General features: G+C 40.3%; 1 protein-coding gene and 2 long non-coding RNA genes across 4 annotated transcripts in view; 2 read left to right on the forward strand and 1 right to left on the reverse strand.

The window, feature by feature from the left end:
* Window positions 1-13,744: 13,744 nt before the first annotated feature.
* On the reverse strand, window positions 13,745-77,153 carry RYBP (RING1 and YY1 binding protein). Its single transcript, XM_026679071.2, has 5 exons — window positions 76,661-77,153; window positions 75,398-75,523; window positions 33,158-33,334; window positions 32,526-32,621; window positions 13,745-17,790 (listed from the first exon to the last, which is right to left on the reverse strand). The coding sequence occupies exons 1-5, from the start codon at window positions 76,690-76,692 to the stop codon at window positions 17,538-17,540; spliced, it is 684 nt and encodes a 227-aa protein (XP_026534856.1). The 5' UTR covers window positions 76,693-77,153; the 3' UTR covers window positions 13,745-17,537.
* Window positions 77,032-78,852, forward strand: LOC113419598 (uncharacterized). Of its 2 annotated transcripts, none has more exons than XR_015747479.1 (3): window positions 77,032-77,175; window positions 77,631-77,943; window positions 78,375-78,852. It is a non-coding gene; the product is annotated as an uncharacterized LOC113419598 (long non-coding RNA). The 2 variants fall into 2 exon arrangements; XR_015747481.1 differs by having other exon boundaries at window positions 77,631-77,727.
* Window positions 78,853-138,383: 59,531 nt separating this feature from the next.
* LOC148132000 (uncharacterized) overlaps window positions 138,384-144,179 on the forward strand; it is a 16,595-nt gene continuing 10,799 nt past the window's right edge. The window contains exon 1 of the long non-coding RNA XR_015747274.1: window positions 138,384-138,472. This is a non-coding gene — a long non-coding RNA (uncharacterized LOC148132000). The remainder of the gene's footprint in view (window positions 138,473-144,179) is intronic.

Consider the following 144,179-nt stretch of genomic DNA (forward strand, 5'->3'; position numbering starts at 1 on the left):
AAGAAGAATTTATTAGGAGCTTTTCAGAAAATCATTCATTTTGAATGGCAACCTAAGATGTTCCTGCAATCATAAATTGAGATCTTCTGTCAGGAACTCACCATCAAAGTCCTTATTTTGGAAGGGAGTTTTCCATAAAGATGACATAGCATACTTCCCCACTTTTCTTTTTGTATAAGTACTGTAAGTATATGCTACCTGGCTATTGGGTTATGCTTATATAGCATAATCCCCAAATGAACTAATTTTCTCATGTTCTACCTTGAATTTTCCATAGAAAATGTGAAGAAGGTAGGGAGGAAAGGAAGAAGATGTAAAGTTTTGATTGTTTGGTTTAAATTCCCAGAATTGTCGTACAAGAATTGCCAATGATCTTGGTGGCCAGGAATTCTGAGAGTTGCAGTTCTCACATATCTAGATGGCTCAAATTGTGAAAAATGCTCCATGCAGTGTAATTCTCTCTGTATAAGTATAATTAAGCAATCAATTCTGTTCAAAGTAAAATAAATACCAAAGTTATTGGCAACAAATATTATCTTCATAAAAGAATGTTTATGCATACCAGCCTTGAGATATATAATCATATTTTACACTTTACTTAAGACAGAAATAGCATTCTGCTTTGAAGCTATATTAAATGCAACTGTAGTAATATCAATTAAGAAAAAGAGGAAAAATGCAAATGAAAGAAATGAAAAAAGCCAAGAAATATAAAAGTGACTTCCCCTATCTTTCAGACAAGGGAAGCTTCAGTAACTTAACACCTTCTCTAATATTATAAGTAAAATCAATTCCCTTCCCATCTCATCTCTTTATCAATAACCATATTGTGACTTCCGGTTTGGGCTTCTTCGGCAACGGACCGAAATCTGTGATCATGCGCAGTTTCGATCTGTGCTTGCCGCTGGAGCGCCCCGAGCCGCTTGGATTTGGGTTGAAGCCACCCTGTAGAGGTGGTGAAGAAGGGGGAGACCGCCAGCAGGGTTGAGGAGAGCCGCATCTCTCCTCCTCAGCTGGCCATTACTCCCTTTTCCAAAGGCGGTTGCAGCGGTGGTCAGAAATGGCCACCTCAAAGAAGAACCCGACCGAACAAGATTGTGCAGGAGGAAGTTTAAAGGAAAAAGTTTGACTGACCGGGTTGAACGGAGAAAACATCTATTTAAGGTACCTGGAACTTGAATTACAAAGACTAATACTATTCCTAAAAAAGATTTTTAAAGCACCGAAAGAGAAAGGGAAAGGAAAAAGAATTGGGATTTTTTTTTTCTCTCACATTGACAGCTTTTATTGACTTTGAACGTTAAGAAGAGATCTAAACAAGAAATTGATATTAATCCACTTTGACATTAACAGGCTATTTTTAGCTGAAAATAAAGTGTCAAAGGGATAAAGACACTTGGATAATTTAAAAATTTCAAAAAAGAAAGAAAGCAGAGGGGGAAAAAAGGGTGGAATCTGGAAAAATGGAGGATACCACCTGGAAGTAAAAATAATTGATAGTGGAATTTTAACAATTTTAACTGTAAAGGACACATTGTAGCCAAAACTTTGTTACAAGATAACAAAGCCCCTGGAAAGAGAAAGTGAGAAAAGAAGCAAGAAACAGCTTTGGATCATTGGGTGATTCCTGGAATTGTGAATGGTGGATCCTAATGAAATGAAATAAAATCAATTGGGGGTTGTTTAAAAATCTTTAAAATGGCATCACTCCTTGAAGAGCTAAAAATGAGACTTAAAGAACAAAAAGAAGAAGCACAAGAGGGAAGAGGATCTTTTGGCTTCGTATTTCAATTTTTAGAAATGGAAATTTTCAACTATAAAAAAACAACAAGAAATGCTTGAAGAGCAAGAAGGGTGGGACAAAGAAGAAGCCATCTTCAATGACCAAACAATTTTAAGTGGGGTAAAAAAGGGAAAGGGAGGAAAGGGAGTTAAAAAATTAAGACTTGAAGCAACAACCCCCCCAAAAAAGAGTAATGTGAAAAGTAACTATAACATTAGGAAGAAGCAGAAGGGAGGATCACAGAAGGGAGAATCAGATAGAAAAGGGAACAAAAAGAAGAGGGGGAAGAAGAGGGGGAAGATGGAATGGAAAAAAAGTTATAAAGGACAGAAACAAGATATAGAGAAACAGGAAAAACATACAAGAATTAAAGGTATAAGCCTATTTAAAAGACACAGAGACAATGGTTAAAAACTTAAAGAGGATTCTGCAAGGGTACATGAGATAGCATTGTTATACTAGAAATAGAAAAGAGTTAGAAAATATGATAGATGATTAAAGTGACAGATAAAATTGGCATTGATATGTAATGGAATATTTGTTAGTAATTAAATGAAACAAAGAGGATGAGAGAATAAGGCTCTCAATGATTTAAAAATAAGTATATAATTGAAAAACATGAAAGTTTTTTAATGAAATTAATATCAGTTGATATTAGGATCAATAGGATGAATTTGAATAAGAATAATAATTTTATTGATCACTGTTAACTATTCTGTTTTTTGCTTAAAGACTAATGAGTAAAATATGAAATATAGGTGATTAAAGTGAATGATAACTGATATTATTAGGTAATGTTTGTTAAAAGATGGAAATATTTTAAATAGAAATGTAAAAGATTGCTATTAATATTAATGGCTGAGCTGAACTCGAATAATTATTTAATTTACTATTGTTATACATACATTATATATATATATATATATATATATATATATATATATATATATATATATATATATATATATATATATATATATATATGTTTTCTTAAGTTTTCGCGTGTACTTACATGTATGGTGTTCGGCTTGGTTCGGGTATTTTCCCACGTCATTGTAGTTCTTTTAAAGTTGTAGCAACGTTTCAGCAGAATCTCATCTGCCATCATCAGGCTTCTGTATTGTGTCCGTCTGTGGGTCAGACTTTTACAGTGGTTTCAGATTTAAATTTGGGGCAGCCTATTGCTGTGCCAGAATGGTTTTTCTTCATCCTGATTGGTTGGGAGTCTTGGTCTGTGTTTATTGGTCTCGGAGTTTGCTGTGTTCTGCTTGATGGGTGTTTCTGATATCTTCTGTCTGTTTTTGGCTCTTTTTGTATCTTGATTGGCTGGCAGCATTGTGTTACTTTAATGGAGGTCTTTAGTGCAGCTTGCTTCGGGTAAATGGACGGCTATCATTAGTTAGGAAGCTGGGTTTCATCTGGGTGCCTGGTTGGGGTGTGTTTGAGCTGGAGGTATCAGGGGATCTGTTTGTGCCCAGGTGTTTGCCTGGCTTGTGGTGTGGAGATTTTTTTTTTTTGTTTGTGAGTGCACTCACAAACAAAAAATCTCCACACCACAAGCCAGGCAAACACCTGGCACAAACAGATCCCCTGATACCTCCAGCTCAAACACACCCAACCAGGCACCCAGATGAAACCCAGCTTCCTAACTAATGATAGCCGTCCATTTACCAAGCCAAGCTGCACTAAAGACCTCCATTAAAGTAACACAATGCTGCCAGCCAATCAAGATACAAAAAGAGCCAAAAACAGACAGAAGATATCAGAAACACCCATCAAGCAGAACACAGCAAACTCCGAGACCAATAAACACAGACCAAGACTCCCAACCAATCAGGATGAAGAAAAACCATTCTGGCACAGCAATAGGCTGCCCCAAATTTAAATCTGAAACCACTGTAAAAGTCTGACCCACAGACGGACACAATACAGAAGCCTGATGATGGCAGATGAGATTCTGCTGAAACGTTGCTACAACTTTAAAAGAACTACAATGACGTGGAAAATACCCGAACTAAGCCAACATATATATATATATATATATATATATATATATATATATATATATATATATATATATATATATATATATATATATATATATATATATATACCGTGTTTCTCAAACAATACGGCCTCCACCAATAGGAAGCCCCAGCATGATTTATTGGCATAAAATCAAATTAAGCCCCTCCCCCCAAATTAAGCCCCATATTAAAAAATGTGAGATGGGGGGGAATGGCGGGGGGCATGGCGGGGGGGGGCTTGCCGTTAGGAAGTACTTTGTTGCATGCCCGGATATGGTGCTGCCTGCGTTGGTGGGGCACTTCACACCGTTGCTTTCCCTTTTCCCTTGCCACGGCATTAGAGGAACGCCGCGGCATTTGGCGCAGCCACGTGCGGCCAGTCAGGGCTCCTCCCTGCAACCGGAGCCCTGAGGAGACACTTGGCTTCAGGTGCTCCTGTCGCCGCCTTCCCTTTGCCTTTGAAGGTAAAGCGAATTATTTTAAAAACCTCCGCTCATCCCACCAGGGCCGCGCCGGAGCCGTGCGGGCTGGGCAGAGCCGGGAAAGCGAGCCGCGGGTGTTTCCTGGCTCTGCCCAGCCCGCACAGCTCCAGCGCGCCCTGGTGGGATGAGCGGAGGTTTTAAAATAATCGCTTACCTTCGAAGGCAAGGGAAGGCGGCACAGAGCGCCTGAAGCCAAGTATACCAACAACAAAAGGCAAATCCTCAAGGTGGGCTGGAGTGAGGTGGCTCGTGCCCCCGGGCTGCTTCAATGAAAGGTCCTGACCTTGCCCAATTGCAGCATCCTGCCGTTGCCGCCCGTCCTTTTCGCCACCGCCTCCCTCTCCGACTGCGAAACTCGCGTGCCATAACGCTCTCTCTCTCTCTCTCTCTCTCTCTCTCTCTCTATATATATATATATATATATATATATATATATATATATATATATATATATATAGAGAGAGAGAGAGAGAGAGAGAGAGAGAGAGAGAGAAACGCCGGCGTGCTCCGAGAGGCTGGCTCTTTTCTCTAGCCGAGGCTGATGTCTAACTGAATCTCTATCCCACTCCTTTATCCTCACGACGGGGTCGGCAGCGACGCTCTCTGGTGTGGCCACTTCATCTTGCCAGCCTTGCCCCGCTATGAGACGATACTGTGACAGCCGCCGCTGCCGCGCTCCCTTCTTTTTCTTCGCCTCTCCTCCCTTCGCCGGCAGGAGCGTGCGCGCCTGCTGCCACCACCGCTGCTCCTGAGGCCGGCTGGGGCGGGCAGGCGGGAAAGCAAGCAAGGAGGCTGCGCTGTCTTCTTTTTCCCTCAGCGAAGTGCTGCCGCTTGCCGCCACCTGCGATGGGCGAGGAGCAGGCAGCGGAGGCGCCTGAAATGTTTCAATTCGCTCATTCGAGCAAAGCACAAGCACTGAGTAAAGGGGTGAGAAAGAACCCCAGCAAGCCCTCAGCTTATACGATGTCTGGCGAGTGCTCTTTGAGTGGACCCGAAGCTTCTTCCTTTAAATCCTAAATTCAGACCAAATTCAGTCGTTGGGAGCCGTTTTCTTAATTCCGTAACCAAAAGGAGCCAATGGGCAAATCCCTGTTCGCGCTCCGCCTGGGGCGCCCAGCGCAGCTGACAGGCAGGCCCTCCTTCCTGGCGGCAGAGCTTTAACAAAGGCAGCGAGTGCCTCCCTGCCAGGCCCTCCGCTCATCACGCCAGGGCCGCGCCAGAGCAGTGCGGGCTGGGCAGAGCCAGGAAACACCCGCGGCTCACTTTCCTGGCTCTGCCCAGCCCGCACGGCTCCAGCGCGGCCCTGGTGGGATGAGTGAAGGTTTTTAGAATAATTCGCTTTACCTTCGAAGGCAAAGGGAAGGCGGCGACAGGAGTGCCTGAAGCCAAGTGTCTCCTCAGGGCCCCGGTTGCAGGGAGGAGCCCTGACTGGCCGCACGTGGCTGCGCCAAATGCCGCGGCATTCCTCTAACGCCACGGCAAGGGAGAAGGGAAAGCAATGGTCCCAAACATCCAAGCTGTCGCCGCCCGCTTGTTCGGGTATTTTCCCACGTCATTATAGTTGTGCTTTTAAAGTTGTAGCAACGTTTCGGCAGAATCTCATCTGCCATCATCAGGCTTCTGTATTGTGTCCGTCTGTGAGTCAGGCCCCCACAGTTGTTTCAGTTTTAAATTTGGGGCAGCCTATTGCTGTGCCAGAATGGTTTTTTCTTCATCCTGATTGGTTAGGAATCTTGGTCTGTGTTTATTGGTCTTGGAGTTTGCTGTGTTCTGCTTGATTGGTGTTTCTAATATCTTCTGTCTGTTTTGTGGCTCTTTTTGTGTCTTGATTGGCTGGCAACATTGTGTTCCTTTATTGGAGGCCTTTTGTGCAGCTTGGCTCCGGGTAAATGGACGGCTATCATTTGTTAGGAAGCTAGGTTTCATCTGGGTGCCTGGTTGGGGTGTGTTTGAGCTGGAGGTATCAGGGAGGATCTGTTTGTGTCCAGGTGTTTGCCTGGCTAGTGGTGTGGAGATTTTTTTGTTTGTGAGTGCAAGCTTCCAAATGATTGACAGTCTGGTGGAATCATCTCTTCTATTCATGCTTTCAGGTCTTTTTTAAATCTCTATGGCTTCTCTGATGATTCTGTGGCTGGGGTTTTCTATAGTGGCTAGGGTTTTGGTGCCATTGAAGTTGATGCTATGACCTGTGGCTTCCATGTGTTGGACTAGTAAGGAAGTGTTCCAGCTTTTTGACTGCATTTTTGTGTTCATCCAGGCGGGTACTTATTCTTCTATTGGTCTGTCCAATGTATGTGGCCGGGCATGATGCACAGGGGACTTCGTATATGCCTTGGTTTTCCAGGTCAATTTTATCTTTGGGGTTTCTAAGGATGGCTGCTATTTTTCTGTCTGTTTTGAAGGCAGTCTTGATGTGATGTCTGTGTAGTATCTTGTAGTATCTATGTAGTATTGTAAAAATTGTAAAAATTCATCATTCAGTTTTAATTAGCACAAATCCATTACTAAAAATAGTAACATATGTTGCAGGATCCAATCTGGGTCAGTCATTGACTGACCCAGACTGAATCCTGCAACGTTATCGTGGTACGTGTATGTTTGCCTTCATTTGTGAATATGTATTTTAATTTTAAATAATTTTGTATTCAGATTTACCACTTTCTTTGAAAAATAGAGCAAAAGAGATTTCCCCCCATTTATAAACAAATCTTCAAAACCTCATCATTCAGTACTGGTTTAAAAATAAAACCTATCAGAAACCACAACAATTGTATTTTAACCTTGGTTGAATAAATCGATTTTACATTCCTTCCATTTATTTTTACAAAGCTTAATCTTTAATCTAGTCAAAAAATGTCCCACAATCTGGTTTCTTAATATTTTCTCTTTGCTTCCTCTAAGGACAACTTCAGTTGTTAACACATCCCTTTTGTAAATCCAAGATAAGAAAACTTTCTAAGACACTCTTGTGATTTATTATTTGTATGTCCCCTTTAGTTATGAATGCATCAGCCTGTGTTAGCTGTAAATCCATTGTATCATCTTTTTCAATGTCACTTTGGTAGTCTAGCATTTTCAAATCAATTTTCAAATCCACGACACCTTTTTTCTTGTCACTCTTGTAGTCTGGCATTTTTTCAAAATCCATTTTCAAATCCACATGTGCTTCAATCTCTATTTTATCCAGTAAATCTGTTCCTCTCCTATAGTCTCTTTAAACACATTATGATTTCAGAGATTCTTGAAAATAATTTCTGAGTACATTGTTCCCAAACAGCCTTAATTTCCACTGTAGCCAAATAATATTGCCCCATTATGTTAACAGGTGTCTCCTCCTTTAATTGTAATCTTTTGTTGTCTTTGGTTCTCTCTAGTCAACCTTCAAAGTACCTTCTTATTCTGTTTATTTTTCAATCAATAAAACTTTTCCAAGGCAAAATTTCTTATAATTTCAAAATATTCATATATGCTTTTATAAAATTTTAAACCACCCAGAGAAATTATTCCTTCAATTTCACCTGACCTCTTAGCTTACCAAAATCTACGTTCTATTCTCCTTTTCTAATTTCCAAAGATAGAACTCTCTTTTTATCATTAAAGCTTACATGAAACTTCTTTCATCCAGGGTAGAATATCATCAAGACAGATGATATTTGCTTTTCAGGAGGTTCTCAACATCCAAAGAATCAATAACAAGCAATTCCTAAGTGAAGTGGGTGAACTGGTGTCCAAATAAAGGCCCTGAACTGCCAATTGGGATGAAATTCCTCAGGATCCCAAAGCTGTCAAACCAGTTGGAAGATTTATGATCTCTTCATGAGTAGCCTCTGTATTGAGCAAACCTGTGGGTAATCCTAGTTGTCTCTTTGATCTGGAGAGGAGTTCCAAAAGGTCCATCCATTCAATAGCTCTTGTTTCCACCACAGTCGTCAGCTCTGGGAAAGAGGCATCTTCAATTTGCCATTGCTTCTCCCGAAGACCCATTTCATATTTTTTTATGATCAGTATTATGAGTTTGCTGCTCTTTTTAACCAAAGATTCTCTTGTTGCCCCATAAGGAACCACCACATAGAAATAGCAAGTAGACTTATATACTGCTTCACAGTGTTTTACAGCTCTAAATGGATTCCAGAGTCAGCATATTGCCTCCAACAATCTGAGTCCTCATTTTACCAACCTCGGAAGGATGGAAGGCTGACTTAACCTTGAACCGGTGAGACTCAGACTGCCAGCAGTTCAGCAGTTTGAGTCTCACCCGTCAGCAAAATTAGCCTGTAATACTGCATTCTAACCACTGCACCACAAACGATTCATTCAGGATTAAAACTTATAACGTTCGTATGAATCTCATTCGTTTCTTTACCAGTGGTTGCTCAAGGGAAATTTATATTCAGTGGTCTCTGATAAAATATATTTTGTATCATTTATTAAATGGCACTTTAGATATACACAACTTGTTTTCCTCCCTCATGCTTATGCTTGTGTCACCTTGATTGTTTCATGCATACTTTTTCACACTATCCTTAGTGAATAACAAATATTTTAAAGTTTTTATGTTTACATTCCTGCTTTTTCATTCTTTTCAATTACACTTGAGTTACTTACATTTCAGCATCATCTTTTTTCCTACACTATTTAATTTCAAGTTAGCTTTGTTCACTAATTTATCTAAAAACATAGCTAGTCAATTTGACTTTGTCAGCTTTATTCATATTTTATCATTCATCTGCCAGACATCATTATAAACTTTTAAATTGGGCATTTATTTTTTTACTAGATTTGTGTGCTACCCATCTCATCTAAATTATTTGCAAGCTATAAAATTTATATCTGAGAAAACTAGCAATAGGGCTAAACAGCCTCCCATTATATCAAATTTCTAGGCATTAAAAAAGTATTCATCATATTTGAAGGTATTGAACTGTAAGCATCCCAAAAAGAAAAAAAATGCACAACTCTCCTTAATGCAAGCATTGAAAATCTGGTGGATTTTGCTTCAGCTCACACCATACACAAATTTCTTGCTTCATAAAATAATACCCATTTATAAATATAGTTGACACTAATTTTAATGTAAACTATGGGTTGTGAAAGAGCAATCAAGCATTGCATGGTGTAAAAATATTAATTTGGAAAATATTGTTCTTGGGAAGGGAAGGGAAGCTACATAGGAGAGAATATCTAACTCAGGTTAAATAGATTAACAGATAACAGATAATCAGAGTTGTAAGGTACCTTGTAGGTCATCTAGTCCAACCCCCTGCCCAAGCAGGAGACCCTAACCATTTCTAACAGATGGTAGTCCAATCTCTTCTTGAAAGGCTCAAGTGATGACGCTCCCACAACTTCCGAGAGCAAACTGTTCCATGGGTTGATTGTTCTCACTGTCAGAAAGTTTCTCAGTTTTAGGTTAAATCTCTCCTTGTTCAGTTTCCATCCATTATTCCTTGTCTGGTCTTCAGGTGCTTTAGAAAATAGCTTGACCGCTTCCTCTCTGTAGCAGTCCCTCAAATATTGGAAGACAGCTATAATGTCCCCCCTGGTCCTTTTCTTCACTAGACAGGCCCAGTTCCAGCAAACGTTCATGTTTTAGTCTCCAGTCCCCTAATCATCCTGGTTGCTCTTCTCTGCACTTTTTCTAGACTCTCAACATCTTTTTTATAGTGTGGTGACCAAAACTGGATGCAATACTCTTGGTGTGGTCTTACTAAGGCTTTATAGAGTGGTATTAGTACTTCCCTTGATCCCTCTATTAATGCAATTTAGGATTGCATTAGCTTTTTTGGCTGCTCTTGGAGCGTACTTATTTGCTGGCAGAATTGTGTTACATGACCAGATAACACTTTCAGTGCTATCGGTAGAAATGAATGGATTTGCTCGCAGTTTATATATTATGGTGGCTTGCCCTAGTCAGTGTAGGTTGCCAGTGTTGGTGGGGGTATTGTTTTTTCCTTGGTGGTTCCTTGATTAGGCTGATGTTTACTATTAGTCTGGTGTAAAATGTGGTGTTAAACTCTGCTTACCTGGATGTTGAATGCTTGCAAGTTTTTTTTTTTTAGTTTTTTTATTGTATCTTTTGAATCTATGTATCTCATGATGGTTGATATGCCTGAGTGCCAAGCTTCCAGGAATTTCCTAGCATTTTTGGATTTAGCTTGCTCACACTTTCTCAGTTAAAACTATGATTAAACCTATTCATCTTATGAAGGTGCACTGTGGTAACCCAAGAAACAAACCGCCTATACAATGTCAACAAAACGAATACTCACACAACTTTATATATAAAGAAGCCTGACCAGTCAACACAGTCAATGTAAGTTATAAAAAACAACATTAGGAGCCTTGAGGATGGTGCTCACCGTTGGAAGTGGCTGACTGGCTAAGAGGATCTCATCCCCATACTGTCCATTTCTAGTTTTTATATAGCTTTTAAAATTTTAATTGGTTTTATGTTTTATTCTTTTTAGCCACCCAGTCACCTTATCAAAGAGATGAATGGCATTATCAATTTGATAAATAAACAGTTCCATCTATCAAAATATTTCAGAAACAACCAATAGATAATTATAACCACATAGCATCATGGTAGTGCATAAACCATATATAGCATTACCTCAATAGATACACCAGCTGAAAACCTCTAGAACAGGGGTCCCCAACCACCGGGCCGTGGACCGGTACCGGTCCGTGGAACATTTCCTACCGGGCCGCCGGTTTGCTGGGCGCCGCCATCTTGTTTGATGAGAAAGTGCTTCCGGGTGAGCTTTTCCGGTTGGAAAGCAGCGTTTGGGTCCTGAAGGAATCCTCGCGCCTTAGTTTCATCGAAGGAGGGGGGGCTTCAAACGAAACTAAGGTGCGAGGATTCTTTCAGCACCCAAGGCAAGGCGAGCCGAGCGACCGTCCCAAAGCCGTCCCGAAGCGAAGCCCATCGACAAAGGTACAAAGGAGGAGTTGAAGGTGGCGGGGAGAAGTGGGGACGGCTGGCTGGCCGGTCGCTCGGCTCGCCTTGCCTTGTCATGCGTGCTGATGCCGGTGCCGGGCTGCGGATCATTTTGTGATGCCGGTACCGGGCCGTGGCACAAAAAAGGTTGGGGGCCACTGCTCTAGAACATCTTAAGTAAATCAAAAGACCAAGAAGAAAAAAAACAGGAGTCATCTACAATAGGGGACGCCAACCTTTTAGACTTCAGGGACCACCAAACTCATAATTTTAAATCCCGGGGACCACTAATATCAATTTTGACTGACTGTGGCTTGCTGACGATGATGGGAGAGAGAAGATTGGTCTGATCTAAACCCCCACCCCCCTCTCTCTCACACACACACAGAGGCAGAGGTGGGATTCAAATTTCTTAACAACTGGTTCTGTGACTGGCTGGGCATGGCTTGTATGTAAATATTATAAATATTTATATAAATATTGATTATTTTTTTATAAAAAAGAGCAACTTTTACTCCAAATCAGGCAAAGCAGGCAGGCAGATTGAGTTGCTCACAGAATCAAGATTCATTCAGATCTGCCATCGGCTAGTTGAGTCTGCACTGCTTCAGTCCTAAGGAAGGTTTGGCTCTGCTTAAAACCAGAGCCAAAGATCTAAAGATTAGCTAGAAAGCAAGAAATCCAATCATTTCCAGCTTTCTAGTTAATCTAAATCTCCTGGCACAGCTGAACAGCTGATGGTCGGAAAAAGGAAAAATAGCAACTTGGCAGGAAAGTTTGCCAGGTAAGGAGTGGACTGGGAGGGCGGGCCATGTGGGCCGCACAACCTTGTGTTCCTGCGCAGCCTGGATTAATTGCTTTGGGGGGTGCTCTGGGGAATAACATTTCTCTATGGACCATCAAAGTTTTCTTGCGGATCACCAGTAGGGCCGCAGCCCACTGGTTGGCGACCGTTGATCTACAACATAGTATAAGAGGCTGTTACAGCCACTATAAAGGACAGACAGACTGTATCCAGGAACACCAACTAGCAGTGAGAAAACTCAATGGAAACACCTTAATTTTGCAACACATGAACAGACTTAACCATAATTTCAACTAGGAAACCATAAGCATCCTATACTAAGCGAAATAAAAAAAACAACCTAGGGAATTCCTGAAAGTTTGGAACTGAAACAAATCAGCCATCAAATAGGCAAATAGGGATAAACCACCTTTACCCATCATTCAAGAGTCACACACACGCACAAGAGAAACTAAAAAAAACCTCCAAAACACCAGATTGCTGCCTCTACAGTCATCAACACCACAATAAACAGGGATTAACACTAGATAAGCAGTAAACAATGTTCTCATCGAGGAAAACCAACTCAACCAAGCAGTAAACAATAACCTAATCAAGGAACCAATATAACCAATATCTTGAAGCAACATCCCCACCAACAATGTCAGGGCAAGGTACTATATATAAACAGAAACAAATCCCACTCTTTTTTGATACTCAATATGTCAGGTAACAAAATTTCTGCAAGCAAACAACCAAGCTCAGGATTACATAAATTTCCACAAATTACTTTAATAGCTGAAAACCATCACGCACATTGGAACAGTTCAACAAAAAACCAACCTTAGATCCCCAATGATGCTTCTACATGATAAACTTATTGTGTTTAATGATGTATACTTTATACAATTCGGCCCCTGTAAAAAGAGTAATTCCCTGAGAGTTGAAAGTCTGAATTGGCATCTTTGACAGGATATATGATAGAAACAGTGGTCAAATCAATCTAGACCACAGGCGTCAAACTTGCAGTATCACATTGCCATCATGTGACATATCATGACATTTTTCCCCTTCACAGAGCTGGCAGGGGCATGGCCTGTACGTGAGGCATCTGGTCCGTGGGCCGCCAGTTTGACATCCCTGATCTAGACTGTCTATAGCTTTGTTCTTATAGTCTCTATGCTATTTGAATTAACTAGATACAACATAGCCAAAAAAGCAGTGTTTCAGAGAACAAATATTTACACTTATCAGTGTTCCTCAAATATATTTGAACATATAAGTGCCTCATGACCTTTTCATTCTAGGTACAGAGTTTCACAAATCTTTTATACAGTAATGATTTTTTTTATACAACTTGAGAAGGATATCCACTTCAATAGAAACTTATGGCTATTAATAATCTGGTAAAACATAAGATCCAACAACAAACATGTTCTGTTAATATATATTCCCAATATATTAATATTAGCAAAGGATATTCTTTTGCTGGAAAGAATGAAAAGGTACACATTTCCAAGCTTGGCACATCATGGATATGATCAAGTGCAAGAAACAAAAGTGTTAATATAAATGGCTTATCTGGATCATCAGTAACCTAAAACATGCATGTTCATATATAAATGTCATGTTAAACATGTAAAATAAAATCAAAAGTTAACCTAGAAAGATACTAGCATAGCAAACTGATTTGGTCCTTCCCTCAACACCAAAGAATAGAAAATCAGATTTAATTAAATGTTACTATTTTATTTGTGAAAAAAACTACAAGCAGAATTCATAAATAGACATTTCTATTTAAAGCAAGAAAATGATAAAGTGGCTTCTAATAACAGTCGTGCACATGCCGGTAACAGGAATATATTAACATCTTTTATTTGCTAGACAAAGAGCAGTGTCCAATATAAATTTCCCGAAAACATTTAAGACCTGTGAATTTTTCTGACCAGTTCACAAAATCACCATTGACACTTTTAGCATGAAGATTAAAAACAAACCTAACAGGACTGTCAGCTCTAAAGACTTTACAGAGCAGAAAACTTCCAAAGCGTTATACAAGCTGTCTTTCTGGGCAAATGAAAAATATAGCTCGTATAATACATTAACATAAAAATTCACAAGATAAAATTATGTTTTGACATACTTAAACAAGCATTCTCTATTTGTCTCCAAACAAACAAAGCTAAAGAAATAATGTAACCATCTTTACACAGTAAATTAAGGTTACAAGTCATACACAAGAACAGAACTGCTTGCGCATTAAAAACTGTTCAGCTCCATTGTCGTATTGTAAATGTTGGCTCTCAAATCATTTTTTTCAGTTACATACAAGCAAAGGTTATATAGTCAGCAAGTAATAACTTCAATAATTTATGGTAACAGTTTTTAAAAAGTAGACTGGAAATGGTACTGGTCAGGCAGATGTATTTCTATGAATATAGCCACTGTCCAGCTTTAAAATAGAAACTGATTTTGAATAAGCAAAATGCTTTCAATTAAAACTGCCCATCTTAAACATTTTTGCTTTTAATTGTTCTTTTTGCATGACATATTTAAAATATTCAAACAGAGGAAGTCAAGCAACCTGTTGTGTGTATGGGTGTGCATGTGTGTGTATAAGTGTAAAAATTTTGAAAATGTAACACTGTGCTTTTTCCTTACCTGCTTTCTGTGCCACTGGCTACTAAGCGTTTGTGGCCCTTTTTATACACTAATATTTTAAAGCATGCTCTCCAACTACTGAATAGTTAAATGAAATGCAGGAAGTTAAGCTAATCCAATTTTTAAATCTCATGCTTTTTTTAAAAAAGGGTGTTTGCTTGGTTACAACACAACGGTAAAAAATGCGGCCCAAGAAAGTTTGAATGCTTAGCTGACAATTTCAGCCAAATGCAGTTTCAATCACTCCACTTGTGCCGAAGATAGATTTGCATACTTTATTTTAACAAGATAATATAGCACAGAGGCACACATAGGGGAAAAAAAGGAAAAGAAAACCCAAAGAGGATTTACTGAATTGGTAAGCCAATGAGCAGCTCATTACGGTTAAAGCTTTTATTCCCTAACCTAAGGGACAGGTTTCATAAGGAAGAACTCATCAAGCCCTGCTGCTTACCCATTGGAATGACAGCCCACAAGAAGCCACCTTAGAAATGAATGGAGCAGCAATGATTGGAGGGTGATATCTGCTGTAACTGGTTTTCTTAACACGCACAATGCTCCCACCCTCCAACCAAGGCCGTATTCTAGCAAGTCACAGAAGGAAACACACCATTTGTATATACTGGTGAACTTCCAGCAGACTTGTTCAGAGATTGGGTCTTTGCTGGGAAGGAACTAAATGCATACAGGCCTAATTCATTTAGATGTAATTTTCTTTTTAAAAAATCTGTGCAAATCATACACATCTGGGACTCAGTTGAAAACTTCTCTAAAAATTATTTTTTTCTCCAAAAATAAATTATGGCTGACCAATTTACCCTCCCTGAGATCCTTTAAAGGAATAGTCGAACTTGTAAAAGGAATGTTTACCAATGTTAAAATGTGGATTGATGTGGACTATTAAAAACTACGATAATATTGAATTATCAGAGCTTAAGAAACATCTGTTTTTCCTTTGGTTTTTTTATTTTTTTCAATAAATACTTTAAAAATAAGTTTTAAAAAAAAGAATAGATATAAGAACAACTGAATGAGAAACCCATCAAAATGGATGCAGCTGCAAAGGCACTGCTCTGCTACTCTATCTCTTTGAGCAGAATTACTTTATTCAGTTAAGCACAGGTTTAATATTTTCAGACTGATATAAAGAAGTTTGTGTTTGTGGATTTAAACTGATAAAACACAACCATTACATGCCTCTCTAGAACAGAAATAATTTATATTATTCAAACAAGAAATGAGTATGGTAATTGTCTAGCACCAAGTTTTGCTGAGTGGCCCTTTGAGAATACCTACATGTAAAACATTCTGGTAAAAACTTTAAAATGGCTACTGAAATTACAGCAAAGCACTCTGGGTCGCCTAAAAAGCACACAATAAGAGTTTGAAGATTTTTGTAAAGTGTTCCATCTTCCTTCTAGTGTTTTAAGCAGAAAAACATACCACTAGATAAAACTGCAATAGAGTTTGGATCTGTAAGTAAACATTCTCAGAATAGCTTTCGAAGCAAGAATTGAAGTTATTTGCCATTCTGGTGCTCCCTTATTAGTATAAAATGTCTTCACAACTTTTGCTCTCATACCCAAGTTATGGTAGAGAGATATGTCTAAGTACTGATAATCCTAAGGAAATGGAATTAAATGAATTAAATTACTAACAAAAAAGCAGAGTCGTATATAGAAGATTTGCACTGAAAACAAGTCATGTGACAATAGATCTTGGTTCATGTTATTATTAGGGGAGCACTTATTATTAAGGCTTTGGACTGCCTTCTATTAGAAAAGCTGTCTGACATTTCCCCACTGATATTGAACTTTTTTTTTCCCCATCACCAATATAAATCTGGACAACAAGAGAATGAGATTTGTTATTCAAAATAGGCAGTGTTAATGTGCAGCCATCAGGTACATTAATACTAAGCATTTTGAAATTGGTGTTGTTCATTGTTTTTAAAAATTGTACACTGTGGTAGGAAAGGGCTAGAAATTTATTGTTTTCTGATACTCTAACTGGAAATGCAATGACTTGGAGCACCTTTTGGATTTCAAAAAGAACAGAAAATAAGAAAATAGATATCTATTTTTGTCCAGTACTCTTCAGCCAAAGCACAAGAGAAAAACCAGGTCCTGTTTCTGTTAGAACCTCTGGGAACACTTTGTTGCTCTGGTTCCGGTTGGGTTTCAGCACTTGCCAAAAGGCACTCACTGTCCCAGATCTTAAATTGCTTAGCTTCACAGTGTTTCAAGCACCAGCGTTTCCATGTATTGGTTTCAAATAACCCTATATATACTTTATTTATATATATATTTATATATTTATATATATATATAATTTATATCAAAACTGATAGTACACAGTATAACTGGAAGAGGGAGATTTGAACTCAAAAAAATATGCTGAAAAAACAAGAGAATGAAGTCTGTGAATACAATAAATAAAAAACCCTCCTATAAGCCTGCCCTTCCCCTTACATCACATTCCCTCACCCAAAACAAAAATAAAATTGGTGGTAAGATTCATGGAAAAACTGTGCACAGCAGATTTATAAAAAAGTAGAGTCAGGAGCACATCCAATTATAAATGATTGTTAGGAAAATCATATAAAACAATGGAATACATAAACATCAGAAAGTAATTTTCAGGGTGCGAAATTCCTTGGTAGCCAGATGCCCACAGTCAGACCAAAGCGTCCAGGTGTCATCAATTAAGGGAAGGATATCCAAAAAGCATGTTGAAGCACAAGGAGAAAAGGAAGAAAAAGTGGCACTGGCAGCTTTCTTAGGTTGTCCTGGTGGACAGGTGGAATATTTGAATTTCATACCCTGATTTCGTAAGTTTCCCACAATTCCATGTGCAATTCTTAGAAAGATTCATCGTTGACTGCTGACATGTCGCCCTTTGGCGTAGAAGAGCGGGATGAGCCCTTGTCTGTGCTCTCGGAGCCCGAGCTACTCTGATTTTGCTGTTCAGATCCAGCACTGGAGGTCACTGTGGATGAAGATGTGGAGGAAGAGCGAGTCTTTTCTTTAAAGTCTGTGATAATTACTGTGACATTCCCTACTGTGACTGCCAGCTGCTGAGCGGTACTTCTGTCCACATTTTTCAGTCTGGGTCTACAACAACAACAGTAAAAGAGCAGTAATAGCAGCACTAACAATGATAACAACAGCAATAACACAGAATATAAATAATAGATGAGCCTTCTGCTAAGACACTTTTATTCAGCTTATACATAAGAATTCTAAAAACTGCAAATGTTCTATATTAAAAAAAGAAAAGAAAGAAGCACTGTTTACCCCTCCCAATCCCTGAAGCATCTGATGTTTTGCTGTCTTTAAATGCTTAGCCTAAAAAATCTGTAGTAGCAGCATTTTCATTTCCCAGTGAGTAAATGTAGTATGGGAATCAATTTTTGAGCTCTGGAGTCCTAGGAAATTATTCTCTGTTGCATTCAGCCAGAAGTATAGTAATATGCTAAAGATACAAAGGTATCAAGAAAGCTTTTGAGAGTCCCTTTTGGAATACAAAAAATCTGCGCTTGGAATCTTTCATCCTCTTACATTCCTGAAAGCTGCAATTTTGTAGGACAAAAAAAGCATCTGCACGTTACACTGTAAAGGGTCAGGATCTAAACTCTTGTGAATGTATGAATGCCAGTAAAATTTGGCGTCTTTCCCAACTGCTGGAATGAATAGGAGAAAACCCCCACATAATCTTATAAAAATGGGTTATAAAGTCTTTTCAGAATCCACTGCTGAACACAACTACGGAATATAAATATTGCCCAACAGAACTGCACAATTTTAAAAAAGGGCCTTAGAATTGAGTAAGTCTTACTATAATCTTAGATTTGTGCCATGATGTTAAGTAATTAAACCAATTAATAAAGCATTGGCTAGCATTCACATATGGTAAAATGTTCAGTTCACAACTTTAATAGAAATATTGTTCATTATTTGAGAAACTAAACAAAATCTCCATTATCATGTCAGAAAGGAGAAAAAAAACCAAGGAAGGTTTTGAGCAAACATGAATGGCTCCTTTTAACCGCCAAAATAAGAGACAGTAAAGGCTTATTTCAGAAACAAAGCTTTAAAAATTAAAATGCTCAAAGTAACTATTATTTATTCAGATAGTTGCAAAAGTATTTTTACAGCATTGCCAGAATGAGATACAACTCATTGTCCACTTGAGCTAGCACAGGGCCAAGCTCAATATTTCTTTTGCCAGAAAGCAAGGAATGTGGACATTACTTCTCATTATTCACATTAATGAAGTAACATGTCAACTCATAAAACATTTTGTATACACATTTTATAGTTGTCAACAGAAAGAAGGGGGAGGGGAGTTTCAAAGAGTGTGGGGAATCGAAAGTATGTTTCATTCATATTTTCCTCAGAGACGGATTAGACGACTGAAGCTTCTGCTGTGCAAAAATCTAATTGGAGAGCATGACTGATGACTCTTGGCTATGGACGTGTTTCATTGGATGATACACCTAGAGGGGTTGGGGGAAAATCAGGATCAAGGGTGACAGTGAATTATATATCTCAGAATTGGCTACACCCAGGCTAATGCCGGAATGTTAACTTCTAATAAATCCTTTTTAGTTTTGGTAGTGTGGCTCGAGGCTCATGATTTAATTGGAGTAACTGCCGGAATCCTGACAGATAGCCAACTCTCATAATTAATCACCGGGGTGCCTGTGTCTGGCCTCTTCCATTGCTCCATGACATCTGGGGTACATGGAGAGAAACTCAGGTAGCCATGGCAGAGGCTATCAGGAGAAAACTTGGCTTCCAGCCAGAAGCAAACAGCAACTGATAATTACAGAAGGAGGACAGCTCCTCAAACCTGCTCCTTTGGAAGGGAGAAAACCAGGTAAGTACCTGATGAAATCCCTGGGGAGATCCATAGAGCAGCTGAGGGAGGGATCTGAACAGGCCACCATTCGAGATGATGGCCTGTCCTGCCACCCAAAACAGAGGGGAATTTTTACAGGGCCTTTTGAAGTGGGGAGAAGCAGGCAAGACCACAGCCCTCCCTCTCCACATATCAGAAGAAAAAAGAGCCCAGCGGAAGCCAGTGCCTCCCCCACGCAGCAGGCAGTCCCTTCCTCCTGTGTGAACTAGAGCTGGGAAGGAAGGTCAGCCACCTCAAGTGCAGGCTTACAGAGGGTGACAGGGAGAGGAAGGAGCAGAGCCTAATGGAACTGCCCCAGTTCAGGGGAAATTTGATGGAAACCCAGACCAGCTAGCTTTATTTCTTGACTCAGCTGAGATTGACCTGGAATGCTATGGACACCTCTACCCCTCCTTAGAGCCATGGTGAATGCCATTTCTGAGGGGCTAGAGGGAGAAGCAAGAGGATGGCTAGCAACCCTCCACAAGAGAAAGGCCTCCCCAACTACATGACATAGATGACTTCCTACAACTGCTAGAGGTCAGATTTGAGGAGGCAGAGGAGGACCCATACATGGAAGATGAGCTCATCAACCTAAAGCAGGGAGAGCGGCCCATCAAGGAACACATATGTGAATTCAGGAGAATCAGTGGGAAGATACCCCTTTTGCCTGAGTGGATCCTGGTTCATTTTTTAAAAATCAGCCTGGACAAGCAAATTAGCAAAGTAGCTGCCTATCGGAACATCCCGAACCGACTCTCTGAGTGGTTCCGAATGGCCATAAAAGTTGATGGGGCATTATGTGCTAACGATACGAGAAAGCCATTGGGAGCCAAAGAGAGAGGGCGGCCAGATCAGAGACCACCCAGCCGACGGGACACGGCAGCAGCGTGACCAGCCCCCAAACCAGCCCTCTCGCAAAGTCCATTTAAATGTTACCGATTTGGGGGAGTAGGGCATATGACAAGGACGTGCACAACCCCAGACCTGAAACCAAGTCTTGAATCAACCCTCAGAGCACGACCAGAACAAGGCCCCAGACATGCTACCAAGGCATCCCAGATGGCCCTTCAGGTGGCAGAGGTCCCTCCCCACTCAGCTGAAGGGGGGGCAACCCCAGGCAACAGTGATCAATTGCCGGATTCTTATGACAGCGACGATGAGGGCAAAAATAACATGATAGTGAGTGGACCGATTCCCCCTTTCATCTTCCCAATACAGCTCACAGCCCCAAAAACAGGAATTCAGGGGATTTTCCAAACCCTAATAGATTCAGGCTGCACTAGGTGCCTGATCAACCTAACTATGGTCCTGAAACTGGGGATCGGAGTGAAAAAGCTGACCCACCCAATCCAGTTCAAACAAGTAGATGGCTCCCTATTGGGGGGAACCTATGCCACTCACTTAACCAAACCAATGAGACTAGAGCTAGCAGATCACTGGGAAACCATTCGATTCGTAGTGGCTCCCAAAATGACAGATGCAGTCGTACTCGGGCTTTCCTGGCTAGACAAGTAGGGCCCGACCAACTGGTGGCAAGGGGGTAGCCGCAGACTGAAGATAGCGAAGGGACCCCAACCCCTTCCTCACCCTCAAATAGAAGCACTACCCACACAGAAAACCCTTCCAGAGGGTTCACCAGAACAAACATCAGAACCCCAGAGGTCAGACAGATCCCAAGAGAATATCAAGACCTCTCTGAAGTATTCAGCAAATTAATTTATATAATAAATTGTCAAGTGTATTTTGATATACACTTTATATGCTGCTGTCATCAAATATGCATGGTAACATTTAAAATTGTGATTCAAAAAAATTTCTGCAGGTCTATTGACTATTAGACCAATACAGCCAAAATGAAAGAACCAACAAAGGTAAATCTAGGGAGTACACAGAACCATGAGGCATTTATTTCATGGAAAACTTAACCCAACCCATAGCAAAACATTCACCAATGAAATCTGAGAATTATCTATGTAGCTGAAAGAGCAAAGATAATCAAAGAAATCAAAATCCTACAGTGCCTCTCGACAGTAAGCAAGTTGTTTCATTGTTAAAAATCAGCCTTCAATCTAGATTGAAAGTGGTTTATATTCCACCAATCAATCTGTCATATAACCCGGATCTCACCAGAAAGAAAAGTGCTTGAAAACAAAGTGAGATTCAAAGACCACTGTGAATTAATGCAGTTCCATCCTTATAGCCAAAGCAGAGACCCAAACACAAATTCATAATAGTCAACTGCAATATTAATGCATAAGGGGATATTATAATTTAGAAATGTTTTTATATAAGGCATAGACAGTATAGAAAGGGCTCCCTGTAAGGGAGGCATTCACCACTTAAGCAGAGGCTTATTAATATATTTAATGATTCTACAACTTTCTGGACCCACTTAATAAATCCCCTTTCATTAAGTGTCTATTCCATACTAAAAAACATCAAGAGCACCTCCAAGGCACTATGATAAACTGTCCAGGAGGATGAAGCAATAACCTAGTAGCATACTTGAGGGGGAAAAAGATAATTCTGAACTGGGAAAATACTCATAAGTAGAAATAAAACTTACTCAACAGGAATGGGACAAACAAAAGAAGAGTAGGAGTGACATTACGTATGAAAGAAACACACACATGTACTGAGAGCCAGGAATTGGAGATAAGGTTCCTGCCAAAAGCATTTGGGTAAGAACTGAAGGAAGGGGAAACAAAAAGTATTACTGTGATGGTGTCCTACAGACTATCAAGGAAGAACATCAGGTTTATGCAAACCTGGGCAGGTTACAGAATCTCAAAAGGAGACACACAATAATAATGGGAAATTTCAACTATCCAACAATCTGTTAGAAAAACAGCTATGACGAGAAGAGGAAGACCTTGAAATTACTCTGTACAGTGCTGTTTCATGTTCCAGAAAACTAGAGACAAGATTTTTCTAGTCTGTTTGTAATCAATAGGGAAGAGCTGGTTGAAGAGATAAAAGCAGTTTGAGAAGAAGTCCCTTTGAGAAGAAGTCATGGCAACATCTTAAGGTTTAAGATACTATAGAAAGAGAAATTAAATTGGAAGAGAACTCTTGTGCACCGTAAATTTCAGACAAGCTAATTTCAGCAAGTTAGAGAAATATGATTTTTCAGGGAATACATGGACAGTGAAAAGGAAATTAAATGTCTAGACAAGATTAATTACATCTGAGAGTCATCTCAGAACCCTCTTTTGTGATTTTTGAATAATCGTGGAGATCAGGCTAAGCATCAGAGAACTGGAGAAGGGCAGATATTGTTACTATCTACACAAAAGGAAAAAATAAGAATTAGATTATTCAATGACAGTGATATTGGACAGTATATATAACATTCAGCTAGAACTGTTCATTTAACAATAATTTGAATGTATGACCATCTTGAAATAACTGCTTACAAACTTTACTTGCATCATCTCCATGGTCATGTGATTACAATCCAGGGTCCTGGCAGTCAGCTTTTATTTAACTATGGTTGCAGTGCTCATGTGATTGCTATTTGTGATTTGGGGGGGAAAATTGGGGAAATTGGATATGCTTAACGATCACGTGCTTTGCTTAATGGTCATCATAAAAATGGTCATAAAATCAGATTTAACCATGTAGTGATTCAACTTATGACTGAACTGATTTGCAACTGCAATTCCGGTTCGAATACATAATACTCTTTCCTCCTATTCATCTCACAACAACAATCCAGTGTGGTAAGTTAAGTTGAGAGGAAGTGACTGGTTCAAAGTCATCCAGTTGGCTTTCATACATAAGACAGGGCTCCTGCTTTCTAGGCCAGGACCTTAACCAATGCACTGAACTAGTTTTGGTTGGGTTGATCAAATTAATTTAAATTAAAGTAAATCAAATTATTAAATTATGTGCAAAAAGTCACAGAATCAATGCATGAAGAATCATGGTGGCATAGTGGTTAGAATGCAGTATTGCAAGCTAATTCTGCCAGAGGTGGTATTCAGCAGGTTCTGATCAGTTCTGGAGAACCGGTAGTAGAAATTTTGAATTTGGTGAACCAGCAAATGCCATCTCTGACTGGAGATTTTATAGCATCCTTCCCCCACCACGCCCACAGAATTAGGAGTAAAAATTTTTGAATCCCACCACTGAATTCTGCCAATTGTCAGCAGTTTGATTCTGACTGGCTCAAGGTTGAGTCAGCTTTCCATCTTTGAGGTCAGTAAAATGAGGACCCAGATTGTTGGGGGGCATATGCTTACTCTGTAAACCACTTAGAGAGGACTCTAAAGCACTGTGAAGAGGTATATAAATCTAAGTTTTATAAAGTGTTATTAATTGGAGACAACTAATGATTTGATTCAAAGGGTTAATCTGCCAAATCCCATCTTGCTCTACTGAACAATAATATCTAAGTGAATATTATTAGATGGTTCCTCCCAAATTATTCACTCAAACAAAACATTTCAAATTAACCAACCCCTTCGTATATAAACTGTGAATGAACAACATTTCATTTTAAATCATTCTAGCAGTAACACTAGAGCAGACTACAAGTTGACAGGGCAATCTAAAACTATCCCCAGCCTATCTATATATTTGTGTTGTCATGATCTTTAACTGGGCAAAATGGTACATCATAAGGCAACCATTTTTGAACCAAAGCAGTTAAAATGGGCTAACTTATAAAATGCGGCCAAAACATGGGACCAATGACTACTGAAGAAATTAAATTTGGAAAAGTTATGGCTGCTTTCAATGCTACCGGCTGATACTACATCTGTACTACACAGAGCTTCATTTTCAACATTCTGTGACAATTTCCCAGCTACTCTTGCACTCTCTCATTCCCTTTCTTATACAGCAGTAGCCATTTACCTGCCCTGCTGGAATGGAATGGAATGGAATGGAATGGAGGGTCAGATTCCCACAAGGAAATACAAAGGGAAACCTGGAATGAAGTCAGAGATCTTTCCTGCTTCCACTACATTTTTGCCTGCCTGTGGTCATTCTGTTTCTCTGTTTAGGTAAGGAAGTATCTCTGAAAGAATTACCCAACAAGGCCCGGGTTGTCTAGTAGCTTTTAACCAATTCTGCTTTTATTGTTCTAAACCTTGCTTGCCCTATATCTCTTATTTCAACTATGTCAGCATTCAAAGCAACAACCTCCAGGAAAAAAAAGAACTCCGAGAATATCATCTTCTCAAAGATCCATTTTATTAGAGACGTCATATTGGCACATCTGGGGAAAACCCGAGTCTGAGCGTTCTTGGTTTTCCCTCGCCCCGCAAAAAAATCCAAAATCCAACCCCGACACTCAATAGTCCATCACATGGTCCAATCATTACTTCGTTCCAACTGGAGACTATCCCCAGTCATCCCCCTCCATGTGCAGAGTGACATGTCCTTGACTTTCTGAGAAAGGAATGTTGTTGTGGCTAATCTTCCACCGCTCCTTCAAATACCCCTCCCAAATTTCCAGGCACTGAATGTAGTAGCCCAGAAGCATAAAAAAAGGGGGGCTTCCAAGCTGACATACAATATCTTGCCAAAACATTTATGGCTTTTGTATTCTCAAATCTTCTATTATCCATCTTTGTTTTCAAAGTCATTACAACAGATAGTTTCAATCTAGTTGTAATGCTTCAGAAAAGCCAAATTGCTGTATCTTATTTGTTCTGATTTTGAGAAATTTAGACCTGATGGAAATGCAGGCTGAAGAAAGTTGGCTTTCATTTTATGGGTGAGATAGAATTTCAAGCCATGGCTTGAATAGCTCAGTATCAACCTCTCAACTGTCTAGGTAGTTTAGCAGCAGTCCTTAGCCCACAGGGAGAGCTAGAGGAGGGGTGCATTTACTGCAGGCTTGTTATAATAGCTTAAGTAGGTAGAATATTTAAAATTATGTCACAAAGGCAGAAAAATGACAGAGAAAGAATGCAAAGACAGACCATTCAACTGCTTTAAACTGAATAAAGCTTTGCATACTTGATGAGTTGCAGAAATGAATTAAACGATTATAAACAAAAGGAACATCCAGTGCTGTATAATGCTAAAATATTTTTATTCTGTGACTGTACAATTGCCAGCACAGGGGTTTCCCATGAAAGGCAAATTGTTCCTCCTGAAGAAATTAGCTACTGGAAATTTTAGTTCAACTGAAAGAAGCCTTTAAATTAAGTTAGATGTTACCATTTTTGGTGGGTGTACTATATACTTGTTTCATAATGTATATAGTATTTAAATGACATTAATAGTTATTTCATATATAATTTTTGTAACATGTAGTTTATCGCTTATCTTCCAAATTAAATTATGATGCAATTGCCTTTATTTTCTTTGTCTATTTCCCATATAAGAATAAGAAAATGATTGCACTGTTCTTTTTGTAGTAAGCAAAAGTACTGAGCCCAAAATTTCTATTGTTAAGTGAGACATTTGTTAAGTGAGTTTTGCTCCACTTTTCTTGCCACAGTTGTTAAAGTGAATATTGCAATTGTTAAGTTAGTAACATGGTTGTTCAGTGAATCTGGCTTCCCCATTGACTTTGCTTGTCAGAAATTCACAAAAGGTGACCACATGACCCGGGACACTGCAACCATCAAAAATATGGGTCAGTTGCCAAGTATCTGAATTTTGATCATGTGGCCATGGGGATGCTGCAATGGTCATAAGTGTGAAAAACAACTGCAAGTCACTTTTTTCCAGTGTTGTTGTAACTTTGAATGGTCACTAAGTGAACCGTTGTAAGTTGAGGACTACCTGTGAATGGATGCTGGTATAATTACCTGAGAATGCCCTATCTACGCTGCAAGAGAGTCCAGGATGGGTATGACTCCTCCCTGTGATGTCATCAAGCTGAGTCTGCCATTATATAAAAAGCCAACCCTAGCTGGCTCCCCAGCTTTTAGGCAAAGATTGCGTGAAAGACATAATGTACATCTGGAAGAAAAAAATGAAATCACTGTTTCTCCCCCACCCCCCGGGACCAGACGCCAAAGCGTGGGACTGGGCTCTCTTGCAGCGTAGATAGAAAGGGCGTTCTCAGGTAATTATACCAATGCCCATTCTTGCCACGCTGTGACAAGAGTCCAGGATGGGACATACCAAAGCCTGCATGTCCACGGGAGGAAGGAGGTCTGTAGTAAGGAGCGGGATTCTGACCTCTTCCCCACCGAAGAGAGAACCTTTCTCTTGTCTCTGGTTTCAACCAAGTATGGTTCCAGGGCATCGCCAAACAGCTTGTCACTGGTGCATGAAGTGGATGCCAGCTTCCACTTTCGGTGGGAATCAGATTGCCAATTACACAGCCAAAGGAGTGTCCTAGCTGCCATCGATGAGGTCATAGCCCTCGATGCAAATTTGGCCGAATTCAGCGTGGCGTTAGCCATGAATTCTGCTGCCGCAATGATTTTACTGAGGTTCTGATTTGACCTGGTGGTGGTAGGAAGCTGGTCTTGCAGTTGGCGCAGCCCTCACAGAGATGCCTTCATGAAAAAGGAGGCCGCTGTGGAAGCCCGGACCGCCCAAGCAGCCGACTGGTGGGTAAGCTTGAGCGTTTGCTCTGACCTTTTGTCCTCAGCCTTGAGGACATCCTCTGGCTCAGTGGGGGTGCCCGATGTTGAGAACGAGGTGACCACTGGGGCATCCACAGCTGGAACCAGGAGAGCATTGGCCAAGGAAGGGTCCACGTTGTAAAAACGCCTGTTGTGTGAGGAAGGCTGAGGCCCTGCCCCTGGAGAGGCACACTGCTCCTTGATCAAATCCAGAAAAACAGAGGGGATGGGAGGACCTCTGTGTGGACCATTGGCTTTGAGAAAAGTGAATCCCCGTGGCTGGAAGAAGCCACCTCCTCAGGACTTAATTGGGCCGTGACTAGGGCCTTTTGCCGAAACGGTTTGAATAGAGCAGATTTAAAAAACGCAGCTGATGGGTTTGGATCAGATCTAATCCTCTCATCAGATAAGTTGGGTTCCCTGATCTCCCCTCCTCCTCCTCTGACATGGAGGAACGACTGTGTTCAGAGGGTTAGTTTAATCCCTTTCCTCATACTCACCCCAATTTGATTGAGAAGATGGGTAAATGTACTGGTGCCGCCTGGGAAATCCCCTCTGAGCTGGGGGAACCCCTTGGGAGAAGCCAGGGGCCAGATATTGACCGCCCCCTAAAGGACGGAGGAAATGCTGAAACCCCTCAGCTAGGCCCTGCCAGATGGCTACCAAGACCATGTCTCTGATATCCCCAGGTCTGCCCTTGTGGGGGTGTAAGAAACCTCAGGCCTAGGCCCAGGGCCCCCTAGAGCAACCTGACTTGATGGGTAAGAGGGACCTGGGCCCCGGGAAGCCTGTCTGTGGATCAGACCTGCTTAAATCTTAAATCTTGGAGTAAAACAACTCTTCCGGTTTGGGCTTTTTCAGCGACAGACCAAAATTGCGATCGTCCGCGGTTTTGATCCGTGCTCACCGTTGGAGCGCCCCGAGCCGCCTGGATTCGGGGCTGAAGCCACCCCGTAGAGGTAGTGAAGAAGGGGGAGCTGTCAGTGGGGTTGAGGAGAGCCGCATCTGTCCTCCTCGGCTGGCCATTTCTCCCTTTCCCAAAGGCGGTTGCAGCAGTGGTCAGAAATGGCCACCTCAAAGAAGAACCTGACCGGACAAGATTGTACAGGAGGAAGTTTAAAGGAGAAAGTTTGACTGACTGGGTTGAATGGAAAACATCTATTTAAGGTACCTGGAACCTGGATTTTAAAGACTAATACTATTCCTAAAAAAGATTTTAAGCTGCGAAAGAGAAAGGAAACGGAATTGGCTTTTTATCCTCTAACATTGACAGTTTTAACTGACTTGGAACATTAAGAAGAAGAGATTCGAATAAGAAATTGATATTAATCCACTTTGACATAAATAGGCTATTTCTAGCTGAAAATAAAGTGTCAAAGGGATAAAGATTCTTGGATAATTTAAAATTTTTCTTTTAAAAAAAGAAAGAAAGCAGCGGAGGGAAAAAGGAAAAAAAAGGGTGGAATCTGGAAAATGGAGACCACCTGGAACTTTAAAAAAAAAATTGATAGTGGAATTTTAACAAGGCTTGCAAAAGATACAATTGTATCTGAAATTGTAGCTGAAACTTTGTTATAACAAAGCCCCTGGAAAGAGAAAGTGAGAAAAGAAGCAAGAAACAGTTTTGGATTATTGGATGATTCCTGGAACTTTGGATGGAGGATCCTAATGAAATAAAATAGAATCAATTGGGGTTTTTTAAAAATGGCATCACTCCTTGAAGAGTTAAAAATGAGACTTAAAGAACAAAAAGAAGAAGCACAAGATGGAAGAGGATCTTTTGGCTTCGTATTTCAATTTTTAGAAATGGAGATCTTGAACTATGAAAAACAAGAAACGCTGGCAGAACAAAAAGGGTGGGACAACGAAGAAGCCATCTTTAATGACTAAGCAATTTTAAGTGGGGTAAAAAGGGAAAGGGGGGAAGGGAGTTAAAAACTTAAGCACTGAAGCAACAACAACAACAACAAAATAGCAATTTGAAAAGCAATCATAATATCAGGAAGAAGCAGAAGGGAGGATCACAGAAGGGAGAATCAGATAGAAAAGGGAATTAAAAGGGGAAGGAGAAAAAGAGAGGGAAAAGAAGCTATAAAAGACAGAAACAAGATATAGAGGTACAGGAAAAAGCGTACAAGAATTAAAGATATAAACCTATTTAAAAGACACAGAGACAATGGTTAAAATTTAACTTGAGAGGATTCTGCAAAGGTGCATGGGATAGCATTGTTATATTAGAAGTAGAAAAGGGTTAGAAAATATGTTAGATGATTAAAGTGATAGAAAAATTTCTATTGATATGTAGTGGAATATTTGTTTGTAAAGAGAATAAGGCTCTCAAAGATTTAAAAAGAACATTTAAAAAAAACTGAAAAGAAACATGGAAGATTTTTTATCAGTTGACAAGATGAACTTGAATAATAATAATTTATTGACTACTGTTAATAACTATTGTTTGTTTTTTTATTTAAAGACAGTAATAAGTAAAATATGAAATATAGATGATTAAAGTGAAAGACAACTGATATTACTAGGTAATGTTTGTTAGAAATAGAAATGTAAAAGATTGTTATTAATATTAATGGTAGAGCTGTACTTGAATAATTATTCCATTTACTATTGTTATACATATATACACAGATATATATACATATATACTTGTTTCTTTTAAGAATTTAGTGTGTATTTTAAGGGAAGGTACCAAGCAGAATTCGATTGAAAATAGGTATGTGTTATAAAATAGAGGTTAGAAAATAAATGTTATAACTGTAAAGATATAACTTGAATTTTTAAATAAGATTTGAAAAAAAGATACAAAGGTGTTACACTCCAGTCTAGTAATTACAGGGGAAAATTTGTTTTATGAGAAAAGATAATATGAAATTGTAAACAGGACAGACGAAAGTATAAAAACATTGATTAGAAAGATTTTATAATTAGAAAAAGATATGTAATTGAATTAAGAAAGGAATGAGATAATTTAAAATAAGGCTATAGGAAGTAAAGAAAGGGAAAAGCTATTGAAAAAATTGCGAAAATAGTTATAAGATATGGATTAGAATGTGTAAGATAAATATGTATTGAGTTTGTCTGTATGGAGAAGTGATAACCTGGGGCCATGCTGTTCTCAAAAAAAGATATTTTATTTGTATTTGTATGTTTTGTAAAAACTTAAATAAAACTTCTTTTTTAAAAAAAACCTTGGAGTAAAACTTCCTCCTCCCCCCTCTCTGGGAACCAAGTTAACGGATGGGTAGCTGATCTTAATTCAGTCTCCCCCGCCCTGATTGAAACCTCTGGACAAACCTGCACTTCCCCTGCCTGCGAAGCCTGTTGGATCTGGTTTCTCATCTGCTCCAGTGTTTTTGCAAACTGCTTTTCCAAAGCAGCATGCCTTCTCTTCTTAGCCCTGAGCTCAGATTTGGAAGTCTTTTTAGGAGCCAGGGCCTTGACCTTGATCTTTGCAGCAGCTTCTTTTGAGCTGAATGGCCTCTCTGTCTTCTTCTTTTTCTCCCTGGGGCTTGAGGGCCTTGGGCTTCTTTCAGACCAGAGAGGCCTTTTATCCTTGAAACAGACAGACACAAGGGGTGCTGCAGGGGTGGGATTCTACCAGTTCGCACCTATTTGCTAGAACCGGTTGTTAACACTCTAAGCAGTTTGGAGAACTGGTTGTTAGAAGAAATTACTGCCCTAATCCTGTAAGGAAGGCAGGAAGGAAACATTCTGGTGTTGCTTACAGAAACTGCCTCTCCGTTAACCCTTATTTTACATTCTTGGCAGGACTAGACTTCCTGTCTCAGGAACTTCTCTGGAGTTTTTTTTCCCCCTCCTTTGCTGGTACTTTGCTTGTGTGGAGTGACCATTCAAAGTTACAATGGAACTGAAAAAAGTGACATGACCATTTTTCACACTTACCACTGTTGCAGCATCCCCACAGTCATGAGAGGCCAGGCAAGGAGATGTGTGCCTCGATGTGAATGATATTGAGTTGGCCATGCCCAACCAATAACATGACTACCAAGCCATGTCCACCAGTCACATGACCACCAAGCCATGCCCACCAACTAAGCCACACCCACAGAACCGGTTGTTAAAAAATTTAAATCCCACCCCTGGGGTGCTGGAAGCTTCCCCTGAAAGGGTGCTGCCTGTTGCATGGGCCATGTGAGCTGTGATAGCTGTGAGGGTCGAAAATGGCTGGTCGTCCAATTCCAATTGTTTCCCAAAATGGCCACCTGCCACGTGCACTGGCCTTGGGTCAGCCTGGTCTACTCACTCACTCCTTAGGCTCTGAAAAGCTCTGAGCAAACAGCAATCAAGTGGAAACAGTTGTGAAGTGGCACACAGAACTCCAGATACTGCCTGGGAGACTCAGCAGAACTCTCCCTGCAATTGCAGTTTCTTAAAGGGGCAGCGCTGCAAGAGAGTGGATCCCTGCTCTCCTCGAAGCACAGTTCCACCGGATCCCCGGGAGTTGTGCAGAAGTCTTCTTGCTTGTTTCTAGGCTTTTTAGAATAAATTGCTTTCTCACTAGCTTTTAACTCTTACAGTGCTTCCAGATGTAACTAGCTGTTAGACACCAAAGCTGAGTCAAAAAGCTGGGGAGCCAGCTAGGTTAGCTTTTTATATAGTGGCAGACTCAGCTTGATGATATCACAGGGAGGAATCATACCCATCCTAGACTCTTGTCACTGCGTGGATGAGAATAATGGATTTTGTTTCCTTATCAAAGATGTAATACTAGAATAAGAATCTTTAGCCACTTCAGCCTACAGTGAAGTAGCTCCTGCTCTAAGTTACTAAAGAATAGAATTAAACAAATAAATGAACTTTATTTGCATACCTTGTTTATATAAAGGCATTCAATCCAATTTAAAATATAGGGATTACCCTTTCACATTATGCTAAGAAACCAATAATACCCAATAGGATATGTATCAAAGAACTCATCAACATCTATAGGGTGGCTTTTGTAATAAAAGCAAAGTCATTAATCTGGCTAGCAATCTCTAAATCCCAGGAAATGCAAATTAGGTATTAACTTAGACTTTGATGTGGATCAACAATCTAGACTTGGACAAGTCATCCAATTAATGCTCTAAAAGGTAATCTGGTATATTGCAACTGAAAGTTCAGGTCATCCCTTATGCAATAGCTACAAAATGTTCACTTACGATTTAGCACAAATTAATATTTCACATTTTAATTTATTACATATTCTAAGTGTGAATGAATGAAGCAGAATGAAACAGAAACATTGATAAGGTCTGAAGTATTATCACAAATATTATCACAAGCCTCAAAGTGGTAAATTAAATGATGGGCTATAAGGAAAAAATACTAAAGAAAAGTTCCTGTACTTCCATAACCTTATAATTAGACAATTCTTTATATTAAAAAGTTACCTTGAGATGTGATTTGAGTCACTGGTCTTTGTTATATTTCCAGATTGTATACTGTTTGCTTCACTAGGAGGATCTTTCACAATATCTGACTTTGGCCTGAAAAAAGGAATTCCAGAAGAAAAGTTAACAACGCATTATAAATATAATGGTATTCTGGAAATATTCCTGAATCTGGGATAATTAGTAACCTAAAGGTAAACTTTCATATAAATATATATACAGATATATCATTATATAATGAATGCAGGTTTTATGCATTATTTATCTAGGAAATCAATGAGAATTGCTCAATAAAGTCATATGGAGAAGAAAATATAATAAATTCATGCTAATATTTTTAACAAGAATTATATTTCTTCCTACTGTAGGAAAATTTAAAATGGCATATAACTATAAAATGAGGGCAGCATCCAGGAAAAAAGTAACTTGAATTAAGTGGTAGAGATGACATAGGGAATGAGAGAATGACTATAGGATCACAATTTAGAAACCATTGCAAATTAGGATTAAGAATTCTTCAAAAAATATCAGGCTGGAATTTCAAAGTGGGAAAATGGGTATGCATATATATAAAAGTTACAGATACAAATTAATTTGTCTGCATAATTTTAATGGATGATCCAGAAACATACTTAGTCTTCTTGTTGGTATTCTTCTTTATAACACTTTGACTAACTTCTTTTTCTTTGTCTGTTTTTTTCTCTTCTTGCTTTTCCACCTTTTCTTTCTTCTCCTTTTTAGGAGGTGGTGGGGTAGCATATTGCTGAGCAACTTGTTGTGCTACAAGCTGAGAATTTATCCTAGGTTTCCTATAAGATGGGAGGAAATAGAAAAGGAATACTCATTGTCAGTGACTTTATTAAAACAAATGGGCAACTGGTGAAAAAGTATCAATAAAAATGTTTTATTAAAGTAAATAATGCTTAATCTTAATTAGCAAAAGTTTAATGTCTAAAAATTTAAACATTACATTCACCAAAATATTGAACATCCCTTATATTAAAATAGAATTCTAGCCCATGCTTGTTTTGAAGAACACTCATACATTTCTCAAAAATATATGAATGTAATAATTTCATTTAAAATATGCAGATATGAAGATGTACTCTGTGGGCCACTGAAAGTCAAGATTCATACTCTGTACATCATGAAATTTTCAAAGCTATTTTATTATTTCATTACATGGACATTGCTGTTTTGTTGAACAACTAAGAATAGAATTAATAATGTCTCATTTAACTACAAATCAGAATAAATCCTTCTTCCTTAAATTTAAAAGCTGAGAGTCTGCCAATCAGAGCAAAGTTAAAAACAAACAATACATTCAGAGTGTCATAATTAGAAGTCATGCCTCTACCAGCCACCAACTGGTACTGATTCTGAACACTACTTTCTGTAATTTTTTATAATTATTATAACATACTGACACCTAAAGCTGAGAGCAACTAGAAAACTACAATTTGGAAAGGCTTCTCAGAAAGGCGTAACATTGGCCAGTCATCATCACTAAGAAGTAACTGCTATGTGGCAGCTAGTAACCTATAATCCAAGAGCAGGAAAACAAGGTTCATAAAGTCTGATTCAGGTCATGGTTTCTTTCTTAGCTACATTCTGGTCACCAGATTTTTAAGGATATAACAGAATTGGAAAAGTGCAGAAATGTTCTATTAAAAGCCCTGAAGACTCAAAAATCTTCCTTTCAGGAAAATACTGTTTAGAACTTTTTTGTTTGGAAAAAAGATTTGACAGCAGATATTATTGAAGTGTATACAATCATACATGACTTCTGGAAGACTTGTAGAGAACTTGCCAACTCATGTAACAGCTTGTTCTCCTGGTAGGCAGTTTGTACAGACAGGAGACTCTTCCTGATATCAAACCCAGAAGTTCCTTCCTTTAGTTTTAACCCAATCTATTGCTCTCTGGAGCAATAGGGAATAAGTTAATTTCCTCTCCTATGTGATAGCTCTTTGGGTATTTTAAGATTACTATTGTATCAACTTTCTCTTCTGTGGGCTAAAAATACCTAGATCTTTTAATCATTCCTCACAGGGCTAGGTTTCAAACCTTCCACTATCTTATTAGTTTTCAGCTCCACTAGATATACCAGGCCATGAAATCAACCCCACAGGATGTCTACAGGAACTTTTATTTGAGATTGGCTATAACAGAGTCTTGTAAGTTTAATTTTGCTATACCTTCTGTGTCTTCATTTTATAGTTCAGTGCATTAGAGAAATATCTGTCTGAGCTGCTTCCAAACATTATCTGGAAATTCTGGACTAAAAAAATATATTGTAGCCCCATTGCTTTACCAACTATCAGCTTATCTCTGCAATGTCATCCTTCTTAATGCCTACATTAGTACTGCTCTGAATTTGCTGTTATTGTCCTTTTTGAATGTGGTGACCAGAACTGAGCACGGTACTTCAAACAGAATCTAACCAGGACAGGGTAGAATGGAACAATTACTTTCTGTGATCTGGACCGTATGCTCCTGTTGCTATTATCTTGTTGCATCCCAAGGTATTTGCCCTTTAACAACTGTGTTAGACTACTGACTTGTTTAATTTGTGGTCTACAAGGGCACCCATGTACTTTCATAAAGGCTAAGGTTCCCCTGTCCAGTTATGCCTGACTCAAGGGGGCAGTACTAGTCTCTTGTTTCTTAGCCAGGGGAAACAGCATTGTCCGAAGACATTTCTGTGGTCACATGGCCAGAATGACTATATACCGAGGCGCATAGAACTCATATTTACTGTCAAACTAGAATACATCTGGTAGATCACATTGCTAACAGAAATCCCAATTCCTATTCAAAACAATTCCTTACACAGACAGGTTTTTAATAAAATGAAGCAAAGATTTGTTAATCAACAATAGGTACTCTTCGACTTACGACCAGTCACTTAGTGACTGTTTAAAGTTCTGACAGAGCTACATAGGGGAGTATTTACAACCTAGATTCAAAAGTCCAATGATCGTTGCTCATGACATGATCACACTTTGAGCACTCAGCAACCGAGCCACCATTTATGGCCATTTGTAGCACCCCACAGCCATGTGATCATGTTTTATGGTGGTTTTCCTGAAAATTTGCATTTACTTTCAATTTTCAACAAAACTACATCCATAGGAAACCATTGGTTCACTTAATGACTGCCACAAAAAGTCATAAAACTGGGTTAGTTATATGACCAATTCACTTTATGATCATGATGGAGAGACTCCATTACAGTGGGAACTCAAAGGCTACTTGTAACTGTACTGACAGATGGGCAATAGAGGTATTTGCAGTTATTAATTGGGGGATAAAAAAAATCACTATCCAAAAAAGCTTATTTTCTTCACAAACTAGATGAATATATGCCTCTTCACTTTTTACTTGTTATATAAACTGTACTGCCAACAGTCCTTCCAAGGATAAGTTAAAAGTTTTAGGAGTAAAAAGTTTGAAATAGCATAATTGATACAGATTTTAAAATAAAAATAAGCTAAATGGAGGAGATTCTTTCAAGCGAAAGTACTGTTCCTAAGGGATTGAAACCAATGTGGGGGACAGATACAATCTACTTCACAAGCCTGATATAAATCACTGTAATATAATCTTTGCTTTTACTTTCAAACGACTTCACATTGATGGCAAGTGTCCACAGCAACCTCATTGTTGTCAGGTTAACTGCAACAAATAAGTAATTATAATAAAGGACTGTGTATGTGAGAGCAGCAATTCAAAAACTCAGGATTAATTGATGGGTTATCCATTAATTTCCCATGTACAGTCCACCTGATTAAAAATAAATTTAAATGAATATAGTTATTGCTTTAAATTGAATTTTATTTCGTAGGACGAAATGGCACTTTTCACTGTTTAAGATTCTTACTTTTTAAAATCCTTACTTTGCCTTAAATTGATAAGAGTATTGTTGAGAAAACACCTAACACTTGTTCTCTTCTCCTGATTCTTCATCCTCCAAATACTTTCTTCAATCTATTGCCTATTCCACATGTTTCATTTAATTTCCTTCAATTAAATGGGCTCTCTATCCCACTACTTTAGAACAATCAGGATCTTTGTCTTGATTTAAATCACTTTAGTAGGACAAAGTCAGAACTTTGTTTTCCTTCACAAAAGCTGAACTGCAAAGTGTTTCACATGCTGAGCAAGTAAACATTTTGTGCTTTTATACTACTCATCAATCATTACCAAAGACTTCATACTTTCAAGTAAATAAAATATAGAAGTCTTCAACAGAGCTTCACAATTTGTGCAATTATAGACTAAGAATTAGATATATAACATTTTGCAGTATTATTGTATTTATATCCAAAATATCAGTCACAATTTTAACTGAACAAATACAATTAAGAATGCTATCTGAATTAAAAGAAAGAAAATGTACATGGCACAATATCATTAAGCATGAGAGTACAAGAATTTTTAAAACACTTACTGCTTCAATATACAAAAGAAAAAGTAAAAGAAATTTTGAAACAGAAAAAGAAAATGTCTTTATATTTCTGTGTTTTTAAAAATATAGAACACTTTTTAAATATGTAATTAAACTGTGGGAACCTTAGTTGTTTCAGAATTTCATTGCCCAACTAGGTAACATCATCAGTGCTAGAAGGAAGTGTGGTTTGCTCAGACAAACAATCAAAGAAGCAAACAACCTAATCAAAGAACTCCCAAGAACACTCCGAACAACAGCGACAGGGAAGACACTTATATATAAACAAACAACAAATTTCACTCTCTTCTAATGTTACCTAATGTCTTGCAGCAAATAACCAAGCTCAGAGAACTTCCAACTCTGATGTTCTATCTTCTATTGATACACCATTAAACCTTCATTGGTTTAATACTGATCAGTGTTTCCATTAATTAATATAGATGGGATACAAAGTTAATACCAACCATTAGAACAATTTGAACACATTTTGACAATCCATGTGCACTTGTCTTTCCAACAGTTAAAAGAAACAGTGCTGTCCCTCATCTAAAGTCATTGGCACCAAACTGGATCGTGCAATTAAGCAATAAGCCCATCCCTTTTAACATGTCACAAACACTGCACACATATGAAACGGGTGGTTTGCTTGGTCATGCATGTGGACCATGCATGCACTAAAGCTTGTGATTTTCACTGTAGGTACTCTCATACAGTGACAAGTGTGTGAGATGGTATTTAGAACTCTATATCTTACCCATTTTAAATTTCCAAACAAAGCAAAACTGGCTACAAACTCTTTTTAAATACTCCCTTGCATGCCCAATAAATGTGAGGAAAAAAACTTCAGTTGAGTAAGTTTCATCTTCATAAAAACCATACAATGCAGGCATCTGTAGAACGTTATATGAATACCTAGAGGAATATGCATGCATGTCATACATAAAGGGGATGGGGACTTGTATCATGATACTGCTGTTGTTACTTAATTTGGGATATTGTAATTCTTTAATTCAGGGGTTTTGCAAATAACTAATATCCATCTTAACAAATATAAGCTACTTAAGAGTAAAATCACCTGTAGGTGCCATGGGCAGCTTGTAAGTTTAGTAAATAAATAATATTCTTTGCTTTATTAAAATTACACTATAGTTGGAATAATCCAAATCTCATTTTAGAACTAAAATAATTTAGAAGTTTGGGACCTGGGCCAAACTGTAAAACCGAGGTATATTTAAATGAATACACTGCCATGTTGCAATTATAGACCATCCAAATTCCTCTGGTAATAACTAAATTCTTGGCAATTAGACTGATCTAAATACGCTAATCTGCCTTTGATTCAATCAATCAAAAAGTTTTACTGCAATTTTCAAATATGAATTATCCCAAGGTGTACTCATATGAATAATGACTGAAATTATACTTTCATCCTAATAGCTCTAAATATCACGTGCAGCCTTTCATGAAGTAAATTCAAGAGAACTACTAGTAAAAATGAAACCAAGTCCCTGTCATTAACTCTTAAGTAGTAATTCTGCTCCTACTGATTTATGACTTGGTTTCTTGTGTCCCATAGAGAAACTGAAGTCAAAATACATGTTAGTGATAAAACTGAAAGTTAGAAAATTACCAACCCCACCCCATCATAAACACAATTTGGAAGAAAGAAGAAAACTTAAGAGTGTTGTTTTTCACATTTAAAAAAAATAGCAATTTGTTAAAAAATAACTTACAGGTATTAGTATATGAATCCTTTTAAGTCAATACATCAATCTGAAAATGATAGTCATTTTAATATTTACTTGTCCCAATAAACCTGATAGGATTTTTAAATATCAATTTATGTTAATTTTTATCTGATATATTTCCACCCCAAAATAAAGAAAGTTTCCTTGGTGTCATTTTCCCAACTTATTTAAACTTTTACTAATACAGTTGTGTCGGGAGCATCTAAGTGCTTCCGGGTTGAAAAGACTGAACGATGACATCACCACTATCCAGAGGTTCGCTCCTTTCATGTCACCATTAAGTTGCCTATTTAAGTAGTACCCATTTATCTATTCGTGGTTGCCCACTTTCAAACTGTTGGGTCGGCAGGAACTGGAGTGTGTGATGGGAGTTCACCCCATCCTGATGCAGCAACCAGGTCTCAAACGTGAGCCACTGCAGTATCCTAAACTCATAAGCCACCACACTCCTTTTATTTGAAACTATACCCCATTTTATAGTTATAAGTAGCATATGATGCTTACTCTAACTGAATAACATTATAAATTAATAAATTGTTGTACAATATCATTAATTTTGTATGAAATATATATTATGCATAGCTATATTCATATTTAGACAAAACTTGTTTCAAAAATGACTACTGTACCATATCAAATGCTTTTTTCATATCTGAAATCACTAATACAGGTCTTAATTTTTCTGAATGTACATCCAAAATATCAATTGGTACACTAACATCAGACACCAAGCAATCCATTATATTGTGCAGGATAAATAATCAAAACTAACATTCTCTATTATCTACATACAAGAGTTACTGTTAGTATTTCTACCTCAACATTTTATCAAGAAAATCAGATGATAGATATCTATGGAGATTCTCAGTCATCTGGATCATGGTTGCCCCAAAGATGCTTTTTTCAAGAGGCAACTAGACTTTCTGATTTTTCGTTCAAGACATTTTGATTCTCATTCTTCTTCAGCTGAAGAACCTTCTTGGATGAGAAAGAGTGTTGCCTTACCTGAACGCTTCTTCTCAGAACAGCGATGGAGAACCCACACATGGGTTGACACATGCCTTTCTGCCCAGAGACTGAGTCCTTAATCTTTTACCACGCCCCTCTGTCAACTGTCACTTTCCCAGTTCAGGACGAAGGCACAGTCATCTGAAGGTCTCTTTGGTGGCATTGGCTCTTCCTGCTCTTCCTGTGCTGGACGAGGGACCTGACAGTCTCCGGGGCGGGGGGAGTGGATTCTCCATCGTCGTGCTGAGAAGCAGCGTTCAGGTAAGACAACGCTCTTTCCCCAGCACTTCGACTGGAGAATCCAGAGGTTTGGTATGGGACATACCAAAGCCTGGCTGTCCCTATGGGTGGGAATAGTTGTGGTCATGAGTCCCCCTAACTACATGCACTCACTGAAGCACCTTCCTGCTAAAGGCAGCCTTAGCCGAGACAAAAGTGTCCAACTTATAGTGGTGCACAAAGGGAGATGTTGAGGACCATGTTGCCGCCCTGCAGATCTCTTCAATCGAAGCATGCGTCACCCAAGCGGCTGTAGTTGCAGTGCTTCAAGTAGAATAGGCAGTTAAACATCTGGGGACTGGAACAGACTGTGTCTCGTAGGCCTTTGCTATACATGCTCTTATCCAATGGCCTATGGTCGATGAAGTGACTTTTAATCCTAGAGAAGACGGTTGGAACAAGACAGACAGTGATTCGGATCTACGGTGAGGCAAAGTCTGTTTGATATATTTATGTAGTACCCTCCTTGTGTCCAGAGTGTGCCATTTCTGTTCCAGCGGGTGAGGAGGTCCTGGACAGAAGTTTGGCAGCACTATATCCTGGCCCCAGTGAAACCAGGAGTTGATCTTGGGGACGAAGGAGGGATCTAGACATAGAATCACCCTGTCTGCGTGGAAGGTGCAAAGTTCCTCTCTGATAAAGAGAGCAGCCAGTTCTGAAATTTGCCTGGCCAAGGTGATGGCCACTAAAAAGGCGACATTGAATGACAGATATCTCAGACCTGAGAGGTTCAAAAGGTGGTAAGTTAAGGACGTATAAAACTTTATACAAGTCCCAAGTTGGATACCTGTGTACAACAGGTGGTTTTAAGTTAACCGCCCCCCTTAGAAAGGAGCACACTACTGAATGGTCCACTATGGATTCCAGGTCCCCATAAGTAAGCACTGAAGGCAAGGCAGCCACCTGTCTCCAGTGTTTGAGTCTAACCCCTTGTCTAGACCTTCTTGCAAAAAGTCCAGGATTTGAGGGATGGAGACAGACTTAGGGTCCAGACCCAACCTAGAACACCAACTGCAGAATGCCTTCCAAATAGTTATAAATTCTGTTGGTGGAAGGTCTCCTGGAAGCCTGTATCGTTTGTATCACCTTGCTTGAAAAGTTGCCCCTTGTTAGGATCCACCTCTCAAGTGCCAGGCGGTCAGTTGGAGCCACTGAGGCTCTGGGTAGACCAAGACCCCCTGGCTGAGAGAGACCCTGTCCCGAGGGATTCTCCAAGGCCGGGACACAGAGAGGCTGATGAGGTCTGCATACCATGGCCATCTGGGTCAATGCGGAGCGATGAGTAATATCTCTGCCTGTTTCACTAGAAGTTTCCTGATCACTCCCGCTATGATGGGAAGAGGAGGTAATGTATATAATAGGCCCTTGGGCCATGGGCAGTGGAGGGCATTGACTCCCTCTGCTCCTGGTGTCGGAAACCTCATGAGGTATTTGGGCAGTTGCAAGTTCATCGGGGTGGCGAATAAGTTCAGAGCCGGGTGGCCGAACCTCTTGCACATTTTCTGGAAGATGTCTGGGTGCAACTGCCACTCGGAGTGCTCCACCGTGGTCCAGCTGAGAAAGTCTGCCTCAGCGTTTGTCACCCCCGAGATGTGTTCTGTCTTGATGGAACTCAGGTGAGCCTCTGCCCAGATAAATAGTTGGTCCGCCTCACATATGAGAGACCTTGAATGGATGCCTCCTTGGTGGTTGATGTGCACTTTTGCGGCCACGTTGTCTGTCAAGATCAGTACGTGTTGTCCCTCTACAGTGGTCTGGAAGTGTCGGAGGGCGAGGTGGATCGCTCGGAGCTCCAGCCAGTTTATGTTGTTCTTGAGACCACTGTCCTTGAGCCAGCTGTTGCTGGAGATGGGCGCCCCATCCGAACAGGCTAGCATCTGAAGTTAAGGTCAGGTGGCTGGGCTCCTTGAACCAGTGTTCCCTTGGCTATTTCTGGAGACACCCATCACCTGAGCGACCTGAGTGTCTCTAATGGTACCCTGACCTTGCAGGTGGAATTGCTGCCCCCTACTCTCTGGAATGGTAGCAGAAACCATTGCAGAGTTCTTAAGTGCGATCGGGCCCAAGGTACTATGGCTATGCAAGAGACCATCTTTCCCAGGAGCTGAGAGAGTATGGCCAATGGAACGATATGTTCTGTCCTGATTTGGGCGACTAGGGACTTGATGCTGTCCTGTCGCTCCTGGGAAAGATAGACCTTGCACAGCCTGGTGTCTATCACTTCTCCTAGATGGAACAGCCGAGTAGTTGGTACAAGATGACTTTTCTGAAAACTGATGGAAAATCAGTGTTCCTGAAGAACACAGATTGTCATTTCCAGATCCTTCTGAGCTAAACAGGACGAGGAAGATTGGATAAGGATGTCATCCAGGTAGCACTGGAAGCGCACTGGGATTGTCCTTAGGTGCGCAGCCAGTGCTGCTAGGACCTTTGTGAAGGACCTGGGGGCAGAGGCTAGGCTGAGAATTCTGTACTGGAAATGATGGCCCGAGTAACAGAACCTGAGATACCATCGGTGCTGGGGGAGGATGGAGATGTGATGGAGATATGCCTCCATCAAGTCGATGGAAGTCAGGAGGTTGCCCATCCTGATGCCATCCAAGATTGACTGCAGAGAATTCATTCTGAACCTCTTGTACGTCAAATGGACGTTCAATCTTTTGAAATCCAGAATTGCTCTCCACCCCACCCCACTGAGGACTTCAGAACTAGGAATATGATCAAGTAGAATCTGTGCCCCCGTTGTTCTTCTGGAACTGGCTTGATGGCCTGGATGTCCAGGTGTTGAATTGCCATGTCCATGAGATCCCTCTTGGTGGAGTTCTTGGAGGTGGGCAATGGATGAAGTGCCTCGGAGGAATGGAGAGAAATTCCAGAGTTAAGCCAAATCTTAAGGTATTCAGAACTCACAAATCTGTTTTGATTTTCTCCGACTGGGGGGCAAATAGAGTTAAATCCCCATCAATGGGAGGAGGGCTCTGGCAGTCACTTGAAGTGGCGAAAGGGATGCCCCCCTGCTCCACGAAAGGACCGCTTGGCCTGAGGTTGTTGTTGCCTGTACCTATCCTTAAAGGTTGATCTGTCTGGTTGTCGGTCAGATCTAGGAGGGTAAGGATGTTAGAATTGAAGGTGGTCGGTAGCATTTTCCAGTAGATGAAAGGAAAACCGACATCCATAGGGTGAAGCCCACCTATCCACCCATCTTGTCCTTGTTCTCTGTGAGGAATGGGTTCAAGGCCTCTTTAAAGAGCAGAAGCCAATCTCCATTTAGTTTTGGCATCCGCCTGCCATTGGCAAAGCCATAGCGAGGTGATGTTGGAGGCGAGAGCATGCAGTGAGGAATTGGCTAAAAACTCGGCCACTGCCACCACCTTGTTGATATCCTGGTGAATCCAGGTCTCCTCTGGAGGAACTCTCGCCTGCAACTGTTTTAGCCAAAGTAAGGAGGTCCTGACAAAGAATGAGGTGACAGTGGCCACCTTAACTGTCCAGGCATGAGCTAGGTGTGTTTGATGAAAATTTAATTCTGTCTTTCTATCCTCAGCCTTCAAGGCCTCAGCGATGTCTCCAGGGATCGCTGAAGGTGAAACTAGAAAGGCTAGAGGGTCATCTACAGAAGGCAACTCTAAGGCTTCAGATAAGATGGGAGCCATTTTAAAGAATCTCCTGTCATTTCCTCCAAGTTTGGGGAAGGTGCCAGGTTGGTTCCACTTCCTCTGAACCACCTCAAGAAAAACTTTGGGGCAGGGGATGTTCTCCTACGTGCCAATAAGTTCTGAGAACCCAGCATTATCTGACACCTGAGGACCTGATGGTTCCACAGGTGCAGCTGGAATAGTCCCAATTTGGGCCATGGTCCTGGTCTTATGGAGGAGGGACTTAAATAGTGCTGGGCTGGAGTCCAGTGAAAGGTGGGGTCAGGAGAAAGATCAAGGTCATTGTCCAAAAACCCTTCCTCCCACTGGTCGTCATCCTCTAATACTGATGCCCTGCTTCTATAGGAATGGGCTGGGGATGTAGACCTATGTGCCTGCCCCGCCTCCATAGGAAACATACTGATGGGACAGTTGCGGAGGAGGCTCAGAGATTACAGCAGCAGAGCGACCCCCAACTTGAAGAGTGGTGGCTACCCCGAGAAATAGCCTGTGAAATAAGGAATTTAAGCTCCTCAGATAGACCAGATCCCTGTCTGTCTACTGGGCGTCTATTGTCCAGTGGGCGTAAAAGTTGCCTCAGGGGTAAAGACCCTATCCCTAACCAGAGGTTCAGCTATCTCTGTTGCTATGCAGGCAAAGGGACATTGTCCTGCCTTGTCCTGATTTTCTGTTGGAAAAACAGATAATTGTTCCCTATCGCTCTCTGGTGACCAGTTCATAGGAACTGCAATACTAGCTTGCAGAATTGGCTGGGGGGAGCGGGAATAACCGTCCTTGTCAAAAAAAAAAGAGATGCAATACTTTCCCAATGAGCTTTCTTCTGCAATCTGGATATCTGCTTCTCCAGAGCCTGCTGTCTTCTGTTGGCTTCCTTCTCTTCAGCCCTTGATGGTTTTCTAGAGTATATAGTCTTAGCCTTGATTTTATCAGCTGCATCCTGGCTGGCTGATCTAGCTCTTCTGGAGCTTGTCTTTTTGCTGGAAGCAGATGAGGAGGCTTCTTGTCCTTCCGTGCGGTCAGCCAACAGAAACTGTTCAGCCATTTTGACAGCTTTCTTAGCCCAATTGAGAAGCTGCCCTGCCTGCAGCGAAACGTTGCTGCTCTGTTCTTCTGTGGATGACAGTTGCTCTCTTTTTAATATGGGGCTAAGTTGGGCTGGACTTTGTGGCGGCAAGACCAGCATGATGGGGTAGCCAGCACATACCTCCTGTGGCCATGTGTTTTGTTTTGTTTTTGGTTTTTTTTGAGGCTGCCTAAATCGGGGGAAGCTATCTGGTGAGGGCTTTGACAGCTGAGGTCCCTAGGGACCTAAAAGGCTTCCAATTAGCCCACAGAGCTCAATCAGGGTAATAAGAAGCCGCTAAAGCCGCGAGGTTGGGGAGTTAAAAAGCCCCCAAAACAGCTGTTGAGCTGCTGCAGCGCTTAAAAAAAGAGGCACCTGGGCTCGCAGCACCTCAGGCGAGCAGCGGCTTCCCTCGTCCGGGAGATTACTCCCTGCTGCAAGGCTGTAATCGAAGTTAGGCTACAGTGAACGGCTGTTGTCGATATGAGGACAGAAAAAAAGCATCCACAGCTCTTTGACAGCGCTGTGAGATCAAACCTGCCAGCACAAACTGTTAATATGGAGACTCCAGCATTTCTGACCAAAGATTTGCGAGCCAATCTTTTGCCACGTCCTATGGGGCAAGACTGAGTCGTGAACTGGAAAGTGACAGCTGACAGTGGGGTGTGGTAAAAGATTAAGGACTCAGTCTCTGGGTAGAAGGGTCGTTGGTTCTCTTTGGGTGGAGATAGCATTCAGGATTGGGTGATCAGTCTCCGCCTGCTGATTGGACTGAGTCTGTCAAATATTTGAGGACACTCCCTCTGTTGCTAGGGACCTCCCAGAAATTGGTGAAGGAATACTGACAGACTGACATGTTCTCCTATAACAATAACATACATTCGGAACGGACCAGAAAAGGGTAGGACTGAATGCTATCTCCACTACAATGGAGAAAGGCATGTGTCAACCCGTGTGTGGATTCTCCAATCAACATGCTGGAGAAGCAAAACATCTTCAAAGAATAAACAGAAAGTCCAGTTGCTTCTTGAAAAAAGCATCTTTGTGACAGATGATAGATAGCATAGTCAGCAGACTTCAAATGTACATGAATATAATCTTAACTGAAGGAGCCTAGGATAACTATGAAAGGTGTATCATTATATGTCTCTGATAATATTAACAAAGAAATCAATATGACTTAGACCACTCAACAGATAAATCATTTGTTAGGAACTTTTTCTAAATTCTATTAATGGTATCTGTAATTTGAGGGGCGATAAACATTAATTAAGTTAAAAAGGCAACTTGATAACATGTAATCTTAGAATTATATTATACAGAAACTGATTCATTTCTTTGTCAGTAAAGCTAATTAAGTATTATTTTGAGTTAGAATCATAATTTTATATAGGACATTCTTAATAGAAGAAGCAATATTACACTGTTGCAACCTTTTCAATTGAGAAGCTGGTAAACACCAAGTATTTACAAATATTTTGGCTTTTCATATAGGTAATTCAATGAATATTCTGTTTCAAGTACATAAAAGGAATTAAGATTCTATTTAGCCCTTCTAAAAGTTCTGCTTAATTCCTGTGTAGATCTTACAGGCATGCTTATAAGTTCCTTAACATTTTTGTTCCCAAATGATTTTTTTTCTGAAATCATTTCTTTTCACGATGTTAGTATACTTCCTGGAACTGCACTGTTTCAAGCCTTGAAAATTCAAGTTAAAAGATAAGAGTTATAAGAGCTACAACATTGTGTATTCATGATCTTACAGGTTCTGGAGTTTTGTTAAAAAAACACTTTAGTCATTTATGCCAAAGAATTCCCATTTACAAATTAGAATATGGTACCTAAAGTTTCAACAGTGTGACCGTGTATTCTAAGAGGCTCTGAAGGACCAAGAGTGGCCAGGAAGAAAATTTAAAGCAGGAAGGAGGGGGTGGGTTCAGGGATAGTAGCATCTTGTCTTATTTATCATTTCTGTAAATGAACTCCCATGGCTACGGGTTAAGTGGTGAATAGCTGTTTCCAAGCCTCCTGGCTTCTCTCCATGAATTCACAGCTGCTTTAATACAGCCAATCTTGCATGTGCACAGCAGGCTCTGACAGCAGCCTGCCAAGCTTCTTCCCTCTGCTCCCTCAGCATTCATCACAGTCATCACAACACAGGCAACCCTGCCCAAACTACCACCAACACAAACACTGCCAGTTCCCTGCAATAGTACAGAAAGTGACTGTTTAAGATCTAGGGTAATATAAGCATAAGAAACAAGGGGGAGGGGGAAGCAGAATATTGCCATCTAGACCAGCGATGGGATTCAATTTTTTTTACTACTGGTTCTGTGGGCATGGCTGGTGGACGGGGTGTGGCTTAGTGGACGGGGCTTGGTGGGCATGGCAGGAGAAGGATACTGTAAAATCTCCATTCCCTCCCCACTCCTGGGGGAAGGTTACTGCAAAATCTCATTCCCTCCCCACCCCACTAACCTGCTTTCCAGCTCGGTTCTCCTATGCAGGGCAACAAAGGAAGACCCAGCCAATCAGCTGGGACTCGGGAGGCAAAGAATAGATGGGGGCAGGGCCAGTCAGAGGTGGTATTTGCTGGTTCTCCGAACTGCTCAAAATTTCCGCTACCGGTTCTCCAGAAATTGTCAGAACCTGCTGAATACCATCTCTTTCAGGAGCAAGTTATGATTTCAGTTGACATTTTATAACTAATGGAAAAAGAAAAAAAAAAGCCTGGGCACATGATCTATTCATGTGAGAAGTGTAATGTCATAGCAATTAGTGATGTAAACTCGACTTAGTCTTATCCTTAAACTTTGGCATTACACTGCTCATGTGAACAGACAGCTGGTGGCAGATGTTCAAGCACTTATTCTGTCTGGGTTGCTGAGATGTTCTGGGGCTAATCCTCTACAGCCAGTGATGATCAGAGCCTTGTAGTCCTGAAAACCTCAAATTTAATCATGCTGTATGTTGGAATTTGAAGTCTAACTGTTTTTGCAAAATGAGGAAATCAATGTTGTGCTTGTTTTACTTTTATGTGTGCTGATTTAGATCTAGTTTTACAGGGTCCCAAGTCCAGGTACACAGACACAGGCTATGCAAAAGGCCAACAGGGTCAGGACAGTGGTGGGATTCAATTTTTTTTTACTACCAGTTCTGTGGGCGTGGCTTGGTGGGAAGGATACTGCAAAATCTCCATTCCCTCCCCACCCCACTAACCTGCTTTCCAGCTTGGTTCTCCTGTGCAGGGCAACAAAGGAAGACCCAGCCAATCAGCTGGGACTCGGGAGGCAAAGAATAGATGGGGGCAGGGCCAGTGAGAGGTGGCATTTCCTGGTTCTCCGAACTGCTCAAAATTTCCTCTACCAGTACTCCAGAAGTGGTCAGAACCTGCTGAATACCATCTCTGATCTAGACCAGGACAAAGCAAGATGATATCTTTTAAAGAAGGCACTTCTTTTATTTAACTTTTTGTTCCTCAAATTCATTATTCTGAAGAACAGTACTTTGAATGTCTTTCTTACAGAAATGCTTAATGATGGAGGAAGTGTCAGGGGCTTCAAGACAGTCTTGACAATTAGCATTTGCCTAGACTAGTTCCTGCAGTTTTCTTGGCAAGATTTTCAGTGGTTTGTCACTGCTTTCTTCCTAGAGTGACTGGCCCAAAGTCACCCAGCTCGATTTGGATCTAAGGCAGGAGTTTTCCACTTTTACAGCGTGTGCCTTAAATCACTATACCAGACTGACTCTTAATGAAATAATACAAACATAAGAGAACTCTGCACAAGTAACTTTTGAAGGTCTAAATTAAGAAGATAATAAGGGATTATGGTTCAACTGGAACATCCTCTTAAATTGAAATGCCAAAACCATTCATAAACTGTTCATTAACTGTTTTATTTTATTGTTGCCAAAGGTCAGGTGAGCAGGGGAAAGAATGCAGTACCTCAATATGGACAGTCTCAGCCTTTATTTGCTGGTTTAAGAAAAAACCATAACCAGGACAAAATTTCTTCATGAATCCATATCCTAAACTACCTTCCTTTTATAATTTATCCCTTTTAAAAACATGTACCTGGGACAAACCTAATCAGATTCGTTCTTCATTTTTGAAAGAAAGGTTTATGGTTCAAAATGACTGCTTTAAGCTTAATGTTATATTCAGAGCCAGTCTTATCACATATTCTTTAAGAGTGCACTGGTTGCCAGCCACCCCCAACATTTCCATGTATATATTTGAACTTTTCCCACCAGGCTCACATTACCATTTCTATTCTTGCACATCTGGCATTCCTGCCCATTTTCTGGGTGTGGCTTAGCTCAACTGTTCTGTACTAAAGCTGCTTGGTGCTGTGAAACTAAAACTGAAACTGAAACTTCTTTGCTTGTGTTTTGCATTTGGAATAGATTTCTTTTGGGGGGGAGGGGAGAGTACAACTCCTTAGCATCAGAGCATGTTAATAATAATATAGGAAATTCTAATGCTCTGATGGTCATTTCAAAAAATTCTTTGTTAGTAAGCCAAGAGGAACATACATGCCAAATTTCAAGTTTGTAGGCTTTACAGTTCTGGAGATTTTGTGACTGGAGATTTTGTGATGATGTGTAAGTGGTATTTCGCTTTTATATATATGAGTTTTGACACACATAAAATATGTTCTGAGATGTGGGTCCCAGTGAGCCATTCATCTTCTATATGGTTCAAGATAATGATCTCTTTCTGTGCTCTATCACTGGCACTTAAATGATACATTAGCTATATCCTCAATCTCTGATTCACCAGAGATATATGTCTGTGTACTATTTTTTAACGCTACCTAATTGCTAAAATATCATATGAGTAAACACCACCCCCAAGATCTTGGGAATTTTTAATAATGAACTAGTTGTTAAAAATTTAAAATTACATTTATAGTAATTCATCCATTTCAGGGTACCAGCCTTGCTGAGAGTTGCATTATCTTTTTGAGCTTCTATCTCAAGGATTCTTTGAGAAATAATTTTCTTAACCTGTTGATCAGGTACTGCTAAAAAAAGATGCAGAACGCTCACAACTCCTCCAGTGTAATTTGTAATCTCTCTAAGCATTTACACAAGCTTTATTTTTATGCAGTACGTAACAGCTTGTGATGCTTTTCTATCTTCAACAGTGGACAAGTGCAGAAATTAATACGGAGACTGCATTGATTGTGCCCAATGATCTATTGCATTGTAGAGCTGGGGTAAATTGTTTTTAAGACAAAAACAATTGTCTTAAAGTTTTTCTTGATTTCTCAGCAGTTTTTGATTCAATCTGGTGATCTTCCTAGAGAGCTATAGGGAACAGGGTTTGGGAAATATGCTGCTTCTTTCTCTGCAGGTGGTTCCATTCAGTGTCCATGGAGGCAAATATATAAGATAGGCAAACAACAACAACAAAATCTCTTTCATACCACAATTCTCAAACAATTCCTTTATTTAGTAATAAGCTTGCTACCCAGAGAAAGAAGACTCTATTTCTTCTCCAAAGGGGGTTCATAGAATTATAGGGTAGAATCTTCTAGTCCATTATGGCTGGCTCAGGAATTTTGGGAGTTGAAGTCCATAAATCATAAAGAGGCAATAATTCCCCACCCCTGTTCTAGTCCAACCACCTTATTAAAGCAGGAGTCCTCATACCATATCAAATGGTTCACCAATTGTTTCCTGAAAACCTCCAATGATGACCCACAACTCGAGGAGGCAACTTGTTCCACTGCTTTAAGGTTCAGAAAAGAGAACACTTACCCACCTCCACATCATTCAATAACATTTGTTGTACTCCTAGTTTCCACGGCCACAAAATAATGAACAGAATTAGAAAGGAAAGACCAAGAAGAATGACTCCTCTGACATCATTTTAAAAACATTAGGAGAGAATTATCTACTTGCAGATGCCACAATGTGCCCACCTTCATTTTCCTAAATGGCATCCAGTCTAAATTTGATAAGATTATTCAAGCTCAAACAACCCCTGGTGTTAGATGTTGCTATCCCACAACATCTAACAATGCAAGGTCTTCTATTAAAAATCAATATGTGTATAGCTAGAGTGCTTCAAAAGAACTAAACTCTTTTGTCTATCCCTTTAAATAGGTTGTGTGCTAGGAATCTTACACATCAGAAAGCTGTAATAAATCTGCTATATGAGATCCTGAACTATCATCCCAAACATATAGATTTGTATACATACTACTTTTTGCTTAGTTATATAAGGTTTAAAACTATCTCTTTTCCCCATAGGCCACATAAACTTTAGGATGGCAAAAACTCAGATAAAAATATGGGGGTTTTCCTCCTAGAATTTTTAGAGAACCCCGAACCAACCTTTGATTTAGCCTCACTCTCTTCAATTGATCAAGGCTATTGCCTTCTGCCAAAAGCAGAGGATAATCACTAAAGAAACCAGTGCTCCAAAGCAGAGAGACTGTAATCTCCCCAATAACTAATTAAGAGATCTTCAAAACAGACTTCAGATTAAAAAAAAAACTTTGCCATTTATATCTCTTATTCCCCAGTCACACAGGTCAATAACTTAAAAGAGAGATAGTCCTTGATTTACAACAATTCATTTAGTGATGTTCGAAGTTACAACAGCACTGAAAAAAGTAACTTATGATCATTTTTCGCACTTTCAACCATTGCAGCATCCCATGGTCACATGATCAAGATTCAGACGCTTGGCAAATGACTCATATTTATGACTGTTGCAGTGTCCCGGGGTCATGTGATCTCTTTTTGCAAGCTTCTGATTAAAAAGAGTCAATGGGGAAGCCAGATCCACTTAACAACCATGTTATTAATTTAACAATGGCAATCATTCACTTAACAACTGTGACAAGGAAGGTTGCAAAATGGATCAAACCTCACTTAACACCTGTCTTGCTTAGCAATAGAAATGTTTGGGCTCTGTATAATTTAGCAACTTACATGTTCCTAAGAGGGGAAAATTTTCCCTGTAGGCTGAGACATACAATAGGGTCCAAGCATTAGTGGTATATTCCTCAAAGGCAAAAACTTGTCTCATCACCAACAGACTCTGATATAGAAAACTAATTTGTTAAATAATAATGAAGTATTACCCTACCTACAGTATTTAGAGGAAGCTGCTAACTCACTCCAGACTACCCCAAATTCTATTTTGATGGAAAAAGAATTGACAATCTAGCCCTCCCTACCAACCTACACACTACAGCCACAGAATTGGCTGAAATTGCTGAAATCATAAGGGTCTTCAAATGATCCAGAAGAAAGGAACCTCAAGCACTGCATTATAAAAATGGAAGCAGTCCAGTGTATGTCAGACAGTCCTTAAGACAGCTCGAATCCTCCTCATGCATCTCCTATATATAGTGTTCTTCTCCTCCATGCTGCATCGAGAGCCAAGGATGAGTTGACTCCTTCCTATGACGTCATTTAGCTGAGTCTGTACTAAGATATAAAAGCCAGCCTCCAGGAGAGACCCCAGCTTTTGACTCAGCTCCTTTCAGTCAGTAGCTGTGTCTCTGAAAGCTTCTGTTAGATAGCACTCACCAGCGATCTTCAGTACCCTTTTTCCTCGTTTCAAGCAGCTCCCAGGATCTGGGCAGCTGTTCTTCCAGGACAGCAGGGCTCTCTCTCTCTCTCTCCTGCAACGTTGGGAGCAGCGTTGCCAGAGTGCTGTTCAGGCAAGTTGGGCAGCGTCTGTAGACCTCCCCCACGCCTGTGGTTTGAGCAGTTGTAAAAAGCGATCGGCAAACCGATACCAGCGTCAGCCAGCTGATCGTGTGGCCAGAGGCTGCCTTTTCCTTTGCTGACTTCACTCAGGGCTCTTTATAGCCTAAGGAGCGATTCTTCGATCTCGGAGCCTGTTTCCCATAATCAGCAGCCATCTTGGATTGAAGCCTTCCACCACGAGGTGAGCGGCCATTTTGTAAGCCCGAGGGCCAATTTATACCCTAAGGGGCTTAATACAAAAAAATTACAGTTTCTTTCCATCGTAAGCTGGCTTCAGTTCCATTCGTGGGTGATAAGCTTTTTGGCGATGCTCTGGAACCTTATCTCATCAAAACCAGAGATAAACGTAAAATTCTCTCTTCCTCTGGGAAGAGAGCCGACTATGACCCAGCTCCTTATACTGGTAAACAGCCCTTTCGGGGGGTCCTTCCGTCACTATAAGTAATCCCTTGTTCTCCCCACCCATTGGAGGTCGCCTAGCCTTCTTTGCCTCCAAATGGGAAGAGTCAACGGCAGATTCCTACGTGCTCAGCACCATTAGGTCAGGATTACAATTGGACTTCCTAATGCCACCCCCAATTTTTTTTTTAATCTGTCCTGTCTCTCGGGACATTTCAAGGCAAGACCTCATGAATCAGGCCATTCAACACCTTCTTGAAATCCGAGCTATTCAAACCTGTTCCCCTCTCTCAACGGGGACGTAGCCTTTACTCTCGCCTTTTCATCGTTCCCAAATCCTCAGGGGGGGTAGCGAACCATCCTGGATCTAAAATTTCTCAATCAATTTGTAAAATACAGGCAATTTAAAATGCAGACTCTGCATTCTATTTTAGAGAGCGTTCGGGAGGGCGACCTCCACTCTTCCATTGATCTCATGGAGGCTTACCTCCACATCCCCATTTGGCCTCATCATCGCCAGTTTCTCCGTTTCTGTTATCAGAATAACCATTACCAGTATCGAGCACTTCCCTTCGGCCTCTCATCGGCTTCAAGGGTCTTCACGAAGGTTCTGGCAGCATTGATGGTGTCTCTGCTTTCTGTTCCAGTGAGGATCCAATGCTCCTTGGACAACATTTTGATTCTGTCCTCCTCCATCCATGCAGCCCATTGGGATCTGCAAATTACCCTGTCATATCTCCAGAGCCACGGATTTTTCCACTCCCATCCACTGCAATGGTTCCTGCTTCCCTACCAACGAGCAGGAACCAGCCACTCATCCATCAAGGTCCCACTCCTGCCACAAATCCGGAGATCTCTCAATTGGTAGTGTTCCCCGTTAATCTGGAAGGGACTCCTTTTCAGGGTCCCAGACAGGCTAGTGATAAACACCAATGGCAGCCTCCTGGGTTGGGGTTCACATATGCAGGGCCAGATAGCTCAGGACCTTGGCCCAGGTCAGAGCAGGCCCTTCCCATAAATTGGCTAGAGCTCAGAGCCATTTTTCTAGTTTTCAAGCATTTCAGGCACTCAGTGACTGGCTCTCATGTTCTAGTCCTTATGGACAACATGGCCACCATGGCTCATGTCAACTGGCAAGGGGGGACGAGGTCCAGTGCCCTCATGGGAGAGGCTCTATGGTTGGGGTTATGGGCAGAGAAACACCTGTTGTCGATCTCGGCGAACCACTTCTCTGGGATCAACAATTCCCAGGCCGACTGGCTCAGCAGGAGCCTAGTCAACCAGGCAGAATGGTCCATTCCTCCGTCTCTATTCAGGGACCTTTCCCTCAGATTCGGAATGCCGGAGGTGGATCTCTTCTCCACTCCTCAAATTGCCCAGGTCACCAGATTCTTCACCAAGTTTCCTTGCCGGGGAGCGGAGGGGACCAATGCCCTTTGGTGCAGATGGCCCAAAAGTCTCCTCTATGCCTTTCCCCCGCTCCCCATCATTCCGGCAGTAATTTGGAAGATGTTGGAGGAACAGGCGGAGCTCCTCCTCCTGGCACCCTATTGGCCAAGGACACCCTGGTTTGTGGACCTGGTCAACCTATCGGTGGCTTCTCCTTGGAGGATCCCAGCCCATCTAATGTCCCTTCATCAGGGGATTCTGCTCCACCCGGAGCCCCAGTGGCTCAAGTTGACCATGTGGCACTTGAGTGGCAGTGGCTAGAGGTGGCTGATCTTCCTGAAAGGGCCATCATCACTATCCTGGCATCTCGCAAACCTCCCACAAGGCACATCTATGATGCCACCTGGAAGGCCCTTTCCCGATGGTGCCTTAGGGAGGGTCTCTCTCTCCTGCTTTAGCCCAGTTGGCAGAGGTTCTTAGATTCCTTCAGCATGATCTGGAGAAAGGTTTGGCCCCCAAAACCTTACACAGACAGGTTGAGGCCCTCTCCTTGGTTCTTTCATGGGGTTCGCTTCCTTCCTTATCCCATCACCCTTCAGTCAGGAGGTTTTTGAAAGGGGCTTCCAACCTGCACCCCCCGGTGGTTCACATGTATCCTTCCTGGGATCTTCATGTGGTCCTTAATGCCCTTACAAAGCCCCCCTTTGAACCCCTTAGAACATTGTCTCTCCGTTTCCTGACTCTGAAGGTAGTGTTTCCCGTTTCCATCACTTCAGCCAGGCGGGTATCCTAGCTCGCTGCTCTTTCCATCAGACAGGACCTTTGTTTCTTTCACGATGATAGGGTTGTCCTCAGTCTGGACCCCTCATTTATTCCAAGGGTTAACACCTGTTCCACGGGTCTCAGGACATTATGTTGCCTGGCTTCTGCCCCCTCCCGCACCATGACTTAGAGCAGCAGTGGCACACGCTAGACGTAGGTAGGGCTCTTAGAATATACATTAAGCACACTTCCTCCTTCAGGAAGTCGGAAGCCATGTTTGTTTCCTTTTCCCTTCTCACTTGGGGCACAAGGCCTCTTCTCCTACTATTAGCAGGTGGGTCAGATCTTGCATTGAGCAGGTCTACAAAGCTGCGGCCCATCCGGTTCCTCGAGGTCTGACGGTGCACTCTACCAGAAACGCGGCCACTTCGGCTGCCTGGGCGACCCAAGCACCTTGGAGGAGATCTGTCGTGCAGCCACGTGGACATCTCCATCTCCTTTCATCAGATACTACCGTCTGGATGTCTTTGCCTCGGCAACTGCAGCCTTCGGCAGATGGGTGCTTCAATGAGTGGTTCAATGGTCGGTGTGATGAGCTGGACGAGGACCCACCCGTGGACATGCAAGCTTTGGTATGTCCCATCCTGGGCTCTCTTGCAGCATAGACAGAAAGGGCGTTCAGGGCAACCTCCACCAATGCCCATTCTCAGAGCCATACAACTTAATAGAGAACTGACATGAGGCTCACCAGAACAAAGGTATCCTAAATTGTTAGAACATTTCATAACTATATTTGGTGTCATCTTGCTGTAAGACTGATTTCAAACTGATTTGGCAACATACAGATATTCAGCTTGCTTACATCCAGTAGCTGGGGTAGATTAAGGCAGACCCAAAGATGCCTTGGATATATTAGCAATAGCACTTAGACTTATATACCGCTTTATAGTGCTTTACAGCCCTCTCTAAGCGGTTTACAGAGTCCCCAACAATTTGGGTCCTTATTTTACCCACCTCGGAAGGATGGAAGGCTGAGTCAACCTTGAGCCTGGTGGGATCTGAACTGCCAGATTGCAGGCAGCTGGCTGCAGAAGTAGCTTGCAATACTGTACTCTAACCACTGCGCCACAGAGGCTCCTTTGATAATCATCAGCATGTAACAACTAATGGACTCCTACCATTTTAAAATACTATCCCATGTCAATAAAGATTCAATCAGGATCCTGTATCTTAATAGTCAATGTATACTTCTCATCAATCAGAAAATATGAGAGCAGGAGTTCAAGAAAAGCTACTGTAATGGAAGGCAGAAAGTAATGATTTTTTTCTCCTATTTCCTATCCTATTTCCTCATAAAACAGGTAACAACTTAGCAAACCACATCTTCTTTTCACATCATGTGTAAGCCTATTTTTGAAGCAGACTGTTTTCTAGGTCTCAAAAGAATATTTATAATCTTATCAAATATAATTAAATCATACATTGATAGAAAGCAAATGCCTAGGTTTGGAAAGTGTTTATTAAGTTTATGAAAATATGGACTAGCAACACAATTTCAACACAATAGAGCAGGGATGTCAAACTTGTGGGTCCATGGGCCGGATGCGTCACATGCTGGCCACATCCACTCCCGATTTAGCGAAGGAGGGAAATGTTGCGATATGTCATGTGATGACTTTTCGTCGTGACTTTTACACCCCTGGTGTGCAGCATGAATTTATTTATTTATTTATTTAGTAAATTTATAGAGCCAGTCATGTTATATACATGACTTTAGGCTGCAAACAATTAAAAATAAAGTTAGGATAAAACAAGGGAAAAAAACCCCAGTATCTATTAGCACAGAACATCTGAGAATATTCATAATGTCTCACATACAAATCAACCATGAAACAGGCTGATCCTTTACTGACAGGACCCCAAGCCAGAAGACAAAACTCAGTTTTTAATGCCTCCAAGCACATATTAGTAGCACCTCCCTCTTTAACTGTTGTTAATCAGTATAGATTCCAGAACAAATTCAACTTTCATAATTTAAATGAATTGACAAATTCATATCTTGAAGAATTCTTGTAGCATAAACTACCTAGAACATCACAAATCTCTTAACATTTCTTGAAGATTAATTTTTAGATAAGCATCAAACCATATCTGGAACAGCTATCAGTATATTAGGAAGAGACAGAGGAAGAATGAAATATTTCAGTTTTCCATGAAGTTCTCTCTCAAAAATGGAATATTCTTTACATCCCTAGTTTGAATAAGTAATTCACAGGACTACCGTATCTTAATCTACTGGAATATTTTAAAAAGAAGCATTTACAAACATGTTTAGATGCTAATACATATGAATAGAATTACATTTTAGAAAAACCTTAATTTTATCTCTCCTACATTCATACTCTTATTCTTTTTGACTATTTCCCCATTCTTTGTCATCAGTTTAATTCCTGTTGAGGATATTCCAGGGGATCAGAAAGGAAGAGCACTGAAATATAGGGATTAAAAGAATTTGGCTACTGACTTGATTGAGACAAAGAAATTATTCCCAGAATAATAGATAGAACAAATTTGTTCTATCATGGATAGAACAAATACAAGTCAGAATTTAGTTCAGCTAGCACTTGAACACTTGTGACTCAGGTGGAACTGCAGTTTTTCCAGAGCTGCAAAGGGGCCCGAGATAATTCTTATTTATTTATTAATTTTTGAGGTTGCTTGATTTCAAAAAGACTTAGAGCAGTTTATAATTTTAAAAGAATACATAATATGAAAGAAAAACTACACAAGTCCAGACAAAACAACAAAAGAAACAAAAGCGTAACACTTTATAGAATTTTCTTTGAACTTCCCAATATGTCAAATGATCTTACTATTAATACATAGGCTTTTTAAAATCTAAGAAAAATATAAGAAACTCTTCACTCACATCATACATTTGGTTGATCAACTCGTTGAGGCTCTCCTGTCGCTCCGGGGAAAGGAAGAGCTCGCAGCGAGTCATGTCGATGATCACCCCAAGATGTAGCAGGCGGGTTGTTGGTAGAATATGGCTCTTGACAAGGTTTATGGAGAATCCATGCTCCTGCAAGAGTTGCACCATGGTCCGAAGGTCGTGGTTGGCTGCCTGGACGGAGGTAGACTGGATCAGAATGTTGTTCAGGTAGCTTTGGACCCTCACAGGCAGGGCTTGAAAGTACACTGCCAATACCTTAGTAAAGACCCTAGGGGGCAATGAAAGGCCAAACAGAAGGGCCTGGTATTGATAGTGCTTACTGTTATAACAGAAGCGGAGGAACTGGCAATGAGGGGACCAGATAGGAATATGGAGGTAAGCCTCCGTGAGGTCTATGAATGAGAAGAGATCGCCTCCCGGACATTCTGTAGAATAGAGTGTAATGTCTGCATCTTGAAGCACCTGTAAGGAATGAATCTGTGCAGGAACTTGAGATTGAGCATTGCTCTCAACCCTCACAAAACCATTGGGATTACAAAGAGGCGGGAGTAAAAACCCAACCTCCGTTGATCCACAGAAATCATCTCTATGGCTCTGATGTACACCAGATGTTGGATGGCCAATTCCTAAGAGCCCGTTTGGACCTGTCCCAAGAAATTGGACAGCAAACAAAAAATGTTGGAGGGGAGAGAAATTCGAGGCGACGGCCGGATGATACAGTCCTGAGAACCCAGGCGTCTGTCATTGACTCCTCCCATCTTGAAGCAAAAAAGGTCAGACGACCTCCAATGGGAAGGGAGGAGATGCAGTTACTTAGAGCGTTGGAATGAACAACCTCCTCCCCCTTGAAAGGGCCACTTACCAGAGAACTATTGTTGCCTGGCTGCGTGGTCAGGGTGTTGTTCCTGTCACAGAGAGAACGGTCTCTGGCCCCAAGGGAACCGAGGGCTGGCTTCAGGACGGAAGGTGGGAGGCCTGGAGTATGGCGTCTGCCAGAATTCCAATCTTTTATTGGTAAACGACATTTCTTTTATCTCTGGTCTCCACAAGGCCGTTCCAAAGAGGTTCTCTCCAGAGCATGGAGCAGCCGCCAGTTTCCACTTGCGCTGAGAGTTGGTCTGCCAGTTGTGCATCCGGAGAAGGCGCCTCGCAGACACAGAGGAAGCCTTAGATGCGAATCTGGCAGAACTTGGTGTAGGATCGACCATGAACTCTGCTGCAGCAATTCTTTTGTTTAGGTCTTGGTGGGACCTGGAATCGTTGTTTGGTAGCCGGTCTAGGAGTTGGTATAACCAATGTATTGCTGACCTCATAAAGAACGAGGCCGTGGTAGAGGCCCTCACCACTTAAACTGCTGCCTGATGTGTGTGTTTCAGAGTTTGTTCTGATCTTTTGTTATCAGGCCTTAAGACATCCTCCGGTTCTGTAGGGGTTCCATAGGATGAAACGGTAGCTATCACCACAGCATCTACTGTTGGCACTGCTAGGGCGTTAGGGAGGGTCCCACATTAAAATATCTCGTCTTGGGTTGAGGGGTGAGGCCCAGACAGAGGAGTAGCACACTGATCCCTCACCAAGTCCAAGAATAATAATGGAGAAGGGAGCACCTCATTTTGGATCACCGGTTTAGAAAATAAAGAGTCCCCCTGGGCCATAAGGTCCACCTGCAGCTCCGGTGCCACCTCCTCAGGACTTAGTTGCGCAGTAAATAAAGCCTTGTGTAGTAGGGGCCTGAATAAAGAGGGTTTGAAGACAGCTGCTGGGCTGCTCCGGCCTAGCCTCTTCTTTGTCTGACAGATAGGAGTCCCTGAGCTCCCCCTCCTCCTCCGACATAGAGGATCTGCTATGCTCTAAGGGATATAAGGACCCTCTGTCTTCATGCTCTCCCCAGCCAGGGAGAGTGGAAGAGTACATAAAATCCTGGGGCTTGGAGCTCTCCCTCTGTGTAGGGGGGTTTCCCTGATATAAAGAGGATAGAATGCTAGAGGCCCCACCCGCCGGACAGAGGAGCTGCTGGAACCCCTCAGCAATGCCCTGCCTAACTGCCACAGAGACCATGGATTGGATATCCTGGGCCTATTGTCTGGGGGGGACCATTGGGCGAAGCCCAGCCACAGTGGGGATAAAAGAGGCCTCTGCCCTAGGCCTATGACCCCCTTGGGGCAAAAATCCCTGAGGATTGTAAATCCCAGTATCTCAATTAGCTGGCATGAAGCAAGGCCCAGACTTGGGGAACAATGAGGGAACCAAGCCTGAAGGTGGCTTGCTAAACTACCTTCTGACCCTCCTGCTCTGGGGGCCTGAACTAGGTAGACCTGTAACTCCCCTGATTGAGAAAGGCCCTGTACCTTTTAGGTGTTGGAAGTTCTTGGCAAACTGCTTTTCTAATGCAGCATGCCTCCTCCTTTCAGCTCTCAGTTCTGACTTAGAAGTCTTTTAGGGGGCCAAGGCTTTAGGCCTAATCTTTGCTGCTGCATCTCTGTTGGCTGAAAGGACTCTTTGCCTCCTTCTCTTGAAAGGCCTTTGTGATACTGTGTGTCATCCCTCTGCGATGTTCCTGGCTGGGCCCAGTCACTCTCCATCTTAGTAGGGGGAGACACCAGAGATGCTGTCAGCTCCTCGCTAGTTTGTCCCCTCAGTTCTGGGACAATTGGCTTGGACTACTGCTTTGAGGCCAATTAAAATGGCGCCCAAAAGAACACGATCCCCAAAATGGCCACCAGCCATGAGGTCTGAGGTAGTGATTGAAGATGGGCTACAGCCCAGGCACCTTTGTTCCCTGGGTCTAGGAGATCCTGCCTGGATGCTTGCAGCTAATGGTGAAATTTAAATAAATGCTGCCTCTGGCACTTAGAGAGGTTCTGTGTAAAGCCCCGAAACATCAGCTGATAGGCGTGACTGCAACTGTGGCCTAGTGCAGCTGAGGGGCCTTGAGGGAAGCCAGCAGATTATGCTGCTGCTCTTTTTCAGCTCTGTGGCTTGTAAATTTGGGCTCTGTAAGATGCGCGCCGTGGAAGACTCACAAGAGAAGTCTCCCGGACAATTAGCTGCTAACAAGCTGCACTTAATAAGGGAATGGCGTGGGAGGCTCTTCGCCGCTCTCCCAGGCCACACTCACAGTTGCTGTTGTCAGCACCTTGATCCGACACTGATCGTGAAGGAGAGCGGATCCCCGCTCTCCCTGCAGGCGCAGCTCTACCAGAGCCCCGGGAGCTGCCCTGGTTGTATTTGTATTTGTTGTATTTGCTGTATTCCTGCTTTTTAAGCTACAGTACAGACTGCTCTAGCTAGCCTAGAGAAATCCAGAGACACCAGCTCTAATGTCAAAGAGCTGAGTCAGAAAACTGGGGCTCTCAGCAGAGGTTGGCTTTTTATAGTGGCAGACTCAGCTCAATGACATCAGAGGGTGAGGTCATATCCCAGTGCTGGAATCTCGAAGCAGCGTGGTGGTAAAAAGTCAAATCCCTATTCTAAACACATAGCAATGAAAATTAAAATCTCACTACATCAAAACATATTTCCAAATAAGGCCTGAGGACAATCAGTATTGTCCATCAGTATTGGGTTCCCTATTTACACAACATTCAAGAGACATTAATCTGTTTACATAAATGCTACATGTTAAATTAAGCACTGTGACATATCATATATATGCCCTTCAAATAAGCAATAGATTCTTTTAATAAAATCATCAAGCATGATAGCCTCAGAACACAATTATGTTAAAAATTGCTTTGGGCACACCAAATCTTGTATTTACCTATTCAGGAAAGTGACTTTTAAGATATGGAACATGATCACGTCTAGCCTGAAGCTTTCTTGCTGTGCCATTTATTCATTTAAAATTATACATGACATCTACCTTTTAACACCCTGAATGACTTACAAATATTTATACAAGTAACAAGCTATTAAAGCCCAATTAAGAGATTCCAAACAATTTTTAAAAATGTCTAAATAGCTTGACTAAGAATAACAGTTTAACTTTCCTTAAACTATTATTTGAGGTATGCAGCTTCAACTCCAATGGTAAACTGCTCTAGATCTAGAAAAAACAGAATTGACAGAAAAAACAGAATTGGTTTTCTTCCCAACAAAATGCTAAGTTTATAAATAAAATAGACAAAGTTCTTATATAGTAAAGTAGTGGCCCCCAATCTTTTGGCCACCAGGGACTGGTTCCATGGAGAGAGGTTTTTCTATGGACTGCAGGAGGCATGATCTCATGTGCTGCCTGCATCCCGCGGATAGGGCTTTGCTTGTTTGCACAGCCCAACTGCACGGACCAGAAGTTAGAAACCCCTGTAGTAAAGCACTGATTAATAGCAGAAAAGTTCTAGTCTACCTTCAACACTACGTGACTCTGTGGACAATGTTTCTTTCTCAACTCAAACTATCTCATCAGTTTATGTGAGAGAAAAAATAGGAGAAGAGAGAACTATAGATGCTACTTTGAACTCCTGAATAAAAGAAAGGACATAAATCAATAACTCTCCTCTCAGAAACCAAGGAAGACCTAGAAAATCAAGGAAGAAAGAATTTTGATCTCTCTGTGGACATTAAAACTAAACTCATGACCATGGCAAGGAATGGAAACATCAAAATAAAAGTTGACAGGGAAGAGATAGAATGGGAGTGGGGGGTGGGGAAATGACTTTCCTAGGATTGCAGATCACTCAAACCAGTGAATGCAGCTCAGAAATAAAATGTCAGATTGCACTGGGTCAAACAGTAATGATAAACATGAACCAAATATGAAAAAGCAAGGACATCAGCCTGGCAACCAAATGTAGGTTAGTCCAGTCTTAGTGCTCCCCATAGCTACCTATGGTTGTGAACGTTGGATCTTAAAAAAGCAAGACAGGAAAAAAAACCAATTCATTTGATCTGTGGTGCTGGAGAAGATTCCTGCGTATTCCTTGGATGTGAAAGTGACTAACAAGCAAGTTCTGGAGTGCATAGCATCAGACATGTCACTAGAAGGCAAAATCATGAAACTGAGTCTCACTTACTTTGGCCATATCATGCAGGGGAATTCACTGGAGAAAACAATTGTGTTTGGAAGAGTTAGTGATAAAAGGAAACCAGGCTGCCAAAGAATACAATGGCTGGACATCATCAAAGCTGACACTAGCCAGAGCACAGAACAACTCAAAGAAGTAGTGCAAGATCAGAAGACGTAGAAAAACCTGAACCCATAGAATCACCAAGTCGGACATGACTGAATGGACAACACTGTCAAATTAATAACCAAAAAAGCTTGTATATATGCTATATATTCACACTGAATAAAACTCAGAAAGTGGCCAGTAACCAGTGCAATTGTTACAACAAAGGCTATTCAGTTAGTTTCTATTACCAATTTGTTTTCCAGAGCTACCACATGAATAATAATTGCAGTAGTCTATCCTTAGGATTGCAAGTAGAAACTTTACAAACGCTAACTCTCTGCCTCCAGAAAACGAGGACCATCTGACTTTTCAAAGCTAATAAAAGGCCCTTCCTGTTATTAATGTGATGCTGCCCGATGTCAATGCTCAAACCAGCACCAACAAGCTGAGAATCTATTACTCAGAGAAAAGCATAGCTCAGACCTAATAATGTATGTGTCCTAAATATTTTAAGTATTTAAATCCCTTGGAATATACAATAAGTCATTTTTTTTCCAAATCAGCTTATTGTCCTACTTCCTGGCTTTCTCTGTTCCTCAATCCCAGTTTAATCCTTCATTCACTGAGAACTTTTGGGAGGTGGCAAAAGTGATGCCTGGATCTCTGCTAGAGAAAGACTTGAAGCAAGCATGCACTAGCACATATATAAACTTAAATTTTAGCCTACATCATGGCAGTAGGAAAAGTGAAATGCTCTTACATTTTTCCCCTTATTGCACCAAAAAGCTGTTGGTTAACTTGTTTAGAATGAGGCAGAGTTATTGGTAGATTTCCTCCCTGGTAGCTCCAACCATTTTGCAGAGAGCTTTGATGAAAAAGTCACTGAGATTCATCAGTGTCCGACTCTTCATGGTAGATCTCTTGATAGAAATTGGGACAATGTTTTGTCATGTCATATGCAGTTCCTTTTGACCAGCAGACTCATGAAGCAATAGGGTGCTTGCTACTATGTCTTCCAGCACTTGCGAACAATATCTATGCTCCTCTCACTTGTGGGAAACTGTGTGTGATGCAGTCAGCAGGACTGAGAAAATAATCAATGTGTTATTGTGGGTGGGGGTAATGCTCTGAAAGAGGTTGTATTATGTCTGCTCCTTAAAAGACATTCCTGGACCCTGCTGTGTTAGACAAATATTACCCTGTGAACAACTTTCCCCTTTTAAGGAATACAAATAGTCCTTGACTTACAATCACAGTTGAGACAGTCATTGGGCAATCACAGTCATTGGGCAAGACATCATGTGATTGCAATCTTGAAACTCCCAGTTGTGGTTGGTAAATGATCTCACAGGTTGTTAAGCAGATGAAATCCCAGGTAAAAAGTATGGGGTGCCTTAGTGGGGTAGGGAAAACCCTGGGAGGCCTGGCACAGGCCACACAATAGCACTTTTCTCCTCAGAAACTGAAAATTCTTCCTGACAAAATCCAAGGGGGAATCCCTCTGATCTCTGAAGGCTGGCTGAAAGTGCTCCCTGCCAAAGGATTACAGTTCTGTGCAATTAGGCATGAAGGATCTCAGTTCCATGCAAACAGGAACAGAACTAAAATCCTTTGGCAGGGAACTATATCAGTCAACCCACAGGGAGGAGTCCCCTCAGCTGGTAGGAGCACCCTGCAACCTTGAGGGGCACTTGGCAATTAGTCGATGTGTGTGCATCCCTTTCATTCAAACCATTGTTAAATGAATGATTGTAAGTCAAGGATACTTGTACTGATGATGGAAGACAACTAAAAAGTATCCTAGAGGTTATCCGAATACTTTTTAATCAGGGTTCAGGTTTGTGCATTAAAGAGATGCAGCATCATGATAATAGATTGTGTTTGTCAAAACTTGGAGGGGAGATATATGTCCCTTTTGTTCTTTTCAGAACCCTTGGTAGCCTTTGTTATTATCAAACATGGAACTCTTCATGACACTTACAGAGGTAGGGGATTGGGGCACTGTGCTTCAGAGGTTTCACTCCTTCAAGTTGGTGGTTCCAGAAAATAATTATAGGACAGAAAAGATAGTTCAATGACCTCCAATATGTTTCTCTATAGTTCAATTCTCTTTGCTCTATGTTAAAACATCTCCATATAGCCTCTGGGAGAGGACATCTGTAGATTCAGAGTACAGCATCATCAAAATACTCTTATGACCCAGGATACAAGAGATACAGTTCAAAACCTTGTTCCAGGTGTGGAGACTATTAGGGTCTAGTTGCGAAGAAACAGGCTGAAACTGAACCCAAGCAAGATCAAGTTTTTATTTGTACACTGAGGTCTCATTGGTTCTTGAAGGGGTAGCTAGCAAACAAATTAACAAATATTTTCCTGGACTTATGGCTATTGCCTGATAGGCAAGTGAAGGCCATGGCTGGAGAGTCTTTGCCTTTCCCCATCTTTATTGGTTTATTTGTATTTAAAGAATGTTCAACTCCAGACAACTCTGGATGCTTTATATAAGAAAAGTATTTGCACTAATGAACTGTTTTCTAATATTCAAAAGAATGTTTTCTGGACAACTTTCTAGGGAGACTTTGTTGATTCATATCAGAATTTTCTTTTTATTCTAAAAAACTTACTTTGAAATATCACATATTATATATGAATGTATTTCCTAAGTAAGTTTGAGATAATATAGCAAGCACACAATCATATAATCAAGTTTCTATATCTCCCAGCCACATCCATTTTTTTCTCAGCTATTCTGGTAAACATTAAATTTATACTTTTTTTTTTTATTCAGAAAAATTCAGGCCAATTGTTTTCTAAAATATGCCTTCTTTTAAAATTGGAATGGCTTTTATTTGTTGTATATTGCAAAACTGTTATCTAGTGTAGGTGAGTGGAGCCTGCATACCTAACCTATGACATTCTACCATAAATAAAAAAAATCCTAGTTTGGAAGAAATATATACTTTTCCTATATTTTTCAAGAGACCCAATGACATATAGAACGACTATATAAGCTCATGAAGTAGATTGTTGAAGTTCATCAATTGTAAGCGGGGAAAAAAAGACCTACAACAACTAAGCTTAAATAAAAACAAATAGTTTTCCAATCAAATGACCCAGATTAAGACTATTGCTTTCAGGCTGGTTTGGCTGGCTGGTTTTTTTCTTTTTATAAAGAAAACGACATACAACAACTAAGCCTAAATAAAAACAAATAGTTTTCCAATCAAATGACGTAGTCTAAGACTACTGCTTTCAAGTCACATGGCTGGTTTCTTCTTCCTATAAAAAAAATCACTTGAAATTCTATTTAGAATCTCCAAAGATATAGTAACATATAGATAAACGATAGTTATATATCAAAAACATGGGGGGAAAGGGGGAGCTGAGAAAAAAGGGGAAGATTGAAAAGGGTATGGTTGAATGGAATCACACACACACACACACACACACACACAGAGAGAGAGACAGAGAGAGAGAGAGAGGGAGGGAGGAGGGAGGGGTATGAACAGATATGGTGGAAGCAAGGATGCAAAGATATTGGGAGATATAAACTCAATGTAACTTTATTCCCTTTTCTGTTATTTTCTGTCTTTAATTTGCTTTTTCTCATTAGTTCTCACTCCTCTTCTCAATTGTATATTATACTGCTTATTCCAAAAAGCAATGGTGTAATAGTTATTTACCTATGCATAAATTCAGAGTAAATATAAGCATAGAAGAGAACAACTTCTAGGAACATTTTGAAATACTTGAATCATTATCTGAAGGGGACATTTTCAAAACCAACACTTTATACCAGGGGTGTCAAACACAAGGCCCGCGGGCCAAATCCGGCCCGCCAGACCTCGTCTGATGGCCCGCGGTGCCGCCGCCAGCCTTGCAGCCTCCTTTTTTTTTTCAATGAATTTACTCCGTGCCTGCACGGAGTAAATTCATTTTAAAAATGGCTCAAGTTAAAAAAAAAAAAAATTTACTTACCTTCCGGGACCTGGCCCGACTTCTTCCTGCCCCACTGCTCCCTGGGTGTCGGACGTGACGTCATCACGTGACGTCCGCCCGACATCTCCAGGGATCAGAGGAGCGCGCGGACGCCGCGGAGAGGAGCAAGAAGAAAGAAGTAAAAGAAAGAAAGAAGTAAAAGGTAAGTAAAGTAAATGGAGGGGGCAGATGGCTGGGCACTATAAAAGGGGGCAGATGGCTGGGCACTATAAAAGGGGGCAGATGGCTGGGCACTTTAAAAGGGGGCACATGGCTGGGCACTTTAAAAGGGGGCACATGGCTGGGCACTATAAAAGTTAAAAAAAAGGTAATGCCTTGTGTTTTCCATATGTTTAATAAACAGTGTTTGGCAATATTTGTATGTTTAAAAAAAAATTAATGTTTGTTACTAAAAAACATTTTTCAATACATTGTACAATAATTGTACATTTGAATATCTACTTGTCATTATTCTGACTATGTTTCTGCTTTCAGAGCTAGTTATTACTTACATTATTACAAAAAACAGTAATAATTGAATGCAGTGACATTAATTTATGATAATAAAGAGTGGACACATAGACCTACAGATACAACCGGCCCTTTGATGGGGACCAAACTGCTGATGCGGCCCCCGATGAATTTGAGTTTGACACCCCTGCTTTATACTATTAAGAGTGTTGGGTAGGTTGTGCAACACTTTTAGATGTTATAAAAATCTGAAAAAATAGTATGTTTTCTTCCTCTTCAAAAATGTTCCCATAACAAATCATGATAAATAGTTAGGAAAAATATTTCTTATATAAAAAGCACTTTATGATTAAGACATAGGGATAGCATCCAGGAGATGGAAGATTTTTGTTTTATTTAGGTTGTGGAAACATGCTCTCATGTGAAAGAAACATGAAGAAAACATGCTTATACTTTAGCTTGTTTTTTAAAAAATAAAAAAATTAAATCTACAAAGAATGCAACATAAATAGTCTTAATTTGTAGAAGAGCAGTTGGAGCTGGGGGAGGAATTAAGCACACCATCAGCTTAGAATTGTTGTGTTACTATAAATGGTCCAAGTTCAACCTCTTGAATTCCATTGACCCTTACTTAGAGCCAATTTAGTATTGAACTTTACTTGACTAGATTCTTGTGCATAGACTTAAGCAATAAATCTTTCGAACTGCAACTTGACTTGTATAATCCTTTGTGCCTGATGAATTCTTGACTAAAGTTTACTTCTTTAAAAATGCAAAATTTTAATTCACAGGCTTCTCCATTATGCTAATTTTAATTCCACTGAAAATTTATTTTCATGATTGCTATACTAAATATAGATTAGTTATCTATAACTAAATCTAAAAGTAATAAGTCCACTTAAATAAAGAGCATGAAAGTTTCTTTGGGGGTCAAGGACTACTGGTTTTTCTATGACAAATTAAAGACCACAATAAAAAAACAATAATACCAATATGGAAAAGCTTATATTTATATACTATTAAATTATTTCTCCCATCTTTCTCAAACTTTTATTTTTTTAACCTATAAATAACACTACTTAATTTATCCCTCACCTGTAAAATATACTTGCCTTAAAATAAATTGTTCTCCTCTATAATAAATTGAAGATAATTATACAACAATCCTGGGACACATACTGAATTGATGTTTCAATTTTGAACAATGCCATCAGCTGCTGCTTTCTGAGTTATCAGTGGAGATTAGCTGAATGGCTTCAGGTGGATAGTTTCTTAACTCCTGAAGCTAAAGCATCTGCTGGGAAGCATTCTGCCTTCAAGATTCAGAGAACAAGAAGGAGATATGCGATGAACAAATAGCCATTCATTGTCTCCTTTTTTTCCTAGCCTGATCTCAATTAATGAATTTGTCCTCTAAGGTTCTAGAGAAGTGTCGCCATTGTTTCTTATACTATATAATGATGAAACTATATAAATCAGCAGGATTATTAATTTTATCTTGTACTTTGAAACCAGCATATGGGACTTGTCAAAATACTATGCAACAGCCAATTAAAAATATACACTTTACACACATATCTCCAGGTATGCTACAATCAGTGCTAATAACGATCTTAATTCCCTCACTGTGTTATACTGCTTATGCTCAAGGTTACATTTTCAAAGCATAATACAAGTATAAAAATACTGCATTAAAACAATTTATTCAAAACAAACTGCTATTAAATTTTGTATGTGTATAAACAAATATGTAAGTACAAAGAAAAAACATTTCCTAGTTGTAGCAGCATGATAGAAAAATATTATTTGCAAACAATAACTAAATCCAGCTAACTTAAATATTGTTAATTCAATGTTAGTTTGCAAGGAGAAATGTCTAGCAGTACAATATGGTTCACCAGATGGAAGGGGAATCCAGAAACTATGATAGGAAGTGATGGGGGAAATGTATAACAAGTTTGTTTCCCCCCCCTCCCTATTTGTCCCAGCTTGGTCACTTATTGTTAGTCAACTCTCCACATCCCCCAAGTACTCTTATCTCTCTAGACATAGTTGAAATTAGTTAAGAACACTGAAACATACAAACTGTTAAAAGAGATAAACAAAACACAAGTTTTCATAATAAAAATGTTACTATTATCTACTCAAGTGCCAAACAATATTAACAAGTTATATCTAAAAGTCAAAACTAAGTAAGAGCTGTTCCTTGCACATACCACATTCTTTGCTATCTCACAAACACATGAACTAGATCATTCAGTATTATATAATATTTTTAAAAATTGTTGTTGGAAGTTTGAAAATCCAATATAGTTCTTAACTTATATTATACACATGCTAACTTCTAAAACTTCAGAAATTTCAAGTATTTTTACAATACTGTATTTTCAAGCTTCAAAAAACAAGGTGAAAGTCTAAAATAGTAAACCATAATGTCTCCAATGCTTTTCAACTCTTGTGTTTCCATTACCTTTTTCAATTTTTAACTTGCTCTAATTTTCTTTATATTCTTGATTGTGAAACCTAATACACTACTTATACTACAATGTAATGGAGTAACTTCTACTGCAATATTACTTAAAACAGTTATGAAACAAGGGTGCTTTCCTTTTTCCACTTGTTAACAGATAATCCTCAATTACGACCATTCATTCAATGACAATTTGAGGTTATGGTGGCTCTGAAGAGGGATTTGGAATAGATCCCTGAAGCCCCCACGATCATGGGGTGAAAATTTGGGGCGGGGTACTTCAACTCTTCCCATTTGCCTATCTTTTCCCACATATATGATCCATTGGCTGCCCTGTGCTTGCTGATCTTGGAAGCCCGCATGATCTGCATTCATGGGCTCTGTGGCCCTTGCAGGCCTTGCTGCTCTCAGCTGTCCTTTACCATTTTCTTCCTGGCACTGCTGACAAGACATGCCTGGCCTCCCTCTTTGTGAAGCAACTGCTGGTTTCCCAGGTCTTCTTCCCAAGACTGTGCCCAGCCCTTTTCTAAATTGCAAGTGCCTTATTTAAATTGCATGTACCTTTCTCATGAGGTTTTGGAAAGCAGGTGCACAAAAGAAGGCCCTAGCTGCCAGTGTGAAAGAAGGGCCTGGCTAGAAGAATCTTTCTTTGGCACTGGCACAGGTAAGGGTTTTTCTTTCATGCACCTTCCCTAAAAAAGGCAGGTACACAAAAGGACCCATGTTGCTAGCATGAAAGAAGGAACCTGGCTAGAAGGGACATGAAAAAGGGACCTCTTCATATGAGGCTTTCTTAAGGTTGAGCATGATTGTTTTTTGCAAGACCTGGAGAAGATGGCCCTTGTGGAGGGCCAGGGAAGGCATGCCTCATCAGGTTGCAGAAGTAATGTTGCAGAAGTAAGAAGATATCAAAGGTCAGTTGGGGCAGTGAAGCCCAAGGCAGCAGAGACCTTGGTGTTCAGGGTGGCAAGGGCAACTGCAGTTAGTACTGGGCTAGGGCTTCCCAGGGTATTTGCTATTGGGGCATCCCAGAGTGTTGCAAATTTGCACCATGCTGTGGAGGCTTCCCAGGTTGCAGCAGTTTTGTACTGTACTGTTGAAGCTTCCCAGGATACTGCTTTACACTGGACTGTTGGGGCAGCTAGGGCTTTGTGCCATACGGCTGGGATGGGCTAGGGTAGCTGAGGCTTCCAGGAGTGCGTGCGGCTTTGCTGCGGTTCAAGGCAGAATAGAGGATGGCCAAAGACAGAGATTGGGAGTTGATAGGCAGATGGGTGAACTGAAGAGGAGGAAGCCCCTTACTTATCAAGGCTTAGAACTAGGAGGGAACAAAGCTCAAAATGGCTTATACTGGGGTGGGTCCTCAAGTAATAACCGACAGAATTTGCTTAATAACAACAACAGGGAGTCTGGGATTGCCATCACTAAGCAATGCAGTCATGTGACATTGTGCTTTATGACTGCATCACTTAGTATAGATTACAAATTCCATTCACAATTATTCTCATAAAGACAAACACTAACATTTTAATATATCACTGCTGTTGTACTGTATATTTTAAAAATACAATGAAAATGTAAAATTTATCTTTGATTTTAGATTAATAACATGTTTACATATTTGAATGGAAGTATTTAAATGTTTTATATTTAAAGTGCATAAGATGATCAAAAACTTGTAGAGATGTAACTTATGATTATATTCCCTTCCCATATCAATAGAAATCCTTATTTTAATCCTTATTTTATCTTATTAGAACATTGCAGAATTTCCTAAGTTAAAAAAACAAGCAATGCTTTCACTTTTAGTCATAAATACCAACACATCAACATATCAAAAATTACAGAAAGCTAACTCTCATAACTCAGTTCAAAATCTATAAACATACAAAACTACATAAAACTATAGTAAACCAATACGTAACTGATCTGATTTATAATATGTGGCCTGCATTAATTCCTCCTTATTGTTAAAGGAGTGTAAAAACACAACAAAACATTACAGTGTAAGAAAGACTGCTCTAATTCATATATCCTGCTACTACCCGATACAAACAGTAACTCTAACTTTAATTCAGATTTAGGTACAAGCCATTTGTCTACCCCTTATTCACAAAATATCCTTGTACACCCCTCTTCCTCTAAATGCTACCCAATGCTACACAAGACATCTTCTCAAAATAGCTCAATTAATGGACAATATCACTATCCAATCTTCAGGGATTTTTAAAATTCCAGCATAATCAACAAGTGGTTGGGGGGGTGGAGGCACAGGTGCAAGAAGGGAATTCTATGCATACTATTTGAGGTGTCTGTAAGAAAGACAGGTCACTAATCAAATACATAAAGTCACGTTAACTTGTCTGTATAATCTGGGGGGGGGGGATAGAAAAGTCTGTCTGCATCAATCCAATTTCACAATTCTAAATTTCCTCTCTCTCAGTAATATCACTCAATTTGTTAAAGATTGCTATTAATACAAAGAGGCTGAATTAGATTTTAAATTATCTTAACAGGCAACTTTTCTGTATGAAAACATGCAAACCAACTGTTGCATTAGATGTAAATATTCTGAGTAATAATCAACAAGTGTCTATTAAAAAAAATTAAAAATTCCCCTAGAAAACAACTTGCGTCATATACAGTAACTCATAATTCCAAGCCACAACCAAAAACTCATATCTAAAGTTCAGATGTATACTGTTATTTAAACTGTTTGCCATATTCAGTTTCACTCTGATAGTTACAATTATATAAAACATCATGAGTATCAATATAAATAATTATGTTACCTTAAAACTAATAAAGACACATAGAGGTCTTGGAATTTAGTTATACAGATGTGGTGATCAGCTTCTGCATTCCACAGGGAAACATTTCGTCATCTGTAATATGGGAGGGCTTGAAGTTTGTTTTACTTCATAAATATAATTGCTCATGGGAATGAAATCTCCATAATAAAATCTGCCCAGCCCTATAGAAAGGGCTTACAATTATTGCTCTCAAACACTAAATATCTAATACACAGACAAATCATAATTGATTACCAACATAAAATAAACACAAGACAGTACATTCCAAAAAAACTATGGAGAAAGTTTAGACAGTAGTCCTATATGCGAAGCACACTGAAATAGGTCTTGGCATGAGGGGGTAAGTATTTCATATGAATTCTCTAACCTGAACAAATGATTCATTTAACTAATCCAAAGGGTGTTCAATATTGCCCCTAATAAACACTATCTTATTATAGACTGTATTTTTCTGAATTATATTCATCTAGGTTACCTGAGGAACGGATTCTCCACAATTACATCTGCCTGTGCTGGTAGATTTGGCAGAGAGGGTATGCTTTGTGTCCCATCTGCTAGGGACTTACATTTGATGGTCCCAGGAGGTGGGCTCTCTCTGTTGTAGGGTCTGCCTCTGAAATCTTCTCCCCCCCCCCCATGCCCAAAGTGAGGTTAGCTTCATCCTGCTAATGTTCCCTAGTCCCTCAAGACCTGCCTTTGTCATCAGGCTGGAGGTCCCGGGGGACTGGTGATATTTTTAGATGGCTCTTTTATTCATTTATAATCTTTCCTATATCTGATGGTTTGCATTTTTAAGAATGATTTTTAAGAATCATATTTTAATTATGTTTTATTTTATTGTTGTATGTCATCCAAAATCCTCTGTTGTGAGATGAGCAGCTATATATGGTAGATTTATTTTAAAAAAATATTCATTCCCTAGTCAATTGTTCTGTGTATCAAAAAACAAACTCCTAATTACTGGGGAATTAGTTGACATGAGACAAACCCAACTAGACCAAACTTATGAAAACTCCTGTTCTTCTCAGTGGGCTCTTCCACATCCCTGAAAGGAATGTGTGAAAGAGGCAGAAGAGGTGAGGGTGGCTAAGAATTTATCACGAAGAACCAAATAATATCATATCACAACTGAAACAATATACCAAAGCAGGGTGGGAGTAGAGAATAAGAAAATAATTGTATTTGGAAGTAATAGCTTTCCAGCCTCCTTTATAGCAGCTAAAGCTAAAAGATAGAGCCATACAACTTGTGACATGTGGTACAAAGGTGATTTTCTTGATTGGAAGAGAGATCTTGATCATGCTCAGTGCAAATACAAAAACAGACTATATCCAAAATCTGGTTGTCTGTCCCCAATAAATGCAGAGTAAAATCTAAAAAATATTTTAATAAAGGAACAAATGAGTATCAACAGGTTTGAAAACGAGCTACAGGTGGATTCAGACAGTATTGTCTCTTTACAATACTTACTCTCACAAGGTTAAATCAGTTCTGTTTAGAAAAGTATAAGACTTGCAAAGATAAAGTCGTTATCTACAGGAATGTATTCAGAAGACATCAAAAAAGACCTCGTGTCACAAAGTTTTCACACATGTAGAAGGATTTTGTTTGATTAAATAAATATCCAAATATTGTGAACACATTCTGAACTGTTCCAAGTCACTTAACTCCACAAATAATCTACTGCCTAAAAGTTTAAACTTCACATAAACAACTATTTCTATAGAAATAATTAACATAAAAGTCTGCAACAACATATGCAAATACTTTCATCATAAAAAAACCCTGTGAGTATACAGAATAGGTAACTTCTAAACTTAACTACCTGAAAGAAATATCAGTAACAGCTTTAGACTTTTCAAAGAATTTCCAACAATCTGGATAACAATCAGAATATGAGAAAGGATGCCCCAAGTTCTCATAAATCTATTGTAATTTCTTCAGCACTGCTGAAAATATATACTTTTATCTTTTATCTAGTATTTATACTTTATACTATTCTGGAAAACACAGGCTTTCTACTAAGCTCTGGTATTTCACATAGAACATCCAATATACTTAAAATATACACAAATCTGAATGTTTTTGATTTATCACTTATAGCTTTTATGTACACTGAGAGCTTATGCACCAAAGACAAATTCCTTGTGTGTCCAATCACACTTGGCCAATAAAACATTCTATTCTATTCTATATTTATACTCTTCTTACTGTACCATACAATTTCACATCCAAATATATTGATAAATTGAAGTTGTTAATGCTTCTTTCTCTTAGCATCTCTTATTTTATTCAGCAGCATTCCTGAAACCAAAATGTCACAGAAAAACCCAAGCTTCCAATTATATCTAAATGTCCCAAGAAATACTCAATAACTTTTGATGTATAAACAGGTCATATTATTAACAATATCAAATATTATACCTTTACAAATATTCAATTTTATTGAAAGGTCACAACACAAAATACCAAGTTTAAACACCTTTCTTTTCCAGTTATTTCATGCTGCTATCACTATGGTAAATCAACAAGTCAACTTTATTACAATTAAGAATGGAGATATTTCAATATGACTAATGTACCTTGTAGAAGTGCCTTTCCTGACATCACATATGCTGCATTTGAAGGCTTCAGCGCTGTTTCTAAAAGTGCAGACGCTACAATCCCAAAAACCTTCATCAGCTACAGGTTTAGCTTGCCTTTTGGGTCTTGAGAAGTATATATATATATATGAAGAAGGGTAAGCAAGGAAAGAAGAAATAAAACGTGTTAGAAACAAGATAATAAAACAAGGCTACTTCATGTTACATTCTGCTTGTCTGTTTCTTTTTTTTCCTCTGGCTAAAAAAGTAATCCCATTTTTATGGGAAAGAGGTAAAAGGGAGGGGGAGCAGGAAGAGGTGCAAAATATTTATAAACCTGAACCACACTGTGCCTCACTCTCACCAGATACATATTCTGCTTTCCCCCATTACTATATCCCTGAGTAAGAGAGGAAAGGATAACATTTCCTCTCAATCTTCAATCCCAAGACAATCGATTTTCACTCAACACAGAGTACCAGTGAATCTAGAAGGGAAGGGAAAAGGATGGTGAAAGGCATCTGAGAGGGCTTGAAACCCTCCCTCTTTTTTTGGTGGGGAGGGGGAGCTTAATTGTACTTTAAAGGATTGTAGGCGTGTCCCTCCATGCGCCCCCTCTGTCTGTCTATCTGTCTGTCTGTCTCTTTTACCTTGTTAAATCTCCCTTTGTCTGGAAGAAGTCAGTGTGAGGAGATGTATGTGTGTGAAAAGAGAGTGAGGAGCCGCCATAGCTGCTCTAACACCAGATTAGCCCTGGCACCGACACACACACACACACACAGAGGAACACAAACATTTGCTCTCCGCTTTGCTTTTACACACTCCCTCCATCTTAAGAGCTACCCTGGCCACAGAATACAGCCTCCCCCCACGTCTTACCACACAAGGAACTTCAGCTTCCCCTCTTCTCCACCCAACACCATTGAGAAAAAAGGAGTTTTCCGTACCTGGCTGGGAGGGAGGCAGGCAAACAAACAAGGCTCTCTTCCTTACTCACTTCCTCCATCTTAAAAGCCCCCTCCTCTACCACTACTACTACTACCACCACCACCACCACTACTACCACTCTGTGGCCTAGTCCCCACACGCAGCGCCTCCCCAGAGCATAAAGCGGAGGTGGGTGCTCTAGCTGGCACTCGCGCATACTCCTTTCTATTCCCTTTCCACACTCCCTCCATCTTAGGAGAAGCCCTCTCTCTCTCTGTTTTAAGCCCGCTTCGCCAAAGCGCCCCGACTTCTTTCCCTCCTCCTCCTCCTCCTCACCTGGTCGGGCTCTTCTTGTCGCCCATGGTCATGGATCGGTGGAGACGGGGCCCACTCTCCTCGCCTCGCGCACCCGGGGCGGAAGGCAACGGGGCTGACTCCTCCGACCAGCAGGCTCCGGCGGCTCCTCAGCAGCCGCCGCCGCCACCACCGCTCCTGCCGCTGCCAGGCTCCCGCTCCAGACTAGGCAGCGCAGGGAGCGCAGCCCCGCTCTTCTTCCCCTCCCTCTCTCCAAGCCAGGCAAGCACGGCTACAGCGGGCGGAGCTCGCGGCCCTCCCCGGCCAATCCGGGCAGCTCGGCCTTGGGCTACCGCTGGCGCGAGGGAAGGGGAACGTGCAACACCCCCTCCTTCCACCTCACACACGAGCACCCCCTTCAAGCCCGTCAGGCGCGGCGGCGGCGGCACGGCTCCCTCGGCGTCGAACGGAGGTCGCCCCGATTTCGTGCGAGAACCGAGGAGAGCGTGTCGTCGTCGTCGTCGTCGTCGTTTGGGCGGCGCCTGGCCACCCACAAGGCCAGCATGTGACCCCGCCTCGGTTTAGCCGTCTGCCGCTGGGAGCTGAGAGGGTGGCCAGTGTGCGGGTCGGATCCGTCCCCCGGCCAAAGTGGGGCGGGGAGTGGGATGAGGGGAGGGGGGGAGTCGTGCGCTTCGCCCTCCCCTGTGTTGGTGTCTCTGCGCCTCAAAAGGGGATGGAAGTGTGTGGGGAGTCGGTCGGAAGAGGACGCGGAGGAGCACTCCGCGTCTCTGAAGTTGCTCGCCCCCTCGCGCGAAGGTGCTTTCAAACTGTCGCCCTCCTGTCACGCCCGCGTCGGCTACTCCGGATTTATCTCGTTAAAGCGTGTCACCTGGCTCGCGCCGTGGCTGTTGCCCTCTTTGACGCCCGCGTGTGCCAAGCGGGGGGAGGGGGGGCGACGGGTTAGCGTTAGTAAAGGAGGCCACCTTTTTATTATTATTATTTTCCTCTTTAGGAACATAAATTGGAGAGAAGACATGCCCACCACGCCTGGATCCTCCGGACTGTGTAATTACGCTTGGAAACTACATCCCCAAAAAGTAGGGGGGCGGGTGCGTGCCAATGCTCACATACATTTCGTTTAGACACCGGTGCCACTGCCTCTAGTCTGGAGACTTCTTTTCAGTCACGTTTTCTGGGAATTGAGAAATGTGTCAACATTTGCTCTTCCTGTGTCAGTACCTGCGAAGCTGCGTTATTCAAGGTTACTCTGCAAGCAGTCCTTGATAGACTGGGTGCACACCCCGTCATGGAATTGCATCATGCATGTAAATAGATTTCAAATTAACAAACTTGGAAAGCTTTTAACCAATTCAGGTAGTTAAAATGCAGCAATTTTTAAAATTTCTGCCCTCTCAGGATTGTCAGTAATCTGTTAAGCCATAACAGGAGAGCCATGTCTGCCTATGGTGGGAAAAAAACCTGTTATCTTTTCTGACTTACCCATATTATTAAAATGCATAATCAACACCTTTCTGATTTATGGCAGATGCATTTATCATAGATAGATAGATAGATTAGATAGATTAGATAGATAGATAGATAGATAGATAGATAGATAGATAGATAGATAGATAGATAGATAGATAGATAGATAGATAGATAGATAGATAGATAGATAGATAGATAGATAGATAGATAGACAGACAGACAGACAGACAGACATATGTTTACTTGTGAATATTTTCATCTGTTGCAGAAACTAGTTCAAAATTAGATGTACTATTAGAAACATGAAGTTAGAAAACCTTGTCATGAACATGAAGACACTTTGAATCCGCAAATCACAGAGAAGAATATACCATCAAAGTAGTACCTTAAAGAACTTCTTGGTTTCCCTCAGAAATTGAATCTCTTGCATATATTTCTTTAATGCCAACTAAGCTATACATACATTTACTTATTTATTGTTTAGTGTCTATCAAATCTGAAGGATGAGAGACTTAATCTGTGAATATTTTTTCTTCTCAATGTAAGGTTTTGTAACATGTACCTTGGAGTATAACTTCCAGAAAATCCCTAAAATTTACCTGAAAATTAAATATTTCAATATCACATAACAGGACAATTATTAAAACTAATTTAATAATTTTCTTGTCATCTGAAATGTATAATTCTGTGGTAATTTAACTTTATTCTTATTTTTCCTTTATGAAATAAAAGAGTATAAAACAGTATTTTTTTGTTGTTAGAGATTTCTTCATTCTTTTATGTGTGACATGGTTCTAATTTTAGAAGCAGAAATCAGTCATTGTTTTGCCTAGATTTCCTTCTTCAAAAAACATAGCATGATTACCAGCGAAGGAAAAACTTAGTCTCCAGAAGTATGCAATCGTGTGATGCTCCTCCGAGTTCAACAGTGTCTTTGGGCTGTTTTCATTCTCAAATATCAATCTGAGCTTTATTAATCCTCTCTAGAAGAAAAGTATTCTGGAGATAAAATATGTAGTATATATTCTCTCTGAACATTCACTGTCACAAATCCAAAGATCAAGCATGACACAATCCATGATTCAAAAAAAAAAAAAAAACCCAAGGGGGAAGGAAAAATTAATTAAAACTTGCTATGTGGACATTTACAAAATCTAGTTACACCAGCAAGTTTACCAAAAATTTACAGATTCTAATGTGTTTCAGAGGTTTAGGAGATTTGCCAATATCAACCACTGCTAAACACTCCTGTGCCAGTATAATTATGCTACCTCATGATGCTAAATAGAGGTGGCCTTTATACATCCACTTGTGGCCTATATTATAAAAAGTAGACAACTAGAAGAGCCTTTTAATTTTAGTGCTTAATCCAGACTTCCATCTGCCTTTTCTATGGTTAAAAGCACAACTAAATAAACTTCAAGTGGAATTTAGATGCAGGTCTGTGCAACGAATATGTAATTCTCCATCACGTGTTTGTGTAAACCAAATGCTTACTACTTACAAAAAATATTTTCATAAATTTACATGCCTAATGAAGCATGCAAAATAAAATAGAGCTACACATATACAAAGATCTATGTGTATCTCAGTTCTATACATAACTAAAGTAGAGCTTAATCTCAAAACAGGTGTTTATAGGTTGGAACCTAAGGATTTTGTAAAGATTCTTAGCATGAAGTGATGTCTCAATGACTTTTTAAAAAAATACTTTCATGACCCACTGAAACCTCTTGTAATCATATGATCCATCAAAAGGAAGACATAAGAGCCTTAAGACTTGAGTCCCGATGTAGACATTTTAAGCTAGAGATGGTTGGTGTTGGTGCAGCACCCCCTTCCCACTTAAACATATGTTTTAGCCTATATTTAATACTTTTTAATTGTTCTCATATTTATAATTGGTTTCTATTGCTATTTTAAGTACTTGTAAGCCATTCAGGATCACTCTGAACAGTGAGATGGCTAGCATATAAATTTAATAATAATGAGAATAACAACAGCAACAACTGGATCATCACTTGAACACCATTGGCATTGACAAATTTGCCATTAGTCAATTGCAAAAGGCGGCTTTACTGAGAACAGCTTCCATCCTGCAAGAATATGTGTAACACCATCAAGCATCAACATCTACCTACCCCAAATCCTTGGTAAGGAATAGAATGGAATGGAATGGAATGGAATGGAATGGAATGGAATAGAATAGAATAGAATAGAATAGAATAGAATAGAATAGAATAGAATAGAATAGAATAGAATACTTTATTGGCCAAGTGTGATTGGACACACAAGGAATTCGTCTTGGTGTAAATACTCTATACATAAAGAAAAGATACATTCGTTAAGATCCATTAAGATTCGTTAAGGACTCGATAGATAGGCAGAAATGCCAAATCCAGTCTGAGCATCTGAAGGAAAATGTAATAACGACATGGGGACTGCTTAAGATGGGAACCATCAAGAAAGAAACAGAGGGTTTAATACTTGCTGCTCAAGAACAAGCACTACAAACTAAAGATACAAAAATCCACTGAACAATTCAAACTGCCGACTTTGCAATGACAAAGTTGTTTCACACTTAATATGTAAGTGCTGCAAAATTGTGCAAACTGATTACAAAGCTAGATGGGACCGAGTTGCTAAATTAATCCACTGGTCATTGAAAAAATATGACTTACCTATATCTGAAAAGTCATGGGAACATAAAGTGGAAAAAGTTGTCGAAAATGAGACAGTGAAGATCTTATGGGACTTTCGAATACAGATGGATCGTCATTTGGAACACAACATGCCAGATATCACAGTTGTTGAAAACCAAAGCGTACAATTTATTGCTATCGATATTCCAGGAGACGTCAGAGTCAAAAAGAACTGGAAAAAAATCACAAAATATTGCGACTTGGCCATTGAAACCACACAATTAAGGATGAAACATGTAACAGTGATGCCCATTGTCATTGGGGCGCTTGGTACCATGTCCAAGAATTTTACAAAATACATGAAGAAATTGCAGCTTCCTGCAATAATGCCAGCAGAATTGTAAAAAAACTGCACTGCTCGGAAGATTGTATATTTTAAGAAGCTACTTGGTTAACAGATAACAGATAATAACAGATAATCAGAATTGGAAGGGACCTTGTAGGTCATCTAGTCCACCCCCCCGCCCAAGCAGGAGACCCTACACCATTTCTGACAAATGGCAGTCTGATCTCTTCTCGAAAGTCTCAAGTGATGCCGCTCCCACAACTTCCGAGGATAAGGTTGGTACCTAGGATGCTGGCAGCAACCCATCAGTACCAGTCAATGATATTTGTAATACATTTTTAAATGTTCAGTTGTCTGAGTTTCACGTTTAATGAATAAACGAGATAATAAACCTGTTGGTTTCTGTGAAAATATGATTCAAGTCTTAATTAAATAAATATGGACAACAGCTGACAACTTTTATTTTGAGAGCAAGTTCTGAATGCTGCTTGTCTTCATTCAGCTTTTCTGTGTGATTACCTTTTCCATAACAGGTAGACAGGCAGCAAAGAAGAGGCGGACATGTAGCCAAAAAGTGAAATTAAAGAGCACCAATGCCTGATGCCTTGCTTATAGATGCATCTGTCCAAGGGAAAAAGAAACACTCTACAATCATATTGAGTCTATATATAGAAGACACATGTAGGTAGATAAAAGTCTTGCAAGCTGCATAACCAACTACACTATATACTACATGCAAACCAGTGGTGGGATTCAATTTTTTTTACTACCGGTTCTGTAGGCATGGCTTGGTATGTGTGGTGTGGCTTGATGGGCGTGGCTTGGTGAGCATGGCAGGGGACGGATACTGCAAAATCTCCATTCCCTCCCCACTCCTGGGGGAAGGTTTACTGCAAAATCCCATTCCCTCCCCACCCCATTAACCTGCTTTCCAGCTCCGTTCTCCTGTGCAGGGCAACAAAAGAAGACCCAGCCGATCAGTGGGACTCAGGAAGCAGAGAATAGATGGGGGCGGGGCCAGTCAGAGATGGCATTTGCTGGTTCTCCAAACTACTCAAAATTTCCGCTACCGGTTCTCCAGAACTGGTCAGAACCTACTGAATACCACCTCTGATGCAAATCATGTTGAATATAACAGAGAAAGGCAATTTGAGAAGAAGAGATTGAAGAGCAGGTGAATGGAAGACAAGAGCAGAACTAAAGCAGAGGCTGCTTTATTTTTTATTAACTAAACCTGGTTGTGCTAGCTGTGAGGTGGCTCCGTTTGTTTTTATAGTTTTAAAATATTTTTAACAATAATAATACTAATTACTTGAGATCTTTATTATCTAATTGTTTTGAACTTTATTGTATAATGTCCAGAGTTACTTGTTTTGTTATATGGGTGGCAATGTGAATTTGACAAATAAATAAAAACTCAAACTTTTTTTTTTAAATGAAGGAATAGAGAGAAAAGAGAAGTAGCATAGATAAGCTGAACTTTGATAAAGCTATCACATTTGTACTTTCCGTGAAAGATAAAATGAAAGGCTATATAAGAACCAGTAACTAGTTATCAGGAAGAGAAAAAAACAGGAACTCATAGCAATTTCAGCAATTGTAGGAAATAAATAGTGAAGATCCACATGCTCTAAAATCAGATCTGCGTTCAGAAGAGGAATGCTTTCATGTGCTTTTGGCAAATAGCAAGTTCCCCAGTTGTCCAGCTGCTGAATCTTTCAGAGCTGTTTGGGTAGCCAAACAGCCACTATACGAAACTGACCTTGGACTTTAACTTTAGAGTTTTTATTTTGCTCTTCTTTGCGGATGGCATCTTGTAAAATTTTAAATAAAAAGATTACACAAAGAAACTAGAACTCTGGATAATACTGATAAGATTATTTGTTTTCTCCATGATACAAACTCTCTGAAGAAGAAATACTATAGTAATGAGAAATTGTGTCCAGGATTAGATTTGGACAATCATTCAAATAAGAAAAATGCCAATTCATACCCTCCTTTATGTTAAACATCATTCCGTACAAATGCAGAATAACTGTCAGATGCACTAGAATGCCTGGGCTGACAACAAGAACAATAATTTATTATTTGAAAAGTTGTGGATTTTTTCATTATAATATTGAGCGTCCATAGCAAAAGATTAATTATGTAGTTCTTTAGTTTTCTTTGTTTCTTATCAAATATTATAACATTGGACATTGAAAGCCTGCCAGCCCTTCTAACGAGAGCGTAATTTCACATGATTTATAATGTATGTAACACAAGGTAATTATTCTTTTTCATAAAATGCACTCTTAATATGTAATGTTTAGACCCAGTTTTGAGTGTTGTGTTTTTAATCTAAGAACTTGATTGTGCAACTTTAAGTCTGTCAAGAGATTTCCGTTTTGATTCCAGAGATCAGAAAACAATTCTTAGATTAATATAAAGTAGGAATGACTGTGATCTCATGTGGCTATTATCAAAGGTCACACTTCTGCATCAATGACTTTCATAGGATAGTATAAAGTGCTGCCATTCCTGTTGATTTATGCTGACATTTTAAATCCATCTCTCAATTCTGCCAAAGTTCACGCAAGTGCTTTTCCTTACCTGCCGAGGGGTAATCTTGTCTGCAAGAGGAGAGAAGAATGATTAGGCTCACCATAGTTGTTTGGGTTTTGTTTAGCGCATCTGTATTCCCGTCCAATTATATTTTATTCAATAAACTATTGTATAGAATACATTGTGTGGGCTAACGTAATGTGTATCGTAACTCACTTTTCATATATTGGTGGAGTGACAGTGGGACTATGATATCTGAGATGCAAAAATGCAGGTGTCTGTTAGACTTTTTGGGTTGGTTCCCCCCCACCCTTGCTGTCTAATGCTTGTGTGAATTTTTACAATCCATCTATGGGAGCTTTAAATGAAGGGTCTATGGGCTAGCTAGTAGTTGTAAGTATTCTATACCTGTAAAACCCTTGTTCTCTTTCAGTGAGAGATGGGCGCTGGGATTCAGAGGGCAGGGCATTTCATTGTCTTCAATCAACATTAAGTATAGATTCTTAAATCAGCAAAGGATTTTTGAAGCAGATTTTCTCTATTGGATCTGCAATTCAAACACTCTGCCCAAACGCCTGGAGAAGTTGGCAAGGTAAAATTAGCAAATATGTGTGGATAGAAACATCCAAGTTCTTTTATCTTTTTTCAGTGGTGCTTTGCTTAGCTGGGTAGCTTTATCATTATTTCCCTTCTCTGTCCCTCTCCCTCTTTGTTTTGCTTGCTGGATTGTCAGTTAATGATTGCTTACTTTGGTATGCAGATCTAAGTCTAATGGCTGATTATCTATTTTCCAAGTTCTTATTTCTTGCCTTTATTTAAAAAATAAAAATAAAGCACTGGGTTTGTATTAGCAGCCCTTGCTTGGGCTTGGTAACCCTTACTTAAAAAATAAAACTGGAACAATTTATTATGTTTAGTCCTGTCGATTTCCTATTCTGTGCCCTCATCCAGATTCCATAGGAAGGACACATCTGCATTTAGGAACAGATGGTAGCAGTTTAACTATCAGCCCAGAAGGGAAAATTTTACCTGGAGGGAACAGCAAAACCTATACCTTGGGAACTTTAAGTGTTTTATTTATTTCTTTTACTATATGCCAGTTATGCCACTGAGAATCACATTTGTGTGATTAGACAGCTATATACATTTGATAAACAAATGATTGATTGAAATAAAGCATGTTGAAGTGTGTATTGATGATAACTGGTGACCTTACAAAATTGGGGTGGGTTTTTTTGTACGAGTATAATCTAATGCTATAGTCACATATAAAACAGTGTTCAAGTGCATACATTACCAGTCTCTGCCTTACAAGATGACCTCCAAATCTTTTGATGACAAAAGGAATGGGAATTGGCAAAAATGTCTCTCCACAGCTGTACATTTTGAATTCAGAATGGACGTGGTTTCCATTTTCCTTCATTTATTAAGTGTAGCTGATGTATTTTCTTTTGCTTTTGCTAAGCAGATGTGTCATGTCTACCTTATGCAAATACAAATACAAATTCAGCTGGCAGGGGGCTTTCCCTTGCTTTCAAAGTATGCCACCCTTAAAGCAACCTCTAACCTGATCATTTCTGTTGTGTCTGGATTCTCACCAGCATAGAGCTGATGAGATCCGAGGTTTATTTACCAGCACTGCCAGCACAAAGTTTTTTAAACTGCTGTAAAATGTTACATATCTATGACAGCATTTTTATATAAACTTAATGCTAACGATAAATGTTAATTCATTACTTCACTAACCAAAGTATTTAATGTACTTAGTCCAACCTTGAAGTTTGCCTTTAATTGGTTTGGGTTCTTAGAAATGCCATCTATCTGTTGAAAAGTGATTTGGAGAGTGAATATTCTCAAAAATAAATGAAATTTGAGGACATAACAAGGAACAAGCTTTTCTTTATTACTGATGAAGAGCAAGGGGTCTTCAAACTCGGCAAGTTTAAGACTTGTGGACTTCAGCTCCCAGAATTCCTGAGCTAACATGACTGGAGGAGGAATTCTGGGAGTTGAAGTCCACAAGTCTTAAAGCTGTCAATTTTGAAGACCCCTGCTGAAGAGCCACCATATAGTAGTTCAATGATCAGCTAGCAGACTTGATTCAAAGAAATCTAAGTTCAGATCCATACAAAAACTATGGAACTTCTTGGTACCATAGACTGGTCACTGAGAAGACATTTGAATAAAAATGCACCACAAACCAGCCAACCAAAATTTTGCAAGCGCATAAGTGCACTATCGTGCCTCCTGTCCCTGTCCTATTGTCCCCATTTAATCATACCTATTTTCTGTATTCTTACTCATGTTTATACTTATACCTATTATTTTGTAAGTGATTGACAAATCAAATAAATAAAATAAATAAATATCAGAACTGTGCAAGCAATGATCTTCCCTGTGACACTCTATGGAAGGAAACGTTGGACTTTGAAGGAGCAGAAGAGGAAGAGTATTGATGCTTTTGGTGTAGAAGAAGACTCCTGAGTATACAAGAGAGAGCCAAGAAAACAAACAAATGAATCATCAAATAAACCAATTCAGAGTCACAGCACAAATGACCAGGCTCAAAGTATCCTACTGTGGCAACATTACGCAAAGACTTAGCACTCTGCTGAAAGCTCTGAGACTGGGAAAGAAGATGACCACAAGCAAGCAGCTATAATAGCAATGGATGCAATATTGGACCTGAAAGGCCTGATCGGTGACAGATTACCATGAGGGGAGGGGAAAGCTATGTACCAGTATATGTTTGCTACAAGTAGGTACCAACTTGATGACATAATCAATCAATCAATTATCCTCTGAAAATGTTGGTGTATGGTTCAGTGAGTTGTTCAAATGGAGGAAATGGCACTGAAGAAACCTTAATTTTTAACCATGGATATGTATTAACACACTTGTCTCTCAATGTTGTCTATCATACAGAGCTTTTGTAAGGATAAATGGAGAGACAGACTATTTTGTGTTAACTGAGCTCCTTGAAGGAAAGATAATGAACTTGATTGCTTTAAAAACCACCATAGAAAACACTCTGAAGATGCCTCTAGAGTTCTCTTTCCTTATTTCAAATACTTCTTTATCTGAAATTCAGAGGACGAAACAGCTTTCAGGCTATGCAATACATTACTTCTGGAACAGGATTATGCCCCTCCCCTTTTCTTTAATTTAAACAGATGGTAAGTAGCATCTGGCTGACCTTCTCTTAGCTTAGCAGCTAGATCTAACCAGGGACTAACTAATACTTGAATTGCAATCAATCAAGAAAGCTCACACATTAACCTATGGCTATCATACCTAGGCTGCAAAATCCAGGCAGCCACTAGATAGCAGCAAATAGTAAGTTTCTTTTGCTGCCATCTAGTGACTTCCTGGATTTTTGCAAAGCTAAATGTTGTCCTGTGGGCTAGATTGGGTGCAAATTTTTTTAAAAAAAAAACATCCTAAAAGAAGGCAGTAGCAAACCCTCATCATTCTGTTGCCAAGAAAATGGCATGGCTTTGTCCATATAGTTTCTAGGACAGTGGTCGCCAACCGGTGGGCCGTGGCCCACCGGTGGTCCATGAGAAAATTTTGGTGGTCCGCAGAGAAATGTCACCCCCAGAGCACACCCTCCAAAGCAATTAATACAGGCTGCACAGAAACACAAGGCTGTGCCACCCACATGGCCCGGCCTCCCCACCCACTCACTCCTTACCTGGCAAACTTGCCTGCTAAGTTGCTATTTTTTCTTTTTCTGACCATCAGATGTTCTGCTGTGCCAGGAGATTTAGATTAGCTAGAAAGCAGGAAATCATTGGGTTTCTTGCTTTCTAGGTAATCTTTAGATCTTTGGCTCTGCTTTTAAGCAGAGCCGAACCTTCCTTAGGACTGAGGAATCCACACTGGATGAAGTTCTGAAGGGTTTGAACACTGCTCATCATAACCACTGACTAGAAGTGCTCAGAGACGCAGCAGGAGAACCACCACAAAATGATATCCTCAATTGCACTCATTTCAGAGGAACCATGGTTGTTGGTATTGAAGACTGCTGAAAGATTCAACAGGATACACTCCCTCATCCACCCTAGGAAGAACCAATACCATCCCCATACATCCCCAGGAACAGCCAACACTCCAGAAGATAGGCTTAAGACACAAAAGACACACTGTGCCCTATCTAATGAAATTAGGAAGTCATTATTTCTATGAAAAATGAAATTCAATAATGAGAAAAGTAAGGTTCTATAGTTAGGCAAAAGCCAAATAGTTAAGAAAAGCCAAATGCACAGGTATAGAATAGGAGGCACCTAGCTCAATAGTAGTAACTGTGAGAAGGATCTTGGACTCCTAGTAGACAGTCACTTAAATATGAGCCAGAAGTGTGCTGCAGCTGCCAAAAAAACAACAACACAATCCTAGGCTCATTAATAGAAGGATAAAATCATGATCATGTGAAGTGTTAATATCACTTTAATAATGCCTTGAAATATTGCATCCAGTTTTGGGCACCACAATAGAAAAAAGATGTTGAGATTCTAGACAAATACGATTAGGGGATTAGAGGCTAAAATATACACAGCAGTTGCAGGAATTGGGTATGTCTAGTTTAATGAAAAGAAGGACTAGAGATGACACAATAGCCGTCTTCCAACTTTTAAGGGGTTGCCACAAAAAAGATGGGGTCAATCTATTCTCCAAAGCACCTGAAGGCAGGACAAGAAGCAATGGATGGAAGCTAATCAAGGAGAGAATCAACTTAGAAATAAGGAGAAATTCACTGACCATTATTGCAGAAATAGTAAAAAATATAGGGGTCCTTGGTGCTCCCTGAGCTTGCTTGTTTTCTTGCAAATGTTTCATTACCCTAACTAGGTAACATCATCAGTGCTAGTCATCATAGTACTAGGATTGATGATGTTACCTAGTTAGGGTAATGAAACATTTGCAAGAAAACAAGCAAGTTCAGAGAGCACCAAGGACTTCTCATTTCAACCCTGACCTACAAATATTCTCATTTATTAGTAAGAAATACAAGCTATTATTTGTGGAATTGCAGAACACTTCATGACTTCCTTATTGCTTGTGTATTCCTCTTTTATACAGTCTAGTAGCCTAGTAATATGTACTCAGATATCTATTTACATATCACTCAATCATCTATTTAGGGGGCCATTTTGTTGAATGTAAAACATTTTCTAACTGCAGAGAATATTTTTTTTCTTGGCAGCCTTTTTTTAAAAATCCCAGGCTTTGTTCCTATCTTCACAAATGGAAACTATTATAAATAATAACAGCTGAGTTATAAAATATTTTTTTAAATGTCAATATCTCAGTCTCTATGACACTCAAATAAATTTTTAACGTAACTTGAAATCATTTTTTCCATCAACTACATTGTCTTTTTAATGTGTTATTGCTCTGGTTTGGTATATCTAAATCATTAGAAGTGTGTTTGTGAATGTGTCAACATTCATCCATATTCATTAATTTAGTTTTACCAACAGAGTAATATTATATCCTTTAAATACAAAACTTTATTAATGCTTCACCAACGTCATTTACAGTATTATTTAACCTAAAAACAATTATGGATATACATTGCAGTCTGTATTAAAGTGAAATAAAAGGTTGCTACTAAAAGTGGGTGACACTCAATATTAATATTTGCCAGACTTCCCCAATCAGAGATAATGGTATTATAACTAGCAGCCTCTCAGGGAACATACTGACTGTTGCTACTCAGAAAGCACTAGGATGGGGAAAGCTCACTAAGCATCTTCTCCATTGTTAAACCAGTTCCACACACAGCCCAAATATCCATTTGCTAATTTTATGCAGTTGTTAAATACCATGGGAACAATAACCCATTCACACATAGAAGGGTAGATAATGTTACAAGTTCATGGAGAAAGGATCTTTCAGGGGTTATTAGGCAGAAGAATTTTGTGTTCACATATAGGATGCCTTATTGTCAAACTATCTGGGTTGTCAAACTTTGGACAACTACTAGATAGCAGCAAGAATTATTCCCTCTGTCTTTGCTTTTCTCTACAGTTGTCCTGGTTTTAGCAACTTGGATCCTGTAGCCTTAAAACAGGATGAAAACCATCCCTGCCATTTCAGCTTTTGCATGCGCAGAAGCTACTATTCTTCAGTACAGATTATTGGGCTAGATGGGTGTTGGCTTAATTCAGGGAGCTAATTGCTTTCTTTTAATATTATAAATAAGTAGATAATAATTAAATGTGGTTCAACCAGTATTTCCATTGTAAGGATTCATAGCATTAAATTATGGAATGCACAAGCCAGAGCTAGATCCACTATTTAGACTGAATGAGTGTGCAGATGGTAAAGGCACTCAAATGCAAATCTGTGATCTCTTTCCTATTGAGTTTGCAATATTGCAGCCTGGATGTCGCCAGTGTTTGAATGAGCACCTTGAGACTGCTCTAGGGAGCATAGGTCAAAGTTTAGTGATGTATGTAGTTGTCTCACTAATGGGCCTTATTGATTATAATCCATAGAAACAACAAAGAGCTCTGACTCCTCCCCCATTCATTGAGATGCTAGCAACCAAGAAAAACTACAGTGGCCTTTGAGCCCTGAACAATTTGTAGGATAGTCAGGCTCTCAGTGTGAATCGACACCAAGACAGTTTATAGATTGCTGCAACAGGATAATGGAAAATGATAAATGGATCTGAGAAGGACCTCTGAAGCAATGATAACTAGAAGCAGAAATGCAAAAGGAAAATAAATGCTGATTAAAATATGACTTTAAATGCAAAGGAACCCAGTATAAGGGGAATCCAGAGCAAAAGTCCACTTAGTCAGCTGAACCAAGAGACACACAGAAACATGTGAGTAATGCTTGTACTGAAAACAGAAACAAGTCAAGGGTTTTCTGTTCTAACTGTTATAAGCATTGACTGTATTGGCAATATAAAATATTCCATGCATCAAGTGAAAATTGGAATAGGATTGGCTCTTCAGCTTCAGCATTTTTGTGTGGGACATAACTCATCCAGATAGCAATTAGACAGTCTTCCCTGGAGAACGAAGAGATGCTAATATTTTGGGATAGAGATGTAGGGAGTCAAAGACCTTTTTTAATCCTGTAGCTTGTGCTAAACCATAAATTGTTTTGAACATAGTTGGTTAAATAAGTCATAGTTGGCTGGAATCACAAAACAAGTTTGTCAAGTAAGCCCTATCAAATTATAACACAAGATGTTAAATTAATAAGTCTTCTTATCTTGTTCTATAGGTCACTATGTATATGTAAGCTGATTTGTTGCTCATGTGGTATTTACCCTGTAAAACAAAGATCTGTAGGAAGTTAGCACCCACCCCTCTCCTAGAAAATTGAAATATCCTAGGAAATATTAAAAGGGGAAAATATTTCCCCTAAAAAGAGTAGAAACCCAGAAACAGAAACTCACCTCAGAAGGAGAAGCTCACCCCCACCTTTGTTAATGGGTGGGCCTTTAAGGCCTGGGCCAGAATATTTTACATAACAAAGATCTCCAGGTAAAGCTATAGCAATTGCCCAAAGCCCTTTTCATTACATCATCATCAGCTCAACCAAGCCTGGAACTCAGAACAGCCTACAGAGTTGCTCCTGCATGGCCCCATGGGAGTTTGACAACCAATCAGAACAGGGGTCGCCAACCTTTTGGACCTCAGGGACCACCAAACTCATAATTTTAAATCCCGCAGACCAGAGACTCTGGGAAAATCCCAAAAAAAGTCTACAGGAAAATTCCCCATCCCGTTTTCCTACCGATCAATCATTCTTTATTTGGGACCGCAGGATACCATCTCCAGCTCCATTCTCAGAAGAGAAGAGAGAGAGAGAGAGATTTTTGGCTTCATGCAAGGAAAGCAGCAGAAGCAGCAGCACCGTCTTTCTTTCCCCCAAATTCTGCCAGAAATGAGTCTTTGTGAGACTTGTCGCACCGGCGCAGCCTGTTGTAGCAGGATGCCTTGCAGGGTCCCAAAGACTCATTTCTGGTGGAGTTTGGGGAAGAGAGAGAAAAACTTTTGCTGCTTTCCTTGCGTGCAGCCAAAAGCAAAAGCAGAAAGAATTAGCCTGGTGGCCAGGCCATGCGTGTGGGGAGCATGGGGCAAGTTCCCACCCTCCGCCCTTTCCCCCCTCCCCTCACTACCTCAAGTTGTTCACAATGCAAGTGACGCAAGCCTTGTGTTCCCGTGCAGCCTGGATTAATTGCTTTGGAGGTGACATTTCTCTGAGGATTACCAAAATTTTCTTGCGGACCACCAGTGGTCCCCAGCCCATTGGTTGGCGACCACTGAATCAGAAGACAAGCTCAAATTCAAATCTCAACAGAGGGTATAAAACCAGGCACTCTCAACATCTCAGCCCTTCCTTCTTTTCCCCTTCACCTTGAAGCATGTGATCATCCTTTTCACTTTGGAGCTCCAAGCCATGTGGTCCTGTCCACCATTACACCATCTTTCTAAATAGCCTCCATGTTTCCAGTGTCTTTTTTCCCCACTTGGAACTGAACCCAGAAGGATAATTCTTCCAACGGATCTTAATAAAGCCTGATTTTAATATTAAAATGAATGCACCCAGGAAAAATGATTGCTTATTTCCTTTTTTCCTCCTTCACTGTGTGCCTTGTTTTAAAGATAAATAAATAGCTCTCTTCTTGTAGGTCTGGCATTTTTCCCATCCTTTAGCTTTTCCGCATGACATATAACTGGAAAATGGGGAAGAGATAGTATTTTGAATGAACATAAAAAGAAGGTCAATGGACCCAGCCACCAACCTTTAATAAATTAGATTTAATTTAAATAGCTGAGGTATGTTCAGAGTTAATGTCACCATCTCGGACAGTTGAAACAACATCCTAGAGAAGACAAAATAGAGACTCTCTAGGTGTTCAGTGGCTTTCTATGTTTCCATCTCTTCATAGTTTCTCAGGGAGATGTAAAGGGGTAGGGCTTCCCAGCAGTACAAAAGGTGGCACTGATCACAAATGTGCCATCGTGGTTTTCTATTTTTCTGCTCCAGTGGAAAAGAACAATAGTCAATGAGAAGGAAAAGACTTAGATTCTTCATTTCCTTTTACAAGGCTGTAAAAACTGCTAGCATAGCTACTGGATGACTGAGTAGTTCCAGTTCATGTTCTACCAGTGCATGGAATTAAAATAAATAACAAGTGGATGCCATAAACAACCTTGCAGTCTGAACATGTCCTTTTATAAGTGAGCTAGTTTTTAGAACTGAGACATGCTCTGGAGAAAAGTCCTAGTGTGAAGAAGTGTGGAGGCAGTATGGTGGAAAACCAATGAGTACCACCATATGTTAAAATTAGAATTCCCACTATCACTCCTGCTTTTAATAATCAATAGTCAATTATACAAATAAATAAACAAATACTTGATTTTAGCTTGTGGCTATTAGCAAAATTTCTTGGAAGAATATAGCTATCTGGTTTTTCAGTTTTGTCTTTTCTCAGCTTTTCTGACAGCCAAATTGGTTCCATCTGCATTTTATCCTTTCTGTGATAACTGCAGTTGCAGTGGACTCCAGGTAAAACAAACAATATGAGCTCAGTATATAATAAATATCAGAAATAAGTTTGCATTGGAAAGCCATATGATTCTAAAGTTCTTTTAAAAGCAAAAAAAAATATCACATTTCAAAGCATTTAAGGATTAACAATAAATGTAAGACAAAAGTTTTCAACTTTTGGAGACCAGTGAGTGTATCTGGAATTTTGAAATCATACTATACTATAGGCTTTTAATAGAAGAATATATTTGTTCAACTGTGGAGTTAGTATGCTTGCAGTGATGATGTTACCTAGTTGGGTAACAAAAGGTCTGCAAGCAAACAGCCAAAATTAAGAAAATACCAAGGATCCCACCATATAGATTTTTGCATAACTTTCATAAAATGGCTGCCATACTAGGTATGGCCAATCATATTTTTATTATTACCTTTATTGTCAGAGTGCAACATGTGTACAATGAGATTGGCTAAATTTCTTACCAAGAAGACATATTGGTATATTTTCTACCCACTCCTCTGCTTCACATTCACTTTTCTGAACTGTAATCGCCCACCATTTTATGTTCAAGGAATGATCAAGTGGCATTCTTCAAAGCAGAAATGATGCTTAAAGCTAGATATTTGCTTCATAGGAAACTAGCTTTCCATTTATTTGTTTAAATTATATTTAAATTTATTTAAATGCTCAGAAAGACATAAGGTATATATGGTGGGAAATTGGATGGGACCTAACTCTAAAGCACATTAATATATGAAATGTATTTCCTTTAATTTTTAAGGATTAGGGTATTTTTTTGGAGGGCTGTTATTTAGTCTTTTTGTTTTTCAAATTTCTTTTGTATTATTTGGAAGATAAAATATTTGGAATTCCACCTTCAGTTTACATTCTTTGTTGTCGGCATACCATACTTCTTGAAGTAAACTTAGCTTGTCACAGACAAACCACAACTGTTCCTGATGCTGTGTGCTTCAGTTAAAATTAAATTAAAAAGCTTCTACTCAATATTTATAAAATAAAAATTTAAAATTAGCAGATGGAGTTCATATATGTGCAATCTTCTGCATCACCATCTCAGCCCAATGCAATATCTCATTTTACATTCTTTTGTAAATAAATCTCTGAAAATTCTATTAGGGTGAAAGCTGTATGGTACTTTTATAAATCCGTATTCCTATAGAGCTACTTGGTGTAGTGATCAAGGCATCTGGCTAGAAATGTGGGAGACTGTGAATTCCAGTCCTGTCTTGGGTCTAAAGCCTGCTGGGTTACCTTGGGCTTGTTTTCTTTCAGCCCTGAGAAGGAAGTAAGGGCAAACCACTTCTGGAAAACTGCAGGGAGTTTTGTTCAAGTAGTCAAAAGCTAACTTGAAGAAAAAAGGGGAAAAAAGAGTAAAACCCTGCTCTTTGATTAAATATCCTGATCTAGATTTGCGTATTGCAGTAAAAGCCATGGTTTATAAAATAACTCCAAATTGAGTGGATCCTCTCCCTTCTTTGGAAGAGCTTTATAGCTCCCACTGCCTTAAGAAAGTTCAAAACATTCTCAAAGACCCATCTCATCCTGGGAACCCTTTTTTTGAACTATTACCATCTGGCAGACGGTACAGAATAATAAAAACAAGCACAAATAGGCTGAAAAACAGCTTCTATCCCAGGGCAGTAGCTCTTTTGAATTGTACTGTATAGTGCAGTGTTGGTCCGGTGTCGGGGGTTTCGGTTCAATGTGTGGAGTGTGAAGGATGTGTGTTTGTGTTTATTTTCATGGTCATGATGTGCACTGAAGTTGGTGTTTGATTTCGTTGTAAGAGGTGCAAAGACAATAAAGTAAACTAAATTTGCATAAACTCTTTACTTACAATCACAGTGACAATATTCACATTAAGACAAAACCAAATAAACAATTTTATGGCTTAATGCAGGGGTGTTAAACTCAAGGCCTGGGGGCCATATCCAGCCTGCAGGGTGCTTAGATCTAGTCCATGGGGCCACCCTAGAAATAGTGAAGGACCGGCCTGCAGTGCTTCTGCCAGTGAAAATGGAGGTCATGAGGGCACGGCCCTCCCCAGCTCTGTTTTCGCTGGCAGAGCACTCAAGTCACCACAGGTGCCCCCCAACACATATGACATCATGCCCACCCTGGCCATGCCCACCCCTGCCCCCCGAGGTCAAACACCTGATGCGGCCCTCAATGAAATTGAGTTTAACATTCCTAGCTTAATGTGTTGCACAACACATATTGTTCGGAACCCAAAATTATGCAGGAGTTGTTTATGATAATTTATGAAATTATCATCTTTCATTTTCAATGTGATTTCTTGCTATTCCTGACAGGATTATTAATCACTTATTTCTGTAGCTGGTTCAAGAAACTATAGCATAGAAAAACCAGGACATTATTTCTACGTCCAATTCCAGCTTTTTCTAATGTAATTTTAATTTCTACAAATGATAAGCCTGTAGACTCTTGCCAGCTTTCAGCTAGACAGCAGTATTCATGACAGATAATAAACTTCTTAATATAAGATATAGATGAAACTGGATTTTTGTTTGGTATAAAACAATATTACCAAGCAAATCAGAAGAAGGCAAAAAAAGAAATCACTTTTATATTGCACATGTTATCTTCCATTTTCAAAGAATGACCTAGTAATCAAGATAGCAGTGAGGTTATATATACTAAAAGGAAAGCTACATATTTAAAATTTACAGAACGTGCTGTGCTTGGAAAACAAGGAACAGTGTAGCATGCTAGAGTAAGCAAAACAAAACTTTCTGGCACAGTTAAGTCACAGGGCTACTTTAGACATTCCTGTGAGAAAAACTAGGTTGTCATAATCATGCATGTAAAAGAGATACTTCATCAAACAGAAATTGTGCCGAGCATGTAACCTCAACAAACCTTTCTCAGAAAAGTGTTTTAAAATATAAAGGACTACAATTCCACAGTAACCTGCCAGAACTGGTGATTTTTAGAATTGCATTGGGTTTGCAATTCCCATAATTTTCCAATGTTTGGATTTTGTGTAGTAAATTGGGCTGGGACATGAAGTAGAAGGGAGACTGAGTTGTGAGGAGGGGGGGTTCCAGTGGTGGGATTCAAATTTTTTTTTACTACCGGTTCTGTGGGCGTAGTTTGGTGGGTGTGGCAGGGGAAGGATACTATAAAATCTCCAGTCAGAGGTGGTATTTGCCGGTTCTCCGAACTACTCAAAATTTCCACTACCGGTTCTCTAGAACTGGTCAGAACCTGCTGAATACCACCTTTGGAGGGTTCCATCTATTTCTTGGGGATAGTGGTGAGCAACCTGGCAATACCTTGAATGGCCAGTTTTTCAAATTTCTCACCCCAGTTCTCAATGCTGCAGAAAAGAAACTGCCTGAATTCAAGCCTTATTTCTCCAATAAGGGGGAGATTAAGTGTCTATACAAGTGGTGGCTAACCTTTTTGGGCTCCTGTGCCAAAAATTGTGTGCATGCTTACACGCTCACACTCGTGTGCCAGCACCCAGAAAGCAATGCGTGCCCCTGCACAACCCCTATGCATGCGCGCATAATACCCACCCACCCACCACCATCACTCCCTTACCTGCACTACGCCTCACAGCTGGTTTTTGGGCAGTTTGAGGCCTTTTTCGGCCTTCCAAAGGCTTGAGGAAGGTTTCTGCAGGCTTTGCACAAGAAGAGTTCTCCCCTCCTCTACTCGTTGCAGAATACCTTATGCCACCAGACTCAAAATTCTAGACCTAGAAAACCTACAACTATGCCACCTTCGGTCCGATCTAAGTATGGTATATAAAATCATACATTGCAATGTCCTACTTGTCAATGAATACTTCAGCTTCAACCATAACAATACAAGAGCACACAATAGATACAAACTCAAGGTTAACTTCACCAAACTTGATTGCAGAAAATACGACTTCAGCAACAGAGTGGTCAATGTCTGGAATACTCTACCTGACTCTGTGGTATCTTCCCCAAACCCCCCAAAACTTCAACCTTAGACTGTCTACTATTGACCTCACCCCTTTCCTAAGAGGTCTGTAGTGGGCGTGCATAAACATACCAACATGCCTACCATCCCTGTCCTATTGTTTCTTTTTATTTTTCTTATATGTATCCATTTCATGTATTCAAAGCTATGTTTATACTTATACCTATTATCTTGTAAGTGATTGACAAATCAAATCAAATAAATAAATAAATCCAAACTGTTTTGAGGTTTTTTTTAATGCCCATCAAACATAATAAAATGTTCACCTTTCCAGGAAAGATACAAAGCACTTTTAGGCAATTTAGACAATTTCTCTGATGACAAATCACAGCAATGCAACATGTTATAAAAATTATCTTTGAAGTTAGAACATAAAGTAAATTTAAGTTCTTTCAGTCATATATTTTCCCATTGTTCTGTTTGTATATTGTAACGAAAACTTTAGCCCATTTTATCATACAATTTTTCAGTTCTTATTTCAACAGAAGTTTTTATGTTTTAGCACCAACATATTTATCTTTTGTACATGATTCTGTTTCAAATTCAGTCTGACATTGTTCCATACCAAAAATATTTTTATCCACTTCAAATATTTCTGATAATTGTACATAAGAAAACCATTGAGGGGGATATCTTTCTATGTCAAATCTTCTCTTGATTTTATTTTACAATCTCCCTGAAAAAAAGGCGCCTTACAGGGGGGGGGGGGGGGGGGGGGGGGGGGGGGGGGGGGGGGGGGGGGGGGGGGGGGGGGGGGGGGGGGGGGGGGGGGGGGGGGGGGGGGGGGGGGGGGGGGGGGGGGGGGGGGGGGGGGGGGGGGGGGGGGGGGGGGGGGGGGGGGGGGGGGGGGGGGGGGGGGGGGGGGGGGGGGGGGGGGGGGGGGGGGGGGGGGGGGGGGGGGGGGGGGGGGGGGGGGGGGGGGGGGGGGGGGGGGGGGGGGGGGGGGGGGGGGGGGGGGGGGGGGGGGGGGGGGGGGGGGGGGGGGGGGTTTTTTTTTTTGGTTTTTGGTGTTTTTTTTTTTTTTTTTTTTTTTGGGTTGGTGTCCCAATTTTGGCCGGGGGGGGTTAACTAATACATCACGATATGTTAGCAATTGATCATTTCTCGTTTACAAAATGCTTATTGTGCTGAAATCCACAAATAATGTTTTAAGTCAAAACCTAAGTTTATATTTATTCCATACATTAAGAATGGCCCACTTGACATGATGATTTTTAAAATCGACTTTAAACATCGTTTTGGCCAATCATAACTATCTATGCCACCCAAATCTCAGTTCATGTCCTTTAACTCCAATAACCTTCCATTTCTCAACAATGCCCATTCTTTCATTAAACAGCAGGCAGCAAAATATAATTTCAAATCTGGTAGACCCAATCCTCCTCTTTCATTTCCATCTTACAGTACCTTATATTTAACTCATATTTTTTCCTCTGCCATACACATTTAAATGTATCCTTCTGCCCTTGTTTAAACGATACATCAGTTGTCAAAACAGGCATTGTCTGAAATAAAAATAACATTCTAGGTAAAACATTCATATTAATCACAGAAATTCTGTCCAACAGTGACAATTGTAATTTGTCCCATCTTGACATATCTTTTTTTTATTTCATTCCATGTTTTAACATAGTTGTTTTGAAATAACCTATAATTTGTATTTGTCATAGTTATACCCAAGTATTTTACTTTCTTTTCAATCTTAAGTTCTATTTGTACATAAATGCTATATAAGTAAGACTCCTGTTTTACAGAATCATTAGAACCTCAGATAAAGCATGGTATATGTAATGGATTCTTAAATTCCTATAGAGGAAGAGCACTTAGTAAAAGCTAGCAATATGCTAAGATTGTCCAATCTATTTTAAAGATTGGCTTTATTGCTTCAGAAATGACAAATTTTCTCTAGGTTAGTGAGATATAATCTGTTCAGGGATGGTCTCAGTTCAAAACTGAGATCCCCATAATGCAGAAAGGAAAAAATATAAACCTTCAGAGAATACCAACCTCTATGTAATCTTCCGCCCCACCCTTCAGCTCATTGTGGCCATTTAAAGAGATTCCCTTACATTAGTCAGAGGTCTATCTTGCAATAGCTCAGAGCCAAGTCATCTATCTAGTCTGCAGGTCTTTGGAACCTGAACTGACCTCTACTGAACCTGGTGTCATTTCATACTCTTAAAAACAAATGTTTTTGAACCTAATTTTAATTGTGATCATTTTCATTTTATTTTTAATACTTTTTGTTTTAATTCTAGCTGCAAGTTCTTATTATAAAAAATTGCTAGAATTTACCATGGCTGTTGCATTTTCAAATTGTTAGATTTGAAAAACACCTTTTTGACCAGAACTAGATGCAATAATCTAAGTATGGTTTCCCCAGATAGAAAAAAATTGTGGGATAGACAATATTATCACCAGGTGGACTCACAACTGTCTGATCAACCACACTCAATGGTAGTCTGCAATAGAATCACATCTAAATGAAGGGAAGCATGCAGTGGGGTACCTCCAGGTTCTGTCTTAGACCCAGTACCCTTCAACATCCTCATAAATGATTTATATGAGGGCATAGAAGGGGATTTCATTAAATTTCCAGGCAACACTATGCTGGTATGTGTGTATGTGTGTGTGTGTGTGTGCGTTTGTGTAATAGCTAACACTGTAAAAGATAGAATCAAGATTCTAAAGATCTTGACAGACTTGAACATTGGACCCAGGGGTGGGATTCAAATTTTTTAACAACCAGTTCTCTGGGTATGGCTTAGTTGGTGGGCATGGCTTCGTGGTCATGTGACTGGGTGGACGTGGCTTGGTGGTCATGTTATTGGCTGGGCGTGGCCAACTCAATATCAGATTGAGGTACACATCTCCTTGCTGGGTCTCTCATGACTGTGGGGATGCTGCAACAGATATAAGTGTGAAAAATGGTCATAAGTCACTTTTTTCAGTGCCATTGTAATTTTGAATGGTCACTCCACACAAGCAAAGTACCAGCAAAGGAGGGAAAAAAAACTCCAGAGAAGTTCCATAGACAGGAAGTCTAGTCCTGCCAAGAATGTAATAAGGATTAACGGAGAGGCAGTTTCTATAAGCAAGACCAGAATGTTTCCTTCCTGCCTTCCTTACAGGATTAGGCCAGTAATTTCTTCGAACAACCGGTTCTCCGAACTGCTTAGAACAGGGGTCCCCAACCACCGGTCCGCGGACCGGTACCGGTCCGTGGAACAAGTCCTACCGGGCCGCTGGCTTGCTGGGCGCCGCCATCTTTTTGATGAAAAAGTGCTTCCAGTGAGCTTTTCCGGTAGCTCACCGGAAGCTCATCGGAAGCACTTTTTTCCGGTCATCACCGAAAGATGGCGGCGCCCATTTTGCTAATTTCATAAAGGCGCCCAGCTGTACCGGGCCGCGCCATAAAAAAGGTTGGGGATACCGGGCCGCGGCGTAAAAAAGGTTGGGGATCACTGGCTTAGAATGTTATCAACCGGTTCTAGCCAATAGGTGCGAACTGGTAGAATCCCACCAGATTGGACCTCATCAAATAAAATACAATTTAGTGGTAAGAAAAGCAAGGCCTTACCCTTTGACAAGAAAAGTTAAATACACAGGTATAAAATAGTAGTATCTGGTTCAATAGCTATCACAGAAAAGACAGCCAAAGTACCTGAGGGTAAGACAAGAAGTAACAGATGGAAGGTTTACAAAAAGAGATCCAACCTAGAATTAAGGAGAAATTTCCTGACAAAACAATTATCAATGGAACGGCTTGCCTCCACAAATTGTTGGTGCTCCATTATTTGGAGTCTTTCAAGAAGAGATTGCACAACCATTTGTTTGGAATGGTATCGGGTCTCTTTTTCAAGCAGGGGGTTGGACTAGAAAAACTCCCAAGGTCCCTTCCAAATCCAATATTCTATGATTCTATACCAAGGGGAATTGATGTTAAATGTTTCACATATTGATTGATATTTATTTATCACATTTATATAGGTGCCCATTTCATGTAGTGTCTTATATGTAACTCCATCAATAATTACAAATCATATAACAATAAATATTGAAAATGCTGTAATAAAGAGAGATTTCACCATATGTGATGGTTGTGTAAAAAGAAAAAAATCCTCCAAAGTACTAGAAAAAATATCATATCCTAAAACTAAAATGACAACTTTTAGCAGTGGTTTGTTCTCCAAACTTTCTGTTTAGTTTATTACCAAACTAAATAACATCTTCAGTGGCACTTTGGGTGAAGAGTCTTATTCCATTCCGTAAAACTACAACTATTCTTATTAGGTATTATTTCAGAAAACGTAAGTGAAAAAAAATTAGTATTTACTACAATACAATATATTCACAACAGAACGCTAACCAAATTTAAGCAAGAATGGCTCCCATATATACTATAGATTACACAGCAGGACATTTAAAACATTTCGAATATGGTTTTCAGAGAGAAAATGATTAGACCTATAAAAATAATAGATGAAAGAACTTAAATGGTTACTAGCAATAATTTTTAATGTTTAATGTAAAGTATAAATACTTTGGTTAAGGTCAGTGGCAGGGGAAATAAATGGAAGAGAAAGGAAGAATGTGTTAATAGAAAATGTTTTATGTTGCTTTAATTTATTTTATTTATGCTTAGTTACTTTTCTGTTATTTAACTGTTATTATCCAGTATATCCAATTATCTCTGTTTTTCGTTGTATTTCATTATTCTAACAATAAAAATATCTTTTTTTAAATAAACACAGCCATCATCTGACAGCATTTTGAGCAAAATGAAGGGTTTGTTATATGGAAACTGCTTTAGCCTTCATTTGGAGCTGATTGTTGAGGGTTGATTCAGAAGTATAAATATCAGGTTATTGGTCTTTTCTGCAAAATTAATGAATTGTTAAAGCAGTCATCTAACTCACATAGGTCACAAACCATAGTCATAACAACTGCTCCAATTGAAAAACAGGGCTATAATTGTCAGCGCTCTTGATTAGTATTTAGGGTTCCAAGTAGCCTCCAACTCCCTAAGAGGTAATATCATCCCATTCATTTGTATTGTTCCCTTCTCCATTCCCATCCCCAAAACCAGCCTATTGTGTATCCTGAAAATAGACATCATTGGTTTGTTTTGGGGACTCCACTCTTTCCCCTTTTTCTGTACTTGTGTACAATCCCCAAAAGTTAATACACTGCCTTCTGAATTACAGCATTTATGTATCGGAGGAATTAATTATAATAAAGTATATCCATAATAATGAACAAAACTTTCTTTGTTCTCTGCCATGCTACATATCACCAAGAAAACTAAGGTGTTCTTTTTTCCAAAATGGCCAGCCACCTAGCAATTCAAGAACTTAAAGTCCATACAAAGGAATGATACCCATGTGGATTAGTAGGATAGACAAATGTAGGCACTATTTTTCATAGATTTTAGTACTCAGACACATCCAGTTGGTTTCCAAGTACTGGTCATTAGTAAGAGATGTTAGCAGAGATTTAGGAAATAGAAAGATATTGGCAAGAAGAGTGTAGGAGTATTAAGGGAGAAAGACATACCATAACTAGCTCAGATTAAAACAAGGGAAGAATTTTCCAGATTGTAAGTGGACACATCATATTAAAAGCAATACTTGTTTCTGAGTCAAGAAATAAAAACTTCAGTGACATCACAAGGAATTGTGAAGGTATTTTATAAGAGCTAGAACACATTAACAACAAATTTTTGTGTTAATATATTAGAAAACTTTAGGAAAAATGGGGGCAAAGAAACCTGCTGAATTAAAAACTCATATCCCTATGATACCAAAAGCTCATAGCTTTACCGCGAAAGGTTTTATTCTTTTCTATTTGCTTTTAAGATTCAGATATGCTAAAGTACAAATGCTCTTCCAGGTGTTTTTCAGTTACAGATCCAAAAAGTAATGAGGAGGAAGGGGATTGTATTGCTCTCTGGTTTCTCTTGTCAAGGCCCAAAAGGGAAGGAACCCTCCCTGTTCTGATGCAGTGCTCAGTCTAATTGCTAATAGCAATTCTGCTTAATTAGATAATTAGATTAACTACCCAATTAACAGAAATTGTTGTTTGACAAAGACAGGTGGAAGCTCAGAGGTAATGAGAAAGATACCCTGTTTCTCCTCTAGTCTTTAACTGCCCAAAAGTCCCGGTGCCTTTTCTAACTATTTGTCTAGCCCTAAGGGATAGAATTACTATTATAAAGAGATAAGTATTTTTTTAAAAATAAAGTTAAATAAAACACATTTGTCTCAAAAGAGAAATTCCTTAACGATATGAATTCTGGCGGCAGGGGTGGGGGGGCAGGACAGGTACCTCCTGCAGCACTCTGCTGGCCAACGCAGGGGGTTGGTGTGCAGCCCCCCTGCACCTCGATTTCACCCTCCATGGCCTCCTGCAGCACTCTGTCTGCCATTTTTGACTCCCTTTTCAGCCCCTTTTCAGCCCTTTTTCGTGCCCTTTTTTGGCTGCAGGAAGCCATGGAGGATGAAAACAAGGCATGAGGGAGCACACGCAGCCTGTTTTAGCCACCAGAGGCACTGCGAGCTGATCCTTTGATATTTCTAGGCTGGCCCAATGGGCTGGATTTAAGCACCCCCGTGGGCCATATCTGGCCTATGGGCCTTGAGTTTAACACCCCTGATTAAACAGTACCATGTGGCAGAATCCAGGAAGTACCCATGTCTATCACTGCCCTGTGGGCTAGCATCCCCCATGCCCTGGGAGACTTCCAGCCTGATGACGTTAAAAACCACTGAAGACCTGGAACCTCTGTGGAAGATTGGGAATATGCGTTAATGTGTGTGAGGTTAGGTTTTGACTCAACAGCTTTAGGAGTTTTGCTGTGGAGTCTTTGTGTTATTTTTCTTCTGGAATTTTAATTATTTGTATTTTTGTTGTTCTTACTGTTGTCAACTGCTGCCCAGAGTTGTGAGGAGATGGCTTAGCATTAAAATGACATCCATCCATCCATCCATTCATCCATCTGGCTACAGATTATGCTACAATTCTTCCAACGGGATTCCTGGCAGCTTCGGGTGATGAAGCTTTTCTTGCTTGAAAGCCGCAAGGAAAGGAAAGCTGCAGGTGCCAACAGTTCTGCATGCAGTGACACTGTTGTAAAAGCACAGAAGACGTTCCAGCAAATGAAACAAAAGAAAACAAGACAAAAAATTGTTAAGCCAATTAGTCCACAGCATAATTGCTGTAGCAATTCCACCATGATTCAGAAAACCTCCAGCTCTAATCATTGGCCAAAGAATATTTTCATGGTTTGCTGGAAAAAAAGAAAAAGCATGAGTACTCAAATCAAAAGTAACTATAGTTGGAATGATTCTTTGCACAAGGAGCAAATACTGTAAGAATATAATTTTTCGCTGTTTAGTATCTATGAAATCTTTGGGATTTGAACTTCGAAGGAATTTGGAGGGTAGCTGAGGGAGCATCCTGGAAGTATGATGATTTTGGAAGGCAATCATCACAATGTGAAAAATTCAAATCTGTGTTTGCACATGCTTATCCATGGTTAATTAAACCAAGATTCATGGAATTAGTCCAGCTTGGGGGGTTCTCACAACAGTGAACTAACCACATAGCCTTGGTTTGGACAACACGCTAACTGAAAATGGAGTTGGCTGGTTTGTAGTTCATTGTATTGCACACAGTTGTTGCCAAATCCAACTGGCTCAGGAGGAGACATATAATAGCCATAATTATAGAAATGCTCTCCTTGCCATGGCTGCCATCCGAGTATCCAGTGACAACTAAAGCAGTCTCAGCTGTGGGCCTGATGTTTCAGAGAAGTGCAATTTATTCAGAGCAAGCTGAGAATATATTTTAAGAGAATTTGTTTTCTGTATCTTCATTTTAGCTAAGTCATTGGTTCACCAGTTACTGGATATACACAGAATCTTTAAAATGTATGAGACTTTTATCTTGGGGTCTTTGATACAGAGTTTTTATTTTTAAATCATTCTTTGAATAAGTATGTTTCTCTCTCTTTCTCTCTTCCCCTCTCATTTTAACACAAATCAAGTCCAATCAAATCTTTATTTGAACGGGCTGGGGTGTGCCATTAATTTAGAAAGCATAAAGGATACGTTGAGTCTATAAAATTAAAATCTAGAAAATACAAATGCATATAAGTTAAAAACTAAAACTTTGCATAAAACAATCTAAAAGAATCTAAAAGAAAAGGTAGGAGCATTAGATGCAGTGGTGGTATGCTACCAGTTCGGCCTGGTTTGGGCGAACTGGTAGTAAAAAACACTACCCATTCGGTCAAACCGGTTCCTCCAACGATCAGCTGAGAGGATAAAAGAAGCGACAAGCGCATGGGTGGGTGAGAGGGTTTCTCCTAGTTTTTTATTTCTTCATCCTCTCAGCTGATTGGTGCGTTAGGGGCGCGCACGTGCGCACAATCACCCACCAAACCGGTAGCAACCGAAGTAGATTACATGGTATTATTTTGTTTTGTTGCACAGTCAGCCAGATATTCAGAGTCTACCTATTGAGTCCTTCTCAAGGACATGAGATAGGCAGATGTGAATGTTTGATACTACAGATATTGTCACAGGATGTAAGCTCTTCCAAGCAAATTTTGCAATTGACTGATGGTGAATTTCTCAATGATGATATATTTTTCTTCTGTTCAGTTGTGTCTGATGATGGACAAATTCCAGCAGTTTTCTTGGCAAGGTTTTCCAGAACTATTTGCCTCTTTCCTAGGATTAAGAGAGGGTGACTGGTCCAAGGTCACCGAACTGGCTTTGTGGCTAAGGGAGGCTAGAACTCCCAGTCTCCTAGCCTATAGCCTGATACTTTAATCCAGGGGTGTCAAACTCAAGGCCTGGGGGCTGGATCCGGCCTGCAGGGTGCTTAGATCTGGCCCACAGGGCCGCCCTGGAAACAGTGAAGGACCGGCCCACAGTGCCTCTGCCAGCAAAAACAGAGTTCAGGAGGGTTGCGTGTGGCCCTCTCAAACTCCTTTTTCGCTGGCAGAGGGTTGCAGGAGGTCATTGCAGCTGAAAACAGAGCTTGGGAGCCTGTTTTTGCTGGGAGAGCGTTCAGGCTGCCACAGGTGCCCCCGACACAAGTTACCTCAAGCTGGTTATGCCCACCCTGGCCATGCCCACCCTGGCCCCGGAGGTCAAACACAACCCTTGATGCGGCCCTCAATGAAATCAAGTTTGACAGCCCTGATTTAATCACTATATCAAACTGGTTCTCTATTACATGGTATGGGACAGCATAAAAGGTTAGTATTAAGAATGGTTTCAAGTTAAAAAGTACTCTAATATGGTAAACTAGGTGCTCAGTAAATCTAATTTTTAAAGTCAAACCTCAGACACAGTTCATCTTCAGACAAATTTTGGATAGCCATGCAAAAATCTGCCAATACTGTATATTGTAGTATGGTTTATATTTGAAAGCAGCAGGTTTGTATGTAAAGTTGTCCTGTAGGCCCTGAGTTTTTATGTAGTAATGGTGTGATGAAGCTAGTACAAATGTCTCTGTGGTACAGGTTTTAACACATATCAAGCAGAAGTAGACAGCCATCTGTCTGGGATGTTTTAATTTGAATGCCTGAGTTGAATAGAGGGTTGGCTTCAGAGCCTAAATAACAGATAATCAGAGTTGGAAGGGACCTTATAGGTCATCTAGTCCAACCCCCTGCCCAAGCGGGAGACCCTACACCATTTCTGACAAATGGCAGTCCAATCTCTTTTTGAAAGTCTCAAGTGATGGTGCTTTCCATCTCTGATTAAATTAATGGTCCTTTCCATCTCTGAATAAAAGAAAAAAAAAACAGTATCAAAGAAATCCCGAATTAGTTTAGCAAGGTGCCGCTTTCCCATAATCATCGCTAACATTTTCCCATTGAGATTTGCAAAATAATTACTTCATTGTCTATGTGAACCACATGTTAAGTAAACGAGAAGTGACTAAAATTGTGAGTTCAGCACCAGTTTTCCTTCCTAATCTAACATTTATGTAATAGTTTACATCTAATTCTTAGATATTCTGGGACAGATAACCGAGAGAATGCCATCTTTTTTCCTAATTCTTAGGGCAGACATCTTTATCACTGTATATATATATTCCTGACATGGATTTACATAGGTTATTTAATATTGCAGATATCTGAAATATATGTTCAATTTTTCCATCGCTGTATGGAAGCCTGCTTTCCAAGAAATAGACTAGAAACTTACCTTAGCCTCCTTCATTTTATGGCCATTTTATCTTTATTTAATTGCCTGGACAATTCCCTGCAGTTTTCTTGGCAAGATTTCAGAAGTGGTTTGTTTTTGTCTGCTTCTTGCTAGGGCTGAAAATATCTGGTCCAAGGTCACCTTGCTGGCTTTGTGCTCAAGGTCAGACTAGAATTCAAAGTCTCCCAGTTTCTAACCTGATTCTAACCGGACCTATAGTAATGAATGTGTATTTTTCTATTGATACCTTAGTGAATAAGGTGTCATGCTCTATTGAAAACCAATGCCATTTTCCCCACAATGCTTTTCTCATTCCGTCCTCACTCTTCCCCCCATGTACAAATAAATCATTTTCTATATTTAGCTGTTTAGATGCATGTAGTCCTGTACTTTACTCCTGATTAGTCAATCTTTCGAGATGGTTCCCTTATAAGGTACATTTCGATGTTCTGATGGTCACATGACTGCATTTGGGGTGCTCAGCAACCACCCCCATGTATGGCCATTTGTGGTGTTCTGCGGTCATACGATTTTTGATATTTTATCCCCAAACTGCAGTTTAGTTTTGGTGTTCAGCAAAAATCCCCCATAACAAACTATGAAGTTGCTTAATGATTATGGCCTTGGCTTAACAAATGCTGATTCACTTAATAACAATGATCCACTTAGTGATTGCTGCAAAAAGAAAAAGAAAAAGAAAGAGAGATAGTAAAATCAGGTTGGACACAATTACCTGCCTTATGACCAGGGGTGGGCTTCAAAATTTTTAGCAAAGGGTTGTCTGTCCAGTTGCTGGATAGCCATGGCCATGGTGGACGTGGTCTAGTCGGCCTTCTGCACCATGGTGTGGGGGGGGTTGTTTTTGCCCTTTCTGGGCTCCGGAGGCTTTCCTCAAGCCTCTGGGAGGGCAAAAACGGCCTCCCCAGGCTCCAGAGGCTCTCTGGAAGGTGGAAACGGGCCCATTTCCAGCCTTCTTGAACTTCCGGGAGGCCCATTTTTCGCCCTCCCCAAGCCTCAGCGCATGCCCTGCACTCACCTGCATCCAAAACGGGCTGCGTGGGAACTGCTGGGAGGGGAGGGGTGGGCGGGGCCAGCCAGGAGTGGGATTTGGGGGTTCTCTGAACTGCACAGAATCTTAGCTAGGGGCTCTCCCGAACCCCTGAGAACCCCCAGCAGCCCACCCTGCTTATGATCATCACAACTTAAAGTCATAATGGGCGAGCTCCATTTTGGTTGTAAGGTGGGACCTACCTCTACACTGATTTAAGAGAGAACTTCTCACATTTGTGCTTCAGGAAAATTCACGCGGGTCAGTTAAGTTTTAGCATTTGGGCATTTCGTTTCCATTTCTATTTTGCTTAGAACTGAGCCAAAGGAGTGGGCTAGTTTACTCTATGGTTGGGGTGTGGACTAGTGATTGCACGTCATGAGTCCTTCCTTAGGCATGGAAGTCAGTTTGGTGATTTGGGGCCAGTTCTTCTCTCTCAGCCCAACCCACCTCACAAGATGGTTGTTGTGGAGCAAATAGGAGCATTATATCCAGCATTTGGAGCTGTACAAAATATAAATAAAATAAAGTTCTGGTTAAGAACCTAACTTAGACCGAAGAAAATGGTATCTGGAAGTTTAATCTACAATTATGACAAGAGAACCCTTGGAATTTGGGCTCTGTCAAGTGCCCTTCTATTCCAGAAGGAAAAAAGAGCTTGAATGCTGGACATATAAACAGAAAGGCCTGTTACAAATTCACAAGTCATCGGCAGATTAGTGGAGGATCTTGGTAACTGGTCACTTATAAGTAGTGTGTGGTCTTGGGGCACATCACTCTTTCACATGCATGCAATAGGTGTTAATGGCCACCACCCTGTAGGCAGCTAAAAATCCACAGGTTTCAGTGGCTCTAATCATGCCAAGTTCTGCTTTGGACTGCAGCCAGTTTGTGGCAAATGATGATACAAACACCAGCATGCTAATTCTGCCTGTTGACAGAAACTGGGCACAGCTGACAAGCACTGCGAAATGCAGAGTGTGGGAAGGAGAGCGGTTCCAGCTGGTGCAGGACCAAGCGGGGATCTTCAGAGGGTGCCTTCCCTCGGCTCCAGTTTCATTCGAGGCCTTCCCCAACTGCAGTTCTGAATTGATTCCAGCTGGAAGGCAAAGAAGGAAGAAAGAGTTTCTATCAAACTGATCTAAACACACATTGCACCCATTTGGGAGAGGGTGGGCCACCTCGGAGTCATGCTGTCTGACTCCCCTAGCCCTGAGAGTACCATGGGATAGGATGGGGCACCCCTCCCCCCCTCCACCTTCCTCAGCAGAGAAGGAAAGAGAAAAAGCCTTTTGTCATATGGAGTGTGTGGCTCCTTCTCCGTTCTAAGAGAATCTTTACGGGAATGGCTTTTTATCATTTTGATTAAAACGCTGGCTCTCTTGGAAGAACAAATCAGGTGATTTGTTGTCATATAAAAGCTTAGGAAAGATTGACCGGGAGCAGCCTGTGAAAAGATGGTAAATTCCATGCCTACAGATGGGGCAGGCTTCTTACCTACTCTGTCATGTGGTAAAAGCACAAAGTGTTGCGCAGTTCATTGACTAAGATTTAATGCAGATTTTGTGGGCAAAAATCTCCACCAAAAGCTCCTGGTGTCCAAAAATCTATCCTGTATTTAGATATACTTTCACCAAGATTCACACACATCCCTTATAATTGCCTGGGCACAGGGACTGGGGGGTTGCTCGTCATGACTGTGTCTCCTTTGCACATCTCTTAGTCTCATTATAGACTATGTCGATAATGTATGTGGTCTCATTATAGCTAAATGCGACAAGCTAAATGAGAGCCAAGCTTGGCTAGCCTGCCGGCCTTTTCTCACTAAGTCCATCCCTTTCAACCAGAGTTGGAGATGTATAATAACAGTGAAAGGAACCAAAAAAGAGGGTTAGGCAAGTAACAAAGAAGAGCTCAAATTAGAGAGCAAGCAGAACCCTTTGAAAGGATCTCTGCACATTATATGTGCTCCTTAACTGATTCAAACTAAACTTCTGCAGCACAGGGACAGGGATGGAAATAGAGTGAAGCAGGAAAGAGAGGTGGGGGGAAGCTCAGAGGGGGGCTGAGGGAATTCACCAGGTTGCAAAATTCCAAATAACCATTCTCAAGGAGAAATAGTTTTTATTATCTTCTTGTTGCACTAAGTCCAGACACAAACAGCCAAGCACAGGGCCCCAAAAGGAACTGTAGCAGAAAAACAATGTGGAAGGAATCAAGTGCCCCTGCAGCTGTTGCTGTTATCATCTTTCCCGCTGCCATTTCAATACCAGATGTTGACTTTGTAGCAGCCGCAGCAGCAACATGTCAAAAAAACAAAAAAAACTCAACACAGTTCTGGGCTACATTAGTAGAGGGATAGAATTAAGATCATGTGAAGTGTTAATACCACTTAATAATGCCTTGGTAAGGCCACACTTGGAATACCGCATTCAGTTTTGGTCTCCACAATGTAAAAAACATGTTGAGACTCTAGAAAGAGTGCAAAGAAGAGCAACAAAGATGATTAGGGGACTGGAAGGTAAAACATATGAAGGACAGTTAAAGGAATTGGGTATGTCTAGTTTAATGAAAAGAAGGACTAGAGATGACATGATAGCAGTGTTCCAGTATCTCAGGGGCTGTCACAAAGAAGAGGGAGTCAAGCTATTCTCCAAAGCACCCGAAGGCAGGACAAGAAGCAATGGGTGGAACCTAATCAAGAAGAGAAGCAACTTAGAACTAAGGAGAAAATTCCTGACAATTAAAGCAATTAATCAGTGGAATAACTTGCCTCCAGAAGTTGTGAATACTCCAACACTGGAAGTTTTTTTAAAAGATGTTGAATAACCATTTGTCTGAAATGGTATAGTGTTTCCTGCCTAGGCAGGAGATTGGACGAGAAGACCTCCAAGGTTCTATTCTATTCTATTCTATTCTATTCTATTCTATTCTATTCTATTCTATTCTATTCTATTCTATTCTATTCTATGGAGCCTTCAGAGCCTTGGAGAGATTGGCTTCTTTTTTCTCACTTGGCTGCTCCTTCCTTCTTGGTGAAGAACCAACTGTGCTGCAAAAATGTGGATGACTCTCATAGCTGCCTTCTAGTGGTCATCCAGATTTCTGCAGCTCTGGTAAAGTTGGTTTAAAAGGGAGAGACTTTCAGGTGCCTGAATGTCTGTGGGCTCTTCCGAAGGAAGGAAGAGAGTTGAACAGGAACAAGGACACTTTGGGTGACTGAGAAGCGAGAGGGCAACCTAACAGATAACAGGTAGTCAGAGTTGGAAGGAACCTTGCAGGTCATCTAGTCCAAGCAGGAGACCCTACACCGTTTCTGACAAATGGCAATCCAATCTCTTCTTGAAGGTCTCAAGTGATGGCGCTCCCACAACTTCACAACGGTGACAAGAATAAATGTCACTCTCTCTTCCATTTCTCCTTCCCTTGCTTGTTGCAGCCTGTGGATGGGTGCCCATATTGCCAGCATTTGGGGTGCCCCATCTGGCAGGTTTGTCTTGGAGCCTGAAGAAATCCTCATGCATCCCTACCTGGGGCAGACTTCCTCACCGGAGGCCTCTAGAGAGGTCCAGCCAGCATGGTCCTCTTATTATAATGTAAGTCATAGTTAATTGGAAATAACAAGACAATTTTTATGACCAAGATAGAAAGTGAGACAGGAACAAACTGAGGATGTTACCTAGCTTGGTAACGAAATGTTCGGAAACCAACCCGCAAGCTTGCAGAACAAACCTTTACCTCAAACAAAACAGCATTTGCTTCTTCCTATTAAATGGCAATTGTTAATAATGCAGCTGCGTTTTAATAGATCAGATACTGATCTTGAAGCAGATGCGTTTGACCCAATAGGCAGCATTGGTAATCAATCTGATTACCATTGAAACCTTCCACAAGGACACAGCGGAGAATTATACCGGTTCCCTACCGGCCTTGAAATCTAATTTGTTTTGCGTGCTGGAGATTCTTTTTCTTCATCGGTCGTATTTGCTTAATAACCTTGTTGCGTCTCTCCAGAGCAAAAAAAAAATTGACAGGGTCACATAAGGTATTGGAGGTGCTCAGCTGGCAAGGAGACACACTTAGATGGATCGTCTCTCACCCCCCTCTCACCCTCATATGGAACAGATTCCCACTAATTTGCTTGCCCAAGGAGCTACAGGAGTCAGCTGCCCCTTCTAAAGTGCTTCACCCTGCGTCATGTAATGGACTTGGCAGCAACGAATGTATAATACCCTGGGTGTGTGGTTGACTGACAGTGTGTAGCTGTGCTGTAATGGCACACCAAGGATAATCATGGCTGACACCTAAGGAAAGATTACACCTACAGCCTATCCATTCATTAGCTCATTTTGCTAGGAGGTGCTCTCATTAAATGAAATCACAGCTGCTCTCTGTAAACTATATTTTAGATATCCTGGCTAGAAAATTGATGAAGCCAAATCCTATCACCTCTACTCACAACGGGAGCTTTGTAAGCCTGATTCTCCTATTGGTCTGTGTGAGGTTGCTGAGAATAAATTTGGTGTGTGGTTTTTTTTTCCTGGTCTCCTTGCTCAGATTTTCCTTCTCTTTATTATTTCACCTCTCCTCCTTCTTAGGCTGCTATTATCACAACACAGTATTGTTATAGCTTATAAATCTTTTTTTAAATTCCTCTTGCCGCAGCATAATATTCGGCAAGTAGGGGCTATAAAATATTTTGCCCAATAAAAATGTCACAGAGAGAGCTGATAATGCCACTTTGTGATTTCTTTAACCGAAAAGGGAATAATGAAATGCAGCAACCTATCTGAATATTTATTCATTTTAAAATAAATAAATAAACAAATAGCTTTCTTTTACTACCCTAACGGAATGTATGGACACGGATTTTTCATTGAATGAACTTCTAGGTCTCCCCTCATCCAATGATTTTTTTTATGGAAAAATCCAGCATTTACAAACCTTCTTCAATCTGCTGGGATCTAAAAAGCTAATGCAATCCTAAATTGTATCAACAGAGGGATACAATCAAGATCAAGGGAAGTACTAATGCCACTCTATAAAGCCTTAGTAAGACCACACCTAGAGTACTGCATCCAGTTTTGGTCACCACATTCTAAAAAAGATGTTGAGACTCTAGAAAAAGTACAGAGAAGAGCAACCAGGATGATTAGGGGACTGGAGGCTAGAACATACGATGAACGGTTGCAGGAACTGGGCTTGGCTAGTCTAGTAAAGAGAAGGACCAGGGGAGACATGATAGCGGTCTTCCAGTATCTGAGGGGTGCCACAGGGAGGAAGGGGTGAAGCTATTTTCTAAAGCGCCTATAGGCCAGACAAGGAATAATGGATGGAAACCGAACAAGGAGAGATTTAACCTGGAAATAAGGAGAAACTTTCTGACAGTGAGAACAATCAACCAATGGAACAGCTTGCCCTCAGAAGTTGTGGGAGTGCCGTCACTTGAGACTTTTAAGAAGAGATTGGACTGCCATTTGTCAGAAATGGTGTATAGGGTCTCCCGCTTGGGCGGGGGGTTGGACTAGATGACCTGCAAGGTCCCTTCCAACTCTGATTATCTGTTAAACGTTTTGAGGTACAGTTCTTCAGATTTCCAGCTATTCCACATTTCCACACCATTTGTGATATTTTGCTCAGTCTGGGAAAAATACAGCCCCTAATATAGATACTGGATTTTTGTATTTAAACATATCTATTTGTTCCTACTGAACATAAAAGCTATCACCTAATCTAAATACAAACAGCTACAATAAAGTAAGCTGGGCTGGAGTAGGAAACGGCCTTATGTCTATGTCTCTCTGTGTGAAAAGATTTTGTAGTTGGCTACGATTTGGTTGCACATCATAGCAGAAATAACACTGGATTTCATACTTTGAGCAAATCAGATATGATTATACTTGTGCTTCTGTATGCCTTTCTACCACCATCCTTTTAATGGTCTTTTAAATTAAAATATGTATCAACATTTTAAATTAAAAATTAAAGTATTTATTTATTTAGTGTTTTTTAAAAAATTTGAAAGAAAGTTTATTTAAGAATCATACATTTAAAACATTAAAAAAAACAAATGAGCATATAAACAGATATACATACATATATACATTTTGCAGCAAAAGTTGAGCAATGGTTACACATTTTTTAACATTTTTTACCAATGACGTGATCTGCCTTGTTACAATACCTTCTTCGTTCTTTCAATGTTTTAGTTTCACAAAATACTCTATGATTAAATGCATGTCTTCAAATAACTTTATAACTTATCCAGTTGTCAAATATTGCCTTTTCTTTAACCATTCATACCAGGAATTCCATGTTTTATAGTAATGTCTATCTTGGTTATTTTTTAGTAGTTTAGTTAGGCTATCCACCTCTGCACACTCGTTAATTTTTTGGATGACCATCTCCTCTGAAGGGATGGTAGACAATTTCCAATTTTGTGCATAGCTTATTCTAGCTGCCGTTATATGTAAAATTAAATATTGGTAATTTTTTTCCATTTTTGAATCTATCATACCCAGCAAGAAAGTTTCAGGTTCAATTTTTACTTCTTGCTTAGTTATATTTAAAATCCAATTTTTGATATTTTTCTAGAACTTTTGCGCAAATGGACAAGGTCCATCACATATGGAAATATGTTCCCTGGACACAGTGTTTTGAATTAGTGCCATTACTTTGATCATTACTTGACCAAGAATAATCTTCAATGCCTAAGTACTGTAGAGCTAGAAATAAATGTATTTCCAGCCCATGGAAATCTTATTTTTAGATTTCTATAGGACTTATTTTTAGATTTCTAAAACAGTCCTAGGCTGCATTAACAAAAGGACATAATCAAGATCATGTGAAGTGTTAATACCACTTTATAATGCCTTAGTAAGACCATACTTGGAATACTTCATCCAGTTTTGGTTGCCACGATGTAAAAAATACACTGCTCAAAAAAAATAAAGGGAACACAAAAATAAGACATCCTAGATCTGAATGAATGAAATATTCTTATTAATTATTTTGTTCATTACACAGTTGAATGTGCTGACAACAAAATCACACGAAAATTATCAATGGAAATCAAATTTAGCAACCCATGGAGGTCTGGATTTGGAGTTACATTCAAAATTAAAGTGGAAAAAACACTACAGGCTGATCCAACTTTGATGTAATGTCCTTAAAACAAGTCAAAATGAGGCTCAGTAGTGTGTATGGCCTCCACATGTCTGTATGACCTCCCTATAACGCCTGGGCATGCTCCTGATGAGGTGGCAGATGGTCTCCTGAGGGATCTCCTCCAACACCTGGACTAAAGCATCCCCCAACTCCTGGACAGTCTGTGGTGCAACGTGGCGTTGGTGGATGGAGCGAGACATGATGTCCCAGATGTGCTCAATTGGATTCAGGTCTGGGGAACGGGCAGGCCAGTCCATAGCATCAATGCCTTCGTCTTGCAGAAACTGCTGACATACTCCAGCCACGTGAGGTCTAGCATTGTCGTGCATTAGGAGGAACCCAAGGCCAACCGCACCAGCATATGGTCTCACAAAGGGTCTGAGGATCTCATCTCAGTACCTAATGGCAGTCAGGCTACCTCTGGCGAGCACATGGAGGGCTGTGCAGCCCCCTAAAGAAATGCCACCCCACACCATTACTGACCCACTGCCAAAACAGTCATGCTGGAGGATGTTACAGGCAGCAGAAAGTTCTCCACGGCGTCTCCAGACCCTGTCACGTCTGTCACATGTGCTCAGTGTGAACCTGCTTTCATCTGTGAAGAGCACAGGGCGCCAGTGGCGAACGTGCCAATCTTGGTGTTCTCTGACAAATGCCAAATGTCCTGCATGGTGTTGGGCTGTAAGCACAACCCCCACCTGTGGACGGCGGGCACTCATACCACCGTCATGGAGTCTGTTTCTGACCGTTTGAGCAGCCACATGCACATTTGTGGCCCGCTGGAGGTCATTTTGCAGGGCTCTGGCAGTGCTCCTCCTATCCCTCCTTGCACAAAGGCGGAGGTAGCGGTCTTGATGCTGGGTTGTTGCCCTCCTACGGCCTCCTCCACGTCTCCTGATGTACTGGCCTGTCTCCTGGTAGTGCCTCCATGCTCTGGATACTATGCTGACAGACACAGCAAACCTTCTTGCCACAGCTTGCATTGATGTGCCAGCCTGGATGAGTTGCACTACCTGAGCCACTTGTGTGGGTTGTAGACTCCGTCTCATGCTACCACTAGAGTGACAGCACTGCCAGCATTCAAAAGTGACCAAACCATCAGCCAGAAAGCATAGGAACTGAGAAGTGGTCAGTGGTCACCACCTGCAGAACCACTCCTTTATTGGGGATGCCTTGCTAACTGCCTATGCTTTCCACTTGTTGTCTATTCCATTTGCACAACAGCATGTGAAATTGATTGTCAATCAGTGTTGCTACCTAAGTGGGCAGTTTGATTTCACAGAAGTGTGATTGACTTGGAGTTACATTGTGTTGTTTAAGTGTTCCCTTTATTTTTTTGAGCAGTGTATGTTGAGACTCTAGAAAGAGTGCAGAGAAGAGCAACAAAGATGATTAAGGGACTGGAGGCTACAACATATAAAGAACAGTTGCTGGAATTATCTAGTTTAATGAAAAGAAGGACTAGAGGTGACATGATAAGAGTGTTTCAATATCTAAGGGGCTGTCACATAGAAAAAGGAGGGTCAACCTATTCTCCAAAGCACCTAAGGCAGGACAAGAAGCAGTGGATAGAATAGAATAGGATAGAATTCTTTATTGGCCAAGTGTGATTGGACACACAAGGAATTTGTCTTGGTGTAAATACTCTCAAATGCTAGAAACTAATCAAGGAGAGAAGCAACCTAGAACTAAGGAGAAATTTCTTGACAGTTAGAAGAATTAATCAGCAAAACCACTTGCCTCCAGGAGTTGTGGGCACTGCAACACTGAAGATTTTTAAGAAGAGTTTGAACAGCTATTTGTCTGAAATGGTATAGGGTTTCCTGCCTGAACCGGGGATTGGACTAGAAGACCTCCAAGGTCCCTTCCAACTCTGTTATTCTATTGTTTTGGGGGTGGCCTGTTTGCATGAGTTCTCACTCATATTTACTACAACACATATGAACTTCTAGTTGCAAAACTCCTGTTTTCTATTTGCAATTTTCTGAATTTTAGTATTCAGGTTGCTACTTGTGTTATATTACTTTATATAATTATAATATGCCATTCAGAGTCGTGAAGTAGCATATAAAACCCAGTTAAGAAACTCCATACATACTCACAGATAAATCCTCCACCTTCAATTTTTAAACTAAAATACCACAAAAAAAGGCCACCCAAGGATAAATCAACTCTCATGTTTTAATTAAATTACGTTCTAATTAGTCACTTTGGATGTTTTAATTTTCCCAATTGGCTTATCTGCTTATTTTTCATAGTATTTCAGTTCAGAATTGATTGGCTTATCGGTGGATGGATTTATCTGGGATTATATACAGGTGCTTTAAAAGGGGATTACCTTTTTACACCCACAGATAAATCTATCTGCAGATAAGCCAGACCCAATTTCTGTCAATGTGTTTTTTGGAATCTAAACTTCTCAACTTATCCACAAATACTGTATAGAGCAGGGGTCCTCAACCCTGGATCTGTGGACCGGCACCGGGCCACAACAGAAATTGGGCCACACAAACAAGCAAAGCCCCATCCATTGGATGTAGACAGCACGCAAAATCATGCCCCCTCCGAACCGCGGGAAAAACCTCTCTCCACAGAACCAGTCCCCAGTGCCCCAAAGTTGGGGGTCACTGGTATAGAGTATAAGGGAAATGTCACTTCGACATTTCAGCAAAGCAGTTTTCATCCATTAATCTATTTTTGGATTCCAGCTGACTGGCAGTCATTGTGGGAAGGTGAAGCTGCAAAGATGAGCTGGCTATAGCATGGCCAGTGACTGTCAGGGAATGCAGAAAGTCTGCAGTGAATCACCAGAAGACTCCAGTTTGAGAATTAGAATCACAGAATTGTAAGGATGGAAGAGACCTTGCAGCTTTTCTAGTCCAACCTCCTGCCAGAGGCAGAAGTCCTTATACCATTCTGGACACATGGTTATCCAATCTGGCCTTGAAAACCTCCACTGATGGAGCACCCACAACTTCTGGAGATAAGCCATTCCACTGATTAATTGTTTTCAGTGTCAGGAAATTCCTCCTTAGTTCTAGGTTGGATCTCTTTCTGATTTGCTTCCACCCATTGCTTCTTGTTCTCCATTCTAATAAAAATGAAATAGATTCCAGCTGCCTGTGGTTTCCCACCCTTGGCCTAAAAAAAATCAACTCTGGGATTAGTTTGGCCAAGTTAATTAAGTTCTTCAGTAATTCTACTGCTACAACTTCCAACACAGTGAATGCTACATTATCCTGATTTCACAGAGTGGGAAGGCATTCATTCCAATTAGCATTCTTATTTTCTCTTTTTCAGGGCATAAGTTTCCAAGGGGTCAATTCCTCCAAAGAAAAATCCATCAACTTTGACGCACAAAAATGGGCAAATAAGAAACAGTAGCAATCTGACGATCTTATAGGATCTTGAACATACATTCAATACTGTGAATTTAAGCCAAATTCAAATTTGTTTGCTCACCATATCTACTGTATTTTTAATTTTTATTTTATAAAAGGTTACTGCGTACCTTTTACAAAAGTTTCTTAAACTTGTTTGCTAAATTAGTTTCCTCCAGTCCTCGGTGAAAACTAGGAGGGTTAGAAGTGGTTTTGAACTACTTTCATTCTTTTTCGTACATTTCTGAGGCCTCAAGTACTATAACCTTGTTTTTTAAAACCAAAATCCAGAAGCTAGAAATTTTGAGCAGGGCACTCAAGGAAGGAAAAGTCATTCATCAATCCCCACCCCCCCAAAATAACTAACAACCCTGTTATGATGGGTTCAACTGCCACATTACAGCTAATGGGTAATGTGAAATAAAACAATTACTTGAGTGTAATAAATTTTTCTACAAAGCCTTGTGTCCATAGAAACCCCACCAAAGCCAGCAGACTTATTTCAAAGAGAGCGAGAGGGGGAGAGGGAGGGAGGGAGGGAGAGGAATACCACAGTTTCTTGCTAAAGTATTAAATGCTAGGTATGTGTAGTATAATTTAATCCAAAAGTCATTGCTACCTTCTTTTGATAGTCTACAGCAGCACTTCTTTAGGGGACCCTGAGATCACAAAGCCCACCCTGAATATTGGTCTCTAATCTCTAATCTCCATAGATCTCTAATCTCCATAGAATTCTTAACCTGATCAAGGGATAATTTTAGAGAATCATAAGAACAATTAAACTCGGTGATCAGGATTAATGGGATTCATGTTGGAACCATAATGGTTTGGCGGTTGATCAACTTTCCATAATTAGCTATCCCATCCAAGCTTTAAGAGAGAAGTCATCTCCTCAAGCTGTCTCTCAGAGGCCATTTCCCCTTTGAGAACAGGGTTATTGGGAAACTCTACCTCTTGGTTCCTTGACTTTTTAACCTCCCTGTATGACCATATTTAGCCACTGCAGGCTTTTCAGGCCAAAGAGATATAAAAGGCAAAAAAGGGTATACTCACAGCATTCTTTGCTGTGACAGGAAACAATCCCTTCCCCATCTGTGGAGCTTCGGTGTTTGAGTCTTGCTGATAAGCAGGATAGCCACTTTCAAGGCCAGCCTCCAACGAGGAAGATAAACCCTGGCAGAAGAATGAGGATGGAAAAGAAAAAAGAGCAGACAAGGAAACAGCACGAACTTTTCTCTTGTTTTTTCCCCCTTTGTTGTGTTCCAGAGCCGTATACTTCTGAGGCCAAGTGTAAGGTCAAAAAGCTTGTCGAAAAGAATGATTTCAATTATAAAATGGGTTTTCTTAATGTAGAAAAGTGAAACGCAAGCTGTATATAGATAGACTCAGATCTAAAAGCAGCTTATTTTTTTGCCAGGCTTCCCTGGACATTATGAGATAGTTGGTATGTTGGCTTCAGATCCAGCATGATTATTAATCCATTTCAGGAGGTGACACAAGGTGTTCCCTTTAGCTTCCTTTGATGTCCACCTTATTTTGAAATGCTATTTCTGGTGTTTCTCTTTCCCCTCCCTCAAATCAAGTAGAGTCCCCCAGACAGAAGTAATTCTTCATTGTATACTTCCATGCAGCAATATTTTGGCAGAGGTAATGACTTAGAAAATAATCACAGCCCTAACCTCTGAGCTTTCCCAACACATTATTCACATAACACCACATTGATCTGGGTTTGTCCCAATAAGGGCAGAATCTCTCTTCAAGGAAAGCTTAAGGCAGAGGTGATATTCAGCAGGTTTTGACCAATTCTGGAGAACCGGTAGCGGGAATTTTGAGTCGTTCAAAGAACCGGCAAATACACCTCTCACTGGCCCCACTCCAATCTATTCTCTGCCTCCCAAGTCCCAGCTGATGAGCTGGGTTTTCTTTTGTTGCCCTGCACAGGAGAACAGAGCTGGAAAGCAGGTTAGTGGGGTGGGGAGGGAATGGGATTTTGCAGTAACCTTCCCCCAGGTGTGAGGTGGGAATGGAGATTTTGCAGTATTCTTCCCCTGGAGTGGGGTGGGAATGGAGATTTTATAGTATCCTTCCCCTGCCACGCCCACCAAGCCATGCCCACCAAGCCACACCATGCCCACCAAGCCACGCCCACAGAACCGGTAGTAAAAAAATTTGAACCCTACCACTGGCTTAAGGTAAAAATATTGGTGGAGTTTGGCTGGAAAGTGGCATAGCTATATAAATGTTCTAAATAAATAAATATGAGTTTATAGTTTTACTATCATTTTTATACTATTTTAACTGTTGATTGGGAGCCAGCCAGAGTTGGTTATAGGATGGAGGGGGTGAGGTGGCTATATGAATGCTTGAGGCAATAAATAAATAAATGTGTCAATTTGAATAGGTTTTATTAAATTTCTAAATAATTGTTAGGAGATCTTTGTATTCCAGGTTATAATTTTCTAAATTGACTTTGATACAATATTTCAGTCCTCTGGCTTCAAGGTGAAAACTCTAACTCACAATAAAAGTTTTTGCTATGCTGTTATAGGAATCCTGGAGAACCAAGAAGCAATTTAACGACCATGGAGTTTGAAAACAAAATATTTAGAGAAAAAGGCCTCATGGTTTCTTTGATTTTTTTGCTTGGTAAATTGTTATATTTTGTGGTTTAAAGTAATGTTGAAAATGAAAGCTTGCAAGCTATTTTAATCCCATATGGCCCACCTTAGGGTGAAGTTAAAATTACATTTTATATTGCTCACATTTCACAAGGTTTTTTTTTAAAAAAAAAAAATTATATTCAAACAATAAAAATACCTGCCTAATTTTATAAGCTCTACCAAAGAAATAAAGTGTAGGGAACACTTTCCTCGCTAGTGGATCCCTTTGGTTACTTAAGGAAAGAAGCTTTCGAATGCAAATGGGAACTGGATCATTAACTGGAAATTAAAATCAGCCAGTAATTCCCAAGCACTCCGATTACAGAGTTAACCTCTGCTGAATTGTATAACGCTTATTTTATAGCTTACAAGGGGAGCATTTGAGTGAAATATACAATTAATTCTTTTTTCTTTCTTTCTTTTTTTTTTTTAGAGAGAAGTCAATCCTGAATTCCAGTTTGTAACTTGCAAGTGCCCATCGCTTAAATGAAATACAAAGGAGTCTGAAAAGAAAATCCTACTTGGGTCAGTTGAGATGAGAACATCTTGCCAACGTTAATGCCCTCCAGCTTCTTCTCTTCCTGGTCCTTTCCCCTTTTTGGTTCACACCCAGAGAAGAAGAATTATTTGCCAGAGCCAGCTTTTATTTGTTTTCTTTCTTTGTCATCCCTTTTATTGCATGACTAATGTCTGCTTCTTGGCTTGAAGAGAAAAAGAGGGGGGACCAAGCGGGAGTTGCTAAGCAGCTAACTTTATTTATTTCATTTTAGACTTGGAAGTCGTCTTTGTTTCCAGCAGTGCCAACGTGACCCAGGTGGTAATACACCTGCCACTCAGGCTGGTGTCAAAAAGCAGATAGAAAGAATGTCAGAAGCAATAAGATTCAGTGTGACAACTAGAGGAAGGGCAGAAGGTGACTAGAATTCTCTTGTCTGAAAACACCAGCAAACAAAAATATGCCGTACGAATTTAAAAATTCTAGATGAGGAAAGAGTCAGCCACAAGAAGTCCTGGACCAACCTTAAAACAGAACATGCAGAAAGTATCCAAGAACGTACATTGCACTCTCAGATACTAATCACAGTAAATTCTCAGCAGCCTTCTTTGTCTTCCTAAGTCATCCACAAATAGAATTTCTCTGCATGAGGCGATGCAAACTTATTTTCTTTTCCATTCCATCTTGGAGACTAACACTTTGATCTGAACTTTTGATTGTATCCAAAGAATCTAAGAAGTCAGGAACATAATTTAATCTTTCTATACTAAAAAAAAAGAAGAAGATTGGGATCTAAAAAATCTTAGGAAAAGTAGCAAGTCAAAATCCAGAATCAAAATGAAGTGAATTGCTTTTTTTGAAATGGTGATGCCTTCAAAAGGTCTTGATTCTTTGTTATTTCTACTTCATTTCCTTTCTCATGTTTCTTGCCCATTTTTTTTGGTTTTATATTAGCCATATATAGGATGTAGAATAAAAACATGCAGAGTCTGTTTACAATGGTGTTCAAGAACTGAGGTGTTTTCATCAAATTATTGGGTATACGTGAAACCCATGAAACTCACCCAGAGCAGCTGACTTTGGGAGATATTGCACTATGAATTTTCATTCATACTAACCCATTGTTTTTATCCAATTTTCAGCTTATCAGCAATTCTATTTCCTGCCCCAAATTCCGGCAGATGTCTGTCCTTGAGAAGGGCATAACAGTTTTGTAAAGATACCTCTACATGGAATCTGTGTAGCAGTTCAGGAACTGTTTCCTATGAAATCATTGATGCTTTGCAGTTGAGTTGCAGCTTTTTTAACTTTCTTTTTTTTTTGAAACTGACCAAACAGTCTTTCCTTTTGCATTTTGCAGGTTTGCAGCTTTGGGTGAATGTATAAGCAGGTATCATCACCATATTGATGATACCATATCCCAAACTGTTGATTCCTGAGTCATTCTAAGTCTTCTGCCACAAGGAACTTCTTTTCCAAAGCCCCAGAGGGCAGAACAAGAAACAATGGACAGAAACTAATCAAGGAGAGAAGCCAGCTGGAATTAAGGAGAAACTTCCCGACAGTGGGAACAATCAATCAATGGAACAGTTTTCCCTCAGAAGTCGTGGGAGCTTCATCACTGGAGGTCTTTAAGAAGAGACTGGACAGCCACCTGTCTGAAATGGTATAGGGTCTCCTGCTTGAGCAGAGGGTTGGACTAGAAGACCTCCAAGGTCCCTTCCAGATTTACTCTGATTATTTGTTTCCTTTAAAAAGTTATATGACTGCCCAGCTTACTCACAGTGACTGCAGGTGGCCCTCCAGAAATAAAACCCCAATAAATGAACCATCCCCACCCCCTGCCAACAACAATCAAACCAACCACTTGAGAGTTTGATATCACCCTGGTAGCTCCATGACTTCAGGGCTTTTCAAAAGAGAGTGAAAAGTGGGAGCTAATCTTATTTCTCAGGGATGACATTCCATAGGAAGGAAGCTACTATGGGAAAGGCCCTTTTTCTTCCCACCAGATATGCCTCCTTTAAAAAAAAGGCACCACTATCCTTCCTCCCTGCTTTGGTGGGGTCAGGTAGGTATAACTTGGAAAAGACAGTTCTTCAAATAAGGGCCTTCATAAAGTTTTTAAATAAAAGAAGGACGCTTCATAATTGTGCATTCAAGGGTTTTTTCATATCTTGGGGATTGATTTATGAAGGATTGGAACCATTGTGAAATGATGTCCTCAATTTCCAACCCTTGCAGACAGCTTGTAGTCAATTGTATTAAAAGCTATAGAGAGTTTCAGTGATTTAATACAGTGATCTCATTATCTGAGCCCCACCCTAGACCATCAATGCAGTTCCAATTTCTTTTCCCATGCCTGGGTTTGGTTTAAAGAGTCCAGATAATCCACTTCTTCCAAAGGTTTTTGCACTTGCCATCTTTTCAACAACCTTCCCTTAAAAGGAGATGTTGGAAAATGTATGACCCAAATAGAGTGGCTCAACCTCAGCCCCTTAATGGAGTGGGCACTCAAATGCCTTCTTCAAAGTTATTAGCAACTTCCTCCTGCAATAAAGTGTTCAGAATAGCCCAGATTTTATATTTCTGTCCCATCCTGGATCACATATACTAGCTGACGGGGGCAAAGTGTCAAAGATAGACAAAGATAGAGCTGAGCAATTATGTTGACTTCCTCAGAATCAATAAGTTCAAATTCTTCCCAGGTAATATCATAAGACATATTCAGTCTCTGTCTAGTTAGCTTACAATTCTAAACCAGCGTGAATGATTTTGTCCACAAAATGATCCATATCACAATAGCTTTTCCAACTTGCCCTTATCTAAAAGGACACTTTAGAAAGAGCTGTGGAGAGTACTCCACAGATATGTTAAGAGGATGAACTAATTCCGCTTTCCCATCTAACCACCATGGTATAAGGCTAAATTTTGATTCACACTTGTGTCCTGTCACACTAACTCCTAGTCTTTGAATAGTATAGCCCCAGGCAAGTCTTCTGGTGCTTTGACTCTCGGAACTCCTCAGAGGACCAAAGAACTGCTGTTGAAGACAGGCTTGTTATCCAGTTATCTGGTTATAGAATAAGAATTGATCTTAGGAGCAGGTTGTCTTTTAGACTGCTTGTTCAATTACTTTTCAGAATGAAACCTGTTTGTATTTATTATCTTAAAGGATTATTGGTTTGTTGTTATACGCTTTTATTGATTTCTTGTTAATATAATCAAAAGAAATCAATAAGTCCATTTCTTTATATAGCTGTACTGATACATTAGGATCCAAGTGAAGTAAAGAAGACTTATACCAATTTATCTTACAACCAGAATGCTTTCCAAAATATTTCACAAAAATCTCTATAAAATTAGCCAAAGAGGTAGAGTATGGATTGAAAACCTCCAAACTATCATCATCATACAGAAATAATTCATGGTCACATTCTGCCAATATAATAACCATAATATCCAAGGATTACCTTACCATGGTTGACCAAAGTTTCAAGGATTAAATTATATAGCAAGGGCAAAGCAGTACCACATTGAAATTAAACTGAAAAGAAGGACTAGGGTTGACATGATAGTAGGGTTCTAATATCTTAGGAGTTGCAACAAAGAAGAGAGAGTCAAGCTATTCTCCAAAGCACCTGAGGGCAGGACAAGAAGCAATGGATGGAAATTAATCAAGAAGAGAAGCAACCTAGAACTAAGGACAAATTTCCTGACAGTTGAAACAACCAGTGGAACAACTTGCCTCCAGAAGTTGTGAATGCTCCAACACTGGATGTTTTTAAGAAGAGATTGGATAACCATTTGTCTGAAATGTTATTCGGTTTCACACCTGAGCAAGGAGTTGGACTAGAAGACCTCCAAAGTTCCTTCCAACTCTGTTATTTTGTTCTGTTCCATTCCATTTCATTCTAAAAAGAGTATGACATCATTTGATTTATTATAACTCTGACACAGGGTTGCTATATATCCAGTAGATCAGGATAATAAATCTTGATCTACTGGAAACCCCACGGAAAGTCATATTTACTCATTGCTTACTTTAAAAATGTAATCAGAACCAAAAAGACTATTTCTTAATTTAAATACTAATGAGTTTATTTGATCTTTGGTTATATTCATTATACCAATTAATAACTGTAAAATGCCTGATGATTTTTGATAAACTGGACTGAAAAAGATGAAGTATATCTGGTAAGATCTTCTGCAAGAATCTACCCGTTATGGTAGTTAAGATCTACGTGGATTAATGAAATAGGTCTATAACTAGGTCAAAATTTAGGATCTTTTATCTCCTTTTAAAACTAATCTAATAAAATAATGAAAGCAAGTTACTATCCTTGAAAAGATTCATTACACACTTCCAGAAATATAAGAGTCAACAGACATACTAAAGCTTAAGTTTTGTTCATTTCAGATCAAACTGAACCAAACTAGTAACCTCCTTTTCTCCCCCATCAGTGTTTGGAGCCTAAATTTACACAACCATGTTATTAAAGGGTTGTCTGAGAAAAATGGGGAGGAGGGTGAGGGAAAGAAACAATAGAGTCTGATGAAAATAGACTTTTGTGGTTTGCATGGGTTTTTTTTTTTTGCCAGAATCTTGATAAAAGGAAGTGTTTGACAAAAAAAATAAAATGAATACTTAGCATCACTTTTCAAGTCTTAGCTTATTTCTGACTGATTTTCGTTGGTCACTGACTACATTATATCCAAAGCCTGTCTTTGTTAAGCTATGAAAGCAATGCTGTTTCTTATTTGTTTTTCCTATCCTAAATAGTTTGCAGCTGTGACGTTTTGACTGAAAATGTCCAATTCCAGTCCATTTTGGTTACTGCTGCCTAAGATTTCAGTGTATACTTGATTCATTTCATTTTTCACTATGTTGAACTTCTACATGTTCATACTTATTTTTTACATTGACATTATAATTCTATTGTTATATTTTTGCACACAGTATTCTTTCTTCTGCAGTGTCAGCAATTAAATATCCTGAAGGGTTTAATATAGCCATGTCATAAACTCCAGCTCTTCCAGCTCTTCCTCGGTAGCATGTTGAGTGCTATCCAGCCTAAGGGACCTATCAACCAGCTTTATATAATCCAGTACTCTAATCCTCTCTTTTGTAAACTTGACATGGCTGTTTTGAGGGTTGGTTGTCTATCCTGCTATGTACATGCACAGGGATGTGGCTACTTTAATACTTAAAAGGCTAATGTTTCATTTCTGCTAATCTTGTTCCAAGATTTTGTACAGCCCTAGTAAACAAGCTAGCAATATAAATTTCTTTCCCATTTTAAGAATGTGATGTAAAGCATTTTTTCTAGTAGAAATCTTTGCCACACCTTTCCTCCCTGAAACTAGTTTTTAAGTCACTTCTGTAATTTTTGGAAACTTCATATGATTATCTATTACTATGTTTTTGAAATGACTTCAGTCAGTTAAAAGATGTCCTTTAGAATCTACATTTTTTAAAAAAACAAATTTTATTTTTCTCAATATTTATTTCTCTATTTAAAGGACTAATGCAATCAAATCTACCAAAATGGATAAAACACCTACATGTTCCAGAACCTTTGACAGCATTATCACAGAGTTATTTTTTTTCCCCCAAGGAAAGTATAAAATTAAGTTGTTTTCTTCATGGCATCTATTCACAGATGTAGGCAAAGAAACATTGCACAGTTCTAAATCTCTTTTATTTTAAAAAATAATATTGCATTCTTACATGTGCCATGCTTGCTACTTTTTTAAGTACAAAATATGTGAGTTTTATAAGAATTAGCCACTTTCCATGAGGGAAATGTACATAGTCCTAATACATGCCTAAAGTTTTACATTTTACATAAGTTTAGCTTTATATAACTATCCCAAATATTTTGTCACATGTCTCTTCTAAATCAGTATAATTTAAAGGCTAGAGATGAAGGCAATTGTCCTGAGTGAGAACTGCAGGTGTGGAATGTGGAGATTTTAGAGTCTTGTGAGGACTATTTCAAATTCCAACAAACATCAGTGTGGCAAATCTGACCTACTCCTACCATTGAATTCTGTGGTATCACACAGAAAGATAACACTCCATGTGGGCTCCAAGATGGTCATGAGACTAAGCAGATCCAAAGAATACAGCCAGTTTCAAGCATCCATCACATTTTAAAAAGATGATATGAAGCAGAACTGAAATCTGAAGCCCCAAATCTTGTGATATGAACGTTGATCCTGGACAGACAACTTGTAGACCAGAAGTCACCTACGGCTCCCAACAGCTTTTCATGGAGATCCTCAGACTTCATCCGAAATAATGTTCTATAAATAATTCACTTTTATGATTTTATGACAGAGTAAAGCAGGTGAGAGTAAAGGGAAAATTAGGATTGAAGTTCAATAAATGTGACTTCTTCTGTATCCATCCATTTTCTACTTTGCTGAAAGCCACAGTCCAGGAATCAAAAAATATTATGTATCTATAATTTAGGACCTTGATGTAGTTTGAAAAATCAAAGGGGTACTTAGCAGCATTTCTCTTCCAAAATCCCTTAAAAACTAAGCTCATGTTCCTACATTAAGAACATTATTGTGTGGATTGAATCCTCCAATACATTATTGTTTTGGTCGCCACAATATAAAGAAGATATTGAGATTTTAGAAAGAGTGGCAGACCAGAGCAACAAGGGGGGACTGGAGGTTAAAACATATGAAGAATGGTTACGGGAATTGAGTATGTCTACTTTAATGAAAAGAAAACTAGAGATGACATGATAGCAGTGTTCCAATATTCCAAAAGCTGCCACAAAGAAGAGGAGGTCAACCTATTCTCCAAAGCATATGAAGGCGGGACAAGAAGCAATGGATGGAAGTTAATCAAGGAGAGAAGCAACCTAGAACTAAGGAGGAATTTTCTGACAGAACAATTAATCAGTGGAAACAACTTGCCTCCAGAAATTGTGGGTGCTCCAACACTGAAGGTTTTAAAGAAGAGATTGGACAGCCATTTGTCTGAAATGTTATAGGATTTCCTGCCTGAGCAAGGGGTTGGACTAGAAGACCTCTAAGGTCCCTTCCAACTCTGTTACTCTATTATTACCTTTTTACTATCAAAGAAGTTGATGAATTCCTGTTTCCCATTGAAAAGCAGTTGTTAGAACAACTTGTGATCATTTAGGTTCTCACATTAAGTATATTGTCAATAGGATGAAAAACATCCCAATCTCTCAGGGGGCAGCCTCTCAGCCCCAAATTTTCTCATGCTTGCTATCCAAGTTTAGCAGTGCCAATAAAGCATTTTAGAATAAATGTCCCCAGTCCCATAATCTCATGATAGCCTAGCCAGAAGAGCCATGATGGGATTCCATCTAGAAAACATCAAGTTGGAAAAGGGCTGGGATTGGATACATGATTCATAATATCTAAACAGCTTACTAGGCATGTTACTAGGCATCTTTTTTTTTAAAAAAATGCAAACAGTATTTGCCTGTGAATGGATTTACCTGCTAAATTTAACTTGGTAGGCAAAGTTACAGTTGGTGTGAGACACTGCTAAACAGCCGACAGCTGCCTCTTCAAGGCTGTGGCAAGTTTCTCTGGGAACATGCCACACAGGCAGCTTTATATGATTTCTTTCACCATTTGGTGTTCAGTCAACAAGCAAATTTTGCCATGGTAACGACTCTAGCAGAAGAGACATCTGCAGCCGTGTTCCACTCGGCTAGCATGTGTCTTCTTGGACTCTGCTGAGCAATTCCTTTGGCAGCAGGCGAAACAGAGCTGTATTTCCTCGCTTGGCTTCCCTCTTGTCCTTCCATTACCTTTTTAAGAGGGCAATCTATCCCCACTGACTTGCAGGGGAGACAACCTCTGAGAAAATACACACAGAGAGAGTGTATTCTGCCAATCTTTTTCCATAGACCGTGCACCAGGAGCTTAACTTCAATTCTGTGGCCATAGATGTGACTCATTGAAAATGATCACACTCTTAGTGGAGAGAAGGTGGAGGAAGACACTGGAGCTGGTGGGTTTCATGCTGGAGCAAGGTTAACACTAATGAGAGTGAAAACAATCCTCAACTTCCCTCCATCTGAAAGATCTCTCTATTCAAGTACAGTATGTAAAATATAAGAGTTTTCTTGCTAAATCTCCTATGCAAATATCATGAATTTGCAAGTGAGAACACAGGCACAATTGTTGATAGCTCATCTTGAGGGTCGAAGGGTGCAAATTTGAGGAGTTTGGCAGAGTATATCATGTTTTGTCGCAATCTGCTAAAAGCTATTTGAGCATTCTGCCAGGTACAGGTGGAGAATAAATACTTAAGTGGAAGGCTTGGTGACAATTTCAGCAGCAGTTCCATTTTTATTGTTTCCAGCAACAGCAGTATGTTGGAAAGAAATTAGGCAAAGTGGTTTAGGATTCTGTTTGAGCACCAGCAGGATAACAATTGAAAAACAGAACAAAATGGGACCCAATTTGATTGTGTGGGAAATGCCAACAAAAAAACCTAAAGCTCATAAATGGGTCATGCATAACTTAGAGGGCTATGCAGGGGGTTGGACTAGAAGATCTCCAAGGTCCCTTACAACTACTCTACTCTACTCTACTCTACTCTACTCTACTCTACTCTACTCTACTCTACTCTACTCTATTCTATTCTATTCTATTCTATTCTATTCTATTCCATATACAGCTCTGTCTCCTTGGGGCCACCCAACATCTTAACCAGTGCACCAATACACCAAATCAGGTCTTGTTTTTGGGAATCCTTTTCTCTTTAGTTCTGAGTCAAATCTACCTTCAACTGTGATAGGTCGCTGAGTGATTTGCGAGCAGTTTTTCATCCAAATTCAGCCCATGTGATTGTTGGGGGGGGGGGGGAATAATAAGAATAGTGCTATACATATTACCCTGAGTTCCTGTATGAAAGACAGGATATTACAAAATAGGGGAGATGAGTGGAATAAAAATTTGATAAAATAAATATATGCCAGCTGTCATTGGGCAACAGCTCAGAATGTTTGCTATATTTATTGTTTTATAGATTACATGATCGAAAAACTGCGGCTTGAACAAAGAATTCCTGCTTGGTGAAAGGAATCTTCTTGTGCAGAGATAAGTAATCTTGAGCAATATTTTTATGTTCTATGAAGCTTCCCATGTTTGCTTTGCTTTGATTTAATCTGATGCCATAATTTTGGAACCAGGATTTGAAGGACTGTCTGTCCCCTGGATCCAGCCTGCCCACCAGGGTGGGAAGGCAGGGCATGTTATGGGTCCCATTGATCAGGGATGTATATTTGGGTAGGACCATGAAAAAGGACATTCTTGGTGATGGCCCCTTCTGTATGGAACATCTTTCACCCCAAAGTTTGGTTGTCTACCACTCTGTTGCTTTTCCAAAAGACCTTAAAGGCATAGTTTTGTCAACAGGTCTTGGAACAATGAATAGATGGTTTGTTTCATTGTGTTGCTGCTGTCATGGAGGAATGAGGGACTCAGCCTTCCATCCTTCTGAGGTCAGTAAAATGAGGACCCACCTGGTTGGGGGCAATATGCTGACTCTGTAAACCACTTAGAGAGGGCTGGAAAGCACTGTGAAGCGATATATAAGTCTAAGTGCTATTGCTATTGCTATTATGTTATGATTTCTAATGTTAGCTTCCTGAGACACATATGTATGAATCAGACAGCCTTATAAATTTGTTTAATAAATCATAAAATACTGCACTGCTTTTCAGTTGTGCATTTCCCCTCCCTTTTTAATGGTTAATAATTTATTAATTCACATCAATCAATAAAAATAATAGTATACACACACACACATACACACATGTTAAATCTCTGTAGTCTCAACACATCTATTCTCTATTGAACCCTGCCCAGATTTCCAACAACAGTAACAATAACAAACAAAACATTTAACTCTGTGCAGCTTAGTGATACCAGGCACGTTCCTCAAACACCTGAGAGATTATTTTCATTTATTACAGTGGAGCTCTTAGCTGCAGAAATGGGACTTGCCCCTGCTTTATTTTCTGTCAACAGGTGATAAAGAGATGCTTGAGCTGGAGTCCCATTGCAAACATTACTTGCAGAAAATTACCTTTACGGGACTATATGCACATCCTCAAATGAAAATGGGGTGGGTTGGATTGCATCCATCTATAATTTTTAGGACCCCCATGGTTTATCCATTTAATTAATATCCTGGCATAGACAAGCATTTGCAATTGGGCAGGCAAAGGCAATGAGCGTAGTCTTTTTCACATTTTACTGCTAAAACATGACCTCAGTACTTGAGAATGCTCTTATGAATTTGTATATGACAGTATAAATGCCTCTCCTGCTGATAATATTGCTTCATTTGGGATTAGCACAGAATCCTCGGGGTGCTTTGCACCCAATTGTGCATTTCAGCATGGCCATAGTTCACAAAAAGTACACACTTGAAGCACATGCTTTCATGCTCTCACACACAAGCATAATTTGACTGCTGGTGCTGTAATCTTGTTCTGTGACCAGGAAGATTTACCTCCCGTCAGGCTTAGTCATAATGGATTCTCTGTGGTGAAAAACATTTTCAGCATGTCTAAATTTTGCTTGTTGTTGGTAAACCATAATTTATGTCTTGATCCACAGCATCAAAATGAGTACCAGACCTCACCACGAACAAATCCTATCTCCAAATGAAGTTCAGCTGATAGCACTATTTGAAATGCTGGAAAACAGTATTTACTCAAGAATCATTGTACATATAGTTGAGCAAAGATTATGTCAATATTACGTTGTAGGCCAGGGGTCCCCAAACTTGGCAACTCCAGCTGGCTGGAGAATTCTGGGAGTTGAAGTTCACAAGTCTTACAGCTGCCAAGTTTGGAGACCTCTGTTGTAGGCAGCTGAACAAAGTGTAATGGTTTTTGTTTAATATATCTTCATTCGGCATTCATTTATTTATAATTTAATTCAAATTTCAGATAGTCCTTGACTTACAACAGTCGTTTAGTGGCCGTTCAAAGTTACAACTGCACTTAAAAAAATGACTTATGACCGTTTTTCACACTTACAACAGTGCTGCATCCCCAGGGTCACATGATCAAAATCCAGACGCTTGGCCTCTGACTGATATTTATGATGGTTGCAGTGCATGTGATCGCTTTTGGCAAACTTCTGACAAAGCAAAGCCAATGGGGAAGCCACATTCCGCTTAAAAACCATGTTACTAACTTAACAACTGCATTGCTTCACTTAGCAACCATGGCAAGAAAGGTTGTAAAATGAGGCAAAACTCACTTAACAAAAGACTCCCTTAGCAACATAAATTTTGGGCTCAATTAGTTGAGGATTATCTGTTATGTTTAGCAATTATAAAATTGCAAAATCTGGGTGTCTGACAACATTACCAATAATCAAAGAAATAAAAATGGAATAAAGTTCCCAAAAGGAGAGTAAATAACCCAAAGAAAATATTAAAAAGTATCAATATCACTGGGGTCCTTTCATGCCATATATATTACCGTAGTCTAAAGCCACATAACATTCTGGGCCATTCTGGTCAATGGAAAAGGTAAGTTGTGGGGGTTCCTGGTGCTCTGTGAGCTTGGCTGTTTTCTTGCAGGCATTTCATTACCAAACTAGATAATGACATCAGTCTTCAGGGCAACTGGATCTTGGGGTGGGAGTGGGAAATGCTGTTTAATAGGCAGCTATAATGATAATGCAAGCTATACTGACTCAGTCCTACCAGATTTCACTGTTTAATAGAAACGTCTTGGCATGCCTGCCCTTTTGGTACTTGTTGATTGACAAAAGCAATCAAAGATAGATGTGCCTTGAAGAGTTCTCTAGCTGACAATCAGCATCTTGAATTGTACTTGCAAGTCTATCAGGAACTAGACCAGCTTTTACAATAGCGATGTTACATGGGCATGCAACAGGAATGATGTTACATGGGCATGTACACTAATACCCACACTGCTGCATTCTGGAGCAGATTTACTTTCCAAGTGGTATTCAGTGGCAGTCTCAACTTCATAAAAGTGCATTGCAATAATAAGAGAACACCAAATCACATGGGTGATTGTGAACATGGCCTCCCAATCCAATAACTACAACTGGCACACACGATATACAGTACTTGAGCAAAGGAGTGCCTAGACTCCATTGCCATTACCTTCTCAAGGTTCACAAAGAACATCTGATCAGTTCTGATTGGGGAACTGTAGTCCCTCCAGAAGTAAAAAAATGAAAATCTTCAAGAGCTGATTGGCCAAACTTAACCTCCACAAAATTTTGCTGGGCTTGAACCTGAGCCTGTTCCTCACCATCCAGATCTTCCCAGTTTCTGGCTACTGAGACAGAACCTTGATGGCATCCCTTGGCTGAGCAGGAATTGAGACATACCCCAGGGCTATCTCCCAAGTAACCATGCCAGACCATGTTTCAGTCATTCAGCAGGATGTTATCTGACCCTTCTGTTCCTAAAAAAGACCAAGTCACTCTAATCTTATTTTAATGAATGGGAGCCACACAAAAAGAGAATTTTGTCAATGTCTTTTCCTTTCAATAATCCACATCCAAATGAAGGCTCGTAAAGGCTTTACCCATTATGCTTAAACCAACTTGCAGTTCAATTTAACTTTGAATTGGCTTTTGCTTTCACTTAAGAGGAGACACTCATTAAGTTATTTATGCCTGCCTTGCCAGTCATCTGGGAGATAGAGAGCAAGTCCACACTCATTTTGGGGCAGGCAGCTAATAGAAATAGGGACTGAAAAAGTTTGGAAACATGTGGCATATTCTCCTTCCCCTTGTCCCTCACTCCCAACTGTTCAAAGAAATCAAGCAGAAGAAACTACTTTCGCTTCATTAGCACTTCATGCAATATGTTGTTTATTATTATTCATTTTTATAACCCAGCTATCGTCATCCTCTGGAGGTTTACATTAAAAACTTAAAACAATCCTTCCTTCCTTCCTTCCTTCCTTCCTTCCTTCCTTCCTTCCTTCCTTCCTTCCTTCCTTCCTTCCTTCCTTCCTTCCTTCCTTCCTTCCTTCCTTCTCCAATGTTAGAGGCGCAGCTCCATTTTTCATACTGGTTCAGTTGTGTTATTGCACTAAGCCATATACATGGTTTAGTAATTAAGGAACAACTGCTAAGTCAAAATTAAGCAATATTAAGCAATATTATGGCTTGGCATAATGTGTGAATCCAGACCTTGAGTCTAGCAAGATGACTTGTATTATTGATATGTTTGACAGCTTACAAACAACTAACTTTACTGTTAGATAGAGATATTACTTTTCATTTTTGTATCTGTATTGCAAGATATCTGATTCACCTGATTCATACATAATGCTAAATTTTAATATGGATTGTTTCTTAGCTGTTGAATCTATCCCAAGAATGATCTCGGAGCTAAATTTTGGCAACATTATAATCTGAAACCAATGTTTCTTGTTTTTTTGTGAATTTTGGTTGAATTTAACAATGACATGCTGTCAGGTCTAAATGAAAAAGCATGGCTTATTGCTTTGTTTTTATGCATCAGCCTTTTTATCTGGATAGAGATAAACAGACAAAAACAGATCAGAAACCAGATGAACAACCCATAAAACATGTAAGACTGATTCAGTTTTGCTTGTTGAACAAGCCAGGGTTAAAAGAAGTCTTGATGTTACAAGGAAAATATAGTCACCTACTAACTCATAAGGTTCTTGCTTGTATAGATGTACTAGCTGGATATCAGTGCTTTGTGACGAAACTATGTGATTGGGCTATGCAGGAGCCCGGGTTTTCCTTCTTTCCTCCTTTCCCTTCCTCCTTTCCTTTCTTCCTTTTCCTTCCTTTCCTTTCCTTCTTTCCCCTTCCCTTCTCCTCCTCCTTTCCTTTCTTTTCCTTTCCTTCTTTCCTCCTTTCCCTTCCCTTCCCCTCCTCCTTTCCTTTCTTTTCCTTTCCTTCTTTCCTCCTTTCCCTTCCCTTCCTCTTTTCTTTCCTCCTTTCCTTTCCTTCTTTCCTCCTTTCCCTTCCCTTCCCCTCCTCCTTTCCTTTCTTTTCCTTTCCTTCTTTCCTCCTTTCCCTTCCCTTCCTCTTTTCTTTCCTCCTTTCCTTTCCTCCTTTCCTTTCCTTCTTTCCTCCTTAGCATCAGCGTATGTTAATTACTGTATTAAGAAATACTAATGATCTGGTGGTCATTTTGAAAAATCCTTTCTTAGCGAGCATCTAGAAGCCAAGGGGAACATATGTGCCAAATTTCAAGCTTGTAAGCTTTACAGGTTCTGGAGATTTCATGATGCTGCATGAGTGGTATTTCGCTTATATATATATTGCATAGTTCCCAGATAGATAGTAGGTGGCTTTCTTCCAGCATGGAACATGGGACTTTCAAAACAACAGAGCCAAGCCAAGCAGAGCAAACTGGCCTGCCCAAATCCTGCCAAAGAAAACTGGTGGTTTTGGAAACTGAACTAAGCCTTTTTAAACCATCGTTTCTTGCAGAAAGCTGTAACTTCAATAAACTCTGACAACCAAGTTTGAAATTAGCAAAAACTTTTGCTTTTAAAATAGAGTTGCAGCACTTTAGATCTTTCTTTGTTGTTCATCGCTGAGATGTGTTTTTCCCCTTTAATGAAAAGCCTAAAAAGCTTCGAAACTCTCCAGACCCATAAACAGTAACCCACAATTTTTACACTGATTAATCCTGGCATTAGGATTGTCACCCTTTCGTCTTTGGGCAACTGACTGCAGAGCTACTGGTTTTGTGTATATTCCAAAAGAAATATAAGCAATCCAGCCAAAAACAGGATTCAATTCCTTGGTGCCTGAAGGAACAAAAGAGAGCAGCCAGAGCCATTTCACTGCCTCACCCTCAGCTGGCACATTCTGTTTGTGAAATGAGTAGACAATGTATCTCCTAGTTGTCCTCTTGCCCTCTGAACTGTGGCCTTTCCCCTTGACCTGTGCTCTCATCAGTGCAAGGAGAAAACAAAGAACCTCATTCTGGCTCCTCCCTATCTCGGGAGGGGCTGCTTGGGGAGTTCCACGGGGCAGGATTCAGCCCCAAATACGGGCCAGCTGGCCAAGTGTTCACCTAAACAAAACTATGACTGCCAGTGTTTTGTCAACCGCCAATCTTACAAAAGGTGGAAACACACAACAAAGCTGTCTCAGCATCTTGAGTTGCATTTTTAAAAATCCATGTGTGTGTGTCTGTGTGTGTGTGTGTGTGTGTGTGTATTCAGCCAGCAAGGTGCCAGGGCTGATTTGCCTTAGGGAGTATCACTGTTAATGTTCTACAGAACAGGAAGCAACCTGGCAAATGATCACTACAGTAGCAGGGTGCACGTTTCCAGCGTGTCGTCTTACTTTATTACTCAACCGAGCTCTGAAGGATCAGCTTTCTTGCTATCCTCAATAATTTTTCAGTACCTAAGTCACAATGCAAATTATTATTTTCCTTCCAACGATTTGGTTTCTCACTCATCTCTTTCCTTACAGCATTCACAGACCCCAGAAATGTTTTCCTACAAATTCCAGCAGTTCCTTCCTGTTTGTTGTTTTTCAGCAGTTAAATAACAAACAGCCAATTCCTGTTCAAGCACCTGTTGAGGCTTGAAAAAAAAATCAAGAAATCTCCTGCCTTGATATTAATGTCAATCTCTTGGTATTAGTGCGTTTTTATTTTAGCTACTTTGGGAACACATTTGAACAGAAAGACAGGATATAAATAAATTGAAGGAATAAATAAATATCTCATGGCCACAGCCTTTTTCCAAAATCTGGAAATGCCCAAAGAACTCTCAAAGGTGCTTTTTCAGGAGGCAACTGGACTTTCTTGTTTTTCCTGTTGAAGACCTTTTGCTTCTCATCCAAGAAGCTTCTTCAGCTCTGACAGGATAGTGGGGAAAGGAAGGATTATCTTCCTTGCAGTCAGCTGGTCATTTGCATCCTTTGGGGTCGTTGAAGCACTTGGAGGTTTATCTGTGTCCTTAGGGTCACCTGAGTGGTGCTCCTGGTTCCTGTAGTCTGCAATTTTTCCTCTGGAAATCCATTCCTACTCCCACACCATTCAAAGGGTATTCATCCCAAATTGTATAGCTAAACGCCTGTAGAGTTTCTCAGTCTATACCAGAGGTGGTATTCAACCGGTTCTTACCGACTTGGGTGAACCGGTAGTGGTTATTTGGCGTGGGTCGCTGAACCGGTGGTGACCTCTGGCTGGCCATGCCCCCAACCCGGTCACCCGGTCGCTCACTTGCAATCGCTCTGCTAGCTTTCCATTCCCCACATCCTCTTTCTCCCCAGGGGGGAAAAGAGGAAAGGCATGGACACTGCAAGTATCGCTTTCCCCATGTGAGTAAAGTGCCTGGAGTGAGAAAGAGTGTGGTCTGACAGAGGGGGTGGGAGTGAATCGAGCCTTGGAGCACGTTTGCAATGTAAAAGAAATGTGTTTTGGAAGCAGGTCCTTTAAAAACTTCTCCAAGGATTCCCCATGGACGCTGCAGTATGGCTTTCGCCTTGTGACTTAAAGTGCTGGAGTGAGAAGGAATGTGGTCTGACAGAGGGGTTGGGGGAATCCACTCCAGCCTTGGAGAAATTTAAAGGAGCTGCTTCCAAAATGCTTGTCTGCTAAGTGCTCTCTCTCTCTCTCTCTCTCTCTCTCTCTCTCTCTCTCTCTCTCTCTCTCTCTCTCTCTCTCTCTCTCTCTCTCTCACACACACACACACACACACACACACAGAGAGAGAGAGAGAGAGAGAGAGAAAGAGAGAGAAAACTCTGTGCTATTATTTTTAATTGTTCCATTATTTATCATGTGTTAATATTTTACCCTGTCCCTACACCTAGAGTGATTTTTCTGCCTTTCTCTTGCCCAGGGCTACCACATATTTTTCAGGGTTTACATGCATTCAATGTCAATAGTCCAGAGCATAAAATACATGTGTTTAACAAGAGTTGAAAGGGACCTTGGAGGTCTTCTAGTCCAACCCCCAGCTCAGGCAAGAAAACTGAGGATGCCAAACTCTGAGTAGAAATCCTGGGAAAGGTGTCAGAATAATACTTAGAAGGGAGCTTGGGGTGAACCCTGTACCATTTCAGAGAAATGACTGTCCAGTCTTTTCTTAAAAACTTCCAGTGATTGAGCACCCAGAACTTCTGGAGACAGGCAGATCCACTGATTAATTGTTCTCACTGTCAGGAAGTTTCTTCTTAGTTTTAGGTTGCTTCTCTCTGTTCAGTTTCCATCCATTGCTTCTTGTTTGCATTCTGCTTCTTTGGAAAATACATTGTCCCCCTTTCTTTGTGGCAGTCCCTTAAAAGCCTGTTGCCTATCACACTCTTGAGTAAAGCATGTCAGCCATTTCCTCTTTTCAATGGTCCATGAAAGTACATCAATAGTATGGAGATAATAAAGTCAAAAAAGGTGAACAACATTTTTACAGAACTATAGATAAGTTGAGGCTGGGTGACAAGGAATGGCTGGGAGGGGAGGGGCCAGGTGAGGCACCCCCTGATGTGAGTGACATTGAGTTGGCCACACCCATCCAGTCACATGACCACTAAGCCACACCCATCCAGTCACGTGACCACCAAGCCACGCCCGCCAAATAAGCCATGCCCACAGAACTGGTAGTAAAAAAAATTGAATTCCACCACTGGTCTATACAATTTGGGATGAACACCCTTTGAATGTTGTGGTGTAATGGTATAAAGAAACTCCTTCAGTGATACCACCTTATCATTGGCCCACTGCCTCATCCCTGTTTCACAAGCTTAAGCTTTTCAATAAAATGCACTCCCAGACTCCTTTTGATTTTTCACAAATGAGGAAAGAATGAGGGGTCCTTAGTGCTGTCTGAGCTTGCTTGTTTTCTTGCAGACATTACCTTACCCAAACTAGGTAACATCATCAACTAGCACAAATATTCTCATTTATTGAGGAAAGAATTTCAGACAACTCCTCGGCAAAATCTGCATTCTTCTACCAGTGGGCCCACCTATTTCTTTCCTTTTGCTGTTCCTGAATGTCCTGCGCTTTCCTTTCAGAAAATACCAAGACATCTTTTCCAGTTAGGCCATTTCCCTGTGACCAAGGGTGGTCGTCGCAAAATTCAACCAACTTTGAGCCTTTCAGCTTTCCTACCAGGATGGACTCACATCCCCAACACTGCAAAAAGAGGAACATCTCATTCACCACTTTAAGATTCTCTGGTATGATATCTTCAAAGAGAGAGAATAAAAGTCTGATGATCTCTCCCCGGAGCAGAACGTTACGAACCAGAGTCAAAGTACTGATTACCTGTGCAAGAGCCCTGGTTTTGCGTTTTCAAAATGGTCAAGCAAAATAGGGCTCTGAGGATACGTGGCATACGGAGTATATTATATCTTTATCTCCTTGGCAGATAAAGGTGCAGTTGATTTCCAACCTCTGATGGGTTTGAATCAGCAGAAGAAAACAATTCAAGAGGAAGGCAAGAGCGCAATTAACAGATCATTTTGGGGATCCAGAAAGTAATTTCAAAGGGTGCTGTTACCGCTGTTACCACAAGAGAGAATGCTTTCACACTTTCACATCAGAATAGTCTCAAGGCAGTGAATGGCACATCTGTCTTGATGAATAAGACATTCCCTGAGACTCAGACAGCCTCAAAATTGTCAAGTACTTGAACTAGGGCAACAGCAATTGTTAACTCTGTACTTGCACCACATTGTGTGGGCACTATTCTAAAAACAGTTGAAAGGAAATTGCTGAGTTTACTATGGCGCTGCTACAGATGGAAGCAATCATGTGTCAGGGAAACTGTTTCCAATAATCATTCTCAGCACTTCAAGTCAAAGAATAGGGCTTCGCCATCAAAATTAATTGAGGTTAAAAATACATCTATTTGAGATTTCCAATATAATTGCTTAATAAAGGAAACCTGAAAAGAAAGGAATTTCTAAATAGAAATGCCTGGGCCAGGCCCTTCTATTCACAACAGATTTGACCCTCCTTCCCTCCAGCAGTCTTTCAGAGGGCACTTCTTGCCTCCTGGAGGGTTGGGGTAGCCCTTGGGACTCTTGTTTTCAGGTGCAACCAGTTTTACAAACCGGGACCTCCTGCCATATTGAAGAGCAGGTCACCCCAAACTTACATTAGCGCAATAGCTTGCATCAGGATTAGTAATTGCAAGGCAATGTTCAGTAGATTCCAGCATGATAAAGGAGAAAAGAAACATATTTGCAAACTTCGGACTTGTTGCATAAGACCATAGCTTAGCACACATTTGAAACACTGTACGTTGAGCGTGCATCAGAAGGAATGGATGTCGGCACTGAGAATATTATTTTAAAAAGTTACCAAGACTTTCATATTTAACTGTCCAAGGAATTCTATATAGGTTTATGTTGAGTGTAAAATGGGGCTGTCTCCAAGTAAAACATAGTGGCTGCAGCTATTTAGCTGAACATGTTTCTGCTGTTGAAGTCTATCTTTTGGTCAAAACCCAAGCCACACCACTGTGGTCAAAATGTAACTTCAAACATGATTAGTGAGACATACTTCTAGCACACAAATTCACTTGGGTGTATTCCAATACGCTGGTGTGCATTTCATGCATCACATGAAATGGAATCCATTTGTTGAAATTCCAGTGAACAACATCTCTATTGCGAAAATGCTGAAAAGCTTGAACTCACTTCACACTATCCTTCTTAAACCTAGGGCAAACAGCTTCTTGTTTCTGAAAAGTTATGACCAGCACACCATGGGGGGAGGGGGAGGGAGGGAGGGAGGGAGGAGGGAGGGAGAGAGAGAGAGAGAGAGAGAGAGAGATTTGAGTGTGACAAATTCTTTGCTGAAGTAAACTGTCTGTAGGACACAAGCTCAGAATATATGGAGAAGATACCTGAAAGAATAGGTATCAGAATATATGGAGAAGATACCTCTTGCTTTATATGAATTATCCTGAATAATTTTAAACTGAAGGCAGCTGAACTGTCTGTCAAGTTATGATAATCTGCCCTTGTTCAATCAGCTCAATGGAATTTTGAAGAAGGGTTCAATTATTCTCTAACGCAGTGGTCCCCAACCTTTTTGTACCAGGGACCGGTTTCAAGCAGAAACATTTTTCAAGGACCGGGGGAGGGGGAGAGAATCCGAGTTTGGTAGTTTGCTTGCAGACGTTTCATTACCTGACTAGGTAACATCTGATGTTGTTACCTAGTCGGGTAATAAAACGCGTCTGCCAGCAAACCACCAAGTTCAGGGAGCGCCTCGGCCCTGCCTCCCTCAGCCCCATCCCTCAGGTGTCTCCCTCCCTCCCTCCTCAGGTGTCTGCCTCGTTCCTCTCTCAGTCACTCTATCGCTCCTCCAGCAGCCCAAGAAGCCGGGGGTGGCTTTTCCTGTCGCCACAGCTTCCCGAGCGCCGTTCACCCCACCCGCCCGCCCGCCCGCTCGCGTTCAATCCACAGTGCTCCATTCTACCTGCCTGCCTGCCGGCCTTCTTCGTTCGGAGCAGCTTCGCTGATAAAAAGAGGCGAATAGTTATTATTCTCAGCCGAAGCTGCTCCCAAACAACCAGACAGGCAGGCAGGCAGAACAAGGAGCACTGTGGATTGAACTCGCGAGCGGGCGGGCGGGCGGGGGGGTGAAACGGGCGCTTCGGGAAGCTGCGGCGACAGGAAAGCCACCCCCCACCGGCTTCTTTGAAGCAGTTTCTTCCTGGGCTGGTGGAGGAGCGAGAAAGCGACTGAGAGAGCTGAGCCAGAGAGCAGGACAGGCTTCGTTGCTTCCTCCCTCCCCTTCTTTCATTTGTGTCCTTGATCCCGATCCCAGCAGCATTCACCGAAGGCGAAGAAAGCCGCCATATTTTTTTTCTTTGCGGCCCGGTAAAGAGTGCTCCACGGCCCGGCACCGGTCCGCGCCCGGTGGTTGGGGACCCCTGCTCTAACGCATCAAAAAAGAATGAAATATTTTGAGAATTCCAGAAATATTGAGTGTCACGTAGAACTGCCAATCTTCTGTATTGTTTCCTCTCATAATGCAGACTTCTCACCATGCAAAGCCAGAGAACAAAAGAAAGGAACAACTTGACTGCTGGGTCATTGAAGAGGGATTCTACTTGTGCAGTACAGTTTCAGAAAATGTTAAAAGTGATGAGATAATTGGATGCAGTGGAGTGAAGCCCCATCAAATGATCATTTCTAGTCTTCCAACCAATTTCCCAAAGAGCAGGTTCCTGGAGTAGTGAAGCATGAAGAATTCCAAGAAGGAATCGTAGAGAAGCGTACCTTATAGATCATGAGTACGTGAGCTTTTGGTTCTAATTATACGTATCTTCTGTGTGTTTAAAAGAAGCCTTAGAAGAGGCAATGGGAGAGTCCTTAAGCAGGAGAGCCTCATACTGACCTATGACTTTCCAAGGGGAATTTGATGGCTCTCCTGGATTATTACAATATCCTAGCATTTGTTTGTCATTGTTTCATTTGAACACCTGGGTCAACTGGGTTGCAGGTTGAGATGCTGGGCACTCCAAGGCTTTCAGACAAACAAGTACCCCAGTGGCAGGAACTCTCATCGGTGCTTTGCTCTACAGCTCTACTGGCTGTAACCTTTAAGCCATTTTCTCATTCAGACCTGCTTTAGCTGAAAGATACCTACATAAAGTAAATAATTGATGTTTATGTGGTTGGAGTAAACGAATCAGGGGAGATTCCAATTTTAACCTTGGTTGGGTTGAAGCAGCCTGGAAGGTCAAAAACAAAATATGCATTTTCTGCTGCAACAGGGCCACACTTCTCCGCTCATCCTTTTATATGGAGGTCTTCTTGGATATCCAGTTCCAGAACAGTAAACAGGTGGCAGCTTTAGCTAAGAAGTTTTTGCACAGCTGCATTTAGTGTAACACTTGTGCATTTTGCTGGATTGGGAGATACTTCCGACAGTCACTCGTGCCCTGGCTACTGGTCAACATTGGTAAATACTTGACTTACAATAGTTCATTCGGAGATTGTTCAAAGTTACAACAGCACTGAAAAGAATGACTTATGATTGTTTTTCACACCTAAGACTATTGCA

Source organism: Notechis scutatus, chromosome 2, assembly GCF_049901735.1.
Source record: "Notechis scutatus isolate UNSWTSFEM ecotype Mainland chromosome 2, rNotScu1.2, whole genome shotgun sequence".
Classification (NCBI taxonomy): Eukaryota; Metazoa; Chordata; class Lepidosauria; order Squamata; family Elapidae; genus Notechis; species Notechis scutatus.

What these genes read in the sequence shown, in the direction of transcription:
- RYBP (XM_026679071.2), bottom strand. Translation starts at nt 76,692, where the DNA reads ATGACCATGGGCGACAAGAAGAGCCCGACCAG. An exon ending in AGGAAAGGCACTTCTACAAG is followed by an intron (nt 33,335 to 75,397) that starts GTACATTAGTCA and finishes CCCATCTTATAG; the next exon opens with GAAACCTAGGATAAATTCTC. An exon ending in GACTCAAATCACATCTCAAG is followed by an intron (nt 17,791 to 32,525) that starts GTAACTTTTTAA and finishes TTGTTGTTGTAG; the next exon opens with ACCCAGACTGAAAAATGTGG.